Here is a 110,472-nt window from a genome sequence, read left to right on the forward strand (position 1 = left end):
CGCATTTTATAATTTATCAACATGAAAAATTTATGCAACAATCTGCCTGATTGGACGCGAGTGTCTATTTTTTTCACTCTGCTGATTGTGCAACGCCGAGTGGAATGTTAGACAAAGCGTTTACCTTTAGTGATGTTGTTTACAGTTTAAAAGCTACATTTCGCTCAGTATATTTAGCAAGAATATTGATAAATTTAAAAATGATAATTAAGTTTAATAAATATGATAAAAACATGTTCATTTACCAACAGATATCAGTTTACAGAGAGAGCTGAATACGGTCTACGTATCACATGAATAAGAGTGCGATTAGAAGATCAATTAAAGTCTTCTAAGTAAAGAAGTGCCTTCCAGACCACTGCTGAAACTGCTGAAATTATTCGTCTTAGCAAAAAAAGCGAAACACAGTTCCATTCCTACGAAACCTTTGTGATAAATTAAAAGAGAACCAGTTAAATTGCTAAAGTGTCGTGTTTAGTTTTGCTTTTTGCAAAATGTTAGATAGATGATACAATAAAACAAATGAAAATTTTTATAAAAACCTCATAAATTTCTTGTCTTATTGCAATTCGCCGAACTTTCTTTTACTATTTCTAGTTTGTACTTGTAGCATGTGAAAATGTTGAGATCTGCTCAACCCGTGACTAGAAGGCGGGGACGATAGCATGCATTTCCACTAACGTCCATGAACTGACACAATCAAACCGAGTATGCAACATTTTCGTTCTTAAAATTTCATAACAAGAAGTAAAAATTTCCATGCTGGCTTGCAAAGAAGTAGAAGTAGACTGAAACTAATGAAAATGATAATAGTGAAATAGATTTTCAAATTAAGCTGTGTGTCTATCGTTTTTCTTAAAGAAAATAGAAGTCGTCAATTTTATAACTGAAATCATGTTGGCTTAGTTATTGGTCTAAAGGAAAAGTCTTTGTTTGATATTTGCTTGATTATATAAAATATTTATTACTATACTGCACTGAATACCAGACTTATTATCAGTGCAGAAAAGTATAGAACCAAGTCCTGTTACCTTTACGTTTCTCACCTGAGAGACAAATACGGCATGTGAGATCTAAATTTATAACAAGCCGACAGGTACAGGTAATTCATTAAATCACCGAGTAGATGATTTGAATATGGCATGATTCAGTGCGTGTGCTCAGTGTTGATCAATATGGTATTGATAAACATTTTTAGTTTGGCATTTAGACCAAGACACTCCTTTGACTTTCTTTTTCATGAATATTATTCCTACATTGGCTTTAATCATTGCAAACATTCGATGACTTTTTATGCATGTGCGCCCAAGAGGTAACGAATTAAAGGAATCAGATGAAAGTGACATTAAGAAATAATGATGTTGACAGTCTCTTATTATTTCTTTAATGGCCGATTTCATTTCTGTGTATCACATGTATGGATAGTATTCTTTAGAATTTTGTTATCTAATTCCAAGATTTTTGAGTCTAGTCTTTTTTCGAGTTTGTCTTTTCGCTCCAGTTTGGTTTTAATACCGCATTCAACTTCATCCTTTGTTTTCAACTTTTTGATATCCTTATAATCTAAAATTTAACGAGACATATTTCATATAACTTCAACTTTGTATTTTGTACCATATATATATATATAGTTTACTAGTATTCGTTTCAGTTCAAATGCATGTGATTCTCTATTACAAGAAGCCGCGATATTGATACTGTATTCATTTAAACTTAAATTATGTTGGTTGTACATTCACTGGTTATGAGTTTTGTTCTTAGTGGATATAGTTTTAAGATCCGCTAGAAGTAAAGCTTACTATCTATTTATAATTTCGGATGAATATGATAACCTGTTTCAGAATTATCAAACCTTTCAATTATAAATACGCCTCCATATCTTTAACTGACGGGAAATATCGAACGTTTGCTTCACCTGATACTTTAATTTGAAAACCTTAGAACTGTTAAACACACTATATGTACCTGCATAGAAATAGCGTTTGTTAAGTCCTTCCTGAAACTGTTTTAACTTTTTATTCTGATTAGTTTGCTACAGAATAACAGAGACCGATCTTTCATATAGAGTTATTTATGGTTGCCTTTACTTATATCATAACATTATACACTTTTAAAATCTTGAAATGAATAACACACCTTGGCATTTTTTTTTAAAAAGTGTTCAATTCCAAACAAAATAAAATCTGAAGAATGAATGACTTATACAAGAAAGTTTCAATACAAATGTTTTTTACATTCTTCCGTAATAAAATTTAAACGGTCAGTAAAGTTTTTAAAGTTTACCCTTCGTGTGTGGTGGGCGCCGTATTACGCACAACGCAAAAGAGTGATATGTCTTAAAATTTATTCTATAGGATCTTTGCAGTAAAATGTTACACATTTTGGAGAATACTGTCTAGTAACAATGGTTCTTCACAATTTAAAAGGAATATCAGTGTTAAATTGCATGCATATACTGTCAGTGTTGCAAACTAGTGCACCTTTCGACACATAATGAGCAGTTAGGATGTCCTAAAACATAAAAAGATCAGAATTTGGAACCTATCCACTAGTTTTGTGAAACCGTTGTAATCAGTAAGTACTTGATATGTAATGCTTTTTAATGTGAAAGACTATCTCGCAGCGAATGTTAATGGATTCCCAGTGCCGCTTAAAACATAAGGACCGCTCATCTGAAACTCAGTAGTCCATTTTTCTGCACAAACTTTCAATTCATATAATTACCGGCACTCAATACACAACTTTTTGGTACAGAAAATATCGAGGGGTGGGTTGTTATATTTGTAATTGCTATGTGTAAATTGATAAAAAGAATTAAACACCGATTCTGTTTCAATAAGAATTGTAAAATATGGGCATGCAACAATGCACAATCCACCTAGGTCGTAACAGTATTGGCTAGCCTAAATAACAAATTTAATTTCAGTATAAATTTGATTACAGTCAGATGTTGAATAGTTTGTATTGTATCACAATTTTATAAATGATTAGTTGTTAAGATTTGATATTTAACGGTTCTGAGTGGAAAAGTCTACGATGTGAATTCATAATAAGTTTAATATGTTATTGCAGCTGACGAAGAAAACTTTACATTACTAAACGATTTTTCACTTGCATCAGTGATGTATTTTAGTATTGGTGCACTCCTGTACTGTTCTGGATGTTCTAAGAAATCGATACGTTCTATAAATAGTTTAAATTTCTTAATTGCAACAATATTAAGACACATTCCAGATGAGAAAATGGAGTATACACATGTGTGAAGTCAGCACCTTGACTTGGTTAATCATTTACAACATTGTAGCATGCATCTTTCGAAACCTATCACACACATTAGCAATAAGTCACGTTTCTACTTTCAGCTTCTTTCTTGACAACTTGACAAGCTATATCGCCCAGCAATAAAGCCATTGCCTTTACACGTAGTATCACCCGAAAGCAAATCCTGACCCTGTCCTCCCGAACCAATCTCCGACGCCTGACTCCGCTACCCATTTCCTCCCCCTACCCCTGCCCCAACAAAAGGAAGAAGAATAGAAAGAATTTTTGCACAAGTTACGCCGGTACAAAGACTTTATTGAAGAAAAGCGTTGTAATACAAACACGAATGACTGTAGTAAATAAACTGCATTACCCTTCAACATATCCTTGAGGTGCCCGTATCTCCATAAGACAAATTGTCTCTTGCAAGTTATATAAATATAACGAAGCCAATCTTCAACGACTTTATAAACGTCTGTATACTCTTTCTCTATATCAACAAGTTTGGCTGTAAGCTCTTTGTCATTACCCCTTAACTTTTTAACTTCTGAAAATAAAGTAATTCATGTCAATTTTATGGACTGCATGTTGCAAAAGGAGTAGTCAAATAAATAAAAATGATAATGAGTTATTTGCTTTTGTTTTGAAAAAATCATCCCCATGTTCTACATAACACCTGTTCCACTTCAATATAGTTCAAATAGTTTGGTTTCCGTGTTGTTATACCAGGAAGGAAATAACTGAAATGTTCTTTTCAATAAAGTAAATATTCCATCGTTGCGCGATCGGTTTCTGGTTATCCTAGATTATTAACCTTTACCCTGCTAAATTTCTAAAATGGACTGGTCTATCATTCAATTTGGGCAGCACCATGTATTATTCAAAGGGGTATTCTGTGAAATTTTACTGACTGAATAGCGAATAGTGCAGACCATGATCAGCAGGTCTGCACTGGTCGCAAACTTTAAGGCAAAATCATTTGCCGCCAGCAGGCTAAAAGTTAAGAGTATTTCTAAATTTGAACGTTCGAGGTTGGCACGAGCTTTAAAAATATCTCATATATTTTACATTTTAGACATGGTTATATGATTCATAAAGAAGTAAGATCTTAAATTAGATAATTAAGTTAGAAATCGATCAAGTACTGCTAGAGAAAGTATTAGTTTAGTAACGGTGTTAGTACAGATAGTTTAAAGAACATCTTGTATATATGAAAATCATAGCCTAATTTTAATTTTAATTTAGCGATGAGTAAATTATTGACTGCCAATCACTCTAATATAAAGATTGTATACGAATATTTGTTGAATAAAACTAGAAAACTTGAAGTAAACGTAAAACTATGTGTCCATTAAAATGCCATTGTATAATCAAACATTTTACATAAAAACAAATGAGTTTGAACACGTAAATATTCAAACAAAAAAAAAAACAACCGTTTACATTATTCATTAAAACAATATGAAAACCACTTAATATAATCTCAGATATACTTTTACTTCCTTATTTACGTTTCTGTAATTTATCAATTGAAATGACCCTTCTTTATTCAATTGTGTTGATTAAAGACAAATTCCATTATCATAGAAGAGGGTACATGAAAACTATAGAGAGAGTTCAATGGGGAAAACGTATAAGAGTAACGTTATACACTTTTGACGCAGAATTAAACGTGTCAACACTTTTCTGAAATGGGCAAAATCAATAGAATATTAAAGTATTTACATAATATCGTTACTGGCCTTCTGTTCTCTTGTTACTTTCCTATTAAGGATACATGTAATATATATATATAATTTAGGTCAACATGTAAAATAGTGAAGATTTTGAAAATTTCCATTACATCTGCGAACGAAAACATGTAGCTCACGGCCTTTTACACCAGACATTCTAGATCTAAAGAAAAATGTAGTTCAAACAGCGATTCAAAACAAAGCAGATAAATTATTTTTTTCAACGCTGATGTTTGATGTTGAATGAAATATTGATATATCCATAACTGTAATTGTTTTATCGTCTATGTTTCCTGTGTAATCGTCTGCTATACTTGTTTTGTCGTCTGCTATACTTGTTTTTGTTGTTTGTTTTTTTTTTTTTTTTTTTTTTGTTTTTTTTTTCGTTTGCTGTTCTAGTATCTATAAACGAGTCAATTGCAATATGAATCTTATAAAAAAAATTACTACGACTGTAATTAGTGTAGTTATAAATAACCTCTATAAAACCGAAAGTAAAAATTGATATATAAGGAGGTATATATTTAAATCAAAATTCCTTTTATATGATAACATGAACTAATTTAATTTTCTTATATATTACACTCTTTAATCTTAAAATAAGTTTAAAGTATGTGCCATCTGTAGCTTGTTTTCACTATGCTCTCAAGTTTCCTAAGGACAGCTCACTTTTAAGCTACCTCAACGAAACTATGTATTCACATCCTCAAGTCACCATGTCATCATCTCAAGGTCAAGGCTACATCAAGAACTGAAACTCAGTACTTTCCACCGAAACTTTAATTCTAGCATATACTATTATTTCAAAGGAACAAAATGCACTTCTGTCTATAAATTGCCTCTTATTAAATTGTAAATTTAACATTGGTCAGTTCGACACTAACAGCTGTAAATGTTTTGTTTTATTCACAGACATACAAACAAATTTTACACAGACTTACTGTTTTGAAGTTTTGAATCACTTGACTACCCTTACTCTCACCACTTCATATAGCAGAACAGTATATCGAGTACATGGGTTTCTACCATTTCGATGGCTAAATGTTGTGTGATTTTTCTGTTGAGTTCTCTAGATTCTACATTATTTTTATATACCTATTATTTCAACAAATTTATAAAGCGGAAAGTTTTTCACCATGTTTTACAAATTCTCTCATATTTTATTTATTTTAATTTCAAAGACAATTTTACCCACGCAGTCCATTTTGACCAATTAACAGATCAAACAGATGTAATAGCGTCACAAGTTCCTTAGACAAAATTGTCTTTTGTCGAACCTTTGTATTTATAGGTCTGTAATCAAAAATGTTATCTGAACGTTACTGCAAGAATAAGTATGACTAAGATTGGATGTTCTCATGGCATAGTGGAAACTTGTTCATTAATATAACATTCAATGGGAGTTTCAATGATCACAAAGTAACTGTGCGTCTGTCTGGAGTATTAAATCAGTTTGTATGTTCGTATGAACAGCAAATGCACCCACTTATAAAGAAATGTGATGGGTGTGAAACAAGTTAAGATAATATGTAAAATGATACGAAAATAAATTTTCCTTACCTATATAATCAAATCATACATCAGACCAAAAGTTTCTTCTAACCTGTTATACTAAGTACTTCTTATTCTCATAAGTGAGATTTTTAGGATGATAGGTTTAAAGATTTAAGTGCACGTTTTTGAAACCCTTTTGTAACGTTAGCAATAACAGTGTTGAAACAGAGGACAAGCAGTCCTACAAAATGGACAGATAAATAACTTATAATTAGGGATATACTTGCGGTACTAGCATCCTTCGGTTTTTATAGTCATCGATCATATATTTTATATCATTCCCTCCAGCGATTTTAAAGTTGTTGACCATATACAACTAGAAGGAGATTATTTACCTTAATATATTTAAAATGTGTTGTTATATTTTCTGATTCTTTGGGATCATGGAGTCCAGTCAATGGATATGTAATGGTGTTCCACTTAAGCCGATGCTAGGGGCGTGAGAGGTGTTGCACATTTCATTATCTCTCATGAACAGACTCAATCAAACCGAGTCTGCTATTATTCGTTTTTTTTTTTGGTGTTTTTTTTTGGTTGCATTCAAGGGATCCTTTTACAGATTTTATTAATGGTTCTTTTTCGTTTGCTTGGATTTAGCGCCGTTTTAACAGTATTTCAGTTAGGTAACGGCACGCATATATTTAAGCAGTATTCCTTGAATGTATATTAGTACTAATCTGTACGCCGCAAGTACATGCCAACCAGATAGTGAGAACGCATGATTTCATCTAGCAAATCGTCACGGAGAGAATATGGCTTGTCCGCGGATCGGGCTTACGACCCCAGGGTCCACATATTTCGGCGCTCCCTATTAAGCTAAGTGACAATTCTTTCACCACCTACTTAAGATCTTCTCATTGTCCTCTCTACTGTTACATCAAGTTTTATAAAGAAAGTTAATAGTTAGAGAAAACTATGAATGCAGTTGAAAATAGAGACGATTTCTTTTTGTCCTATGCTCGGGGTGTATAATAAGGGAACGGTTAGAAACAATTTGGGGACATGCATAAACTTTAACGTGGAAGGAGGATTCATTTTGATTTTAGAAGTAGGAAATATCAAGAAAAGGCAGATGTATGGGGAAAACTGGGAACCAATATTGATTAACATAGAAGTAATGACGCACTTCTTTTTACGTTCAGAATAGGTGTTATAGGGACATGAGAATGATACAAAGGAATCATACAGCGAAACACAAGAAAGTGGAAGATGATGTGAAAGGGATCGCTGTGTATGAGGATGATATTACAAAATAAGGGGACAAAAGACTTTAGAGGAAGAAAGACTTTATTTGTTTAGAGTAGGTGTTATAATGATAGGGACTAGGAGATGGAATACACGTAGAAACTATGATATGCACATGAAAATTCTTTAAAGTAAATATTGTCCTGCAAAATATGGTGCTTTTTGGCTATTATGCTGAAATAATTATCTGAAAGGAAAATGTGATATTTAAAGGTTAATCTGACCGTAAAGTACATATGGAAATAATATGTATAAATGCTTTTACTTCAACAGTTAAGCAAATGTCAATGATTAAAACATGCTTTTGAAGCTTATTTTGTTTTGCAAATCGCCAAAATATTTTGTGCAAGTTATGCATAATTGCAATCAATTATGAACAACTTCAAATTATATAAATACTGAGAAAGTATGCAATATTAATGGGGAATGCGAAACATGTGTGGATTTATTATTGCTAAATGTGATTTTCCCAGGAAATGAAAAATGTTCCTACAGTAATATGTTTTATTGCTAATGCTAACCAAGCCAGCAAATTTTTCTTGGTAGAAAGTCTAAATTTCTGTGTTATGGCGTGAAAGGTTTAAAAGACTGCGGGTTGTTTTAGACATCATTATATGAAAAACATATTGTAACTGGTATTTACTAATAACCTCAATACATTTTGGGTAATGGCGGTTGGAGGAGTAGAAGAGGGATGCATGGGGATATTGAGAAACAATATGCATTTACAAAACAAATGATAAGGGTATGAATAGCCATAACCATACATTTCAATAATCTAAAAGAAGGGCAATGGGAAGGAAGAGTGGATGTAAAGTGGATATTTAGGCACAATTAGGAGAATCATTAGAAAATGACGAGGATGAATAACTCATTTCTTACTTAAGGGTGGGTCCTTGGTGGCGAGGTAGTGGGAGCAGTGGATCGCATGTTGTATATCTGGTTTCCTATTCCAAAATACCAGAGCAATGTGACAAAGCAATGAATTATTATATTATATATATATCGAAACGGAATATTTTTAAATTTGTGCTATTTCATATGGACGTTTTACGTTTCTGTTATATCTCATTTCGATGACAACTAGTCACTGTATAACGCTGATAAAAATGTTTGCAAGTAGACAAATATTAGGTCAAAGTCTTTCTCCACAAAAAATCGTAAGAAAAGTAACTAAGTAGTAACATGTATAAGTGCCGTGCACTGCATTTCAACTCTTCCACGCTATTACACGGTGTTGCTGTTATATAGATTTTAAGGTATTTTACTCAATATATACAGTTTTCTTTGCACTTTCATGTCACTTTTTAGTAGTTACTGCGTTTTATACCAACTTTTTGGCAAAAACTTCAGATAATATTTTAAAGAACTCTTTTCCCGTTTGATAAAGTGTGTTGTCAGTCGTTTTTCTAAAATGAATCTGACCGGTGAAATGTTTGCCAAAATGAACAAGCCCGGTTATGTTTGTCATATTGGTAAAGCAGAGAAGACAGTTTGTAATACTGAACAGCGACGTTAGTTCAAACCTAGAGGTCAGTAGTGGCCCTAAGTCGCTCACCTGACCTTGACTCTTTGACCTTGAATATATGTATTACACAATGCATCATGAATGGTAACAACTTTATTTAGTATAAACTAGTGATAACTTAAAGGAGCCAAGTGCCAACATTTGAAATAAATTTAGAGAGGATCTTACTAAATGCTATACAGCCAAATTTCATGAAGGCATGAGAAGAAGTCATTTAAAGGTTGTTCTATTTTTGCTCTAGTGATCCCTTAAATGGACTGAGCTCCCCCATGTAATTTGGGAAACGACTTTATAATGATGCTACAGACATATTTTGTTAAGATCCATCAAGTGGGATCATGTAAAGAAGTCGTTTCGAGTTTTTTCTATTTATAGCTTGAGCAGCCCTTACAAGAGGCCAGAGTGTCCCTATCTGAACACCCTTTGGATGGGATCTTATAATGAGCTACAGATCTTGGGGGGGGGGGGGGGGGGGGGAGCACAGATCAAGTGTGGTGAAGATCTAATCCCTCTAAATGAGAAATGAAGATGATTTAAAGTAGATTTCTGTAGTGTAGACTAGTGTCTTCCATAACGGGGCCGTGTGCCTGTATTCAAATAAAAACGGGCGAAGACCTTAAAGTGATGCTACAGACAATTTTTGATGAAAATCTATCAAGTGGTTCATGAGAAGAAGTCGTCGAAAGGTATTTCAATTCTTAGATCTAGCGGCCTCTAAAAGGGGACTGAGAACCCCGATTGCACAAATTTGGGAGTGGACTTAATAATGATACTACGGACCAAGCCTGATGACGAGCCATTGAGCGTTTCATAAGACGAAGTTGCTTAAAGATATTTCTGTTTTTAGCTCTACATGAGTCCGAACTCCCCCATTTCTACAACTTTCAGAGAGGACCTTATGAAGATTACACAGACCAAGTTTAATGAAGAAGAAGACGTTATTTAAAGGTCTTTATATATTTTCTCTAACGTCCCCTTAAAGGGGACGAAAGTTCCAATATGATCAAAAATTGGAAGAAGACCTTATAAGAATACTACAGACCAAGTATGATAATGATCCATCAAGATATTAATGAAAAGAAGTCACTGGAAGTTTTTTTATTTTACTTTTAGATCTACCGGTCCGAAAAACAGGTCAAGCGGGACCATGTGAACAAACTTGACAAAGAACCTTAAAATGTACCAGGGTGCTTCAGACCAAGTAGTTTCAGACGAGTAGAGATATTTGTGTAAATAGTTGACGACAGACGACGAACGTTGGACAACTGAGGCCACCGTCCACCTATACGTATAGCGCAAGGCTCAGTGTGAGCTAAAAAGAAAGTTAACAAAGAGTGATAACAATTTGTATCAGTGAAAGCTTGGACGAAGAAAGAGCGTAACAACAGTTTAAAACAATAAACAGAGAGTGACAAATGTTTGCAACAATGAACACATTTAGTGATAAGGATTTTCCAGCTGCAAGCTCGATGTGTTCACAAAGAGTAATTAACAACTTATAGTAACAAACATGGAGATCAGAGTGCAATTCTGAACCACTGGAATATGCACAGTTCCATTTTTGCCGGGTCAAATGTGCGAAAAGTTGAAACTTTTAGGCCACCAATATTGCGAAACATACAAATTACTGATTGTTTCTTCTGGCACGAAAATTCAAAACATTCAGTCGGATGAAATAATAACGATGGCAGATATTTAAAGACTGTTTTGTATCCAGATGCGTTCGCGTAATGCGAGATAAATAGAACAAATGTAGTTCGCAGTTTATCAAAACGACCGAAAATACAGTTACGGTGCAATTTGGTATTTCTGTACACTAATATATTTTTAAATATCGTTTATACCCGCCCAAAATCTCATCCCTCTCCCATATGACAGTGGTATTTATTGACTATGTGTTTTGATACATTTTAAACATATTGTGTTTTTATCAGCGGCTATAACATGACATTAGTCTGTTCAGTGTTGTTATATTTTCTAGTCCTTTGGGATGATAGAGTCCATTCAATATATGTGTAAAAGAGTTCCGCTTAAGCCGGTGCTAGAGGGGTGTGAGGCGTGTTTCACATTTCATTACCTCTCATGAAATCAACTCTGTTATTATTTTACTTGGTTTCATAGATCTTCTTACAGATTTTATTAACTATCACAACAGCAATCTTTAAGTGCCGTGTGGTGGCTGTAAAAAGTCTCCCCGTACTTGGATTCAGTGTTGTTATATTGTCTGATTGGGATCATAGATCATGGAGTCCATTCAATACATGTGAAATAAAGTTCCACTGAAGCCGGTGCTAGGGGGCGTGAGGCTTGTTTCACATTTCATTACCTCTCATGAACAGACTCAATCAAATCAAGTAGTTATTAGTTTGCATTCTATGCTTTCAAAGGATATTTTACAGATTTTATTGGTATATATAACAACTGTGATAGGTAGTGATATTTATAGGACAAGGCAGTACAGTCTGTATAGTCTTTTGAAATTCTACTGTATGAACAGCTAATTAAACTATGTTGTTTGTCAATTATGATGAAAATACTACATATATGTGATCTGAAATAAACATTTTGACATTTTCACGTTAATCTAGAGGCAAGTAACATAAAGAAAGAACACGTATAATTGCCTTCATTTGATCTGACATTAAACGGTTCTTTGGCAAATGTCATGCTTACTAAAACATGTTTTGAATGTTGATTAGTTTTGCAAATCGCCAAATATATTGTGTTGGAACGAATTATGTCCAATCACAGTTGATAATGATCATAAATACTGCGAAAATGTCAGGGGCGGGGGGGGGGGTGAAAAAAAGGAATGTTGCATAGCTGCTGAAAGTGACTCATTTACAAAATTATACTTAGTGTATTCCCTGTCAATGAAAACGCTCCTATAGTAAAAGGAATTACAACTAACACAGTGATTAAGTTTTTGTTTGTAGACTGAATTATTCCCTTATTGAAATCAAACGTTGAAAAGACTGCGACGTAAGTAAGCCAATATAATTTAACAAAAATGTGCTAACTGCACTTTCCAAAATCGCTTCATTGAATTAAAATAATACGAAAGATGAAAGAAAAAGCCAAATTTAACGACATTGCTTTTAATCTACGAGTCTGAATCACGATTTTCACTGGAATTTAATGATGTTATTACAATCTCTATTAAAGAAGATCTTTGAAAGCATAGACAACATCTAACCAAAGTAACAGCAGACACGGTTTGACTGAGTCTGTTCATGAGTGCAACATCCCTCTCGTCCCATAGCACTAGTTTAACTGGTCTAAATCCATGACAGCAAAGGAAAATATATCAACACCTTTTAAGACATTGATAATAAGTAATATGTGTGCACGTAATAAGTAATGCATGCGCACGCAATAACGAATACATGCGCACGTTATAACTAATACGTGCGCACGTATTAGTATGAAAAGATCTGCGCACGTATAACTTATTACGTGCGCACTTATGAGCTATTACGTGTGCACGTATTACTTAATGCGCAAATGTTTGTTATACTCATACTTGTTCAGATGTTTTTCTATATTAATACTTGGACACGTGTTAGGTAGTGTGTGTGCACGTATTTAATATAATAGAGTTATTAAGAGGGCACATTTTACTTATTACGTGAGCAGGCAGTAACTAATACGTGCGCACGTACCAGTATAAAAACACCTATGTCACCTGCGCGCAAGCGTAGAAAGGGCATGATTCTTTTTAACTCTTTTTATCTTGTGATGTAATGGAGGAAAGGAGGAGTAGAAGAGGTGTTCTGCAGAGATATTGTGAAACAATAAGAAGTTTCAAAACAAATGATAAGAGGAAAAATAGCCAATTGTTTTACACCCAGAGGAAGGTGTAGCAGGATGTAGGGGAATACTAGGAAACAGTATGGAGAAAAACAAGAAATTAAAAGAAGGTTAATGGGGAGGAGGAGTGGTTGTAAATTGGATACTAAGGCAAAAGTAGGAGTCCCTCAAGAAAAGTTGAGGATGAATTATTTTTAATACTTTAGGATGGGGTTTTAATGGCGGGTTGGTGAAGGCTAGGGGCTTAGACTATAAAACAACATTGAGGAACACAAGACCTTGAAAGAGGTAAGGATTGGAAGATATGCCTAGACTATTGTTCAACCACTTGAGGCTTCACTTTCTCCATATAATTTTATTAGCTCTCTGTATACATACAGATTTCTCTTTGAAAAATATACGGGAAACTAAATTTGATATGCATTTGGTAAAAATGTGTTGTTTTTTCCAAACTATTTCAATAAGCATAACGTAAATTAATTAAGCCCTGGCAGTCACAATAAGGTAATCCTAACATAAAAAGTCACTTCATTTTTGCAACTGGGCGCGGGCCGCTAGATGAATATTAGTACCATCCGCAGGATTAAACATTTGTTTAATTTCTGCAGCGGAGATATTACGCAATGTAATTAGGAGCGCAAAGAACCAGTGCATGTTTTCCGATGCAAAACTAATGATCGTTTTGTATTATTTCAGTTTTGTCTGATAAATGATACACGTTCACTGACGTTAATATAATCACACACCTATTATGAAATAATCACGTCAATATATGTAATACTGACGGAAGTTCCATTTTAACTTAAAAATAATATGAATTACATCCGTTCCAAGAGTTTTATTTGTGCTGCTGTCATAAGGGACTTACGCATTTCTTATGTTATGTACATGTCATTACCCATTATACTTCAATTTATCATTTTTATATTGATGACATGTTTACTGTAAAGCCTGTCCTAGTTTTGAGACATCATGTATGTCAGTAAGTTATTTATATTCTATGGTTTTCTAGAAGGTTCCATCAACAGTTTGTTAACATTATTTTTAAGTCTGGGTTATTCTGACGTTTTCTATAATCTTCTTTTTATTCTTGGTGATACATGTAAGTGCTGGAACCTTCCATGATGCTTTACATAGGAAGCTGTCAGGAGACAGGGGAGAAGCTAAGTAAGATCTTATTGAATTTTTTTCTGTATTTCCTAATAATAAAATATTACCCGTTTGGACATTTAACATTTGATGGATTTACATTAAGATTGTGGATGTGAAAACAATTATTTTAAAGAGAGGATTTATATTCCTTTCATGTACTAAATTCAGTTTGATATGTGTGAGAAATTTGGAATTAATACTGATTGGATTTAAATTTGACCTGGACAGGATTTGGACTATTCTTGAATATTAGGATTGGGCTTTACGGATATGTTAACATTCTAAGGTATCTTAATTGTTGCTTTTCATATTAAACTTTGTTATTGTTAATAGTTGGTGGTTTGTTGTTGTTACATTTAGCATTTAAGTAACAAACAATTGTTACCCTTAGACGTAACACTTAAATTTTGATTTTAGGATTACCTTACTGTAACTGTAACTGTTTAATGCATTTACGTCCGATTGTAATTATTGTTATGTCTTATCAAAAACTGATCATTTAACATTGTCTCCAGTTGCCATCGCAGTTTGGTACAATTTTGCAGAGATAACAACAAAAAAGTGTGGAGTTAGAAAAGTTGTTAAGTTTGACCTTAAAATCCGTATACACAGAAAGAGTAAGTAGAATATGATATATAGTGATGATTACTGCTAATGAGCTTAAAGTATGTGACAAGAATGAACCAGTAAATGTTTCTATTTGATTTGGAAACAGAAGAACTGACATGGAAGTCAGCATGTGGTCAAAATAGAAATTTACACAATTCAGAAGTTTAATTACGACAACATCGTGACTTTATAAAATATATCAATCTAAGAACATGGATTACCTTCCAGCAAATTAGTTTATTTTTCAAATTGAAAGTAATTTATTTTATTTATAATAAATATCTCAAATTATGTTACAACAAGTGTTGAAGTTGCAGTATCAAGTTATGAGCATATTCGTTCTATAGTTCCTGATAATCTAAAATAGGAGGATGTTATCAGGGTGTTTACATTTATTGTAGTGCTTAGCACAGGTATCGTTAATGGGTCAGTTAGCAACATCGTTTTAATCGTTGTGCGGAGACATGGAAAAAAGGAAGCAAATCTGCAAGCTGAAGAACGTATATTTGGATTTAAGCTCTGAATAGTCTGCTCCTGCTGTCAGTTCTTTGAATATATTTTGTGATGTTTACATTTGAAGTAAATCTTCGAATGTATCATGGCATAATTTATAAATTTGTTTACTTACATATAAATGTGTTTTGTTTACATATGCGTTATAACAACTGTTATCACAATGTCTGCATTTGTTGTTGTGCTCATCACAATTATCGTTCTTGGATCAATCGGCAACGTTATTTCTATCGTTGTATGGAGACACGGCAAAAGATGCAAAACTGCCAGTTGTAGAACATACATGTGGTGTTTAGCTTTAAACGATCTGCTACTGCTGTCAGTGGTTGGAATAGAATATGTGCTTTTCAGATCTGGAATTAACATACGATATCACAATAATGTTATATGTAAACTTGTATTTTTCTTTGGACAGTTCTCACCACAAGTATCAGCCTGGATAACGGTTGCTATTTCATTGGAGCGCATGTTATATGTCTGTTATCCTATCCCAATGTACCAGAGCAATGTGAAAAAGCGATCTGTTGCTGTGGTATGCCTAATTGTACTGTTTTCATTTCTTCTAAACAGTATCGAGCTTATTTTACCAGAAGTAACTACATACACTAATTTTAAAAATATGACCATGTATCAATGTTCAGCAAGACTTGATCTTGAAGCGGAATATGATATAACTGGTGCAATCTCATATGGAATTTTTACGTTTCTGATACCTTTTATTTTGATTACAACTAGTAACTGTATAATGCTGATAAAAATATGTACTAGTGGACAAATATCACGTCAAAGCCTATCTCAGCAAAGAAACATCAGAAATATAACTAAAGTGGTGTTATGTATAAGTGTCGTGCACTGCATCTCTACTCTTCCATATTCTATTATACGCTGTAGTCATTTTATAGATTTTTCAGCCATTTACTCAATATTTGCATTGTACTTTGCACTTTCAAGTTACTTTTTCAACAGTGGCTTTAACTGCGTTTTATACTGTCTTTTCGGCAAAGACTTCAGACAAGATCTTAAAGAACTCTTTTCCCGTTTGATAAAGTGTTGTCATTCGTTATTCCAAAACGAATCTGACCTGTGAAATGTTTGCCAAGCACTTGTTGAACAAGCACCAATTTGTTTGTTGTATTGTTGAAAGAAAGAAGATAGTTTGTTATACTGAAGCAGAAGGTATAAACACACATTGCCAGCGTTTCAGTGGAGTACGTTTCACTGAACACGACGTGGGAGATATCTGACCCAGATGCAAGTATAACTCTAAACCGAAATGATGAACAAATAGTGACAGAACAATTAACACAGAATGAGAGCAATTTGCAACAACAGAATAAGAGAGTGGCGGAAGTTTGTAACAATTAACAAAGAGTGACAGCAACTTAGCACATCGAATCAATTGGAAAATCATGTTGTCTCTTTGAACCAGCTGCACGAGCAGTGTGTAAATTGTACACAAAGAGTAACAACAGAACAAAACATGGTTATCAAATTGCAACTGTGATCTTTTACTGCAGCCATAAAGTGACTCAGTTTCGTAAAATCGTGCCATTTGTGGGAAAAGCCTCAAATTAAGTACGAAAATTAGTTGGTTGTATCTGAAAATGAAAACGAAAGGAAGCTGCTGTAATATGCAAGATGGACAGCTAGCAGCTTGCCAGTCATTTTAAAAATGCTCGGCAAAATCCAAATGTTACTTTTCTTAATCTGCAGCCATGCCAAATGTTTCTAAAAAAGCATGCATCATAAGTCACTCTATGAAATATGTGTGTTAAACAGTTTATTCCTTGATATATATTGTACTTTACTGTGTTATCATGATGACCGTCAAAACTAAGATGGCTGCCAAACCTATGAATATGAGGTAGCAACTTAGAAACATCATTTTACTGAAAATTAAGAAGATATTGATCATAAATATGAATTGTACAGCGTAATGATTTAATTAACCTTTAGCATGCTAGGTAAATTGTCGTCTGCTGGAGATGTCGTCTGCTAAAATTGTTAAATTCATTCAATTTGCTCCAAAATTGGAAGAAATATTGTCAGAGTAGCAAACAGCTTGGAACCTGATCAGACGCCGATTTAATCGGCGTCTGATCTGGTTCCAAGCTGTTTGCAAAGGCTGTTAAATTCGCCTGCAGCGGGCTAAGGGTTAACAAATCTTTGATAATATGTATTTGAAAGATAATTAAGAATGAAAACCATTTACATAGCCCAGTTCGGCAACAGACACAACCTATGTTTCGTATTTATGTAAATAAAGCAGAACACTATGTTAAATGAGTTAAATATATTTGATTCCTCTAACATTACTGTTTATACAATGTAATGTACCTTTCAAATGCAAAGAATATATGTTTATTGTCCAGGTATTCATTTCATCAATATTTGCTACAATTAAAAATTACCACCATACTGGCAAAGAGCTATGCACTGCACTACAACTGCTGCAGATAAAGCAATATTTGCACGTGTAAAACTGAAATTTTCATATAAATCACAAGTAGTCCTAAGGGTTTAAATTTCAATGTAAATGCTTTCAGACATCACACTATCTTATCTTCATTTCCGAGTGTCTAGCGAAACATGCTTTACTTAAGAAATAATTTATAGCAAAAGAGTGTTTTAACACTATTCATGCACGATGGGCGTTTATACGTCGGGCGTCCTCGTGAAATTATTAGTACGACGTATTACCGCCCGAGTGTATAAATAGTGTTAAAATACAGTTTTGCAATAAATCATTTCGATTCTAATATGCCCTTAATCTAAAACAGTAGATAAAATATAGAAGCGCTCTTTCTTTGTCGCAACAAAAACTTTGACGTCATCGCACGTTAACGTGACGTCATTCTATGATTAGTGTGTTTTTACAGAGACAAGCATATTAGAATAATTAAGCAAGCACATACATGGACTCATTCAATGTTATTATAATTACAGGAGTGTTAATTGCCCTAGTGTCTAGTTTTATTCTGTCCACATGTCTCACGAAAATTTAGAAACTACATTCGATTCGACTTAAATTCTTTCAAACAGGGCATTTCTATATCACATGTAGCCTACATGTGTCATGCCGAGCGAGGATAAGCTATCTGGTTTAAATTTCAATGGTTCATGTTCACTGATTGATAAGCATTCTCCTGCCCACAAAAAGAAAACAATCGAACTTCGACAATACTGTCTCTGGTTTACAGGCCAAACATCAAAACCGCAAACTAGAGTGTAAGCCGCTTTAACCAAAGTCACAGTCGATTATAAAATGTCTTATCAAACTCGAATTATTATTACTCAAGATATGGCTACCCAAGGCAGCAGAATTCTGCTAGGAGACAATAATCATCTTGCATTTTAAACAGAAGTATGGATGTTCATATCAAAGCAAAATGCAAGGCACACTGATAATATATAGAGGAGGGACGGTGACTCTGTGCTATGTAGCAACAGTTCAACTCAGTATATAGTTCTGTATAAAATAGGTCAAATCAGACGGTACGTAACTAATGATGTAACCAACTCTCTTATGAATTGCCTTATTACTTCACAATTAGACGGTTGTATTGTTTTATTTAATGGTATTCACATCACCAAATAGGGCAAAGTACAATATGTCCAGGACACGGCAGCTCACATTAAAAGATAGAACGTCCACTCAAAGTAGGATTACCCCTGTATAGGAGGAGCATCATTTGACTACCTATGAGAAACAGAGTTTCTTACTCGCATCTAAACGGTTAGGGGTACGGATATATTCAGTAGACGTCTGAAGTATCTAAATTCAGACCATTCAAACTTTAGTAATTCATTAACCTTTAGCCTGCTAAATTTCTAAAATGGACTGATCCATCATTCAATTTGGGCAGTACCACTTATCATTTAAAGGGGTGTTCACTGAAAATTTACTGATTGAATAGCGAACAGTGCAGACCATGATCAGACTGCACGGATGTGCAGGCTGATCTTGGTCTGCACTTGTCGCAAAGGCAGAATCACTTGTCGCCAGCAGGCTAAAGGTTAAGATCGACTAGTAAATAAAATCAACAATTGTAGCAGTCCTTTATCTGTAGCGATATACTCGCAATTTATTAGGCCTAATAGAGCAGACGCTTATTATTCTGCACGTACTCGTATTGAAATTTCTGACTTCAGACTGTCACTTAAAACAACAACATCATGTAATCAAATATTCTTTGAATCCTTCCAATACGAGTGAACATATCTGCATGCCTTCTAACTACAAAGATCATTTTTGCAACTAAGAAGCAATGTGTAATTTTTGTATACGAATAGTGATGTCTTTTCAGGTTGGTAAATGATCGTTAAAGACGAATTATGGATTTGTTTCAAAAAGTGACTGTAAGTTAGATAAACGCCATTTTTTCAAAATTTCAGCTAAGTTGTTTTTAAAGTGACTGATCACAAATAATATATATCCCGACCTTCGCCAAAGCATTTCATCTGTCCATTTTTATGGTTTCATTTCTTAATACAAATGTAGTATAAATACCCAGCCAAATGACTCTATAACATTCCAACTAGCAATTAATTATGCACGGGATTCCTGCTTTTTCATACAATGTCTGTCGGTGTTTTCCGTGGTGTAATTTAGGCAGATCACACTACTCATTTGTTTGTCTTAGCAAACTAAATATCTCGTTTCTCGCTTAGACGAACCACTAGCAATATACTCACGTCTTAAACTGCGTTGACGTCGTTAAATGTTCTTGAAAATCATGGTTTTCTTAAGCATCCAGCATTGTTTTGTATAACAATTGTCCTCTTACCTGAGATTTCGACACGTGCTTTTAGAAATCATCAGCAACTGATACGAGCGATCCTCTGAATAATGGAGTACAAAATCTACAACAGTGGTGTCTTTTTGAAGGAAAATGAACACGTTGAGCACAGTACATCATACTTTTAGTAAAACTTGAACGAATTATGTGTTATGCTCTAGTCACTGTATGACCATATAAAATGGGATGTATTTTGTAACCTCTGCTTATCAATATCTACATCAATGATCTTGTTAACCTTTCATGCCCATTGGTACCGTCTAAACGGAATTCTATCACACAAGTTGAATGGACTCCATGATTCCAAAGTACCAGAAAATATAAAAACATGGAATCCAAGTACGGGGAGATCTTTTACAGTCGCTTTAAATATTCAGTTCTTACATGTTTATTTCCTTTGACCGTACTACAGATGTATTATTGATACCTGACACAGTGACAGGTACCATATACATACCTACTTGAGGCAAGAGCTGTCGTTATTTGCGATCACAGATACAATGTATAACAATTATCTAAAATGCTATTAATTTTTAGATATCATAATTAAAATACACGTTTGTCATTTTTTAAATATATTTTTTTTTTCTTTTTTTTTTTTGGTAATTTTGAGGACTTTGCAATCAATTTCTCAGCTTTTTTATCAAGTTTTTCTAATTCTAAAATTTTAAAAGATTATCTCAACATTAGCTTTGAATCTTGTTTGGAGTGGCCGTCAGTTTTTATGTCTAAAAGCGGAAGAGAAACGTGCAGAAAAACTTTTATGGGAGTAAGTCGCTAATGCTGATGAAGATATGGGCTGAACCAATGTTCCTGTTAAACATCATCTACAGTAATAAAGGAGCTGCATATGAATTTATGTATTCAGTTTTCTATGTCACAAAGTGAAGTGTCTTGTAATAATTGATGTAAAATGTAGGAGAGGTTCTTTCAATAGACATACGGCTTCAGGTTTAGAATTTTTAACACAATTGATACTAGGCAGAATAGTAAAGCTTTTGTAAAGAAATTTCTGAAAAGCTATGTTTATAAAAGATTTTTACAGAAATGGTAACAAAATGTAAAATGTAAATGCCGATAGTACTGTTTCGTTCTAGCGGATGGGATGAATAAATAAATGACATACAATAATTTGAAACATAATTACAACACTGAATCATATATGATTGTTTAATGCCATGAAGTAATAGAAGTGTTTTACATGTAACAGCTGTATTGAATATCAAGAGCATGTTTTACTGTCATTTCCTTTGCAAATTTATCTTAGAAATGAACTGTTTTCGGATATCTTAAAGCATAATGTAGGCAGCAATTTTTTGAAAAACTGTCTGCGATCGTTGGGTTAAATAATGTTTCATTTGTAAGTCTAAGAAATCCTGATCGACCAAAAGTTGAGATCGACCAATAATAACAAGAAACCAATAATTTGAGTGAAGATACTTGTAAAACCAACTGAGGTTCCATCTTCTCCATATACATTTTAATAGTGCACTAAAAATGTTCATTTATAATATCCCAAAACTTGTACGAGAAAATATAAGATTTCAGTAAAAAAAAATAACCATGCACATCATTTGGTCGAAAATGTTTATTTGTCAAACTATGAATTTACTCTGTCAGTTTGGACAACCGTTTCTTTGAATTGATGGAAAGATTTTCTTTCCTGTTTGGAAAATGTCTGACTGAATATGATATTATTCAAACTCTCTCCCTCCTGTATGCCTCAATGGCTGCCAGCGTTCCTATAAAAACATGTCTGACGCAACTACAGTCTCTGTCAATGTTTCCGAAATACAATGTTTGGTGTTTTTATGAGTTTTTTTGTACCTAAACTTTTGGCTGATGCTTTTTCTTCATTAATTCACATATTGTTTTCACTACACCATTTTTTTAACTTTGCAGATTTGTTTCGACAACTGTTTGATCTTATTAATTGGAGCGAATCGTTGTGCCATTAGCAAACAAATCTGTATCACAATTATTCATAAAGAGCGGAAAGTCATTTACAAAAAGTAAGAAAAGTACAGGCCCTAAAACAGGGTCTTGAGGAACCCCTGATTTTTGACATTTGATTATTAGCAACAATACATCGAGACTGTTCATTTGAATGTGTAATTCATTATAACCTATATGATAGTAATTTAACTTCATCAATGATAATTTCATGGTCATCTAGATCAAATGCTTTCCTTAAATAAAATATATGGCAACAAATATCTCTCCAGTATATATACTTGTGTGCATTTATCTATGAGTTAACTAGCGCAGTTTGGCAGGAATGGTTCTGTCGGAAGCCTGACTCTTGAGACCTGAATCCGTTGTTTGCCACTAGCAATTAAGTTTACTGACCCCCTTCCAACTGTAAATCCAGCTTGTTCTGAAGTTCATGAGCGGAAACACTGCAAGAGACGTAACTGAGTTATTTTATGATCATTTATAACAAAAAAAAATGACAATGACAATGACAACATCAATCAAAAGTTTAACCGACTTTTCTATGTCGTAAAAATGGCCAAAATTTGAATTAAATCAGAAAATAACTTGGTTATTTCAGTAGATCTGATGACTGGGAAGTGTTGTGTGAAGTTTCAATCCATTACATGCAGTTGTTACTGAGATACAACTTCTATATATATAATACTTAGTGGCATGCAAAACTTTAACTGAATTTTCTAAGTCGAAAAGAATGCCAAGATTTGAATTAAATTCAACAAAGTTATCTAATTATGTTATTGCAGAAGATTTAGGAACCGTTCTGTAAACTTCCAAATTAATAAATGCAATGGTTACTGAGATATTAAGTTGCACTTTTACACTTTTACCGTGATGTAACGCCGACGACGACGTCGACACCGACGACTGGACGAGTAGAATAGCTCTCAATATTTTCTTTCAATAATCGAGCTTGAAATTTTTCGAGAATCCATAAAATATACTACTTTTTCTTGGATTCCTGTTTTTTTTTTGTTTTTTTTTTTTTGTTGTTGTTTTTTAATTGTTGTAATAGTCGTGTGTACACACTTCTGCCGGTTACAGACTGTGACCGATTGACCTGCTGAAGACCATAGGAAATAGGTACATATACTGTTGTTCTTACTGCGGGTTGTTGTTGTTTCAACTATGCAAATGTATAAGAACTTCCTAAGTTCTTCATAACCCATGTTTTGTTGAATTTAGACCTACAATTAGCTAAAATATATTCGAATTGCTGAAAATCCTATTTTATGTATAATAAGTATAATATTACGTATTTGTCATTTTATTGCGCTCCTGTTGGGATTTATAGTAAATAGTATATCATAGTGTTTGACATTTAATTTCATATTATTATGCAAAATTAATGAGCGGAAAATTATATGAGCCGTGCCATGAGAAAACCAACATAGAGGGTGTGCGACCAGCATGGATCCAGACCAGACTGCGCATCCCTGCTGTTCGCTTTTAAAGCCTATTGGAATTTGAGAAACTGTTAGCGAACAGCATGGATCCTGACCAGACTGCGCGGATGCGCAGGCTGGTCTGGATCCATGCTGGTCGCACACCCATTATGTTGGTTTTCTCATGGCACGGCTCATATGTAGCCATTACTTTCAGTATAATTGTAATTTACTCTGGAAGTGAGTATCTAGAATCATAAAAACATTTATTTCTGTTTCACCATGAAAATTAACAAGACAAGAGGACCATGATGGTCCTGAATCGCTCACCTATCCCCACATGACCCAGTGTTGAACTGAGTACGACGTCGTTATTTCTATTATTTGACATAGTGACCTAGCTTTTGAGCACATGTGACCTAGATATCATGAAGATAAAAAATTCTGACCAATTTTCATGAAGATCCATTGAAAAATATGACCTCTAGAGAGGTCACAAGGTTTTGTATTATTTGACCTAATGACCTAGTTTTTGAAGGCACGTGACCCACTTCTGAATCTGACCTGGATATCATCAAGGTGAACATTCTCACCAATTTTCATGAAGATCTCATGAAAAATATGGCCTCTAGAGAGGTCACAAGGTTTTTCTATTTTTCGACCTACTGACCTAGTTTTTGACCGCACGTGACCCAGTTTCGAACTTGGCCTAGATATCATCAAGAGGAACATTCTGATCAATTTTCATGAAGATCCATTGAGAAACATGGCCTCTAGAGACGTCACAAGGTTTTTCTATTTTTCGACCTACTGACCTAGTTTTTGACCGCAAGTAACCCAGTTTCAAATCTAACCTAGATATCATCAAGGTGAACATTCTCACCAATTTTCATGAAGATCCATTGAGAAATATGGCCTCTAGAGAGGTCACAAGGTTTTTCTATTTTTAGACCTACTGACCTAGTTTTTGACCGCACGTGACCCAGTTTCAAACCTGACCTAGATATCATCAAGGTGAACATTCTGACTAATTTTCATGAAGATCCATTGAGAAATATGGCTTCTAGAGAGGTCACAAGGTTTTTCTATTTTTAGACCTACTGACCTAGTTTTTGACCCCACGTGACCTAGTTTCGAACTTGTCCTAGATATCATCAAGGTGAACATTCTCACCAATTTTCATGAAGATCTCATGAAAAATATGGCCTCTAGAGAGGTCACAAGGTTTTTCTATTTTTAGACCTACTGACCTAGTTTTTGACCGCACGTGACCCAGTTTCGAACTTGACCTAGATATCATCAAGATGAACATTCTGACTAACTTTCATAAAGATCCCATGAAAAATGTGACCTCTAGAGTGGTCACAAGCAAAAGTTTACGCACGAACGCACGCACGGACGGACGGACGGACGACGGACGACGGACGCCACGCGATCACAAAAGCTCACCTTGTCACTTTGTGACAGGTGAGCTAAAAAACATTGTGCGATGAAACTGAACAAATAATACTTATTCTGTAAGATAAGAAGTACAAAACTTGGACTTTTAACACATGGAATTATGAACATCTAACGACAAAAAAAAATTTCAACAACACGTAATAAATGACAGCAAAAGCGTTTATTAGTCAACTGAAGTGTAATTTACTTTTTATACGTAACAAATGACGGCAAAAGCGTTTATTAATCAACTGAAGTGTAATTTACTTTTTATACGTAATAAATGACAGCAAAAGCGTTTATTAGCGTTTATTAGTCAACTGAAGTGTAATTTACTGTTTATACGTAATAAATGACAGCAAAAGCGTTTATTAGTCAACTGAAGTGTAATTTACTTTTTATACGTAATAAATGACAGCAAAAGCGTTTATTAGCGTTTATTAGTCAACTGAAGTGTAATTTACTGTTTATACGTACTAAATGACAGCAAAAGCGTTTATTAGTCAACTGAAGTGTAGTTTACTTTTTATAAGTAATAAATGACAGCAAAAGCGTTTATTAGTCAACTGAAGTGTAATTTACTGTTTATACGTAATAAATGACAGCAAAAGCGTTTATTAGTCAACTGAAGTATAATTTACTGTTTATACGTAATAAATGACAGCAAAAGCGTTTATTAATCAACTGAAGTGTAATTTACTGTTTATACGTAATAAATGACAGCAAAAGCGTTTATTAATCAACTGAAGTGTAATTTATTTTTATAAGTAATAAATGACGGCAAAAGCGTTTATTAGCGTTTATTAGTCAACTGAAGTGTAATTTACTGTTTATACGTAATAAATGACAGCAAAAGCGTTTATTAGTCAACTGAAGTGTAATTTACTTTTTATACGTAATAAATGACAGTAAAAGCGTTTATTAGTCAACTGAAGTGAAATTTACTGTTAATACGTAATTAATGACAGCAAAAGCGTTTATTAGCGTTTATTAGTCAACTGAAGTGTAATTTACTTTTTATAAGTAATAAATGACAGCAAAAGCGTTTATTAGTCAACTGAAGTGTAATTTACTGTTTATACGTAATAAATGACAGCAAAAGCGTTTATTAGTCAACTGAAGTGTAATTTACTTTTTATACGTAATAAATGACAGCAAAAGCGTTTATTAGTCAACTGAAGTGTAATTTACTTTTTATACGTAATAAATGACAGCAAAAGCGTTTATTAGCGTTTATTAGTCAACTGAAGTGTAATTTACTGTTTATATGTAATAAATGACGGCAAAAGCGTTTATTAGTCAACTGAAGTGTAATTTACTTTTTATACGTAATAAATGACGGCAAAAGCGTTTATTAGTCAACTGAAGTGTAATTTGCTTTTTATACGTAATAAATGACAGCAAAAGCGTTTATTAGTCAACTGAAGTGTAATTTGCTTTTTATACGTAATAAATGACAGCAAAAGCGTTTATTAGTCAACTGAAGTGTAATTTACTTTTTATACGTAATAAATGACAGCAAAAGCGTTTATTAGTCAACTGAAGTGTAATTTACTTTTTATACGTAATAAATGACAGCAAAAGCGTTTATTAGTCAACTGAAGTGTAATTTACTTTTTATACGTAATAAATGACAGCAAAAGCGTTTATTAGCGTTTATTAGTCAACTGAAGTGTAATTTACTGTTTATATGTAATAAATGACAGCAAAAGCGTTTATTAGTCAACTGAAGTGTAATTTACTTTTTATACGTTATAAATGACGGCAAAAGCGTTTATCAGTCAACTGAAGTGTAATTTACTTTTTATACGTAATAAATTACAGCAAAAGCGTTTATTAGTCAACTGAAGTGTAATTTGCTTTTTATACGTAATAAATGACAGCAAAAGCGTTTATTAGTCAACTGAAGTGTAATTTACTTTTTATACGTAATAAATGACAGCAAAAGCGTTTATTAGTCAACTGAAGTGTAATTTACTTTTTATACGTAATAAATGACAGCAAAAGCGTTTATTAGCGTTTATTAGTCAACTGAAGTGTAATTTACTGTTTATACGTAATAAATGACAGCAAAAGCGTTTATTAGTCAACTGAAGTGTAATTTACTGTTTATACGTAATAAATGACAGCAAAAGCGTTTATTAGCGTTTATTAGTCAACTGAAGTGTAATTTACTTTTTATACGTAATAAATGACAGCAAAAGCGTTTATCAATCAACTGAAGTGTAATTTACGTTTTATACGTAATAAATGACAGCAAAAGCGTTTATTAGCGTTTATTAGTCAACTGAAGTGTAATTTACTGTTTATATGTAATAAATGACAACAAAATCGTTTATTAGTCAGCTGAAGTGTAATTTACTTTTTATACGTAATAAATGACAGCAAAAGCGTTTATTAGTCAACTGAAGTGTAATTTACTGTTTATACGTAATAAATGACAGCAAAAGCGTTTATTAGTCAACTGAAGTGTAATTTACTGTTTATACGTAATAAATGACAGCAAAAGCGTTTATTAGTCAACTGAAGTGTAATTTACTGTTTATACGTAATAAATGACAGCAAAAGCGTTTATTAATCAACTGAAGGGTAATTTACTGTTTATACGTAATAAATGACAGCAAAAGCGTTTATTAGTCAACTGAAGTGTAATTTACTTTTTATACGTAATAAATGACAGCAAAAGCATTTATTAGCGTTTATTAGTCAACTGAAGTGTAATTTACTGTTTATACGTAATAAATGACAGCAAAAGCGTTTATTAGTCAACTGAAGTGTAATTTACTTTTTATACGTAATAAATGACAGCAAAAGCGTTTATTAATCAACTGAAGTGTAATTTACGTTTTATACGTAATAAATGACAGCAAAGGCGTTTATTAGCGTTTATTAGTCAACTGAAGTGTAATTAACTGTTTATATGTAATAAATGACAGCAAAAGCATTTATTAGTCAACTGAAGTGTAATTTACTTTTTTTACGTAATAAATGACAGCAAAAGCGTTTATTAGTCAACTGAAGTATAATTTACGTTTTATACGTAATAAATGACAGCAAAGGCGTTTATTAGTCAACTGAAGTGTAATTTACTGTTTATGTGTAATAAATGACAGCAAAAGCGTTTATTAGTCAACTGAAGTGTAATTTACTTTTTATACGTAATAAATGACAGCAAAAGCGTTTATTAGTCAACTGAAGTGTAATTTACTGTTTATACGTAATAAATGACAGCAAAAGCGTTTATTAGCGTTTACTAGTCAACTGAAGTGTAATTTACTTTTTATACGTAATAAATGACAGCAAAAGCGTTTATTAGTCAACTGAAGTGTAATTTACTGTTTATATGTAATAAATGACAGCAAAAGCGTTTATTAGTCAACTGAAGTGTAATTTACTTTTTATACGTAATAAATGACAGCAAAAGCGTTTATTAGTCAGCTGAAGTGTAATTTACTTTTTATACGTAATAAATGACGGCAAAAGCGTTTATTAGCGTTTATTAGTCAACTGAAGTGTAATTTACTGTTTATATGTAATAAATGACTGCAAAGGCGTTTGTTAGTCAACTGAAGTGTAATTTACTGTTTATATGTAATAAATGACTTCAAAGGCGTTTATTAGTCAGTTGAAGTGCAATATACTGTTTATATTTAATGTTAAAACTTAGTACAACTATATGCATTGAAGTTGTAATATCAACTTTTTAGCTTCTCCATCGTAGTGCCACCATCATACTGTCATGCTTCACCATCGTACTGTTTAAGGTACGATGGTAAAGCCTGACAGTACATTGGCAAAGTGCGAAGGTATGATAGCAAAGCAGGAAAGTACGATTACGAAGTGCAACAGTACAATGGTGACACTATGATGTTGAAGCACGACAGTACGATGGCAAAGCGGCAATGGTGAAGCGAGACAGTACGATGGTACGTGGCACTACGAAGTTGAAGCACGACAATACAATGTTGAAGCGCAACAGTACGATGGTGACACTACGATGGTGAAGTACAACAGTATGATGGTGAAGTACGACAGAATGATGGTAACACTACAATGGCGAAGTGCGGCAGTACGATGGTGACACTACGATTGTACTGTCATGCTTCACCATTGCTCTGTTGTGTTATCACCATCGTACTGTTGCACTTCGCCATCGTACTGTCTTGCTTCGCAATCACACCTTAGCGCTTCGCATTTCTAGGGAGCAGATGCTGGCCCTAACAGAACACCATACCAATCAGTTTGTCAGTTAGTTTTACAAACATGTCACAGGAACCTTGCATTTAAAGGTAAACATGATGATGCCGACCACTAAGGCAAAGAAAAAAACCCTTTGGTTAGCCAGAGAGCCTTTTTATTGGCCAGGTTTAGAACAGGATGCAAACCTTTTTATTGAAAATTGTGGTCCAAGCATCAGACATAAAACTCCTCCCAAACCTTTTGCGGAAATAATTCTATTTTTAACCTCTAGACCCAGTGAGCTTGTTTGTATAAATTTGTTTTTAAATTTGAGCCCAGTAAGCTGGAGTAGAGTATATCCTTGTTATTGTGGACCACTTCACCAGGTTTGCTCAAGCGGTACCTTGCCGCAACCAGACAGCTCATACGATGACTGAGGCGTTATATATTTTTTTCCCCATTATATGAATTTCAGCGCTGGGACATTATTGCAAATGCATCAAAAAGGTCTGTTACAGTTCTCTGAAAATGGTGTTTTTAAAGGTCTTTTTCGGGAATTCAATGCATATATCAGTAAACTGACAATCATTTTGTAGAGTAATACAAGAGTTTTATACACGTTTCAATTTCTATGTAAAACTACCCTTTCCTTCTGTGATTTGGTGTTGTTTGAATTTTTTTTCAAAATATGGATCGAGCTAAAACGATCACTTGACAAGAAAAAAACAACAGATGTACTTATAATTTCTATATTCATCATATATAATATTTTCTTGTGACACTGGATAAATCTAATAATAACTAGAGATTGCTTTTACTACAAGCAAATGTCTCCCCATGCCACTTCATTTAACCATCAAAGTGAATTGATATGGTAAATCCTGCCTTATCACAAAAACATTTTGTAATACAAGATTTTTCTTCTGGAAAGTAGAAAGATGATACATGTATGACCAAAATTTTAGAAAAAAATTGTACACAACCATAACTACTCAACAAAATTTGAGCAAAAGCTATTTGTAAAACACCTACACTGTGAAATAATTTATATTCATGTGGGACTAATTTTTGTGGATTTCGTGGTTTGGTCAATCTAAATATTAAATCCAAACGAATACATAAAATTTTCTTTCATTTTATCAAAAAGCAAGAAGTTAAGACTTAATAAAACTGCATTTTTAGATGAAACCACAAAACTTTATGCTGTCCATTTTAAATGATTTCACCTTATACTTGTCCCACATAATGCACAGAAACTTACATACTAAGGTACAAAGAAGGCTGTCACCTTGACTTTGACCATTTTTTTTGTGTTTTCCCTTCAACAGGGAAATGCTGACACATAGGCAGATTTAGCCTTATCTCAAAAATTCAATTAAAATCTAAACTAGATTACTTATACAAAATATGCTTCTTTCATCTTATAGATTTTCCCACATCTTTTTTTTCTTATTCTTATGTTTATATACTGTTTCACAACTACTTATCTGGATAAGATTAACCAACTAAATCTAATAATAAATTTCTATAATGAACTTATCCATTTTTCATATTTGGACAGTACCATTAACTGTTAAAAGGGGTGCTTAAGTAAAATATACTGACTGAATGGCGAACAGTGCAGATCACGATCAGACCATACAGATGTGCAGGCTGATCACGATCTACACTGGTCGCAAAGGCAGACTCTATCCTGTCCAGCATGATAAAGGGTTAAAAGTTTGGCTGAAATCCAATCAGTAGTTTCAGCAGTGTAATTGGTGCAAACTTTTGAGTAAGATGGACAGTAAGATGACAGACAGACAAACAAGAGCTGTCCGTAAGATAGCCAAGCTCGACTATTCGAAATATTGTCCCAGAAGCAGGAAAATATTACCCAAAAAGGTTAAATATCAAAAGAGTTTTAAGTTCAAAAGGGGAAATTATTTGACCAAAATGCATACCAGTTATGGGACTTGCTGCTATCAACTAGTTTTATAACCCCGAAGGCACATGTGAAGTTTCAATTCAATATCTGCATTAGTTTTGGAGATAGAAACTTGCATGTAAAACTTTAACCAGAATTTTCAAAGTCCAAAAGGGGGCATAATTTGCCCAAAATACATGCCAGAGTTATGGGACTTGATCCAGTGAGGTTGGTAATTGATCTAGAAAAAGAAACAATAAGTTTCAAATCTATATGCCTTTTAGTAATAGCTGTATGTACTTGCACGCAAAACTTTAACCAGAATTTGCTAAGTCCAAAAGGGAACATAATTTGGCCAAAATGAAGGTCAGAGTTATGGGACTTGCTGCTATTGACTAGTTTTATAACCCCGAAGACACATGTGAAGTTTCAAATCAATATCTGCATTAGTTTTGGAGATAATAACTTGCATGTAAAACTTTAACCAAAATTTTCTAAGTCTAAAAAGTGCATAATTTGCTCAAAAAACATGTCAGAGTTATGGGTCTTGACCCAGAGAGGTTGGTAATTGATCTAGAAAAAGAAAAAATAAGTTTCAAATATATATGCCTTTTAGAAATAGCTGTATGTACTTGCACGCAAAACTTTAACCAGAATTTTCTAAGTCCAAAAGGGAGCATAATTTGGCCAAAATGAAGGTCAGAGTTATAGGACTTGCTGCTATCAACTTGATTTATAACCCCGAAGACACATGTGAAGTTTCAAATCAATACCTGCATTAGTTTTAGAGATAGTAACTTGCATGTAAAACTTTAACCAAAATTTTCTAAGTCTAAAAGGGGGCATAATTTGCTCAAAATACATGTCAGAGTTATGGGACTTGACCCAGTGAGGTTGATAATTGATCTAGAAAAAGAAAAAATAAGTTTCAAATCTATATGCCTTTTAGAAATAGCTGTATGAACTTGCACGCAAAACTTTAACCAGAATTTTCTAAGTCCAAAAGGGGGCATAATTTGGCCAAAATGAAAGTCAGAGTTATGGGACTTGCTGCTATCAACTAGTTTTATAACGCCGAAGACACATGTGAAGTTTCAAATCAATATCTGCATTAGTTTTGGAGATAGTAACTTGCATGTAAAACTTTAACCAAAATTTTCTAAGTCCAAAAGGGGGCATAATTTGCTCAAAATACATGTCAGAGTTATGGGACTTGACCCAGAGAGGTTGGTAATTGACCTAGAAAAAGAAAAAATAAGTTTCAAAGCTATATGCCTTTAATTGATGGCTGTATGTACTTGCATGCAAAAACTTAACCAAGGTGTGACGCCGACGCCAGGGTGAGTAGAATAGCTAGACTATTCTTTGAATAGTCCAGCTAAAAATCAATATATCTTCCCACGTATGTGCATAAATAATAAATTATAATATTACATACATATCTACAGCAGATTTACTTAGTAGCACATTTTTACATATCTACAGCAGATCAACTTACATGTATATGTTACATGTACACAGCACACTTGCCCACATGTTTACATGTCTATAGCAGCTCTAACTACATGTTTACGTATCTAAAACAGACTTACCCACATGTTTACATATCTACTGCAATTAACCCACATGTTTACATATCTACAGCAGCCCTACCTACATTGTTACATATCTACAGAAGATTTACCTACATCTTTACATATCTACAGCACACCAACCTATATGTTTACATATCTGCAATATATCTTGTGTTGGGGGTGGGGGGAAAAATTTCCAGAGTGACGAATATTTATTGTTACACCAGAACATGCAAATAATTTGGACAGAGTCTTGGTACTGATCACTCCTGTAAGGCTTGGTGGAAATATGCCCAATAATATGCGATGTGTCCAAAAGATCATAAAATTTGACAAATCAAGGGACATAACTCCACTAAAAATAATCAAACCGGAGCATGCTGACACAACTAGGCTAGGCAATGATTGTGAATTTTGGTGTAAATTTACCGGTGGTGTCAGAGGAGTTGTGCGAACAAATTTTGTGACAGTCAGACAGACAGACAGACAGTACTTAAACAATAGGTCTCTCCTACTTCATGTGGGAGACACAATTCACTCTAATCCTGGTTGTACATTAATAAATTAATATCACAGTTACTTCTATATATAGCTGTATGTTGGCTAGGAGACGGCAGTAGACGATACTGGAATAATAACCCCTTGTTTCTGTAACACCCTTATCACTTCTAATATTGAGTCCAATTCCATGCGGAATCTCTGAATCTCATTATTTTTTGTTTCAACAAGTTTACGCCATTTGTCTGTTTCTTTTTCTATCTCCACAGAAGCACTAAGTTTAGAGTTTTTAATGATTTGTTGAAGTTCTTGCTCACGCTGAGCATGTTTTGTTTCTATATGAGTTATCTTTTCCTGCAACTCTTCAAAATGACGCATTTCCTGAAAAATACAAAATTACGTATAACACTACTAAATGAAAACAATTATAGACAACACAAAGTTTTTGTTAAATGGACATGTTCCCATGTTAACCTGTTAGAGATACATGTGTCTGTAACCACAAGATGAATAAAAGTGGTTGTTTTGAAATTTAACCTACTGCCTGCTAAAACAATAGTGGTCATCTACTGACCATATACAATTATCCTATGACTTGTTTGTTTTGTTTATAGGTCATATGGCGACTTTCCAGCATTGATGGTGGAGGAAGACCCCAGGTGCCCCTCCATGCATTATTTCATCACGAGCGGGCACATGGGTAGAACCACCGACCTTCCGTAAGCCAGCTGGATGTTTTCCACACGTGATGAATTCAATGAGTGAGGCTTGAACCAACATCGATGAGGGGCAAGTGATTTGAAGTCAATATTAACCGCTCGGCCACAGAGGCCCCTATCCTATGAAGTTTGAGAACAACAGACCCTGTGTTCTACAGAAACTTTTGTTTTGTTTTGGGTTTAACACTATTTTTCTAGAGACTACTCATAACATTATATCGATTCAAGGACTGTTTCAAGTGAAGACAGAAATTTGATCAATTTAGTTACAAGAATGCTCGACCAACCCAGTGCTAATAACATACTGCAGATTGGGCTAATTTAACATCACTTTCATTTGTTCAAGTATCAAGCTTCATACTAGTTTTTATAACATACTCGTTTCTATTCCCCGTTAACTTACACTGGTACCGGATAGGTCAATATTTTTCCATGCACCGACGCCTGAATTTCATATCGGGTGCGTGATGTAACTCAGTATGTGTTGTTGCACTATTTTTTCTTTTTAGTTCAGTTTTGTCAGTCCTATTCAGACTATTGAACATATTTATGATATTTACATAATATTTAGACGTGCAGATGCGTTTGTAATAAAAAGATTATTATCTTTGCATCAGGAAATATGCACTCGTTCTTCAGCGGAAGAATATTGCGCTCCTAGTCGCACAATATTTCCGCTGAAGAACTTGTGCATATTTCCCGATACAAAGCTAATAACCTATAAATACTTCATATGCTTCTGTTCGTAATTCATGCGTTATTCTATTTAAGAATATTTGCAAAAATGGAACAGTTGTAAATATCATCTAACCTACAGTAATATGTGTTTCACATTAATAATTTTCTAACAATGTAGGATCGACTCTGATAAAAAGTTTTGGAAATGTAAGTGAGCTTAAGTAAACCATAAAGAAATACAAACAGGAGTATGAGATTTTTTGGCCTCTTTCAGTTCTTTATGTAATGATTTCAGTGATTCTTCAAGACGTGTTTGTTTGATCCTCAGTACCGAGGCAGCCTCTGCCTCCACCTCCAGCCTCGCTTGTTGCTCCCTCAGATGCTTGATCATAACCTAAAATAGGAACATAAAATAAATAAACTGATAAACAAGAGCTATTTATAAACCACTTAATGCTTTCTCTCTCCGATGTCCCATAATGAATGACTCTATAAAATTGTGACCTTGACATCATTAACTGCATAGCAAATGTTGGCATTTACTGAATACTGACAATCATGCTAGTAAGTTTGACAGCAATGAGCCCCAAGACTGTTCTCTAACTAAGGACAGGGGTGTGGAAATCCCAATATTTTTCACTTGTTGAGAAATTCACTCGTCCGGATTTTCAACATTAAAACCTGCACTAAACTGCCAACAATTCATTATTTCGGGCGACTGTTTTTATGATCTACTGGTAGAAACAAAGGCAAACATAAATCAGTGTATTACTGTAACTGTGACAAAAAAAAGCTATCAACACTTTTGCCTGTATACAGGGCTGAAGTTGCACCCGCGAGGCAGGGGAACCTTCAACAGATTTAGTAAAACAACAAGAGATCACAGAGTGATCTTGGCGCCCACCAATGTGCCATTTTTGAGTGTTCCAAATTTCAAGACTTATTGACTAGCTCAAGGTCAAATTTCATTTCCGTACACAACACAAATCTATGCATGTGGTCCAAATTTGAAGCCTGTACCTTCAAAAATGTGAAAGTAGGTCACTAGGTCAATGTCAAGGTCAAAGTTTGTTTCGGTACACAAAACTATGCATGTGGTCCTAAATTTGAAGCCTGTAGCTACAGAAATGTGAAAGTAGGTCGCTAGGTCAATCTTAAGGTCAAAGTTCATTTCGGTACACAAAACTATGCAAGTGGTTCAAATTTGAAGGCTGTAGCTTGAGAAATGTAAAAGTAGGTCACTAGGTCAAAATCCAGGTCAAATTTTACTTCGGAATAAAAACTATGCATGTGGTCCAAATTTGAAGCCTGTACCTTCAAAAATGTGAAAGTAGGTCACTAGGTCAATGTAAAGGTCAAAGTTTGTTTCGGTACACAAAACTATGCATGTGGTCCAAATTTGAAGGCTGTAGCTTTAGAAATGTAAAAGTAGGTCACTAGGTCAAAATCAAGGTCAAATTTTATTTCGGTATACAAAACTATGCATGTGGTCCAAATTTGAAGCCTGTACCTTAAAAATGTGAAAGTAGGTCACTAGGTCAATGTAAAGGTCAAAGGTCATTTCAGTACACAAAACTATGCAAGTGGTCCAAATTTGAAGGCTGTAGCTTGAGAAATGTAAAAGTAGGTCACTAGGTCAAAATCAAGGTCAAATTTTATTTCAGAATACAAAACTATGCATGTGGTCCAAATTTGAAGCCTGTACCTTCAAAAATGTGAAAGTAGGTCACTAGGTCAATGTCAAGGTCAAAGTTTTTTTCGGTACACAAAACTATGCATGTAGTCCAAATTTGAAGGCTGTAGCTTGAGAAATGTGAAAGTAGGTCACTAGGTCAAAATCAATGTCAAATTTCATTTTGAAACATGAAACTATGCATATGGTCCAAATTTGATGCCTGTACCTTCAAAAATGTGAAAGTAGGTCACTAGGTCAAAATAAAGGTCAAAGTTTTTTCCAGTGCACAAAATTATGCATGTGGTCCAAATTTGAAGGCTGTAGCTACAGAAATGTGAAAGTAGGTCACTAGGTCAAAATCAAGGTCAACTCATGTCAAGGTTCATCTTGCCACTCAAAAATATACATGTGGTCCAAGTTTGAATGTTGTAGTTACTGACAAGAACATTTAAAAGCTTTTCCCTATATAAGTCTATATGAACCATGTGACCCCCGGGGCGGGGCCATATTTAACCCTAGGAGGATAATTTGAAAAAACTTGGTAGAGAACCACTAGATGATGCTACATTACAAGTATCAAAGCCCTAGGCTTTGTGGTTTGGACAAGAAGATTTTCAAAGTTTTTCCCTATATAAGTCTATGTAAACCATATGACCCCCAGGGCGGGGCCATATTTGACCCTAGGGGTATAATTTGAATAATCTTAGTTGAAGACCACTAGATGATGTCACATACAAAATATCAAAGCCCTAGGCCCTGTGGTTTTGGACAAGAGGTTATTCAAAGTTTTTCCCTATATAAGTCTATATAAACCATGTGACCCCCAGGGCGGGGCCATATTTGACCCCAGAGAAATAATTTGAATCATCTTGGTAGAGGACCACTAGATGATGCTTCATACCAAATATCAAAGCCCTAGGCTCTGTGGTTTTGGACAAGAAGGTTTTCAAAGTTTTTCCCTATATAAATCTATATAAATTATAGAAATAAACAAAGGGCCATAACTCACTCATAAATTGTTGAACCAGTCTGATTTTCAGGGGGACACAACTAGGGTACTAATACATCATTCTGACAAAGTTTGGTCAAAATCCCCCCAGTAGTTTCTGAGGAGATGCGATAACGAGAAATTGTTAACGGACGGACGGACGGACGGAATGACGGACGGACGGACCACGGACGCAGAGTGATTTTAATAGCCCACCATCTGATGATGGTGGGCTAAAAATGCCATGCCGAAACATTGCCCGTGCGAAGCCAGCTGAAACTCTTGAAATGATCCGACTCGTTTTGAATCGTACTCACGATCTCTGTGTGCTTTTGATTTTTGTTATTACCTGGCTATCGGCGACCAACGTTCTATTAACGAATTTGTCCAAAAGTTTGCGAGAATGGTTTACGTTTCCGGTTTCTATTCGTAGAGTTACCATGTGCAAAGTCATGCGAGACCGAGACCAAGAGCCAATCAGATCGCGGAAAAAGATGCTAAATTTAGACACAAGTGTATAGTTTTTCCAAAACTGCAGCAATCGAGAAGCCCTCAGTGGGTAAAACATGGATTTTGTAGATAAGATTATTTTATCACCTCCATTAACTTCTAGCAACAGCGTTACTAAATTATTCTTGCTTTTTGCTCAATTTATAACTGAAAATGTACGCTTGTCCACGGACAAACTGAATGAAAAAATTCACTTGTCCACTGACAAAAAGTCCCGAGTCGGACAAGTTGGACATAGGAATTCCACACCCCTGTAAGGACCACAAACCATTCTTAATCTAAATGTAATTGTAATCTTGCTTTTGACTACAGACAATTATGCTATACATGTTGATGACTGGAGGCCAAAGCATGTTCTAACTTTTGATCAAAAACTGTTTTCTGTCTCAAGGAAGCTGTGACCTTGACCTCTGACCTATTGACCTCATTGTCTGACTACATGCAATAATCCTTTGAAGTCTGAGAGCATTAGGCTGAAACATTCTCCATTTTGACAAAAGACAAGCATCACATGATTTTGACTTCAGTAGACCCAAGTATTCTCAAACCATTGACAGGAACTCTTTTTCAGTCTCAAGGTCACTATGACTTTGCCTTTTGACCTGCTTGACCCTAAAACTATAGGGGTTATCTGCTCATCAAAGGAAATCTGCCTTCAAAGTTCTGACCACTGAATGCAAAACCATTTTTCAGCCATTTGTTAGAAAGTAAACTGTCATTCATCCTGCCTAATACTTCAAGCATATAAAGAGCAGATATTCATATATGTATAATATTGCTAACATCAAATAAAGCTCTGACATATCGCATGTTTAAACCTTGCCTTACAACTGAAGCATTTAAAAAAAGGCATGACATTTATGCATGTGAAAATCCTGCCTAAATACAAAGACACTCAAAAAAGCTTGGACATTCGCACACACAGAATAAAGCCCCATCGTATATGCACAAGTAAAACCTTGTCTATAAACAGAAGGATGACTAAAGATTGAGTCCAACATGTTCTAAGCTGTCTTCAAAATAGGAATAAATTTAGGGAGTATGAAATACATTTAATGTTATTTATACCTCCTGTGTATCCACTTTACTCTGTAATTCTGCCATACGTGATGTTGAGTGTTCCAGAGCTTGCTGCGCCATCAAACGTTTTACTTCCTGTTGATGTGATCGTCGTAACTGTTCTATTTTTTCCTCATAATTCTCACGAGTCTCACGCATTATACCCTCGTTCTCGGCGAGAACTTTACGTATATCTACCCTGTGCTGATCCATCTGTAACTGTAGTTTGTCAACCTTAAACAATGAGAAAAATATAATACTCTCAACTCATTACAATTCCAAACGAGAGTGCCAGAATGTCACAATATTCGCACGTCATAGCAAATTTCTTAACACTAGCACCTGTATTTGCAAATGTAATTTTTATTCTGTGGTTGTGTAGTAATTATTGTAATTCTTTTGTTTTTCTAAATCCACAAAAAAAACCTCCTTACCAGGTAGAGATACCTTAAAACACACCTAACATTTGAAAGCAACATCTATGTTGTACCTCAGAAAAGTGGTCTTGGTTTTTCACTACAGTCAATTGTAAAAAAGTTACAATATAAGTTATTTATAGTAACAACTAAGGGAGTGAATCTTAAACAAAAAATAAAAAAAAAAACAAAAAAAACTCCAAAAAAATTTGTTTAAGTCCACACAAAAATCCTTACCAGGTAGAGACAGGTCAAAATACACCTCAAAATTGGATGTAACATGCATGTTGTACTACAGAAAAGTGGTCTCTATTTTTCCCTACGACTAGTAATGAAAAAGTTACAATATAAGCTATTTATAGTAACAACAAAGGGAAGTAATTCTAAAGAAGGGACCTGCGCATGACACTCCATCTCAATATACATCAAATTCCCTCCAGGCATGAAGAAGAAATGCTCCGGACAAAGTCATTCTTGTATCTGACCTTTGGCCTCTAAGTGTGACCTTGACCTTAGACCTAGGGACCTGGTTCTTGTGCATGACACTCCGTCTCATGGTGGTGAACATTTGTGCCAAGTTATATCAAAATCCCTCCATGCATGAAGAAGAAATGCTCCTGACAAAGTTTTCATTATTGCATCCTTTGACCTCTAAGTGTGATCTTGACCTTAGACCTAGGGACCTGGTTCTTGCCCATGACACTCCAATTCATGATGGTGAACAATTGTGCCAAGTTACATCAAAATCCCTCCATGCATGAAGAAGAAATGCTCCGGACAATGTCATTCTTGAATTTGACCTTTGACCTCTAAGTGATTGTGTGACCTTGACCTTAGACCCAGGGACCTGGTTCTTGCGCATGACACTCCGTCTTATGATGGTGAACAATTGTGCCAAGTTACATCAAATTCCCTCCATGCATGAAGAAGAAATGCTCCAGACAAAGTCATTCTTGTATCTGACCTTTGGCCTCTAAGTGTGACCTTGACCTTAGACCTAGGGACCTGGTTCTTGTGCATGACACTCCGTCTCATGGTGGTGAACATTTGCGCCAAGTTATATCAAAATCCCTCCATGCATGAAGAAGATATGCTCCGGACAAAGTTTTCATTCTTGTATCGTTTGACCTCTAAGTGTGACCTTGACCTTAGACCTAGGAACCTGGTTCTTGCGCAAGACACCCCGTCTTATGATGATGAACAATTGTGCCAAGTTTCATCAAAATCCCTCCATGCATGAAGAAGATATGCTCCAGACAAAGTCTGTGGATGCCGCCCTCCGGCCCGGGGCGTTCCCATAATACGTCCTGTTTTTCAAACGGGTGTATAATAAATCAGAAAGCAATAAGTTTTCATTGCATTACAAGTATGTTTTGTTCTGAGATATATGCTTTTAACTCAAACTGTCAAACTGATGGCTTTAATGACAGGGAATGACCACAGGTGCCATTCAAGGTATCATTTCAAATTATAAACTGGCAGCTCAAACTTGGTAAATTGTTTTGTTACATGGAAGCACTCAACATCAGGCAAGGTTAAAAGGCAAAGAGATTTGAACCAAAATCCTGAAACACTCAGCAGCATAGAATCATTGACAAATACTGCTTAGAAACAAGTCACATTAATCAGTTTAATTTAATCATGTTTGCAACAGCAGTCAGCTGTATCAGTACAGGATACCCGTTAAATGACCATTACCTTACCAGTTTTACACTGAAGAGACAATATATCTCCAAGGGTCAGTTCCAAAGCAAGTGCTGAAGTGTTTTTAATACTCCTATTTATGACAAAATAATTCTAACATATAATGGAAGAAGGGGACATCACAAAGACTGTTTGGATATATGTACAGATAGAAGGATGAATGTATTTCTGGATAAAGGCACATCTGTACTTCTCTAAATATATATCAAACAGGCATAGAAATTTCTTACTTAGCCAAACTGATTTTCCTATTAAACAAAGAAGACTGAAACTGTGTATTATTATGCAACAAATCATGGTTTATACCAAATCATAGGTCATATTTATTACATCAGAATGTCAAACATCATAGTGGTACCCTGGAAAATAAAATCACAGAAACAGGCATATAACTGCAGACTGTGGTCAGGGATGTAGATAATTATCCTTATGTTGTGTTTGAACTAAAACAATATACCTTAAACAGTAGTTTTCTCTTGAATAAAAGCACTGTTTATCGTTCAGATGCGGATTATTACATCACTTGGACATGTCCACCGACATAAATCCTTAGCATCTAGACTCAAAACAATCATTTTATTTAATGACAATAATCACTGTCTGAGATATATCATTTCTTGAATAACTTGTCTTACCTTCATTTTAAGATCTTCATTTTCTTTCAGCACATCTGATATATGGGCATCTTCAAACACTTTTGGTTCATATTCCTTCTCTGCAGGCAGGGAGGACAACTCCTCTGTCTCAGTAAGGTCAGATTTACTTCCCTTGCCCTTCTGTTTACCCTTCTTACCTACAGAATATATGATAACACATATTTTTTATATTTTGTTAGTTCAAATTGATTTTAGATTTTCTGCATGACTTTAACAATCAATGACACAAGATAAATAGTACTTCCAACAGATGCAAGAGCTAAAATATCATGCTTTTATTTATTTCACTTTTCCAAAAAAACCATTTTAAGTCTAATGGTTCAATGCAAACATTAATGCTATTAGCACACACATGACAAATACAGTGAGCAGAATTGGAACACCCTAATAGTCATATTTACATTTCAAAGACCCCTGTGACATTTCTTAGTAGCCAAAGAAAGTTAAACATAACAAAAAAAGAAAGTTAAATATAACAAAAGCTGTTTGTAAAACACATACATCCCTTATGATATCCTGTCCAAGGTAAATGGATGTGTAAATTTTAGTTTCAATTATGTTGTGACCTTGACCCTAGACAATGTTGGATCATTCTCAAGCTATTGATAAATCATTTTTAATCTAAAGTCACTCCTTATTAATCTCAAAAACACAAATGGTCATCTACTAATCACAGTGAACATCCTTAGAAATTTGAGAGTCACAGGCCAAAGTATTCTCTGGTTACTGATCAAAAATGGATTTCAACCTAGTTTACTGTGAAATTTGACCTACTGACCCTCAAAACAATAAGGGTTATCTAGTGACCTCAGGCAATCATTCTATTTAGTTTGATGCCTGTAGCCCCCAAGGGTTCACAAAGCATTTGATCATAAACTATTTTAGTCTCAACGTCACTGTAGACTTGACCTTTGGCCCTAAAAACAATAGGTGTCATCTACTGACCATAGGCAGTCACCCTACTGAGTCTGACCACTCGTAAACAAAGCATTCTTGAAGCTTTTAATAGCAAAATACAACTGTGATAGTACTGCAATAGCAAAAGTTCAAACTGACATCAATATTCATGCAAAGTACAAATTTTAAAGCGCGAGTAATTCTGTGACAGTAATGAATTACCTGCATCATTAGTATAAGAAAGGGGTTTTTCTTTGCGTAGTCTTTCCAAAGATTTCTGCATGACCTGGAGGTCATGATTCTTGTTTTCTACCTCCTGTTGTAAAGATCTCACCAAGGTACGTAACTCTGTTTCTGTCTCTTTGGCATTCTCAATTTCAGCCTTCCCAGACACTGTAAACGATAATTATTGCTAAAAAACTGAAGTATTCTATCTACATGTATGTTTATATAAAACAACTTGTTTATATAATTATAAACAAGAGCTGTCACTAATGGTGACAAATGCCCCTGCAGCGCCTTGACCTTTGACATGGTGACCTTGAACTTTGACCTGGTGACCCCAAAGTCAGTAGGGGTCGTGTAGTCAGTAAGTCCTATCAGCATGTGAAGTTCGAAGGTCCTGGGTGCAGTGGTTTGCAAGTAAAGTGCCTTCATGCAAAAAGTTAACGTTGTGACGAACGAACTAACGGACAGACAGTTGAAAACTAATATGCCTCCCTTTGGGGGCATAAAAACACAGAAAAATTAATGAATGACTTATAATCATGCATTTTTGTCAAGTGCAGACAGTCTAACTATTGCTCACTATGATCAATTCCAAACTTAAATTATCATTTGTAAATACGTAACTCTAATCCATTTGGTGATAGTACTAGGCCTGTTTCATGTCTGAAACTTACATTTAGGTTTATTACCATTTAAGAACAAAAAATATGCAGTTAGCGATAATTTTGTTCAAATCTGAGCAATCCCAATGAAATTTTGCACAGCTGTCTGTAGCTTCATACACGTATTGAACACTCATGGAAAGTTACATTTTGATCAGTGTGAATTTAATAATAACTGAGTATTGAAAATAAAATATTTAGCATTCTCAAGTATAAGCCTTATTTTGAGACTTTAAACATTGATGAATATGGGCCAACCCTCCATTGATACTAAAAAAAAAAATTCACTGTGATTTGACAAAAGAAAATACATCTGGAGAAATTTGCCCTCAATCACTGATTCACACGGAGAAGTGTCACTTACTTGTGGAGAACAATTAAGTACAAGAGCCATACTGTTTAGATCATTTGGTAAGTTAAGTGACCACCAGATATAACCACCATATATAACTAGCTACCATAACAGTGAAATTAAATACCTGCCGGAAAATAAATCAGTCACTGACACTATATGAATCAGATACATACTAAGTTTCAGAATAAGACGAACCAGATATACTAAGTTTCAGAATAAGACGAATCAGATATACCAAGTTTCAGAATAAGACGAATCAGATATACGAAAGTTTCAGAATAAGACGAATCAGATATATACTAAGTTTCAGAATAAGACAAATCAGATATATACTAAGTTTCAGAATAACACGTAAATCATTTCTACACTAACCTTCTAATGATTTCTTGGATTTTGCCAGTTCAGCTGCCAACCTGTCTATCTCTGCCTGTAGATCCTTCACCTGGTGTTTATATCTCTCTCTTATACTCTCTAATTCTCGTTCCAGGGCAACAGAATGTGTATGTGGGTGAACATGATCTGTTTGGCCCTGGTAAATGGATAGCTGAAGTTCCAACTCCTTGATTCTTTCTTCAAATTGTAACTGAAAAAACATATATCATGGTAATTTTAAAAACTCACATTATTTCTAATGAAGAAAATAAAATTTCATTTCATTTTAAGATGTTGGTTTTAAAGAGGAAATGATACCTAAAAGTAGTTTTAATACATAATTATATAAATAACAAAAATCATAAATCAGTGTTTTCTATGTTGTTATTCTGAGTGTTATGATAAAATTACAGCTAAATGTCTTCTACTTTACATCATATTCCTATTCCCTGACAACACTTTAGACAGTTGTTCTACATATTTTAACGACTACACAAGTTTTTTTATTAATAAACACTCTCTAGAACTCAATGAGTATATTTGTTTTTAATTCTTCTTTTATAATTAAATGAAAATAAAATGGCAGAAACTTTTTTTTCTCAAAAAATCAGACATATCTCAAGAGACAAGCCCTTAAAGATATCCTTCCCAAATCAAAAGGGCACACCTTTAGGTATCACATCCTTTGCTGAAAACCACCTTTAAAACTGTCAATAAAGGGTGTAATACCTTAATAGAGTGATATTTCTGTTCTACTCCACGCATCAGTTTATCTGTCTCTCCATCTTTTTCCTCCAGTTCTTTCTCTAGTTTCTTCACTCGACTCTCCAGTACTTCAGAATAGGCTGATCTGTTGTTGTTCGCAGTATTGTCTGGGGCAGCTGCAGCGGCTATCATCAAGGTGGGCAAAGAATTTGGATTCCGTCTCTTCAAAATAGCCTCCATTTCTTTCACCTGCAAATTCATTTACAGTAAAGATAATTGCAGAATGGAACAAGAGGGAAAATCCTAAATTTGCGTTTGTAAAAGATTATTTCTTGATTATCAACAACTGACAGACTTGTCGGTATATCAACATATACCAGTAAATTTAACACTATCAGAAAAGAGCCTAGTACTAACAATATTAAAAACACAGACTGATATGTACCAAAACTATATATAACTCGTATAATAATATAACAGATTACCGCCACGAAAAAAAATACAGAAAGACATAAAATGAATTTGGTAAATTCAGCTGTGCCTTTCTGCATTAATATGACTGGCACTGAACCATATTCCTTTGAAAGTTGATAAAAATAGCAACATGTCAGACAGATCACTCGACTATTCGACAGACATCATCAAAGTGATCATAAAACTAACATATATTTAGTTGGTATCTCTGATATTCTTTGGTAAATAGATAAATAATATTGAAAATACTCTGTACTAGGGAATGATCTCAAACAAGAACTATCACTGTAAGTGACATATACAACAAAACAGAGCTTTGACCTCTAAGTATGAAACTGATCTATGAGATGAAGAGCCAAGTGTAGTGTGGGACAAGCTTGCCATTGATTTATACAATACTCTGTGAAAATTGATTGAAATCCTATAAATACTGACATGGTTATGAACAGCTGAAATGTATGAATGTCAGAGATACACCTTGATAGTTGCACGCAAAACTTTAACCTAATGTTAAAGCTAAAGAAGTGCCACTATTTCCATTATGGTCGGGCAAGACTTACAGAACTTATTCATTTCGTAACAATTTATTACAAATTAAAAATTCACTATGGCAGTGATATAACAACATGCATTGCACAACTTTAACCAAATTTTTTAAGTAAAACAAGAGATCACAGAGTGGTCTTGGTGCCCACCATTGAGCCATTTTTGAATGTTCCAAATTTAAAGACTAGCTCCAGGTCAAAATCAAGGTCAAAGTTCATTTCGGTACACAAAACTGTGCATGTGGCCCAAGCATGTGGTCCAAATTTATAAGCTGTAGCTTGAGAAATGTGAAAGTAGGTCACTAGATCAATTTCAAGGTCAAAGTTCATTTCGGTACACAAAACTATGCATGTGCTTCAAGTCTGAAGGCTGTAACTTGAGAAATGTGAAAGTAGGTACTAGGTAAAAATCAAGGTCAAATTTCAATTCAGAACACAAAATTATGCATGTGATCCAAATTTGAAGACTGTAACCTAAGAAATGTAAAAGTAGGTCACTAGGTCAATCTCATGGTCAAAGTTCATTTCGGTACATAAAACTATGCATGTGGTCCAAATTTGAAGGCTGTAGCTTGAGAAATGTGAAAGTAGGTCACTAGGTCAAAATGAAGGTAAAATTTCATTTCGGCACACAAAACTATACATGTGGTCCAAATTTGAAGCCTGTACCTTCAAAAATGTGAAAGTAGGTCACTAGGTCAAGGTCAAAGTTTATTTCGGTACACAAACCTATGCATGTGGTCCAAAATTGAAGGCTGTAGCTACAGAAATGCGAAAGTAGGTCACTAGGTCAAGATCAAGATCAACTCATGTCAAGGTTCATCTAACCACTCAAAACTATACATGTGGTCCAAATTTGAATTTGAATGGACAAGAAGTTCCCTATATAAGTCTATATAAACCATGTGACCTCCGGGACGGGGCCATATTTGACCCTAGGGGGATAATTTGAACCAGCTTGGTAGAGAACCACTAGATGATGCTACATTACAAATATCAAAGCCCTAGGCTTTGTGGTTTTGGACAAGAAGATTTTCAAAGTTTTTCCCTATATAAGTCTATGTAAACCATGTGACCCCCGGGGCGGGGCCATATTTGACCCTAGGGAGATAATTTGAAAAATCTTGGTAGAGGACCACTAGATGATGCTACATACCAAAGGAAGGATGACAGACCACGGACACAGAGTGATTTGAATAGCCCACCATCTGATGATGGTGGGCTAAAAAGGGCTATAATTTGAATTAATTTCAACTACGAGTTATCTAACTTGGTAATGTAACTGATCTTTTAAAGTAGGTTTAATGGCTAGCATGCCTTGTGTGAAGTATCAATTCAATATATGTTGAGATAATCCATGATAGTTGGATGAACATAGATCTAAGTTGGAAAAAGGCCATAATTTACCGTCATCGTACGAGTATCGGTCGCACCTTTTTTACCAAGATTCCGGTCAGGAAGGACTGATACGACCTAAACATTGGTATTGGACAAGACCACATTTTTTCCATGGCTCAAAAAATTAAGAAAATCGATCTTTGTTTACACCGCGTACCTTTACATTGAAGGTTCATTAAATTCAACCAAGAGTTATCTAACTTGGTAAGTTCAGTAAATTTGATGATAGGGAAGCCTAATGTGAAGATATGGCCTTGCATGCATAAATTTAACAAAGATGTGATGGCACACAGACACTGGTAACACCATCAACACTTACACCAGTAAAACAGCTTCCTCTCCAACGCAGAGCTAAAAACTGCTGTTTGTTTGACTAGGTTAAATGCTTTTCAAGAATATTTAAATAGCCAATCAAACCTTGTCCTTTGATTTGTAAGCACTCGCATATAATCTATCTATTATACTAAGCATGAATGAAGGGCTCAGGAATGTTTTTGTTACCGGAAAACAGGTGCTTCTGCAGATGTGGTGTACAACCCCTAGATTTGAGGCCAGATGCTTCTTTCAAAGGCATAAATTGGGGAGGACACTAACCTTTGCCAGATTGAGTAAATGGAGGTGAGACAGATATATACTTACTTGTCTCTGCAGATCTTGTATTTTCTTCTGGTCTCCTGCACGTTCTCTTGCTCGAACTTTACTATCCTCTACACGCTTGCCAGACTGAAATTTGATAATGTGCGTGTTCAGGTTAAGCATCTTTTTCAACAATATTTCAGTCAAATAAACAATGGTGTCTACTTATAGCAGTGAGTGCAATGCCCAGCTTAATAGTGCTGCCTCACTGGAATATCACGTTGTAGGTACATGACCTTATATACCATCCAGTCACATTTTACTGACACCGGGCTGACCAGTCCTCGTACTACCCTCTTAATGCTGAACACCAAGCAAGGAAGCTACAAGTACCATTTTTCACATTTTGGTATGACACGGTCAGGGAGGGAACCCATAGCCTCACTCAAAGAGGGCGCTCCATCACAAGGCTACCAAGGGAGTTATGATCAAAAAAAGATATATTTCATTCCAACATTTTTTACATCACTGCCATATCATTGTATTAGTTTTGGAAAGAGATTTGAACATGGTTTGAACCATTCCTGTGAAAAGTAAGTACCTGAGACCCACCATTTCAAACATATGACATCTAGACTCCTGAGTAAGTATCAACCACTCCTGTGTACCATTACCAGAAGCACTTTGTAACATCTCATTGTTCATTAACAAACAGTCCTATTCAGTGTTCCCAAATATATGGATATATATAGAACACATTCTAACAGCAACAAAGAAAGTCAAAAATTTCTATAGAAATTGAATACTGAGGATTTTAGAAACAAAGTTCTATAAGAAAGCAAATCCTCTTCCCAAAATTGTTTAAGTTTTACCTCAGTCTGAAGGTCTTCTATCCGCATTTTCAGTTTGTGTATTTCATCGTCGCGGGATTTCAGTTTTCTCGCACCTTTGTCAAGCAGTTCCTGGTTCTCTGCATACCATTTCAACTTATTCTTTAGTTTCTCAATCTCTTTTTGGTACTCTTGCTCTAGAGCCTAAGAATATACACAACAAAAAGATGTAGACATTACTATAACATAAAATTATCTAATGGTAGATTTTCAACAGTTTATTAGAAACAGCTGGCAATTGTACATAACTATATTTCATAACCAGTTATGTATCATCGATATTACTGTGACATGCTTTTGACCAATCACAGCATTTCAGTTACATAAGACTGCATAGTGACTTATCAACAGCATTACTAGCAAAGTTACCTTACTTATATTTGCACTGACCACAGTTTTTAAAAATGCCTAATCAATTTTTCACTATACGAAGGAGCATTACATTTAGAATATTTGTAATCATTATCAAGAGGATAACTTGATGGAAAAGTTCAAATGTCACAGTTTTTTTCCATGAATGTGTTTGTTTTTAATATGCAATATCTTGATGGCATCAAAGTGCTTTATGCCTAGCCATCCACACAGCTTCTGTAAATCACAAAGTGATATAGATGGAATCTAAACCTACCCTAGCCTCTTCTGATTTCAATGTTTTAGATTGCTCCAGTGCCTTGTTAAGGTGCTCCCTCTCGAGGACCAACTTCTCCACATGTTTCTCCAGCTCTACTCGGGACTGCTGCAGCACCGAAATTTCACGATTCAATGCATCACATGTTCTCTGTAATCAACCAAATTAATTCTGTTTTGTCTGTTTTGAGTTTAGTGGCATATTTTTCAACAGTAATTCAGTTATGTAACAGCAAGCATTTAACCTGTAAGTGTTCCTTGATTCTGTACCAGTACTTACCTGTTTTCAGCAAGTAATTGCAAATGAGGTAAAAGACGAATGATTTCAGACAGTCTTCCAGATTTTATTCACTGCATGTAAAGTTCTCTTACTTAACTACTGAAAATACCATATAGTCAATAAAAAGGTCATTAAATAAGTCAACATCATTTTTAACCTATATCCAGTCAACTGATAAACATACCAACAATTGCGTTTCAGAACCTAACTGAACATTACAGTTGGCAATTTGCCAAAATAAATCTCATGCTTAACAAGCCCCCAAACCTTGGTTATTTTTGTGCATTATCTACCTTTGCCTGTGAAAGCTCCGCCTCTAGGTGTGCAATGGCACCCTGACTATCCCCTGCTGCAATTCTCTGCTGTGCTTCAGGACCAGTTATCAACCCTTTATTCCGATACTGTTCCTCTTTCTGTTCCAACTGGGTCCTGAAATTTTCAAAATTAATCTTTAACCACTTATATATTTTCATCTCTAGTTACTGTTGTGATAGATGCATATTCCCAGCTTAAATCTGTAGTAAAAAAAGTTTCAAATACTTTTTATAATTTTTAAACCACTTCAATCTTGGTCAACTTAAAATGTAAGATGCTTGGAATAAATATAAATGAGCTGCTTACTATACTATCAAAACTCCATCAGTAAACTTCTACGTGTATGTTTAGATCTTACATAAAATAGAAGTCTCAGACAAAAGAACTTTTTAATAAAAAAAGTATCAATTTATGTTTGAGAAACAACCTAAATATAAAATACGTTTCTGTAAATATATATATCAAAATAACGTCAAAAACAAAGACAGATTCAAAGCAAATAAAAAAAAATCAGGGGAAAGGTCAAAAGCAAAGAATAAAAACCTGTCCTTTGCAATTCTGTATAGTTATGGACAATAAAAACTGATTTAGTAGTTCATTTAAGCAAACTGAAAATGGAGTTGACAGACAAATAAAAATCCAAATATTTCATACTACATACATTGTAATCAAACATATGTGAATACAAATTCCATGAAAGAGATACACTATTTTTCTATACTTAAGCAAATGTTCACACACAGTCACAAAGAGTTTGTTTATTTTGGATTTAGCACCATCTTTCGACAGTACTTCAGCTATGTAATAGCAGGCAATTGACCTAACAAGTGTTCCTAGATTCCGCCCCAGCAGTAACCTGTTCTCTGAAGGAACCGCCAACTTCTCCACATGAATTCAAGGTGGAAGATGAATGATTTCAGATACAATATCTTTTACTGAATGATGTGTTCTCCCTACTAAGCTGCATACACACTAAGAGATGACAAATTGAAAACATAAACTGAAGAATGAAAAAGGCTATACTGTGAAATCATTAATATTCATGGGGGACTAATTTTCGTGGATTTCATGGTTGAGTCAATCCAGGAAATTTAATCCCAACGAACAAGTAAAATTTCCATTCAGTTTATGTTCAAAAGTTGAAATCAACGAATTCATATCCCCATGAAATTGCCGTTTTGACCAAAATACGAAATTTCATGCCCACGAAACTGAATGATTTTACAGTATTTCCAAAAAAAATCTGCTTTATAGCACACAAATTCAAAGCAAATCAAGCAGAGTAGTAAGTTATAAACGTTCAACAGGTTTAGCAAATTATCACACTTTTGTAAATGCTCTATGTCTGTTTTTATTTTTAACAGGTTTAAAGGCACATCAACAGTTCTAATCTTATTTGTAACTTTCCAGCTGTGTCACTGGCATTTCTATCAAAATAATTATGCTCTGGGTAAAAATCAAGGTAGTTAAAGGGGAAAATGAAGGAAAATCATGCACAGTCTTGATGTTATTATTCCACACACAGGCATTGATATACTTACACATTTTCCCTATCCTGTTTCACTATCCTATAATAATATAAAACCAGAATTCTGGAAGTCACGGATAATACAGGCAGACTTGTGCTACAGAACAACTGTGTACAGTATGTTTTGTTGGTTTCAACTTATACAGACATCATAACTGAGCCATGTCACGAGAAAACCAACATAGTGGCTTTGCTACCAGCATGGATCCAGACCAGCCTGCGCATCCCCACAGTCTGGTCAAGATCCATCCTGTTTTCTTTCAAAGCCTATTGTAATTAGAGAAACCGTTAGCGAACAGCATGGATCCTGACTGGATGCGCAGGCTGGTCTGGATCCATGCTGGTCGCAAACCCACAATGTTGGTTTTCTCATGGCACGGCTCAATTATGGTTAATTTCCAGCTTTTGAAGGCAGAAGAAGACCCCAGATACTCATATAGGCATTATTTCAGGGAAGTGCTGGTATTTTTGTAGAACAATCGATCTTGCTTCATTCAGATTGTGGCAATTCTGAATGCGACGTAATTTTTGACCTAATTTTTTACCTAATTATAATTAGTGTTACGATGTTAAAAGGTATATTAACATCAATAATTTTCCACTGTTCGCAGCAAATAGAATAAATGTGTATCAGTTATGAATGTGAATCCATGCATAATTAAAAGGTTATTAGCTTGGCATCAAGAAATATGCACTCAGCTTTTCAAGGAGTATAAATGGGCTACTAAATTTGCACAAAATTTCTGCTATACAGCTTCTGCATATTCTTCAATACAAAATCTAATGACCTATAATTACTGTACCTGAGATTCGCAGCTTCAGCAAGCAGTTTCTGATTCTCCTGGAACATTCTCTCCTCCACCTGTTTACTCTGTTTCTTTAAGTTCTTCATCTCATCATACAGTCTCTTATTCTCCTATACATCAATTATAGACAATAACCATAATCTCTTTCTCTTAATTACCAAAATAAAATATCAAATGTTTGGTTCAAATACTGTGTAACAGGTTTTCTAGTGGAGTATTTCACATACTTACTGAAAACATAATTTTGAAAACTTAAGTTTATTAAAACTTTTGAAATATTTGAAATAATCATTAAAAAATTGAACATTTCGTTACTATCACATGTTTCTTTATATCTATTCTGTTTTGTGTGTTTGCTAAACATAGAATGTTTAACATATGTATACAAGAATATTATTAAATAAAAAAAAAGATTTCATTGGGTATTTTCACTTTAAATTTCACTCAGTTTAGACCACAATCCTTTTTCTGTTTAAATCACAATTTTCAATTCTTTAGTTTTCTGATCCTTATAATACTTGGAGAATTTACAAATGTCAAAACACTGTCAAAGTGTGTGAGGATTTTCCTATGAAAACATACTTTTGCACAAGCTTCATCTTGACAAGCATTCAAATTACTTCAATAATATCCACTCAAAACCTTACAATATCTATTTCATCAGGTCAATGTAGAATCCATACCTGCTGGTATCCAGATATGAGGGTTTCCTGTTCCCTCAGGTCACGCTGCAGCGTTTCCAGTTGGTCCTTTCCTACTCCTTCCAGAGACTGGCCAGCCAGAACTTTCTTCTTCATCTCTGCACCTTCATCCCCACTCACCTAAAACAAGAACATCACAGGTGTTTACCTTGGTTACACATCAAGCATGATCCCCACTCACCTAAAACAAGAACATCATGGGTGTTTACATTTACCTACAATCAATATATCGCTGAATCATCTGCATCCAGTACATAAATAATATCACTGAATACTTCAGATATGTTCATTTGCAATGAATTTATAACAGATGTTCATCTGCAATTACTGCATCCAATAGGTACATCTGTATTTGCTACACTCAACAGGTACATCTACTCTAGCTGCACCCACTAGGTACATCTGCAAGTACTGCAGCAAATATGTATATCTTCATTTACTGCACACAATAGGAACATCTGCAAGTACTGCACCAAATAGGTACATCTGCACTGACTGCATCCAATAGGAACACCTATATTTACTGTACACAATAGGTATATCTGCAAGTACTGCAGCTAAAAGGTACATCTGCAGTTACTGCATACTATACGTACATCTGCACTAACTGCATCCAATACGTACATCTGCACTTACCACGTAAAATAGATACATATGCATTATTGCACTCAATAGATGCATCTGCACTACCTGCAGCCTATAGATTTATCCGCACTACCTGCACCAAGGAATACATGAGGTATGTTCATTTGCAGTAAAATCATAAAATACATAATTTTATGTACTTACAGCATCAGACAGAGTCATCTACATCTAATACTTGAGATATCACTAGCAATACAGGGTTCAGTATATCAAATTAATTGCCAGTGAATTCATACAAGATGTCATCCTTAAAGAATTGAATAATGGCTGCATTCAGAGTTGATATCTCTGTTTTCACTTTAACCTAACAAAACAAACAAATTTTTGAAGGATACACCACTAGAGACAAAGAAAGAAGTAAATTGCAAATACAGTGATTTGAAGACAGGAAAACCATTTGGCATTCAGCCAAGTATGAGATAAAGCTTCGAGACTATCTAAACATTTGAATTACACCTACCTTAGCATGAAGTACAAAGTTTTCTTGCTTTAATTCTGAGATCTCTTGTTCAAACTGCAGTTTCTGAGTCTCCAACTGGCGCTCATAACTTCTCTCCATAGATTCTAGATCAGCTGAAATATAAAGCAATGATCACAACAAGTAAGTAATACAGTCAGAGACAGAACAAATGTCCAAGAAAAGTATGATAAACTTAAGTTCCTTGGTGGGATACATTTTGAGAACTTGACTACTGACATAATGCTGATGTCATTTTGTATTCTGCCTGCTTACAGGAATAGTTGGCTACATTTCAAAGAGCACTACTTTGGTTGTTAACTATCCATTGTTATACATGTGAAAAACTGCATTAAACTAAATAAAAAAACAACATACCAAAACTAGTACCTTGAGCAAACCAACCAATCCCTGTAACAGTTAAAACTATAAAAAAAAATCAGATCAAGAGAAAACAGGGTTTGTCCAAGGATGCAAGAACTGCTGTATAATCTAGGATATATTACGATTAAAGTTATTATTATTTATTACCCTTTAATTTCTCGATGATTCTAACTTTCTCTTCATCAGCATTATCTTCTACCTTTTCCTTGAAACTTGCTGACACAGATGGTTCTTCCATTGAGGGTTTGGCCTATAAAATATGAACACCTCAGCCATCAAAATTGCAATTTATACATGTATATGGATTTGAGGAAGTATCAAGGATTTGATTTCAGTGTTTGAAGCTAAATATAAGATTCAGATATTTTTACAATCCTTAAGAAAAATAAAGGTTCAGGAAGGCAATGCTACAACACTTCAGAACAAAATGATAATACAAATATTGTGACACACTGATAAATAAAGGGTGGTGAGTTTTTAAAAATGCAGATTTTGTTGCTCCAGAAGTTCACAAGAAAACAACAGCAAACAGATTATTGGCAATATTTGAAAATTTCAAGCTTATGCAGTGATATCATCTAAGTTTCACCTGTCATGTTCAACAGAATATAATGTATACTGGGTTTTCTCATGACAAAAAGTAAAAGTTACTTTTCATACCTCTGGTATAAAATGTTCCTTGATGTATTTGGCAAATGACTCTACCGAAGCGTCAAGCTGTGAGGAAGCTACTGAACCCAGTTTGGCACGCTTTGCTGACTGACTTCCTGCAAAAATATTCCCGAAGTTATTTAAAAATCAGGTTATACAGAGACTTCATCTTGTAAACTGGACCTAGCTAGAAGAGGCAGTAACAACCCAATAAAAGTAGCCCATGATAGCCCTATAATTAATGGCCCTATATCACTCGCTAAGTTTCACAGCTCCCACAGAAAAATAAACACAGTGGCAAGATTCATAACCTAATTTTAAAACTTAGTTATAACGTCACATTAAAAAAGTGTAGGTTTTTTAATCAGCTTAAATGAATATCAAAATATAGTTAGATCTGTGCCATTATTAAAAATGCTTAAATATTGGTCATTTTCTGTAGATGAATATGAACATTGACGCCTTCTAAAAAGATATGATGCTAAATACTGTAATAGTTATAGTGGAAAGTTGTAAAAGGATGTTATTTTTGCAAAGTAATTAAACTGATAAAATCTTTCCTCACCTTTCATCTTTTGCTTACTGACTTCTGCTGGGCTCCATGCACTTCCTTTAGCAGTTTTCACTTCCCGTTTCTTTGGACTCGTCTGCTGTGTTACTCTATCTGTTGACTTTAAAGGGGAATCATTCTGTATATGCCTTGACCTCGAGTAACCTAACAGTTCCCTCTCCCTGTCATGACTTCTGTCCCATGGTGGTTTAGGTGGAGAGTACATCTGTCCATATCCTGAACCCTTGATAGACTTATGCTTCCACTTCAATGTTTCTGAAAAGTCTGACAGAACAAAATATATTCTAATTATCTGACACAAAATAGTATGAAATATTTGCTTTAAGATGAACTATGCAGGTCATTCACTTAAATACATTACTATTAGACTGAACACTTTAAATGTAGAAAATCCTTACCCAAAGTATTTTGAGAAATATATAAACCAACTGTGTATGTCGGAATTTCAAAATTAAATGTCCTGCGGTAACAACTCATTTGTTAACAAAACTTTGCAGTGGAAGTACGCATTCATATTTTGCTTACTTACACATTTAGTAAGTCTGTAACATTTCTAGTCTAGTGCCTAATACTGTTCACACACAGAAACATGCTTATTTCATGTTTACACAGATACTGCGTAGTAAGTAACACTTCTCAATTTTTAAGTATGAAGTTTGGTGATAAAATTTATATAGCTTTAAATAAATTATACATTTTTAATAAAAAAAAACATCAACCGACTGATGCTCAACCCATGTGTTTCCCATTAAAATGGACAAAATATAAAATGTAAAAAAGTTGAGAAGCAGCTACTATCCATGAAACCCAAAGCTGTTACAGAGACAACCAAGTGCATTATGGCTACCCAATGACAGCAATATGGACATATTGTAGCATACTTCACACTGACAATTGCAAACTGAGAACAACAAGCAAATTCGATGAATTGGAATCCCCCGCCGAAAGGGTCAGAGTTGAGGAATGGCAAAAAAATATATCCAGCAAAAAGTTAAGAATGTTACCAAGAAGCAAATAATTTCATTAGTCAAAATCAAATTAAAAGACAAGAGCACCGCCTTGCGGGTGCTGACGCTCATCTGATTTTTTTTGTGTAATAGAAATATTGTCCTACCCATGATTTTCTAAGTCTAAAAAGGGCCATCATTCTTGCAAAAAGCAGGATAGAGTTATGTTTCTTGATGTTCAGTGTCCACTTATGATGGTGAAAAACTGTTGCAAGTTTTAAAGCAATAGCTTTGATAGTTTATGAGAAAAGTTGACTTAAACATAATACTCAACCAAGAAAATGATTTTCTAAGTCCAAAAGGGGCAATAATTATTGCAAAAAGCAGGATGGAGTTATGTTGCTTGCTGTACAGGGTCAGCTTATGATGGTCAACAAGTGTTGCAAGTTTCAAAGCAATAGCTTTGATAGTTTAAGAGAAAAAGTTGACCTAAACATAAAACTTAACCAAGAAATCTGATATTTTCTAAGTCCAAAAGGGCCATAAATCTTGCAAAAAGCAGGATGGAGTTATGTTTCTTGCTGTACAGGGTCAACTTATGATGGTGAAAAACTGTTGCAAGTTTTAAAGCAATAGCTTTGATAGTTTATGAGAAAAGTTGACTTAAACATAATACTCAACCAAGAAAATGATTTTCTAAGTCCAAAAGGGGCAATAATTATTGCAAAAAGCAGGATGGAGTTATGTTGCTTGCTGTACAGGGTCAGCTTATGATGGTCAACAAGTGTTGCAAGTTTCAAAGCAATAGCTTTGATAGTTTAAGAGAAAAAGTTGACCTAAACATAAAACTTAACCAAGAAATCTGATATTTTCTAAGTCCAAAAGGGGCCATAAATCTTGCAAAAAGCAGGATGGAGTTATGTTTCTTGCTGTACAGGGTCAACTTATGATGGTGAACAAGTGTTGCAAGTTTTAAAGGAATAGCTTTGATAGTTTAGGATAAAAGCTGACCTAAACATAAAACTTAACCAAGAAAACTGATTTTCTAAGTCCAAAAGGGGCAATAAATCTTGCAAAAAGCAAGATGGAGTTATGTTTCTTGATGTACAGGGTCTGCTTATGATGGTGAACAAGTATTTTAAGTTTCAAAGCAATAGCTTTGATAGTTTAGGAGAAAAGTTGACCTAAACATAAAACTTAACCAAGAAATCTGATATTTTCTAAGTACAAAAGGGGCCATAAATCTTGCAAAAAGCAAGATGGAGTTATGTTTCTTGCTGTGCAGAGTCAGCTTATGATGGTAAACAAGTATTCCAAGTTTCAAAGCAATAGCTTTGATAGTTTAGGAGAAAAGCTGACCTAAACATAAAACTTAACCAGGCAACGCCGACGCAGACGCCGACGCCGACAACCGCTCAAGTGATGACAATAACTCATCATTTTTTTTCAAAAAATCAGATGAGCTAAAAATGAATATTGATAGAAAACGCAAAATGAAAAAAAAAAAAAAAAAAAAAAAAAAAAAAAATTAGGAGGGGGGGGGGGTGACCAAGGTAAGGTGGTGACCAGGTGTAGGTACACAACATCACATGTTTATAATAATTATTTTATGTTTTTCGGTGGTTTATCGAAATATAACGGTGAATTATATCCTGATAAACTCACTGGCCACTCAGTGAAAATTATCAAATCTGATACCCGGATTAACGTCAAAAAGTTAACCGAGCGTACTGAAAGCCGGAAACAATATGACGATGACGTCGTTAAAATGACGTCATCTTTGCAATGCTTCCTGATAAAGTTTCCCGCAAATTTCGACATTTTATTGAAATAAACACAACAAAAGTAGAGTTTTAGACATAAAATAAACAGAAAAATTGTTGGTATCGATGTAATATCACGGTAATTTCACTCGTGAACACCAAAAGTTGTTATTTTCACTCGTGGCTGCGCCACTCGTGAAAATATCACTTTTGGTGCCCACTCGGTGAAATTATAACGTGATATTACACCGAAACCAACAATTATCCTCTATATGTTCATGGAAAAGAATGAAAGAAGTTTAATGAAATTCTTCCAATTGGTTGGTTTGTTATGTACAGATCTGTGGATTTTAAACAATTAAAGGGCAATAACTATATGGCAAATTGACCAATCGAAAAAAAACTTGAAGGGCATCATCGCAGTATCTTGGTTCATGTCTATTTCAAGTTTGATGAAATTCTACCTGCTAGTTACTGAGAAATGGCTGCAGACGGACATTTTTCATTAAATCAAGGGCAATAACTCTGAGGGAAATTGACCTATCAAAAAAAAAACTTGACGGGCATCAGGGCAGTATCTTGGTTCATGTCTATTTCAAATTTGATGAAATTCTACCTGCTAGTTACTGAGAAATGGCTGCAGACGGACATTTTTTATTAAATCAAGGGCAATAACTCTGAGGGAAATTGACCAATCAAAAAAAAAAACTTGACGGGCATCATCGCAGTATGTTGATTCATGTTTATTTCAAGTTTCATGAAATTCTACCAAGTAGTTACTGAGAAATGGCTGCGGACGGACGGACGGACGGACGGACTGACGGAAGGACAACGCCATTTCAATACCCCCCTCCCGATTTCATCGGTGGGGGATAATAACCTGAAGTATATATCTATCTTGTAATACTATTACAGGCCTCTTCTCAGTATTGAAGGCAGATATGTGGGTTAATGGCATTTTGAAGTATCGTCTGGCTAATAGTTTTGTTTTTGTTGGGTTCAAAGTCACAACGACAGTTACAGGTCATATGGTGACTTTCCAGCTTTTGATGGTGGAGGAAGACCCGAGGTGCCTCTCCATGAATTAATTCATCACCGGCAGGCACCTGAGTAGAACCATTGACCTTTCACAAGCCAGCTGGATGGCTTCCTCACACAAAGAATTCAATTCCCTGTGCAAGGCTCGAACCCACATCTGTGAGGGGCAAGTGATTGTAATTAACCATAACCACTCAGCCACGAAGGCCCCTTCTGGCTTAAGGTAGCAGATCTATAATGACAATTGGCAATTTCCACCTGATAATCTAACAGCTACGTTAGTGGCCCAAGACTGCTGAAACAGCACACGAAAATTCACAATGGCAATATGATTATGGGTCCATTAACTTTAATATACCATATTCCTGTCACCGTAATTCATCATTTACAAAAAAATGTTAATATAAAGCAAAAAGAATACAAATGGTGTGTGTGATATCAAAAGGAGCTAACCAATTTTCATAGGAGATGAAGATCTAGATCTGGACCTTCTCAGAGATGAATCTGTTGTCCTCATTTGTTTATGTTGTTTGCCTTTGTCTTCTCTTTTCTTGTCTGTCTTCTTCTTTTGTTCTTTCTTCTTCCCTCTTCCTCTCTCACTCACATTCTATTATATAAGTTCACAAGTCATTTGAAACCTTACTTCTGTAATTCACTATAATTACAAGCTACTTCTGTTTTCATAAGATCTACACTACCTGTTATAGTAAGAACTGTTAAGACTCACTGACTGAAAATTTTACTATTTCAATTGACAAATATCAGTTATATTATTATTAACTTACATACAGTTAAAAAATTTATACGACTTTTGTGAAGAAAATGCTGAAGGAAGAAATTGGTCAATCTGACTTAATTTCAAAATTAGATCATTTTTTTCCTTATAACCTAAAGAGACACCCTATTAAGTGCAAACATAATGCATTTTAGGTTGTATTAGTAATAACAAAAGTCAAGTTATGTGAAGTATTCATTTTCTTATGAATATTTAACAGAAATATTTTTCATTTATCTTAAGTTTGCACTTCTTGCTTCATTTGACATAATTTAGATACATTTTGACTGAATCATATTCTGTATCTGTATGTACTGACTTAACAATATCAGCAATACACTGACATAGATAACTGATGACAACCCTTGAGGGATTGTCTAAAACAAATTCAGATTTACAAGAAATAACGACATATCATTACAGTTCATTTTTCTGCCTGTTTTCTTGAAACCATAAAATTATTACGACTATTACTTTAGGCTTCACTATTCAAAAATAAAACTGATAATTGCAAAAAGATAAAAAAACAGTATTTCATCAAAATTTGTCTTCATCAAAAAGTCAAAATCAGTTTGCCATCCTGAAATTTACACTATTAAGTGCCACAGATCTATCAATTAAAACCAACAAAACACCATAACTAAGTGTCTTCATCATGTGTTATTTTTAATGACAAAAAAATCTTAAAAATCAACACCAATTATTTTGTTAATTTCATGTGTTATCAAAGCACACAATTTACTGTTAGAGTTGTGTTCAGTTACATACCCGCCTTGCTTCCATATACGAGTCTTCTGACTACAGAATATCATGTGACAAATTATAAGATATTTTATAGTAATTTATGTTAGCCTGAAACAAGTTAAGAAGTAAAGACAGCTTCAAGCGTATATGAATCACTCTTGAGCTTGTTTCCTTAGAAACCCCAAGACCAAGGTCATGGGATGTTGAATCACCACTGACAGAGGTTAAAGCCACACACCTGTTGCTTTAGCAGTCAATAATTGTAACATAAGACTCAGTTTGGCTTGGAAGAAATATTCAAAATTTGAGAGTATCTTTACCTGAAAATTACAACACTCAGAACAAAAGCAGAATTACTGCAAAAACACAGGAATCTAGAAAAATGTTAAAATTTACAACTCCTAAATAGATATACTTAGTATGTGCTTTTATATTATTAATAAATTATAAATGTTAAATGAACATGTAGTACTGAACTACATAATATGCAGGCATAAAAAGATCTCTTAACAAAATTAGTCCTTTTACACAGCATACCGGTGATTTGTTCTTTAACAGCACTAAAAAGGAACTGAAACAGTCACCTCTTAATAGACATGATCTCTCGAGCAAGTCTGACTGCATACAACGGACACAGAAAATGTCTCCTACTGAATATGACAAAAGCATATATAAGAGACAGTAAACAATACTTACCACTTCAATAACTGGTCTGTACATTTCTGTATCTTCTGTGTGAGAGGTATCAAACCCACCTCTCTGTGAACTATCCCCACCCCTGTGGGAGCTGTCACCCCTGTAGGAACTGTCACCTCTCTGGGAGTGATCCTGATCTACAGGAAAGGGCCGTGCAGGAGAAAGGTTAAAGCCCCGCAATTCCTCGTGGTCATCCTCAACCTGTTTTTGCCTCTCAATACCTGAATTTTGAATGATTTAAATGCTAATAATGATACATATAAACAATACATCACATGCATATATCATATATCCACAAAAAAAAACAACCCACACACCTCAACACTTACCCTTTTTCAAAAATAAAAAATTAGAATGAGGAACATAGCAATCCCACAAATAATAGACTTGTCAAACAACAATTTCTTTTTCTACATCTTATTTTTGAAACTCTGACCTTCTCCTAGATATCTTCATATTCAAAGATGACCTTGACCTCAACATAAGCTTCACATTCTCTTTCTCCTAGCATGAGTTATTGTTACTAGCATTGTTTTTTTCTCCCTCTCTTAAAGTCCCATAAGGCTTTTAATTTTATGTCAAAAACAGAATAAAAGCAGCTGTCCAAATAGAGATGATGCATAATGAAAAGGTTAGAAAATCACTACTGTGACTATTGCACATGATCAGTGCCATAAAGGGAGGTAACAAAAACAAGAGCTGTCTGAGGACAGCAACGCTTGACTATTCAACAGCCTTGTCAAGTTAATGAATATTAAAGTCCAAAAAGGGGGAATCATTTTTTAAAATTGCAACACAGGGTTAAGGAACCTGTACAATCCATATCAGCTCATGACAATGGACAATTGTGTGAAGTTTCAATCCATTCCCATTAGTGGGTACTGAGATACCAGCTTACATACAAAACTTTAACCCAAATTTTTCAGTCGAAAAAGTTGCATAATTTTGTAAAAATGCAAAGTAGAGTTATTGAACCTGTGCAATGCATGTCAAATCATCACAGTGGACAAGTGTGTGAAGTTTCAATCCATTTCCATGAGTGGGTACTGAGATACCAGCTTGAATACAAAACCTTAACCAAAAATTTCTAAGTTGATAAAGGGGCATAATTTTGTAAAAAAGCAAAACAGAGTTGAGAAACCTGTGCAATGCATGTCAGATCATCACAGTGAACACATGTATGAAGTTTCAATCCATTCCAGAAGGTAGATATTGAGATACCAGCTTACATATAAAATCTTAACCAAAAATTTATAAGTTGAAAAAAGGCCATAATTTTTTAGAAAACAGAATAGAGTTATGGATCCTAAGCAATGTATGTCAGTTTTTCACAGTAAACAAGTGTGTGAAGTTTCAATCCATTCCCACAAGTGGTTACTGAGATACCAGCTTACATACAAAAACTTAACCAAATTGGGACGCTGACGCGGACGCGGATGCCGACACCGACGCGGACGCTTGGGAGTGTTCAATAGCTCTAACTATTCTATGAATAGTCGAGCTAAAAACTAATGTATTCTATGTTCATAGCAAAACATATGGCATCCACATTATAAAAGTCATTATCAGCCTTTAGTTTTTAGGATAGAATGACATAAAACATTCCAAGTTATTCCTTCCAAATAACATAAATAATCAAAATTTAAGTACTGTTTAAATCAACTTTGTTTATCAATGATATGAAGAAATATACCACTTGTATTATCTGAATATCATGTATCTGTAACACGTACAGTAGATCAATGGTACATCCCATTTCACATCTAAAAATTGGTCTATTATCTACTGAAATGTTTTGCATCTGCTATACTCAAGTACAATTGAAAGTATTACTGTAAGTGTACTTATATTAGCGCAGCTAAATTTTAGCGCAAACGCCTTAAATTGAGTAGTTTCGACTTATTAGCGCGTACTTGTATTACCAGCGCTAAAATAGCCAATTGGTGCCTGAATGGTATTCGTAATGAAATCGACCAGGCAAATAAACATAAACATGCATAGGTCTACAGTATGACATAAAATCTACATCTGTTTAGATCAGTGTTAATCTATATACTGTAAATAGGTCTACAGTATGTCATAAAATCTACATCCGTTTAGATCAGTGTTAATCTGTATACTGTAAATTTGTACATGTATACAGTGCAGAATGGTGATAATTGTTTGTTTTCAAATTTACACTTGGTTTTCAAAGCAGTAAAATGTTAAGTGACACTCGTAATTAGCTTGACCGGACAAACTGGCGATCTACTCCGAAGGTGTTATATACCATGTTTACGGACAATGGCAAAGATAAAAAAATGCAACTTAATTTACAGAAATAGATGACTTTTGTACTAATATTCAAACAGGTAAAATTATTCTATTCAAAACTTTCTGCAGAATAATAGTTAGGAATGCAGTTATTGTCATATTTACACAATAAATATATATTTCTCTGTGTTCTGTTGCATTGTAATTACGGTATTTTCGATACTATAAATATCACTTTTTTAGGGAAAGCCTTCCATTTCAGTCTAATATTAGCACTGGACATGAATTAGCGCATGCCCGATCCCGCTAATTACACAAAAATTAGTACTCCGCTAATATTAATACACTTACAGTAATCAACTTTATCACAGGTACCTTTTGCTCTTCTTAATATTTTCAGTTTATGATAAATTCAACAATTGTACATAATTACACAACATATTCTCTTTCTGTGAAATCATTAATATTCATGTGGGACTACTTTTTTATGTATTTCATGGTTGCATCAATCCACAAAATTAAATCTAAATAAAAAATTAAAATTTCCAATTTCTATAATCTTCAAATGTTGAAGTCCACAAGTTCATATCCTGACGAAATGATTCTTTTGCCCAAAATCCAAGAAACTCCATGCCAATGAACTTAAATCATTTGACAGTATCTGTTTTGTATTCCACATTAAGTGGCTTTTATATGTACTATTTTGAAATATTTAACAAAGCATCCCTATTATGTTCAGTATGATGCATTTTGCAGTTCTTTTTCTCATAATTTCACAGTTATCAAGCTATGATGAGAACACCCTAGGGGTGTGGATCGTCAGACAAGTGGCGATCCGCTCCGCGAGTCGGGGCTGACTATTCACAGATCGAACCACGGATCACCAGCAACAACTTATAATGATACAAAAAATTTATTTATGCAAGCCTGTTATATAAGTACTGTTTTCTTTATGGAATCTAAACTTTGCAGTTCTCGCAGTGTTCAGTTTAATAGTTTTGACTTATGTTTAATGTTTTGCTCATTAATTAAAGTCAGGTTTCACGGGTGGACTTCTGTAATGTTCGGACATTCTTGCAGATGAACAATATGACGTCGGTCATTAATATCACAATATTTAGTAACAGTTTCGCATTTTTTGATAAGAAAATTTAATTTGTTGGAAAGAAATTTCGTATTTAACTTTTTATTGAATTTAACTAGAAAATGCTTTTGTAAAAAAGCGCATGTCTCCCCCAATGCAAAGTCCTATAGGCAAGAAGTTAATAGGGGTCAGGAGCGAAAGTCAAAGAGACACTGATGGTTGGCTGCAATAGGGATCATCTACTTGGCATGTCCAGTCATCCCGCTAAATTTCAACACTCTTGGCCTAGTGATTCTCAAGTCACTGTTCAGGCTCCAGTGACCTTGACCTTTGATCAAGTGACCTCAAAATAAGTAGGGGTCATCTACTCTGCATGTCCAATCATCCTATTAAGTTTCAACATTGTAGGTCAAGTGGTTCTCAAGTTATTTCCAAAAAATGATTTTACATGAACAGGCCACTGTGACCTTGACCTTTAATAGACTGACCCCAAAATCAATAGGGGTCATCTACTCTGCATGTTCAATCATCCTATGAAGTTTCAACATTCTGGGTCAAGTGGTTCTCACGTTATTGATCGGAACTGGTTATCAATTTTCAGGCCTCTGTGACCTTGACCTTTAATGGAGTGACCCCAAAAACAATAGGGATCATTTACTCTGCATGAACAATCATCCTATGAAGTTTCAACATTCTGTGTCGAGAGGTTCTCAAGTTATTGATTGGAAATGGTTTTCCTAGTTCAGGCCCCTGTGGCCTTGACCTTTAACAGAGTCACCCTAAAATCGTTAGGGGTCATCTACTCTGCATGACCAATCATCCTATGAAGTTTCATCATTCTGGGTCAAGTGGTTCTCAAGTTACTGACCGGAAATGGTTTTCAATGTTCAGGCCCCTGTGACCTTGACCTTTCACAGAGTGACCCCAAAATCGTTAGGGGTCATCTACTCTGCATGAGCAATCATCCTATTAAGTTTCAACATTCTGGGTCAAGTGGTTCTCAAGTTACTGACCGGAAATGGTTTTCAATGTTCAGGCCCCTGTGACCTTGACCTTTCACAGAGTGACCCCAAAATCGTTAGGGGTCATCTACTTTGCATGTACAATCATCCTATGAAGTTTCAACATTCTGGGTCAAGTGGTTCTCTAGTTATTGATCGGAAATGGTTTTCAATGTTCAGGCCCCTGTGACCTTGACCTTTGACGGAGTGACCCTAAAATCAATAGGGGTCATCTACTCTTCATGACCAATCATCCTATGAAGTTTCAACATTCCGGGTCAAGTGGTTCTCTAGTTATTGATCGGAAATGGTTTTCAATGTTCAGGCCCCTGTGACCTTGACCTTTGACGGAGTGACCCCAAAATCAATAGGGGTCATCTACTCTTCATGGCCAATCATCCTATGAAGTTTCAATATTCCGGGTCAAGTGGTTCTCTAGTTATTGATCGGAAATGGTTTTCAATGTTCAGGCTCCTGTGACCTTGACCTTTGACGGAGTGACCCCAAAAACAATAGGGGTCGTCTACTACAGCAGCCCTACAAACCTATGAAGTTTGAAGGTTCTAGGTCAAATGGTTCTCCAGTTATTGCTCGGAAATGAAGTGTGACGTACGGACGGACGGACGGAAGGACGGACGGATGGACGGACAGGGCAAAAACAATATGTCTCCTGGGGGAGACATAATTACTTAAATGATAAATGTTTATTCACTGTTTTGACAGATTTCATATTAATTTTAGTTCGAATATAAGATCGATGCTAACTCTACCTAAGACATTTGTTTACATCCGGTTTAGAATCTAAAAACGCGTAATCGTCTTAGATGTGCAAGAAAATTCATTGAAGACGTTTAATGTGGCTTTAATTTAGTTTTATTGATAGAATTTTACATTTTACATGTATTAATGAAAAAGATCGCGATCCAACGATCTTGACAATGAAGAATACCCGTACTCGAACTTTTGGTTGAATTCGTGGATATCCAAGTACTTGGATACTCGTTACAGCCCTAGAACACCCTACCAGTACCAAACAAAAGAGTGATATATCATCAAGACATAAGTGCCTAAAATTTAAGTAGAGAAAACATACCTTTAGGACTTTTAGGGCTGGCTCTGGTCTCTGGAGAATGCTGATCTGAATGGGGATCTTCCTTTCCAACTTTCATCTGTAAATCTTCCAACTCTTTCATTATTTCTGCAACATTTCTTTGTTTTCCTGGAATAAGAAAGAGTATTTATATTAAGTTCTAATAAAATGAAAAATATGTAAAAAGAATAATGTGAAAAGTTTACGGCTGAAATATCATGTTGTAGGGTATAAAAGTACAGTTAAAATATAGCTTTCAATTCAAATAGTTTGACAAAGTTTTGCAATAAGCATTTCCAGGGCATAGTGAGAAATGGTTGTATTTCTTTCTTAATTATCAGATACAACTGTTCTGCACAAAGCTCTTAGTTCATGGCCAAAAGGAAAAAATCTAAATATTTATTTAAATTTTCAGTTCAAATTCACCAGTTGATCACCACTTCTGTATCATTAGGGTCAATACTCATTACAAAGATTTTTTCTTTACAGTCAAACTTGCTGGACAGACCTATCAACAGATCACTTTTTTAGTTCCTTTTTGTGTTGTTCAAGAACACGTTATGTTGTTTTGAGAGACCATTTGTGAGAAGAGACCAATTTTTGCCCTTCCTCAGGGCAGTCTCTTAAAACAAGTTGAACTGAAAGTATTTGTAATTGTTTAAACAGTAACATTACAATGCATGGTATTGTTTTTTTACACAGTCATACCAGGATTTACTGAAATGATAATTCCCAAGATAAAATATATAGGCATAATTTCAATGTAAATATACAGGCAATTTCTAGTCTAGCTTGGTATTGTTCTTCAAATATTACCTGCACTTGTACTTAGGAGTTTCTTTACAAGATCTTCAGTCCCTTTGTCTCCCTGGGACGACAAATCCAGCTGACTGTCATTGCCTATTGTAGCAGACAGTCCCAGTTTCTCTAGAGCATTGTGGAGTGCTTCAATCTCCTGACTTGTGTTTGTACCAATCAGTCCTACAATACAAACAATACATGATAATGATCCCCTAGCTTGTGTTTATACCAATCAGTCTTACAGTACAAACAATAAATACGGTTAAATCAAATAAAGTACTGTTGTTTTACGGGCAATCCATTTTGACTTGTACAAATTTAATTCCAAATTTTTATACCTAAATTTCGCAGGTATCAGACGAAAAGGCTATTAGTAACTATTTTCAACAAGCCAGTTAGCTTGCACAAACCTGTAGCAGTTTTAAGAGTTTCTGGTCCACTATGGCTTGGCCTAAAGTTTTCCCCTTGCTGGTCTGTGTCATCAAATTCATCTGCTTCCTCCAACACATCTCGCATAGTCCCCTTCCCTACCTGAGGGGATGTTGTTGTATTCATTGTAGATTCTAAGGAATCCATCAGTGACACTGCAATTATTGTCAAAGTTGTAATGAGAGTCTGGAAAAAAAACTACATGTATTTTAGGTAACAACAAAACTAGTGGTTAAGTGTACAGACCTCAGACCTAAAAAAAACCCTTGTTGTTTTCTTTATTTGAGCCACGCCATGAGAAAACCAACATAGTGGGTTTGCGACCAGCATGGATCCAGACCAGCCTGCGCATCCGCGCAGTCTGGTCAGGATCCATGCTGTTCGCTAACATTTTCTCTAATTGCAATAGGCTTTGAAAGCGAACAGCATGGATCCTGACCAGACTGCGCGGATGCGCAGGCTGGTCTGGATCCATGCTGGTCGCAAACCCACTATGTTGGTTTTCCCATGGCACGGCTCATTTTATGATAACCATCATAAACATAAGATAACAAATCTTGTACTCAAGCAACAAAAACAACCAGAGACATCACTTGTTTCTGAAAGTCAACATAAATGAACACTAACAAATAATGATTCATATATGATTAGCTGTTTGTTTCGTTGGGTTTAATGCCCCACCGACACAATTATAGATCATATGACTAACTTTCCAGCTTTGATGGTGGAGGAAGACCCCAGGTGCCCCTCTGCACATTATTTCATCATGGGCCGGCACCTGGGTAGAACCATCGACCTCCCTTAAGCCAGCTGGACTGCTTCATCACATGAAGAATTAAATGCCTCAGGGGCAAGTGATTTGAAGTAAGCGCCTTAACCACTCAGCCATGGAGACCCCAATGATTAGTTTTAAGTAAGTTTTCTTCGTAATGAAAAAATAACAGCTATACCTTTAGACAACATGCTTGGTTTTTGTTCAGACTGATCCTGAAAAAAAGACATTTTGAAGAACATAATCAACACTCTCATTGTAACTCAACATTATTAAATACAAGCACTAACATTTTGACATGGTAGAAATAAAATGTAATGTAAATGAAAAACAGTACTTCTAAGAAAACTGAACAAAACTATGTATCTTGTTTCGCATAATACTCCCTGAAAATGTCGGTACAAATACTGCAACCATATAAGCAGAACCTTCTAAATACTTGCAGAACTGATTGTTATATATCTCTGAATTTCTATATACATACATCTTTTCACAACCTTCCACAAAAAAAGGTCATATCTGCTACAGCTACTTACTACATATTTAAACCATGTGACAGTTGAATCTAAAATCACAAAACATTGCAATTCTAAAAGACCGTAGGTGGCAGATACCACTTTTTTCTTCAACAGATCTTTCTACAACTGACCAAGAAATGGGTCATAAGCAACAGAAACAACCTTATATAGTTAATGAAATGACGTATTTGGTACAATAAACAGACATACAAAATCATAACTTTTAATTTCAGTTATGGCTCTTCCAATGCAGTTTTTGAAAATGTATAGGTCATAAAAGGTTTAAGGTAACAGCTACAACATTTTATTTCTAAACCATTAATCTATCTCAAAGTAGTATAAAAATAAAATTATATACATGTAATTACCCGTTCAGAATGTACTAGTTCACCCCTGATGTCAGGTCCTGTTGGCAAATCTTCTTCCACTTCATCCTCTATATCCTGTAGTGCTGCCAGTGTTGCTGCAGTCTTTGCAGCGCCCTCTGGTGACATTGTGTTCCCCGTAGCACTGAGGTCACGATTTAATCTACCATAATCAATTGTTCCATCTGCATTCCTTTCCAGGTCCTATGGTATTACAATCCAGAAATATAGACCTTTTAGAAAAACTTAATCAGCTGCTTACTAAAATGTACTCCCAAGATTATATTGTGGGGGAAAAAATCAAGAAAAAAACCAATCCTTGCAAACTTTAAGAAACTTTTTTACAAATTATTCAGCAATATTTACATCCATATAAGTGTATAATCTGCACTAGGTATATTACTAGTCCAGTTAATTTTTTTCTTGAAAATTTAGTTTTCCTTTGTTTTTAATGACTTGGCATGTCTGCTTGAATGGGCTTATCAATCAAAAAAATTTAGTTTGACATAAACCCTATTAAGGGATGTAATAATAATTACAGTATGAGTCTGTATGAAAGGGAGAAACAAGTTGGATTATACAGCAATTTGAACCAGTGAGGTCATATATGGCCAAGGAAAAACAATTGTACAGCAAGCAAAACTTACCCTGAAAAACTTTTCCTTGTCTGCCATTTCATCAAGAGTATCCATGCCAACCCTGGTTCCAGAGTCACGCTCATTGAGTAAATCTTCTGCAATCATATGTTGTTAGTTTTAATGAGGTACAAATAATTTTCTGTTAACAGTAATTTCCTGACTTTCTCCAAAAATAAGTTATTTGATTTATCCTTAATATATTTAAGGGTTGAACTGAATACTAAAGTAAGGTTTGTAGGTTTAGACACTCGAGTCAATAACATTCTGAGCACAACTAAAACACAAGTTCAGAGATATTTAGTTCTGATTCTTTCTGTGAACCGGTACTGCCGCCCTTAACGAGATACGAGTACTTTAGCCTACAAATCTTTATGTCTACTCCTCTGTGTAAAATTATGAAATGAACAGTTCTCTAGATTCTTTTATGATTTTGGCACATAAAACTATGTCACTGTAAAGACTACACGAGCTATACATAAAACACCTATGCCCCTCATGATGGCCTGTCAAGGCAAATTGGTATGTAAATTTTTGGGTGTTGTAACATTTGAGCTAAAAAAAACAACACGTGTCACCTACAGATAACAGGAAATTATCCTATGAAGCTTGAAGATCAAAGGCCCTTGTGTTCTCCAGTAACTGATCAGGAAAAGTTGAGGTACTGAACCCAGAAATGATAGACAGGGTGACAAACCCATGTGATTTTTTGATACCATACACATGGAGAAAATATTCCGATTCAGGTGACATTTTGCCCTTATTTTCCCAATTACAAGACAGAGTTTCATAAGATAAAGTGCATTCAGTTTTCAGTACTTTTCTCAAACACTTCACTCAACTGCAAAACTGTGAATGTTATCTACACAGTTAATCCACTAAAAGCAGTTGGGCAAAGAGTTTGAAAAAAGTACCAAGAACTGATGGCAAACATTTGGTGAGGATGAAAGCACTCATTTTGCTGTCCTGTATGCACTTTACCTTATGAAAATCTGTCAAGTAGATCTAGTAAGGAAAATATAGAGAAAACGTTACCTGAACCAAGACTTTTTCTCCATGTGTATGTATCCAAAAGTCATGTGATTAGGGTAACTTCCTGACCACAAGCAATCACTCGTGGAAATTTGATATTTCTATGCCCAGAAGTCCTCCAAAAGTTGATCGAAAAGTGTTCCCAGTTTCAAACTCTCTGCGACCTTGACAACTGACTTAATGCTCCCAAAAACACAGTGACCTACTGACCCTTAAAACAACAGGGGTCATCTATTGACCACAGGCAATCACTCTATGACTGAAAAATACTTTTCATATACCTGTATTTATACTGTCCATGCTTTCCTCTGGTACATGAACTCTTGGTCTGAAAATATAAGGTTATACGTAATGTTTAAATACATGTCTGTTTTAATGTTGATTTTTTTCTAATGAATTTTTTTTTTGTTGGATTTAACGTCGCACCGACACATGATAGGTCATATGGCGACTTTCCAGCTTTAATGATGGAGGAAGACCCCAGGTGCCCCTCCGTGCATTATTTCATCACGAGCGGACACCTGGGTAGAACCACCGACCTTCCGTAAGCCAGCTGGATGGCTTCCTCACATAAAGAATTCAACGCCCCGAGTGAGGCTCGAACCCACATCAATGCGGGGCAAGTGATTTGAAGTCAGCGACCTTAACCACTCGGCCACGGAGGCCCCCTTTTTCTAATAAACAAGGCAAGAAATGTGAATTTTGATTGTTCATTGGGAATAAATTTTGTGGATTGATGTAACCGTGAAATCTGCAAAAATCATTCCCCCATGAAAATGAATGATTTCACCATCTCTGTTATATATGACGGGCTGTCTATGAATGATAAGTGTATATTTTGGCTTATTCGAGACACTTGTCACAGTTTTAAAAAAAAAAGCAGAAAATTTATTTTCACAAAAACAGTATTCTGAACACAAGACTCAGTGTAATGAAATATTTGGTTTCTAGACTTTGTTAATCACTCTTCAAATAACTGTTGCAGTATATCAGATTATCTGTTAAATGTTACATGCTTATTTAATTGCAATTTGTTAGAAAAATAAACAAGGCAAGAAATATCATCTGCTCTCTACTAACTTAATATTTAACTATTCTGTCAATGAATGCATTTTTAACAGTAGGACATTAAATAAGGAAATTAAACAACTGCAATTAAATAAATTCATATTTACTCTATGTTCAAAATCTGAAATCTACAAATTAATATCCCTATAAAATAGCCAACTAGTTTTGGCCGAAACTATGCAATTTGGTGCCTATCAAATTGAATGAGTTCACAGTAAATTTTGTTTTGTTACATATTTTTCAGTGAATTACTGAAATATTAGAGTGAAATATATTTGGTATTTGCAAAATGAAAAATATCCAATATATGTTTTAGTGGTAAGAAACTATAAAATGGGTTAATTTAAACAAAACATGAAATAAAACAAGAGCTGTCCGTAAGATAGTGCGCTCAACTTTTCTCAGTGCCTGACACTGAATTAGAGCTTTGCCAGTTAAAAACAAGAGCTGTCTGATGACAGCGCGCTCGACTATTCGAAGAACTGATTGAAGAATGGGGTCAAAATATTTCCACGGATATTCAGACAAAAGAAATAAATAGATTAGACAAACAATGTTCCTGTATTACTTTGATTTCGATAAGTCTTGCACTAAATGGCAATATATGAGCCAATTTCAAAGTCCAAACAGGGCCATAATTCAGCCAAAATAGTTATGTACTCTTGCCTACAGATGAAAATCATAATGATAAACAAGTGTTCAAAGTTTAAAAGCCATATGTCAAATAGTTTTGACAAAACATGGACTTGTATGAAAACAGAACCAATTTCAAAGTCCAAAAAGGGCCATAATTCAGTCAAAATAGATGACAGAGTTATGTTCTCTTTCCTACAGATAGAGACTTTTATACTTAACAAGTGATAAAAGTTTCAAAGCCATATGTCAAACACTTTACAAAAAATATGAACTGGTACGAAAAACTTAACCAAGATTTCTAAGTCAAAAGGGGCCATAATTTAGCCAAAATCCTTGATGGAGTTATGTACTCTTGCCTATAACTGGACATGGTGATGGTAAACAGGTTCTGAAAGTTACAAAGCTTTATCTCAAAAGACTTTGTCAAAATATGAACTGGTACGTAATATTAACCCAGATTTGTAAGTCATAAGGGCCATAATTCAGCCAAAATCCTTGATGGAGTTATTGCTCTAGCCTATAACTGGACATGGTGATGGTAAACAAGTGTTGAAAGTTTCAAAGCTTTATCTTAAAAGACTTTGTCAAAATATGAACTGGTACGAAAAACTTAACCATGATTTCTAAGTCAAAAGGGGCCATAATTCAGTCAAAATCCTTGATGGAGTTATCTGCTATTGCCTATAACTGGCCATGATGATGGTAAAGAAGTGTTGAAAGTTTCAAAGCTTTATCTCAAAAGACTTTGTCAAAATGTGGACTGGTACGAAAAACTTAACCAAGGTGTGACGCCGACGCCGTGGTGAGTAGGATAGCTCTACTTATTCTTCGAATAGTCGAGCTAAAAACTCAAGTTAAAAAGGGACATAACTTTGTCAAAATTCAAATCAGAGTTATGGGGATCGTTTCTTCATGTGTAGACTTAGAGAGTAAATAAGTGTTTTAAGTTTCAAGTCAATAGCTTTGATAGTAACAGAGATATTTGACTCAAAAGCTTTAACCAACGGCAATGCCGACGCCGACACTGACACCAACACTGACACCGGGGCAAGTGCAATAAAAAATTAGTTTGTTTCACAAGTAAGATCAAATATCTTTCACTCATGAACACCATATTTTACATTTTCTCTCATGGTTATGCCACTTGTGAAAATATTGCATCTGGGTATCACTGGTGATAGATAATTCATTCTAACACTGAACAAACAAAATATCTTCTATACATCGATATTTTAATTGTCAAATTTTACTGCTGTAACAATCACCTGTGTACATGTCCGTGATCTTCCTCCGATTTCTCGGAAACTGAAATAGAAACATAAGTTTCAATGAAAAGTAAAATGAGATGCCTTTAAAGAGCTATGTCTAAAAATTCACTATTACAGGCACATGTGGTATTTTCTGCACAAAGGAAGAGGAAATACCATTTTTTCTTATTTTTCCCTTAATCAATATAAAAGCATAAAACATATGCAAACAGTTATACATAAATAAGGATAGGATATTAAATCATAGTAAAGATATATGTAATTTACTTTTAACCCAAATAATAAGTAAAATTTTATATAAAGCTCGTGTTTTCCAAAAACATAATTGTAGTAGAATAATTTGTTTATTTTGTTGGGTTTAACGTCACACCGACACAATTATAGGTCATATGGTGACTTTCCAGCTTTTATGGTGGAGGAAGACCTCAGGTGCCCATCCGTGCATTATTTCATCAAGAGCGGGAACCTACGTAGAACCAACGACCTTCCATAAGCCAGCTGGATGGCTTCCTCACATAAAGAATTCAAAGCCCTGAGAGAGGCTCGAACCCACATCGATGAGGGGCAAGTGATTTGAAGTCAGCGACTTTAACAACTCGGCCAGGGAGGCCCCTTTAGTAGAATATATAAGTGAATAACTTACTATCATCAAGACTGTCTTTACTGATGGATGACTCTGCTTTCCCTCGAATTTTAGCCTACAACACACATACTGCATATAATACTGCATGAAATTTTATGCACAACAAGATACAAAATGTGTAGGACCAATATAGCCAAAAAAGTGTCCGTTACTTGAATGTGGTATTTATGCGCAGGTATTTCATTTTTTGGTAGAACCAAACCTTCTGCAAGCCAGCTGGATAGCTTTTTTGCATGATGACTCGAGCCTGACCCCGACTCACAGAGGTGAGGGGCATGTGATTTGTAGACAGTGACCTTTACCACACCAAAGAATGTATTTCAAAGACAAGTGCCTGGTTATGCATTATTCAACTGGTAAATTATATTACAGGAATGTATAATATATTGCAATCCAGTAGCCACATTTTGTATAGTGAGGTATCTAAAAGTAATTATATTGTATTTCGCCCCAGTGCTGCACCAAACCTGTCTGAAGGTCACCTTATGAAAATATCAACAGCTTAACAATCTAACCAACAAATGGTATGTAACAATTACTCTTTTACAACCATGATCATTTAACTTACATCTTTTCTAGCCTTTGCTTTTGGAGCTATTCTGAAATCTTGTTTTTTGTTTTCTTGGCTCACATTTTCTGGGCTCTTTTTCTTTAAAAAGCTTCGACTGGTACCTAAACCTATATCAAATATACAAATATAGGTGATTCTAAAATGTTATATTACTGTCACCCAGAAACAATATAACATAAAACTAGAGCTGTCAGAGGACAGCAATGCTAGACTATTCAACAGCCTTGTCAACTGAATGGATATATATATGTAAAAGTCAAAAAGGGGCATAATTTTGTAAAAATGCAAAATAGGGTATAGAACATGTACAATGTATATCAGCTCATGACAGTGGACAAATGTGTGAAGTTTCAACCCATTCCCATAAGTGGGTACAAAGATAGTACCAGCTTACATACAAATACTTATCCAAAAACTGTCAAGTTGAAAAAAGACATAATTCTGTAACAAGAGGGCCATGATGGCCCTATATCGCTCACCTGTTATCATTGCACTTGATGACAAGAAGGTCCTCAGAAAAAATATCTAAATCCAAAGGACAGGAACAACAAAGGGAAGAAATTTAACCAAAAAGAAGAAAAAAATTCTTACAAGGTATAGATATGTCAAAAAACACCTAAAAACTGGAGGTACCACAGAAAAGTGGTCTCAGTTTTTCCCTAAGGCCAATAACAAAAAAGTTACTAAAAATAAGCTATTTATAGTAACATAAAAGGGAAGTAATTAAAAAAAAAATTATTGTAAGTGAACAAAAGAAGGATCTGCCAAATAAATATGTTGGCAAAAATGAAATTTCAGATCAGTATCTTCATTAGTTACGGAGATATACCAATTTTAATTTGAAATAAAAGGAGGTAATTTGACATAAAATCAGTCCATAGTTATCTACCCTGATTGTCTCAGTCCAACTAATAACAATAATGAAATTTCAAATAAGTCCTATAAGTACTATAATCAAAATCGATTTTTATATCAGTAAGTCCTATAAGTACTTACTGATATAAATCCATTCTGATTACAATCAGGGGAGGTAATCAAATATAAAATAACTCTGGATCTGATTTGTCATGGAATCCAAGATTTATTGTTGTTGGAAGATATTTTGGAAGTTTGTATCAAATAAAACCATAAATGAAGTCTCTATACGGCTGCAAAAGCCAAAATAGCCGATTTTAGACCTTTAAGGGGCCATAATTCTTGAACCCAAGATGAATCTGGCCAGTTCAAGAAAGGAAGCAAGATCTTGTGGTGATACATGTTGTGTGCAAGTTTGGTTAAAATCAAATCATAAATGAAGCTGCTATTATACAGACAAGGTCAAAATAGCAAATTTTTGCCCATTCAGGGGCCGTAACTTTGGACCCCATTATGGAATCTGGCCGGTTCAAGAAAGGAACCGAGATCTTATGGTGACACAAGTTTTCTGCAAGTTTGATTAAATTCAAATCATAAATGAAGCTGCTACTGTGCAGACAAGGTCAAAATAGCTAATTTTGGCCCTTTCAGTGGTCATAACTCTGGAACCCATAATGGAATCTTGCCAGTTCAAGAAAGGAACCAAGATCTTATGGTGATACAAGTTGTGTGCAAGTTTTGTTAAAATCAAATCATAAATGAAGCTGCTATTGTGCAGACAAGGTCAAAATAGCTAATTCTGGCCCTTTCCGGGGCCATAACTCTGAAACCCATAGTGAGATCTGGCAAGTTCAAGAAAGGAACCAAGATCTTATGGTGACACAAGTTTTGTGAAAGTTTGGTTAAAATCAAATCATAAATGAAGCTGCTATTTTGCAGACAAGGTCAAAATAGCTATTTTTGGCACTTTCAGGGGCCATAACTCTGAAACTCATTATGGGATCTGGCCAGTTCAAGAAAGGAACCGAGATCTTATGGTGATACAAGTTGTGTGCAAGTTTGGTTAAAATAAAATCAATAATGAAACCACTATCGTGCAGACAAGAAATTGTTGACGGACGGAAGCACGCACGCACAGACGACGGACGAAGGGTGATCACAAAAGCTCACCTTGTCACTATGTGACAGGTGAGCTAAAAATGCAAAGTAGAGTGTTGTACAGATGGAACCCGTACACTGCATGTCAGATCATGACAGTGAACAAGTATGTAAAGTTTCAAACCATTCCCATGAGTGGGTACTGAGATATCTGTTTACATACAAAACCTTAACCAAAATATTCTAAGTCGAAAAAAGGGGCATAATTTTGTAAAAAAGCAAAACAGTGTTATAGAACCTGTGCAATGTAAGTCAGTTTATCACAGTGAATAAGTGTGTGAAGTATTAATCCATTCCAACAAGTGGTTACTGAGATACCAGCTTACATACAAAACCTTAACCAAAACATTCTAAGTCGAAAAAGGGGCATAATTTTGTAAAAAAGCAAAACAGTGTTATAGAACCTGTGCAATGTAAGTCAGTTTATCACAGTGAATAAGTGTGTGAAGTATTAATCCATTCCAACAAGTGGTTACAGAGATACCAGCTTACATACAAAACCTTAACCAAAACATTCTAAGTCGAAAAAGGGGCATAATTTTGTAAAAAAGCAAAACAGTGTTATAGAACCTGTGCAATGTAAGTCAGTTTATCACAGTGAATAAGTGTGTGAAGTATTAATCCATTCCAACAAGTGGTTACAGAGATACTAGCTTACATAGAAAAATTAACCAAATCGAGATGCCGACACACGGGCGAATCCAATAGGCTCTATTATAGCTCTACCTATTCTTTTAATAGTCAAGCTAATGAAACTTAATATCACTTCGATTTTTTCTTACATACATATCTTTAAGTCATATAATATATAATGTTTTAAGCTTACCCATAATATGACAACAGACAGCAATCTGGCCACTGAAAACGTACAGTTATTCTGGCCTGTCATGCCTTAGACAAGTTTCTACAAATACATTTTAAAGCTGAAACTAAACATAAACAGTACCTGGTTTGTCATCATCATCATCATCATCAACATCCCACCAGGGTTTCTTTTCTTTCGTCGGCGGCTCGAGGAACTTGTTTATACGAGCAGAATTTATAGAATCCTCAGATGATAAAGACTGAAAAATAAAAGCACAATGTTTTATAATAGTGAACTTGTAAAGACTATCAGCAAATTACATATCCTCCGTAAGCAATTTCAAGCTTCTCCAAGTTTTTTTACAAAAATCTATGTGAGCACTGTCCTACATTTACATTATCTAACTGCACTGAGAGAATATGTAATCATACAGTAATTGCTGAGTGTCATTATGCATCCATTACCTCAAAACTGCGTGATTTGATATGAAATGTCTATTACTAGACACCATACTGACTGCTGTTTGTAAAACGAAATATGCTGAAACAAGATACATTTCTAACTTAACTTTGATTGGGATTTTTTTCACATGTAAACATACCAACAACAACATAAAACAATTACTGCATTTAAAAAGTTGGATAAAATGACCACATTCCCTTTACTCCAACTTTGTCTTATAATGCAAAATATTTATAGGTTATCAGTTTTGTAATAAGAAATATGCATGAGTTTTGCAGCGGAAATATTGCGCGACTTTAGGAGCGAATATTATTCAGCGAAAGAACGAGTGCATATTTCTTGATGCAAATCTAATAATCTTTTTATTACATATGCATCTACACTTAAAATTATTGTATAAATGATAAAAATTAGCTAATACACCTGAGCGAAATTGAAAATATCACCGTCAAAGAACTTTTAAATGCGACAACATACATGAAACTGACGTCACAAATGACGTCACACACCCGATAAGAAATTTGAACGTCAATATGGAAAAATATTGACTTTTCAGGTTCCATCGAAACTTAATGGAGTTATTAAATGAGCATGTAATAAAAGCTAAGATTGGTAAACAAGAGCTGTCAGTGGACAGCGCGCTTGACTATTCTCAGTGCTTGATAGTATAATATAAGCAATGAGTAAAACTTTAAACATTACAATAAGCATATTCTAAGTCGAAAAGGGGGGATAATTCAGTCAAAATGCTTGATAGAGTTGTTTCCTCATTTTTACAGACTGGGGTCATGATGGTAAACAAGTATGCAAAATGTGAAAGCAATATCTCAATGGACTTTGAAAATATTTTGGGTGGTACGCAAACTTTAACATTTGTGTGACGCCCTCGCTCACGCTAACGCTCACGCCGGGGCGAGTAGGATACTCCCCTATTCTTCAAATAGTCGAGCTAAAAATTGACTTTTCAGGTTCCACTGAAACTTAACGGAGTTACTAAATGAGTATGTAATAAAAGCTAAGATTGCACCAAAAATGTGACCGAAACCATTCTACTGTATTCAAGTCCAACAGCGGAAGTTTTCAGATATATAAAACCTTAGCAATGCTTACCTCTTTAAGAAAAGCTTCAAACTGTTGATCAAAGTCTTTCTGCCTCTTGCTTCTACTCATAATGTCAGTTTTAGAAAATTACATCTCATCTCTGCAAATAGAAATTTAGGAATATCAAGTATTTTTAAAATATCTAAACAAATAGTGTACCATTCCACACCCTGACTGACTGAACTTAATACTGGAATTAACATCAAATGCCATATTTACCTAGGTAGAAATTTATGCCAAAATTATTATAGAAAATGCAGTAGACTGCATGGGTGGCAAAATCTGATTTAGACTTAGAAATACTTCTTCATGTTTGCCAAGAGCTATTTTCATCTTCTCCATAATTATCGTAGTTACATATTAATAAAATATAAAAAAAAATCTTCATGCTCTATGGGCTCTGGGAAAGGCTGGAAAAGTTAGGCAACTGATTTTGCAACTCCTGTTGAAGTACATGTATCACATTTACACTACTTTGCAGCAGACACATATATTCATCAGTTCGCCAAAACTACATGTGATAGATGATTTGTACCTATATTGCTGATTAAACCTACTGGTCTTCGTTGTCAGTAAGATTTAAGACGACAAATCAACATTGAAAATTTTATTTTCTGGTGTTTTTTCGGCATGCTAAAACGAAAGTAGAATTTAACATACAAGAGGGCCATGATGGCCCTATATCGCTCACCTGTTATCATTGCACTTGAGGACAAGAAGGTCCTCAGAAAAAATATCCAAGTCCAAAGGACAGGAACAACAAAGCGTAGAAATTTAACCAAAAAGAAAAAAAAATTCTTACAAGGTACAGATATGTCAAAATACACCTAAAAATTGGAGGTACCATCCATGTTGTACCACAGAAAAGTGGTCTCGGTTTTTCCCTAAGGCCAATAATAAAAAAGTTACTGAAAACAAGCTATTTATAGTAACGTAAAAGGGAAGTAATTAAAAAAAATAAATATTGTAAGTGAACAAAAGAAGGATCTGCCAAATAAATCTGTTGACATAAATGAAATTTCAGATCAGTATCTTCATTAGTTATGGAGATATACCCATTTTAATTTGAAATAAAGGGAGGTAATTTGCCATAAAATCAGTTCATAGTTATCTACCTTGATTGTCTCAGTCCAACTAATAACAATAATGAAATTTCAAATATATAAATTCATTTTGATTACAATCAGGGGAGGTAATCAGATATTAAATAACTCTGGAACCTACGATTGGGTCTGATTTGTCATGGAATCCAAGATTTATTGTTGCTGAAGATATTTTGGAAGTTTGTATCAAATAAAACATAAATGAAGTCTCTATATGGCTGCAAAAGCCAAAATAGCCAATTTTGGACCTTTAAGGGGCCATAACTCTGGAACCCATGACGGAATCTGGCCAGTTCAAGAAAGGAACCAAGATCTTGTGGTGATACAAGTTGTGTGCAACTTTGGTTAAAATCAAATCATAAATGAAGCTGCTATTGTGCAGACAAGGTCAAAATAGCTAATTTTGGCCCTTTCAGGGGCCATAACTCTGGAACCCATTATGGGATCTGGCCGGTTCAAGACAGGAACCGAGATCTTATGGTGACACAAGTTTTGACAAGTTTGATTAAATTCAAATCATAAATGAAGCTGCTATTGTGCAGACAAGGTCGAAATAGCTAATTCTGGCCCTTTCAGGGGCCATCACTCTGGAACCCATAACGGAATCTGGCCAGTTCAAGAAAGGAACCAAGATGTCATGGTGATACAAGTTGTGTGCAAGTTTGGTTAAAATAAAATCATAAATGAAGCTGCTATTGTGCAGACAAGGTCAAAATAGCTAATTCTGGCCTTTTCAGGGGCCATAACTCTGGAACCCATAAAGGAATCTGGCCAGTTCAAGAAAGTATCCAAGATCTTATGGTGATACAAGTTGTGTGCCAGTTTGGTAAAAATCAAATCATAAAAAAAGCTGCTATTGTGCAGACAAGGTCAAAATAGCTAATTTTGGCCCTTTCAGGGGCCATAACTCTGGAACCCATAATGAGATCTGGCCAGTTCAAGAAAGGAACCGTGATCTTATGGTGATACAAGTTGTGTGCAAGTTTGGTTAAAATAAAATCATAAATGAAACCACTATCGTGCAGACAAGAAATTGTTGTTGGACGGACGCACGCACGGACTGACGACGGACGAAGTGTGATCACAAAATCTCACCTTGTCACTATGTGACAGGTGAGCTAAAAAAGTACATGCTGTGAAATTTGCTAAATTAGATCGTCTGCAACTATTTTTTTATCATTCCCTTGTAGCTCAAACAGTTAGAAAGAACTGCGATAAATACACTAGTTTGAACAGTCAGGGGTGTAACTGTTTTAAGTTATGTAACCTATTTCAGTTACTTTTTCAAGCATTTTATAACCTGTTTTAGTTATAAAATAAGAATAACCCAGGTAAGTTATTCAAAAAAAGCCTTTTTACTGTTCTCACAAAGTGACCTTTAAAGTGTAATTAGTAGCAGACTGTGGTTAATCAAATTCTCTTTTAGTCTGATAATGACCTGATGAGCATAATGGGATGTTAAGAGTTTTATAGCTTAAAAACCATTTGCGTAAGACTTTATCAGCCTTGCGTAAAAAATTTTACTGCATAGCTGGAAAGATAAAAGGGCAAGGATTCAGGAAATGATTGTATTAGTCACATTCAAAACGAGGAATTAACACAGTAGGGCCTTGTAATATTTTATGATAACTGAAACAAGTTATGAAAGTAAACGCAATAACTCAAACGGGTTATAAACTGTGATAACTTGAAACAGTTACACCCCTGACTGTTGAATCAAAATAACTGACTATGAATCTGTTTTTTCCCTATCTAATCATACAGTATTCAGTAATATAAACATAAATGTGGATACTTACGGCGAGTAATAATTCGAAATTTTGGCATATAGTGAGTTAGTGACGCTTGCGACCAGGCACTTTCAGAATAAATTTTGCCTTATATTTTGACAAATTATTTATGAAAAAAAAACTAGGGCCTTGCATTTGTAATTGATTCATTAAAATCTCGATAAGTTTTTATAACTTTATCGCTAAGTTATTGGTTATTTTCAAATGTTTTCAAATTTTCAAGATGAAGGTGACTTTTGCATGACGCGTCGTACGCCTTCGTATTTATAAATCAAGATGCCCGAGTGAAGACATTGGTGTGATTTTAATGAATTTGGTATCATTCTAATAAAGCTTAAACGTTTATCTAATTATTTATATAAATGAAATCCGTAAAGGAATAAAATAAATCTTGTAGATTAAATCGATATAAAATATTTCGAGTCGGGTCAATTTTCATGGGTTGGTCGGCAAAGGGCAAGCATTCAATATTTTAATTTAGGCCTAACGAGCGCATCAAAAGTGTGAGACAATCAATCTACATTTTAAATGATTACAACCTTTCAGAATAATTATTTAATTAACCGTTTTCAATCATCTCTTCCATAAAAGGTTACATGTAGCTTCACCGCCCACGTGTTAAAAACAACAAATTTTCTTCTATTGTTCCCAATTAAAGAGTATTATAAAACAGTTATTGATTGCATAATCCGGTCAGTTCTTAATCAGGGTCATCAAAAGATAGTGACAAGCGTTCAATATTCACAGTTGATGCACCTACATGTCAGCCTGCTGATCGAAGCCGCTAATCAACTGTACAATACAAGGAACATGTCCAGCGGACATTCGTTATACTGGCTGATTTTGAAAGGGCACTTGTCAAGACAAATACACCAGGCTGATAAGATAATAGGGCATGTGGCGCAAACGGGCAGTTTGAAGGGCAGCATGGCGGCACTTCAAAAGGGGCATGGTGCTGCGCCATGTTAAAATGGCCTGCAAGAAACACAAATACTTGATATACAGCCAAAGGATCACAAGATGAATATCCAAATATGTTGGTACCAATATAGTGTCCTAGCAACAGACACCGCCCCTACCAATTAACCTTCAGCCAATATATTTTCGCCTTTTAAATCAAACTGAGCACATGTCTTGATCATACAACAACTTCTGTTACCATTTCAATATGTTTAAAAAATCTCCCATATACTATCAGCATGATCAGTGCTTAGAAAAACTAAAGACAACTTACTCCAAGCATTTTCAACACAAAATAGCTTGTCCAAGGTACAGGAGAATAGATCCCAGCTTGATGTTTCGCAGTCAAATTTACTACACAGACGATATCGTTAGTGGTTATAAGAAAAATACTTGCTCATGACGTCATCTGCCGCGACGGTTGAGAGAATACAGATGCTGGTTCTGTGGTCTTACCTTTGGGCAGGGCCACTGGTTCGCTCCGCGCTACGGGCGATCATTTTTTCTTTTTTTAAATATATTTTTTTATCATGAGAATATATTGTTAAAAAGAAAATGAAAATATTATATTTAAAAAAGAAGAAAAAAAAGAATGCCAAAAGCGCAGAGTGAACCCCAGGGGCCCCTGCCCAAAAAGGCAGTGGCTACGATTACGGTACCGTAATCCTAGCCTCCGGTTCTAGGATTACGGGAGTTTCATATTCCTAGACAACCCTATGAGGATAGGCTAGGACTACGGAAGTATTTTAAGAGGCATAAAGTATATGTTAGGACACGCATAAATGATGTTGTAAACTTACTTATTTCACTTAATTTTTCATGCCTGCCTTATTATTTCGTGTTTTCTATCCGCCGTTTTGGGTTAGTATAAACTTAATGGCGGCGCGCGGAAATATATTAGAAATATGAGTGTCAAAGTTAGATTTAAAAAAAAAATTCTATACTTTGAATTTTATGATTTATAACTATTGTATGTTATTAAAGACCATTTGTGGTGACTTGATGAAAAAAATGCAGGTATATACGAAACATAGATAATTCTATATTTCCGCCCATCGCCATTAAGATTATACTAACCCAAAACGGCCGATCGATAGCACGAAATATTTAGTGAAATTAAGTGAAATGAGTAAGTTTACAATGTCATTTATGCATGTCCTAACATAAATTTGATGCCTCTTAAATACTTCCGTAATCCTAGCCTATTCTCATAGGGTTGTCTAGGAATACGGAACTTCCGTAATCCTAGAACCGGAGGCTAGGATTACAGTACTGTAATCGTAGCCACTGCCGCCCAAAAAAGAATTTACAGTACCAGCGTCTGTACTATCTCGGCCATAGCGGCAGTTAACTTTAATAGCAAGTATTTTTATTTTAACCGCTAATGATATCGTCTGTATCCCGGCTCTGTGTAGTAAATTTGACTGCGCCACATCAAGCTGGGATCTATTCTCCTATTCCTTGGACAAGAAAAGCGTGTTTACATTGCGAAGTAAGTTATCTTGTGTTTTTTTTTGAGCATTGATAGAGTATGGGAATTTTTTAAACATGTTGAAATGGTAACAGAAGTCATTGGATGATCGAGACATGTGCTCAGTTTGTTTTAAAGAAATGAAAATATATTGACTGAGGGTTGTCAGGGGTGGCCTGGGACTGGGAGGGGTGCTGACCCCCATGTGTCTGCACGGTCCTAGCTTGTTTGTTTCTACCGTCCTTTAACTGCAGTTTAGACTACAATGTTAGCAATCCAGGTATGATTCTTGGTCAGGGCAGATACCCAAACTATTATTCAGCGCTGGGTGTTTACTTAACTGGTGCAGTTTCCTGCAGTATCGCCCTAAACTAGATACATGGTCTGTCCGGCTACTATTCAACAGAGAAAAATAATTGACAGCGTTCTATAAATTAAATTCAGAACACGGCTTGAAAAAATAACTTACAATAAAATCTTAATGATTTCTCCATTCAAAAGCAATCAATAAATCAATGGTTTACTGATTAAATTTAAGGAAATCGACAAATGTGTCTGTCTCTATGTGTTGTTACATGTTTGAATGTTAGCGCTAACCATAATTGTAGAATCATCCCAAATGAGTTGCAAAACCCTTAAATGCGAAAAGTAAATAGTCCTTTGCGCTTAAAGGTGTTCTCATACGGAAAGTGCCTATATATACTGTCGTGCATATGTCCTCATTAATTACATGATTTTCTGCGAAATATTGTAGAGTATTACTATTCATTGACATGAAAAGTATCGTTAAAACAATGAAATAAAACGAGTTTGTGTTGCATGCAAGATCAATTATCTCGATCAAATAGTTTTGCTCGTCTCGTGTTCACTTACTGAAATATAGTTTGATCTTATTGGAACTCATTTAGATCTATGCATGCATTGTCAGAAGTTACGCATAACGACAAATCGCTCTTGGAGTCTTAGCTCTTTCTTGCGCATTAAGGCTTTTACTAATTCTAGCCAAATAAATGTTAACTAGTGTTTAAATGTTGTAACCGGTGGGGAAATGAGGCCAGATGGCCCAGAATATGCATGTTCAGTGTTGCAGGCATTGGTTGGGAGAAAAAGGATGCGTTATTCCATTGTATTATAGATCCAGCAAAGAATGAGAATTTAAATGCGAAAAGTAAATAGTCCTTTGCGCTTAAAGGTGTTCTCATACGGAAAGTGCCTATATATACTGTCGTGCATATGTCCTCATTAATTACATGATTTTCTGCGAAATATTGTAGAGTATTACTATTCATTGACATGAAAAGTATCGTTAAAACAATGAAATAAAACGAGTTTGTGTTGCATGCAAGATCAATTATCTCGATCAAATAGTTTTGCTCGTCTCGTGTTCACTTACTGAAATATAGTTCGATCTTATTGGAACTCATTTAGATCTATGCATGCATTGTCAGAAGTTACGCATAACGACAAATCGCTTTTGGAGTCTTAGCTCTTTCTTGCGCATTAAGGCTTTTACTAATTCTAGCCAAATAAATGTTAACTAGTGTTTAAATGTTGTACCCAATGGGAAATGAGGCCAGATGGCCCAGAATATGCATGTTCAGTGTTGCAGGCATTGGTTGGGAGAAAAAGGATGCGTTATTCCATTGTATTATAGATCCAGCAAAGAATGAGAATTTATGATAATCTGTGGTAGCAGGAAAGTGTGTAGTATTTATAATGATGGAATTTCATGCTCATGTGATATAACCTTCAGCGGGAATTGCAACCAGTAAATTTGCAACTTTGTAGACAAATGACATTCTGAAGTCGATGATGTAACAGGTCTCGCCAATTTTAAGACTTTAGTTTAATCATATTTTATTGCATATTTTCATTATATACATAATATACACATATCTAATACAGAAGTATGAAAATAGCAAATGGGTTGGACTTTAAGTTATACCAACATTATAAGCAGCCCTTCCCACTGCGTCAAATAATTGTAGATTAAACTAATGGCGATTTTTATAATTTAAAGAAATAAAGAAAAACACATAGAAAAATGTTTCAGTTACACAAACAAAAAGAAAAGAAAAAGTGGAAACAAAAAAGAGAAAAAATGATTATACAAAAACTATGGTTGTACTTCTGTTACAATGCCACCAACGCGACCGACCGCACCCCAGGCCCCCCCCCCCCCCCCCCCTCCCACCTGCAGACCCAACCTATTTCTTGTGTAAGACGTTCTATTGATACGGGACTCGTGAGACCTGTCACTATTCTGGCAGCTTCATATTGAATTTTGTCCAGAGAGTTCTTTTCATATTCCGTGCAACTGTCCCAAACAATTGATGCGTATTCAATAAGAGGTCTTAAGTAAGCTATATAAATTTGATTTAGTGTAACGCGTTTCAGTTTGTATTTTAATTGACGCATAGATCCGAGCACTTTCGATGCTGATGCCAAAATATTATTGATATGGTCATGCCATTTGCCATCTTGGCTGAAAGTAATTCCTAAATGTTTATGATGGTCGACAAAACTTAGCGGTGTATTTTCAAAAATAAGCCCGAAGAACATCATTTTTGTTTTAGCTGGGTAATACTTGATCAGCCATTGCTTTGCCCAAGAAGAAATTTTTTCAAGATCAGAATTTAACATTTCTTCCATGAGAGGAATGTTGCTGGTAGAAACTGCAAGGGAGCTGTCGTCGGCAAATAGACGAGTAGTACTTATAAGTGATTCAGCAATATCATTAACGTAAACTAAAAATAGTAACGGACCAAGCACTGATCATTGAGGAACCCCAGCATTCACATATTTTGTATCGGAAAATCATTGTCTGACGAATACTTTTTGAGAACGGTTTTTTAAGTAGTTATCTATCCAGCTGAAAATATTGCCCGAGATACCATACTGTCTAAGTTTGAATATTAACCCCTTATGCCAAACTAGCCCGCCCGCTTAGCTCAATAGGTAAGAGCGTTGGTCTACGGATCTTGGGGTCGCGAGTTCGATCCTCGGGCGGGGCGTATGTTCTCCGTGACTATTTGATAAACGACATTGTGTCTGATATCATTAGTCCTCCACCTCTGATTCATGTGGGGAAGTTGGCAGTTACTTGCGGAGAACAGGTTTGTACTGGTACAGAATCCAGGAACACTGGTTAAGTTAACTGCCCGCCGTTACATGACTGAAATACTGTTGAAAAAACGGCGTTAAACCCAAAACAAACAAACAAAACTTATGCCAAACTCTATCAAATGCCTTAGATATGTCACAAAATACCATACATGTCGGTTGGTTTTTGTCAATGGATTTACATATTTGATTATAGATATCAGTAAGTTGGTAGACTGTGGAATGGCCGGGTAGGAAGCCAGACTGATGTTTGTATATAAGGTTGTTGGAATGGAGATGATCATATATATTCTTGAACATGATTCTTTCCATTACTTTACCTAAACAGCTTATTAGGGAAATGGGTCTATAGTTGGAAGGCGAAGATTTTTCGCCCTTTTTAAAGACTGGCATAACATTTGCTAGTTTCCATGGATTCGGATATATTTGTTCAGATAGTGATCGATAAAATAAGATTTTTAACGGGAAACATACTGACTTTGACGTCTGTCTTAACATTTGGTGGCTTATTTCATCCGGGCCGCTAGCCTTATTAATAGCTAAATTCGATTTTAAGACTGCATAACACTCATCTGATAATAGATGAATGGCCAAAGACAGCTAATGCTTTGTCCGTCTTTGGACCATTTAATTGCAGTATATTCTATCTAGGGTCTAACTAGAGCAGTGCTGAATTGACCTTCCTGTGAAGGAATCCAGGATCGAGCTTTATCAGCAACCAAATAGCTCGAGATCAATCAAAGGCCGGGGATTCCATCCTTGACTAAGATAGCTCAGTAGTAGAAGATTCGCTTTGAGGGAGGCCGGGCATTCGACCTCTGACTACTTCATACCAGAGACGCAAAAATGGTACAAATAACGCGCTTGGTACACAGTATTCAAAGAATTATACCAGAACCTAATATAAGCAAATGTAAATATTAGTCGCTCGGTACCTTACTGGACACATCATGCTTTGAATGTCATGTAATTTGTTGATCATATACGGTGTTAAATAATGCTTACCGCTATAGCTTTTAATATTTCAGTTGACCCACTTACAAGGCTACTAAACCCTAGTACCACCGAAAGGTGGTAACAGGGAAAGGAGCTATCGACATTTCCTTCGATGGTCCTTAATGACTGTAGACAGAAAAATGTTTACAGTGTAGATAGCATGTTTGTTTGTTTGCTTTGGGTTTAACGCCGCTTTTCAACAGTATATCAGTCATGTAACGGCGGGCAGTTAACCTAACTGCCAACTTCCCCACATGAATTATCAGAGGTGGAGGACGAATGATTTCAGACACAATGTCTTTTATCAAATCGTCACGGAGAACATACGCCCCGCCCGGGGATCGAACTCGCGACCCAACGATCCGTAGACCAACGCTCTCCCTACTGAGCTAAGCGGACGGGCGTAAATAGCATGATACTCATGGCTGGGGTAGATATAAAACTTATAAAACCTAAACGAATCAGGGAATAAAGAAGCTGAATTTAACAACCAAACATTTGTTTAGACAAATATCTGTATCATTAAGATACATTGACGATTTCTGCTAAATAACTGACAACAAAATAAATTTTACAACGTTCGTCATTATTCATTAATACATATGTTACTATATATAGTAACAAAAAAGAATGCGTTTTAGCAGATTTTGTTAACTCCGAATCATTTGATACCGCTGACTACTTTCGTCTGGGGATGTCATGATTGCAGAATTTTGATGGTTTTACAGAAACGCCCGCTTGTTCCCAATAGCGCCGGAATGGATACCTGTGATATTCCATGTACATGAAGGTTGAGAGGACGTATTACTGTTCTTCATTACGTCAGATTCTAGTTAAGAGTAAATTTGCTGTTCATTTAGATCCAGCTGAAAGCAAAGCCGAGAGACAGAATTGTGTACGCTTTATATGCACGGCTGTGTGTACAGGTTTTGACATTTGGATGGACAGACCAGTAACGGAGGTTTCTGAGGTAGGTACCGTATCGAACCGTGGGAGATAGACAGTATAGTTATCCTATTCGAGTCCTTGAACAAAGTTTCTACAATTTTCGAGTACTCCTCTAAATTATTTTCAAAGGAATGAAATAACACCCTGTTCTGCTCTTGTACCATATACTTGGTATTATTCACAGCGGATACGGGCCTAGGCCCGATTCCCATTGTCACAAGCCTTTATCACATACATGCTCTTTCTGCAACAAGTTTTACTTAAAACAGTCTTCACACATTCAATACATTCTAAAATACATATGCTTTCTTTTTCGCTCTATTGACTATTATGTGTGCAGAATGGAATGTTTTCTAGTCATGGTGCGAGACTTAAGCCAAAATGATACAAAGCGACTGCCCATTTTTAGTGGGGGGAAAACATCGATGGGTACGTAAACACGTATAATTTTGAATAACAGCTGTCTCAAATAAAGATAGATACTGGCTTTATAGAAACACCAGTGAATTGACGGGTAACACTTGCAGGTAAAACTAGATACCCAACCGAATCCGAATATGGCACAACCATTTTACAGAAATAACAAGAGAATTCTTTGCGAAATATTTTAATAACACAAATTTCAGTAATAACAAAAATGTTAAAGTAAAAACAAACAACGAGACATATCAAACAAGCAAATTTCTAGAAACATCTTATCAAAATAAATAATGTAAAAATACATGTATATGTATGTTATACAAGTACACATTTCGAGAAGAATTTTTTCTCTAATTAGAAATGAGAAAAACTATGGCTAACAGTGTTAATGAACAATATAGATATTTCTTGGAAAATTTTTGTTTTGCTTTATTTTTGCCAGGTTTAACGTCACACCGAAACATTCGTGGGTCATCTGACGACTGTCCAGCTTTGATGGTAGAGGAAGATCCCAGGTGCTTCTCCGGGCATTATTTCATCAAGGGCGGGAATCTGTTTAAAACCACTGACCTCCCGTAAGCCAGCTAGATGGCTTCCTCTATGCCCCAAGCGAGGCTGGAGCTTTCGTCGGTGAGGAGCAAGTAATTTGAATTCATCGCACTACTGCTGGTAATGAAAGACCGTATTTCATAGCGTAAGGAATTTGTGGATAAGGACTGAAACATAAATGAATGAGTTACTATCGAGTGTCAAAAGTGGTCTAAAACAAACAAAACACAAGACTTGCACCATGTGGAGAAAAAAAGCACTATATGATAGAGACATTGCCAAGTTCTTTGTATTATTTTTTTAAAGCCGTTTTCAAGTAAAATAAAGGATAGAATACTCGTGTACATATGCATTTCAGTAAACGTCGTAGAGTTCCTTGATGTTGCACTAGTCTTTAATATATACCACACTCATACTAGTGATTGGCGATAATTAAATGCCTAACTAGTATCTCGTGGAAAATATCCGCCTTGCCCAAGGGTCGAATTAAACTTTTAAAGGTGTACAGTCTTGCTTGATTTTCCAATCAACTCATAGCTGCTAAAAAGTATAGAGAATAATTCATTCGGACCAACAGGCTCTAGATAAACGCTAGTTTCATCTTTCTTCGCAGACCAACACGTGTGCCCCTGCATCTGAAAAGGAAACAGTAGTACATTGTAACTTCGAAAATTTTGTGTTCTCTTACCGTATCACCGATGTGCAGTATGAAATTTTCCTTAAAATATGCCAAAAACATTTTGCGTTTTCCTTCATCGATTGTTTATATCTTTCTATAAGATTAAATTGATTTACATGGATGTTTCCTAATTTTCCCTTAAACAAAAACCACTTTATCTATAAATGTGATACATTTATCATTAAAAATAAGAACTACCACTGAACTGGTAGAACACATGTTGTTGTTTTTAAAAATGTATAAATATGTAGGCATCGCATTTTAGAAAACTAAGTGTTCATACCATCCAGTGAAGGGTCTTACAGGCTGAACAGATAACCAACTGGTCTGTATATGTCTTCTTTAAACCAAATTTTCTGAAATATATGGTATATTCCACTGTAAAGAAAGACTTACCAGGTACGTTTAAAATCACACCGAATAAATATGTCATAGAATATAATACAGATTAAAGACGCTGTATATATGAGCCGCGCCATGAGAAAACCAACAGTGGCTTTGCGACCAGCATGGATCCAGATCAGCCTGCGCAGTCTGGTCAGGATCCATGCTATTCGCTTACGGTTTCTCTAATTGTTATAGGCTTTGAAAGCGAACAGCATGGATGCTGACCAGCCTGCACGGATGCGGGTCTGGATCCATGCTGGTCGCAAAGCCGCTATGTTGGTTTTCTTATGGCGCGGCTCATACTTACGTATCGGATAAGACTTGACATCTTCTGTTTCATATTAGTAATTACATGCGGTGATGTATATAGCACCTATAATATATAATAAACTGAAATATATAGTTGCCAATTAAGTGAAATCCAGTTGAAACTAGATGTGTGTCCATAGGACAATGGTACCACTTCTTACTGTCACTGCACCGTCATATGTTACTTGTTAACAATGCAAGACAAGGTAAACATTCATATTGTTTTCCTTGTTAAGCAATCAAAACTGGAAAAGTTAAGGCAAGAGTTAAAAAAGAGCAAGAAACTGAATGCTATAAAATATTCTAGGTGTGTAGGTGCCGGTGGTGGTGGAAAAATCCCAGGTGTACAAGTTTACATGCCGAGCCACATACGTAAAAAGAGCCAGGATTTCTCAAATACGAGCGACAAGAAGTCTATAGCCCAAGTCTTGCCGAGTGAAATCCGAAATCCCAGGTGCACAACTTCACATGCTGAACATATTACTCCCACATGTTTTCATGACTCTAAGCCAAAAAAGTTTTGAAATGTGTGAGATACGAACGTTTAGGATCGTTATGCATATTTGTGACTAATGACAAAAACCGTAACTCTAGTTTTGCTGAGTGAAATCCACAAAAGCATCAGGTTCACATGATTCATAACATTCCTCTAAGTTTAGATGACTCTAGGTCCAACAGTTTTAGTGTTTTTATTTTCCTAGGTATAGGTCCATAACTCTGGTCTTAACTGAGTGAAATCCAAAACAAAAACAAGGTGAAAAACTTCATATGCTGAAAAACATTAATATACTGTTTCATGATTCTAAGATAACAGGGTGCATGTACCACGTGACTTTTTCGCTAAAAACATGGCGGATTCCTCGATAAAGGTAACATTTTCTTAAATATCTTTTCAGCAACATGTTCAAATAAAAGGAAACTTAGATGAGTACCGTCTCATATGAAAATCCGACACTCGGCTACAAGTTTCCTTTTTCAAAGTCCGTTCGTTTTCTCTAAAAGTGCAACCGCACAACTGAAGTGAACAAATTTGATGATGTTAAGACGGGGGACATTTTCGCAAATTCAATAAATAAAGTCTTTAAGAGGCCGTAAAAGACTATTTTGCGACACGGATATTTGTACGAGTATTGTCTTGACATATACACTTTAAGAAATTCAAATTAAGAGCCTTCAATAGCTTCCGAGACCGGATTTATCAAATTGCTAAGCAGGGGTCCGTTTTTCTTGATGCTAAGACGGGGGCTTGATTCAAAGATTTGTTATTGAAAGTCTTTTGTATTTCATTAACCTACTTCATTTAAGTTTTCCCTATGTTATACTGCTTACTGTAAGAAAAATTCAAATGGTTATGACATATGAAAGCTTTTCGCCGAGCGTTAACTGTGAAGGTGAACTACTTGATACTTAATTTGACTGATTTTATTGAAAATGCACCAACTTTCACTTTATGTACTACATTTCTAGGTCGACTAAAATGTCATGTCTAGATCATTCTTTGTAACCTTTGTAACAAATACTGTTAAGTTTTTGAAAAAGCAACAGTTTATATTTAATTCTATTTCAGTCGCGTTAACTTTGAATTCTTTTTTCGGCTGAATGAAATACATTTGCGCATCTGACATGAGCGTCAGTAACAGTTGTCAAAACAAATCGGAAATTGTACTGGTTTCGTTGGTCATAAAATGTATATGTTATTTCCAAATATCTTATTTTAAGACATTTTGTTCGAAATTACGGTCCTTTTTGGTTTAAAAAATATGAAATATTATCATCAATATAGTACTAAAGTGCATAAATTTACATTTCAGACATTTGTGTGCCAGGAATGTGGAAAGACATATAATTCCAGAAAAAGCCTTTTGCGTGGCTTTATTTCCAGAAAGAGAAGAAAGAAATCATGGACCTTATAACTGCGGCAATCGGTCTTTCCCGGTGAGACTAATAATATTATTACTAGTATATTACGACCTTACATTGGCATATATTAAGCATTGCACATTTTTACTTCTAGAAATTGTTTTGACTATAATGTGGATTACTTTACATCTTTCACAGCTGATATGCCATGGTTTGCAGGAGACCGTAAAGGGTGGATATTTTGGTCCTATGTTTCAATGACCCTTAATCATTCCCATACAGTTTGCTTTGGTGTCCAACTTCCCACTTTGTTGTATCGAATAGCCTTTACAGCCCACAGAATAGCATTTTACTGAGCCTGTAAAATGTCCCAAGTCGTTTAAATGAAGTACTGGCCTGCGATGTATACGCTCGAAACCGATTCTCATCTTTTTCGCAGATCGACTAATATACATGTAGGCTTTAATTCTTTTTCTGTGTCATTATTTTTTGCAACAACGTACTGAGAAACTTGATAGTGTCAACATTTTTGCATGCATTCATAAATAATTTTACCTTACTCACAACTTATTTGTCTTTATTAATTTTCCATTTTATGAAATTCAACGCCAGTTGTATTGTGATCAGTTTATCGAACCATTGTTCCTGGGAAGAACCGGTGTAATGAAGTATTTCGACCACCATAGAATAATGACCCCCGGGTCATTATTCTATAGAAAAAGTGACCCCCCGGTCATAGTATTATGACCTCCAAATCATAGTACTATGACTCCCCCACGTGAAGTAAACTGAACCTCACGAAGAATATTGACTCCCATAAAAAAACGACCCCCGGTCATTTGGTCAAATTTAGTGATAACTCATGTATCCTATTCTAAGGCCTTATTGCTGCATTTTATGCCCCCCAGATACCATCACTTGACACATAAATCAGAGCATTCCGCAGCGGGAAAAAGGATTCTATTTCTAGACGCTGTATCTTGGTGTATACATTTTTTTTTCAGGAAAATAACAATTCACAATACGTTCACAAAACACACCAGTGTCAATAATCCCTGCAAACTTCGGTATGAAGTAATTCTTCAGAAGAAAACTGCACAAGAAACTGCTAGCATAGAACTTAGTATTAATAGAAGTTGCAATGCTTAGCAGTGGCAGTAAAGTACGGTAGCGGCAACAATAGAAAGTAGTAGTAGTAGTAGTAGTGGCAGTGGTAGTGGCAGTTGCAGTAGCAGCAGCAGCAGAGGAATAAGTGACAGCAACAATAGCAGCAGGAGAAGAAGAGGTAGATGTACAAGACGTACAAGTGGAAGCAGGTATAGTAGTATCAGTAGTAGCAGTTGTAGTAGTAGAAGTAGTAGTAGTAGTAGTAGTAGAAGAAGAAGAAGAAGTACATGTCGTAATAGCAATAGAAGTAGCGGCACCAGTAGTAGTAGTACAATCAAAATGTTAACTATTGGCAATGGAGGGTATTAGAGTTGTAGATCTAGCAAAATTGTCCGTTAGGTTTGGAGGGGATCACTTTTTAATAGATATTATCGTCGAAAGTCTTTTAAGGAGCCGGTGTTCTACACGAAAGAGTAACTTTTTTAAATAGAATAATGTCCGGGAATCGATATTGTATGAGAGTTCGAATGTAGTAATTTCGGCAGTTTGTATTTTACATGGAAGGAGTCACTTTTTCTATAGAATAATAACCGGGGTCGTTATTCTATGCGATTCGAAGGGAGTCATCTTTAGGGAGTCAGTATTTTACTTGGAGGGGTCTGTTTTTCTATAGAATAATGACCGGGGGTCGTTATTCTATAAAGTTTTCAAAAGGAGTCAGTTTTTAATAAGGGGAGTCAATATTTTACAGGAAAGGAGTCACAATTTCTATAGAATAATGACCGGGGGTCGTTATTCTATGGGGGTCGAAATACTCCATTACACCGGCACCATATTCAAATCTTCTTAAAAGAAATGTCCACTTTCTTTCATATGAGACATAGTCGGTTTCGGGATTCGAATCATGGTCGTCTGTGAGAGAGATCTTACAACTCAATTGAGGCGGTCGACCTCTTTATAGTATGATTAAGTATCAAAATGATCACCGCTTCTATTAAACCAGTAATGTTTTTTATGATAAATATTGGCTCTGAATTATGTTTTCTTTTGTTGTAATTCAATGGTTTAAAACAAAAGTTCTTTAAACTTTAACCTTCGAACATTTACTATGATTTCACAACACATGTGAAGAAATTACTGGCACATAAGACTGATAATTCAATACATGTATCTAAATAACATTCGAAAGTATGGTTAATTTATTTCAAACTGCAGTTCAGATATATATTCCAACAAAAGCGATAAAACAGCACACAATTATGATCTAAAAAGAAAAAAATTGAGATTAACATTGCTGTGCAGATTCTCAACCATTTCAGTGGTTGCCTTAAGAAGCAAAGCAAAAGTAAGAACTTAAGAAACCTGTTTCAGCTAGAGTTATCGGAAGTTAAACAAAAAGAAGCAAACTAACTTAAACAATGAAGACAAAACGAATGCGATAAAACTTACTATTTTTCCAAAGCCTACCTGGAAATGTAATAGAACTATTGAGATAGAGTGTCACCCAGGAATTTATTTACTTCCGGGTCGTTGTTCCCTATTTGAAGCCATCTATGCTTTGACTTGTTAAACATTTTGTGTCATTTCCTATGTCTTTAACAGTTCAACAGTGTTTTGTCCGTGTTTTTTCCAGGACAACGTTTCTGTGCGGAAGGATTAAAAACTGTTCCAGACTGGTGGCCATGACAGATGTAGGTTGGAAATCATAAAGAGTGATTGAATACTTTGATATATTGGAAAGAAGTTCATTGCTGATGACAGTGTTTCTTTATGATTTACTGACATTATTCATCTTCAGAAATACAGAACTCTCAATGCTGTAAATTTGTTGTGATATTCGCCGCTGAATCTATGTCCAAATGTGCTTGTTTTACTACACAGCAAAGGAGAAATTGTACCGGACCGACACCATAGAGTGGAAGCTGGTGAATTTTTCATCAAATCAGTCAAATTAAGTATTTCACCTTAGGTAAAATTTCACAGTTCACAGTCGGTAACAAGCTTTCATTTGTCCTAACCATTTGAATTTTAACATATATACAACGGGATTTTTCTTATAGTAAGCAGTATAAACATGGAAAAACTTAAATGAAGCGGGTTAATGAAATACAAAAGACTTCCATTACCAAATCATTGAATCACGCCCCCGTCTTAGCATCAAGAAAAACGGACCCCTGCTTAGCAATTTGATAAGTCCGGCCTAGGAAGCTATTGAAGGCTCTTAATTTGTAATTTTTTGAAGTGTATATGTCAAGACAATACTCGTACAAATATCCGTGTCGCAAAGTAGTCTTTTACGGCCTTTTAAAGGATTCATCAGTTGAATTTGTGAAAATGTCCCCCGTCTTAACATCATCAAATTTGTTCACTTCAGTTGTGCGGTTGCACTTTTAGAGAAAACGAACGGACTTAGAAACAAAAAACTTGTAGCCGAGTGTCGGATTTTCATATGAGACGGCACTCATCTATGTTTCCTTTTATTTGAACAGGCTGTCGAAAAGATATTTAAGAAAATGTCACTTTTACCGAGGTATCCGCCATGTTTTTGGCACCCCAGATTAGCGGAAAAGTCACGTGGTACATGCACCCTGGATAAATTCCTTTTGAGAATCTGTGTGGGGGAGTGCACAGAATAGGAGAATTTTTTTCAGACCTCTTAAATATATTTGGTTTTTTTATCTAAATGGGGCACCACTTCAAGCTTTCAAAAGTCAATCCCTTCAAAATCACGATGGATACATACAACTACTTACTTCGAACATTTGTGATGTAGATGTTGCCACACAGACACAGTGGAATCAATATATTCCGTGTCTTCTATAAACATGCTCATCTGCTTCTCCGAGAAATGATATTGCACGAGTTTTTGCCATATCGAACTGTCTTGTGTCACGTAATATAACTCCGAGCACGTCTTCCCTAAAATCATTAATGACATTAGAGAACAGTTTAAAATACTGGAAAGATAATATCATTATGTCTAGAGGATGATATTACCAGTGACAAATAAAGAGCAAGAAACCGAAAGTAACACCACGCATGTCTAGTATTAAACATAAGTATGTATTTCTAGATAGGAGAGTTACTAAACTTGCAAGTTCATCTATTCAATTGCCCTGAACAAGAAACACTAAAAACATTTTTTTCGAAGCAGGGAATTAAACCTTTGGCTTTTGCGACGGCAAAATTCAGCACAAAAGGTAATGAGTAGGAACGCCTGTGACTTAGCAATTAACCGTTTAATAGTGTGTCACAAATAAATTCGTCTCTTTAGGTATAGTATGTTCATGCATCGGAATAGTGCATGCGTTCAATTTCCCACTAAAAGTGTATGTAACACGTACAATTTGACTGATATTTTTTAACTTTGCATCTATAACTAAAGAAGCTCTTTTGGAGGTATATAATGCAACCAACCAAAGTAAAAGCAAACTATCTTTGGGGAGAAGTATAACGGAATGTGCAACACACCTCATGCCACTTTTCTGCACAGTCACATGCATGAGCTAGTGTTTATGTGAAATGTGTGTTAAGAAATAAAGTGAAAATACCAAGATTAATGATGTCCCTGTGGTCCGAAAGTTTCAGCATAATCTCACGTATGCATTCTTTTGGTAAGTCTGTAAGCGTTGGAAGTCCGTCTTCAACTCGCTGAAAGAAAATAAAAGCAGTATTTTCTGTTCAAATCGTAAGAAAACGCAGACTACATTATTTTCACGGAAATATTCGAACTCGCTATATATAATACATGTACCCGGATTTATCAACCGGCGCCAGATACAGTATAGCAATGCTGCATCTGTGTTCTATTGTACAATTATATACATATGTCTTAATAAATCTATTTCGCTTATTGGCAACAAATCATTTACCTCTGTCAGAACGAACTGTTCCATCTTCGTGCTCAGATTTGCTACTGTCTGAATATGTCTGTTCCAGAGAGATTTTGACCCTATCCTACCCGTACTTTCATCAACCATGGACTTCATTGTACATACCAACAAGTTTTTCATCGGAATAATATTTGTCTCTGAATTCATTGCTGCAATTAAACAGAACGATGCCGCTGTATCAAATATTGCAATTTTGTTTTTAATGTGATCCTATTTTTTTAAATTGTTGGTTAACCTAGTTGCCTTCCACGATTTCTTCTATGTAAAGCTGTCCGTTGCATAAACTGACAACTTCGGTACTAAGCTAGTAAAAGAACTAATATCCTAGTGTTTCCGTAGAAAGTTTACAAATTTAATTAGATCTAGATAATCTGAATTACAGCGGGCAAGTATGAGGAGTCCGTCAGGAAAGTTTCGAAGGCAATACGACACTTTTTATTTCCTTACCTTCTATGACCATGGCCTCTAGAATCTTGAAAAGTTGCCTGTGAGCGCACCCGCTGGCTTTCCCAATACCTTTCGTCATCAGTAACATCATGAACTGCAAACATGAAGCAAAATAAATACATCAAATACTTTTACGGTTTAAAAAGTATAAAATATTGACGAGGAACTGTTTCCATGGCGGCAAAATATCAATAACACACACTGTAGCGCTCATGTAAGAAGTGTGTCACGTAAAAAAAGTATTGGCTATGGCAATAATCTGTTATACAACAAATTCCACAGCTTACCATTCAAGTTGATCAAAATGTCTATGGCACGTGTCATAGAGCGTCTGGATTCGGATACCGGAAGCAGCTGATACATAGTGTGTCGAACTTGGGTAAAAGTCAAGTTTGGATAACATATCTTCCTACTTAAGAGCAAGTAGAATAAATATATTGAACTAAATACAATAAGGCTTAATGTTAATAGCTATATGACCGTTATGACAAATGTCTTACATCATTAAGGTAAGCCTGTGTCCTAATATCAGTTACATTTTCCAGCAGTGCCATGTATTCTATGAACTCTGACACACACACCGACAGTTTTCTTTGTCCTTTTGTTCCAGTGGCCTTCACATTGCGCCCAATGCTGACTTCCCTGTCATAGGATACTGCTTGCGATCTACAAGTAATTAACTTTCACTTTAACAGTATTCTCAAAATAAAAAAGGTGGAAACTTCACAGGTCGCTCAACACGACAAAAATGAAAATGTTGCAGGCTCGGTTTGATTGAGCCTGTTCATGGACGGTAGTGGAAATGCATGCTACCGTCCACGTTATCTAGCTCCGGGTTGAGCAGAATTCAACATGTTACAAGTACCAAAAACAATTTAGAGACATCCGCAGATGTGTTCAAGTCATTGAATATCTAAATCCCTCCTAAATTAATGTGGTAATAATAGGCGTTAAAACGGTTGCTGTTGTCGTTGTTATTATTTTGCTTGTTGTTACATTTGTACTATTATCACTGCTCGCCATATTGCGTATACTTAAACTGAAATAATTAACTGAATAGATACGTGATCTTTATTCAAAACTATGTACTAGAAAACGAACTCAAGTTTTATCAAATCTACCTTGCATTTATCTTCTCCTGTGTTGCCCTGTATTCGGTGTTTTCCAGTTCCCTCAACACCCATCCGCGTGCAGTTTTAATCCAGTCGGCCATTTTGCAAATCTGGAAAAACATGTGCATGCACTGAGTCAGAACATTCCTGTCAGAACATGAGATCATTTCCCAGAATTATTGGGAGATCAAAGGTCATTTCACAGACGCATCTCTATTTCAGGTAATCGCAAATTCTCAAGGTTTTGCTATTTTTAGTATTTAATTTGCTACGTGTATATATTATCTTATCTATACATCTCACAAAGATGTAAAATATAGACCTACATCAGATCTTAAGTTACGAGGTATATTGTTATAAAAACATATGTAATATAATTCGGCTACTTTTAGACGTGGTCAGGCCCCTTTCTTGAGGCCATGCAGTGCGAATAACTTGAAACATAGATTTTACAGGGTGTATTATACTTACAGTATGTAAATGTAGTCTGCTATAAATGCATTCGTTGTGGTATGACTTTAATAAAATTACATTTATTATCTGATAGAAGGGAGTAACGAATGTTAAGTAAGTTACGTGTAATAAAACTATGATGAATGACATGCAGAATGGAGAAAATATCTTAACAGGGAGAGAAGGAGGGTAAAAAATGCACGAAAAAGTATTTACCTACGTACAGGTACAATAAAATCCACAACACAAATGATCCGTTTTTCTCCCCTTCTACCCGGGAAAATACTATGTATATGTAGACAGACCGTCAGATCTTTTTATAGACGGTCGATAAACCAGCTGTATTACCATATATGGTAAAATGGTAAATACAGTCGGCGGGCTGTATGTCCTTTAAAGGAACTATATGGATTTAGAAATGTCATTTAAACTTACTTTTTTGAATATGACAGAGTATGTAGGACAGTGATTTAACATAAGATACTAGTACTGGTACAAATAGTTGATCTGACATTAAAGTCACAGTCCGATCATTTAAAAATAACTCTATCATTTTGAGTTACATTCGATCTGGGGGGGGGGGGGGGGGGGGGGGGGGGGGGGGGGGCACAAAAACAATTATTTGGCTAGATTAAAATACCATATGTTAGTGCATATTTCACTAAATTGCAGGAAGTCCCAAATACTTTTCCAACTTTGGAATATTTGAACGTAAGCAAGTAGAGGCATAAGACTTTGCTATTTTTACCACTGTGCTTTTTACCAAGCATATAATCAGTGAATATTCAAATACAAAAACAATATAATTTAAAACATTCCAACATTCTTTTGCTATCATTGAAATTATAATTAGAATCAAGGATATTGCTGATACACTAGCTTCGATGGTGGTAGTATTAGAAATAGATTTAGAAATATAGGGATATGCCCACTTGCTCCTGAAAGTCAAATGCTAACTAGGAGGCTTATGGGCAATTTCAAATTGCAGGTTTAGACTAAGTTCTCTAAGCCTTAAGTCTGAGACTAGCGGAAAAGAATGGACACTTCTGTAGTGTCCGATGTCAAATGCAGTAAATTTATATACCTGGTAACTTCTTTTTAATTCCTTGTAATTTGTATAATAGTAATACTTATCCAGGCAAGCTAAGCCTGACTTGCCCTATGGGCTCGAATTTAATACTCGCATACTGGTAAAAGAACAGTGGAAAACTAGAAGGTGTTTTTGTCACAAAAACATATGCCCCCCCCCCCCCCCCCCCCCCCCCCACACAATATGTATACCTTTAGCTCTGGCGGCCATTTTGTGCAGCGAAGCGGAACGTATCGGCGATATGCATAACTGGCTTGGTACTGATCACTCCTGTGAAGTTTCGTCGAAATCTGTCCAGCAGTTTGACCTGTGAAAGCCGGGCAAAATTTTTCTAATTTTTCTAGCTCTGGTGGCCATTTTGTGCAGTGAAGCAGAACATGCCAGCGATATACACAACTAGGGTTGGTACTGATCACTCCAGTGACAAGATTTTTCTATTTTTAGCTCTGGCTGCCATTTTGTGCAGTGAAGTGGAACATTCCGGCGATATGCACAATTAGGGTTGGTACTGATCCTGTGAAGTTTCGTTGAAATCAGCCAGCAGTTTGACCTGTGAAAGCTGGACAAGATTTTTCTATTTTTAGCTCTGGCGGCCATTTTGTGCAGCGAAGCGGAACGTGCCGGCGATATGCACAACTAGGGTTGGTACTGATCACACTTAGAAGTTTCGTCAAAATCCGGCCAGCAGTTTGACCTGTGAAAGCCGGACAAGCTTAATGCGGACGGACAGACGGACGGACGGAAAAGGCAAAACCAATATGTCTCCTATTTTATGGGGGAGACATAATGAAAAATGCAACTTTTGAAGTAGTCTTTCCAAGTGCTTGCAAAAAGAAATAAAAATGAAGGTGTTTTTTTCGACTTTCTGTTACAATACACTATAAAAATGCATTCCGGCACTGACAATGTTTTAAAACAATTGTTACGCATCGACAGAAAAGAATATTAGATTTCCTTTCAATACTGGATAGTTTTCAAGCCAAGATCATAATGTAATATTAAACAGTCGTGCATTACTGCTGCTAATGAAAGCGTAAGAAATGTGTGGATAAGAACTGAAACATAAATAAATGAGTCAAGACTGCTTGTCAAAAGTGATCTAAAGCAATCAAACAAAAACAGACTTACACCTTCTGGAGAAAAGAAAAAATGCACTATATGCTAGTTTTGTTTGTATTAAAACCGTTTTCCAGCAATATCAAGTATAGAGTACTCGTGTACTTATGATGTCAGTAAACATCTTAGTGTTCCTTGGTGTTGCCTAGTCCGTAATGGTTACCACACTCCTACTAGTGATGGGCGATAAATGCCTGTTTAGAATGAGGTAGAAAACACCTGTTTTGCACAGGGGTCCAATTAGACATATTAAGGTGTACAGTCTTGCTTGATCTTCCAATTAACGCATTCATGTTCAAGCTCCACCCCCGCCCCCCACCCCGTCCCCCCTACCTCCAACCAATATATACATATATTGCAAACATGTGTCCATGTGTCCATGTGTCACACTTCTGTCACATCAGTGCTAAAAACGTAAAAAGAATAGTTCATTCGGACCAGCTGGCTCTTGACAAATTCTACTTTAATTCTTTTATTCTCCTTCGCAGACCAACACGTGTGTCCCTGAATCTGAAAATGGAATAGTACATTGTACCTTCTCAAAATATAATTGTTATATATTGTGAAATAGTACCCTATTGTTTGATACGTATATGCTGAAATACTATTTCATTGTCTGATACATTTACGCTGAAATAGAATTATTTCATTGTTTTGTTAGTACATTGTACCGGTGCTCGATCTTGAATTATCTGCCCTTGAAAATAAAAAAAATACTAAAAAAAGTACAATTTTCAAGGGCAGATAATTCAAGATTAAGGCAAGGAAACTGTGCATTTTAATTTATATTTCTGTTTAAGTCATCATTTGCATTCAATATACAAAGTTTAAAGAAATTCGGTCCATGGGAAAGACCAGGACTTTGAGGTATCATTTTGTCGTGTACATAGACAAGAACAATTGCCACAGTGTCGATATTGACATGGGGCAAAATTCCTACGGACAGAATTTCTTCTTTAAAATGTGTTTACTGACAGAGAATCAAATCAGAAACAGAAATATAAAATAAAGCAAATCATAGGTACCCAGCCTTGTCATGAATTGTCTGCCCTTGAAAGTCGGAAAATACTGAAAAATCTATTTTCAAGGGCAGATAATTCAAGATCAAGCACAGGTACCTATAATTTTTAATACATATTTCCGTCGTTTTAAACTTGATTCTCAGTCAGTATACAAAGTTTTAAGAAATTCTGTCCGTAGGAAAATGTTTGCCTATATACATATAGGAAACTGTCAGGTGTGTCTTTAAATATACGTATTCATTCACTGATTGTTCATAATTTTCTCTAAAATCAAACTGGCCTATTTTTTCCACTTCAGAAAGTTTTCATTTAACGGAAGCCTCTATTAATAAACGTAATGCATTTACCATTAAAAATAAGACCTACAAAACATGTTGCTGTTGTTGTTGTGTTTGTTTTAAAAAAAAATGTGTAGAAACTTAGGCATCTAGAAAAATATGCGACGTCAATTTTAGTTTGAAAACTAAGTATTTATACCATCCAGTGAAGGGTCTTACAAGCTGAAACAGATAACCAACTGGTCCGCCGTGTATGTATTTTTTAAACCAAATTTTCTGAAAATACATAGTACAGGCAATTTACTTTTTCCCACTGTAAAGAACTTGAATAATAGTATGGTTCCCGTCGTACTGCAAACAGTACGACCCGATAACATAGTGAAAGGGGCAGGAACTCCAAACTGATTCTAAGTACATGACTGTGTACCCGTAGGACATTGGCGCCCTCACTTCTGTTACTGGACATTCAGCTGACAGACTGACGGACTAAGGTAAATCTAAGTGCCCGTGCACCACTCACACCTTCTCCCTCCACAAAAAAGAGCTCCGCGAAGTGAGACAATATACGCTCGAAGTTCTACATCAGAGGCGGAGGGGTTTTTTTTGTTGCTTTTCTTTGGGGGGGAGGGGGAGGGGGAGCGGGAGCGGGGGGCGGATGTGGCTGTGTGTCGGGGTAAGTGTGGTTGACGAAATACTAAGGCATAGGAAACTTAAAGTAACTCTTCTGTAGGGACTGAGTTAATGTGTGTCACGGGTAGGGGGAGAAAGTAATGAGAGTTGCTATACTCTTCCCTAAAGCGTCAATACCTTGAATAGTTTTGAGGTTTTGCTTCGGACAAACAATACAATTTGACATTTGAACTCAATTATTGAACTTGTCTTTTAATTTACCGATATGATATGATCTTCTAGGGCTCCAACTCATTACGTGTAATATGCTACATTTGCATAGGATTATCAGCCAGTCCCATATTCACTATAAAAATGCCGCATCTGCGTTCTATGGTATAATTCTACACGTACGTCTTAATAATGTATCTGTTTCACTTCCTGAAAAAAATACCGTTTACCTCTGCTAGGACGAACTGTTCCATCTTCGTATTGAGATTTGCTACTGTCTGAATATGTCTGTTCCAGAGAGCTTTTGACCCTATCTCGTATATCCATCAACCATGGACTTCCTTGTACATACTAACAAGTTTTTCATCGCAATAATATTTGTCTCTGAATTCAATGCTGCAATTAAACAGAACGATGTCTCCGTATATAACATTGTAGTCTTTCATGCGGTCTTATCTTATTTAGGCTGCAGGTTAACCTAATTGTCGTCCATGGCACGCTTTTTGCTATGTAAAGATGTGCGTTGCATAAACTGATAACTTCACCAAATCAAGAACAGTACTAAGCTATATAGTTCAAGTACTAATATCCTAGTGTTTCCATGTTTCATAGATCTAGATAATCTAAATTACTGTAAAATCACTAATGCAAGCATCTACAAAAAAGACCGTCAGGAAATTCGATACTTTCTCTTTCTTTAAATAACAGGCTTACCTTCTACGACCATGGCCTCTAAAATCTTGAAAAGTTTCCTGTGGGCGCTTCCACTGACTTTATCTAAACCTTTCGTCATCAGAAACACCATTAACTATAACCATGAAGCAATGTACAGTAAATACTCGTAAGTTCTAAAATATTTAAAATATTGACGGGTAATGCGTGCGCTATATATTTGGGGCCAATGCACGAAATGTGTCACGTGAAAAGGTATTATGTTAATAATCGAATTCATTAGCCTATGACTTTCACATGGTTATAGCTTTCCATTCAAGTTGATTAAAGCATCTATGGCGTATGAATAAAGCGTCTCTGTTCGGATCCCGGGCACAGATGACACTGAGTGAGTCGAATTTAGATGCTAGTTGCGGTTAGGGTTAAAGAAAGAATAAAAACAACATAACATAACTTGAAAAGTAAGAGTAAGTAAAATAATTTCATCAAACTAAGTTTGATAAGATTTGATGAATGTTTGTAGATATTATGGCCGTTATGAAAACAAAATTTTACACCATTTAGGTATTTATTTAGGTATTTATTTATTTATTTGGGTTTTACGGCGCACCAACACAGTATAGGTTATATGGCGCCAAACAGGACTACAAATTTTGGTTCCACGTCTCATTTAAATCGAAATAAAAACATGAGGTATGGAATCAAAATTTGCATACCTGCTGGAATCACAGAGTTACTGCAAAACCAAGTGTTAAGACCCTATTAGTCGCCTCTTACGATCATGCAAGGGTAAGACAGTGGTTCCAATTCTTTTCATACACATCATTTAGGTAAGCACGCCTCCTAATATCAGTTACATTTTCCATCAGTTCCATAATTATATTCTATGAACTCTGGCACACAGGTGGACAGCTCCCCTGACTTCGGGGTCATAGGGTAACCAAAACAACCACCACAAAGCATACAATCATCCCCCAGCCAGCCTTTTTTCTTTAACAAGGTCAACTTTGCGCAAGTTTTCATAACGGGCGTCTATGGGGAAAATCACAATTTTGATAACATTTTTGCGAATATTGTTTTTTTTCTAAAATGCAAATTTTAATGAAATTTCTCACGTCATAATGAAGCATATGGTCTATGCAATGGCGAAATAAAATTGAATAGGTCCTTTTGGCTTATTTCTGAGATATTAGCCTGTGTGATTTAAAGTTAATTAATATCCTATTTTATCTTTAGAAAGATTATAATAATCTGTCACTGGTTGCAGAGACAGATGGGAAAATCTGGCTCGAGGGTAAGTGTTTTGGCGGAAACGAGGCTCTGCCAACTTACCGCCAAACAGTTACCCGAGGGCCAGATATTTCCATCTGCATCTACAACCAGTGGTACATTTTTTTCTTGCAAACTGTTTTACATGAATAAATAAAGCAAAAAGAAATACTTTCTTTAAAGCACTGTTTCTTAAAGTAGCGCATTTACACAAAGCACGGGAAATTAACGTCCGTAAACAGAAGTGACGGCATGGCGTTTCAATGATGCACAACAACAGCGCTCCGATTTAATTTAGTGTTGTGTCTTTTCCGTAAAATAACTTATTTGGAATCGAGAAATATTCTTAAAGGAATGGAGAGCAGCTATCTAATTATTTGATTTTTATCGCATTTTACGTAAATAGTGTATATTTATGATCAGTGACGAATTTGTTATTTAAGAAATAATCGTGTTAGAATTGTCATTAATATCACTAGAGTCACCTGGCATGGGGTGGGGGGAGGGGCATGACGAGCAACAATACAACATATGCATTCCATGTGCTTTTGAACCGACTATGATTAGCTGGTGTCATCATTTCAAAGAAGCCAGTGGCTAGGGGTCCGTTAACCGGACCTCTAGACCCAGAGCAGGGCAGGCTAGAAGTCCGGTAATCCATATGAACACTGAGAATTGTATAACAAAGAGCAGACTATATTTAATCTTTAAAAATTGGAGATGATTTCAAAGTAGTAAAACGCACAATCCATGTTTAAATACAAAAGAAAAAAAATAAGTTTATTATTTTAATTCATCAGTCCCGAGAAAAACAACAACAATAAAAACAATAAAAGCTTCAGATTACGGCGTCAAATTGCTATTAATTATTTGTCGAATTTGCGATGGGATCAAAGAATTATAAATCTTTCTGTTTCCAGTAACTTACAATGTATTTAAAACAATGGGAAAAATACGAAAACAAATTTTTGAAATTATCCTCCGTTTTTAAAGATAAAATGTAATCTCCTAGCTCTTTGTAAATACCGTTCTCAGTATTCATATTGATTACCGGACCTCTTAGCTAGCCTGCCCTGTACAGGTTGTCTAGAGGTCCGGTTACCGGACCCATTGTTTAGTTTAAATATAGTTTATTTCAAACAAAATTGCAATATTTACAATTCATGATATATGGTACATAAGATAATGCCTGAAAAAGGATCAGAGCCGAAAGCAACAGCTTATAGAGGTCTTCTCCTACAGAAACATATTGTTGTAGGTACAGTACGGCAGTGTTTATGATCTTGTCTGAAATATTATCTTTAAGCAATATAATAAATCTAAGCACTTAGTCAAAGAACTATATATAAGAACAATATCAATAAAGGGGTACAAAAGTGAAACAAGCACCCATGGCTTATGAGTGTATAAGTTTAAAGTGAGATAAGCAGAGAAAGAAAGAGAATGCATTAAAGTATAAAGATTCATTCGGATTGTAAAATGGTGGCAGCCAGTTATATTACATAATCAAGTGCTCGTGAAAATCTTCTACTTTCCATGATGTAGGTTTGAACTGCTTGAAATATCTGGAAGTTAATATCATCGCTGAGATTCCTTTCTCCATTCAGTAAGGTGTGAAGTGTTACAGTACAAAAGATGGAAGCAGTCTCAAGAAGACGGACTCTGATGTCACTATAACGGTGACATTCAAAGAAGAAATGATGGTTAAGATCATTAATAAATGTTAAAGATTCTTCTTATAATTTCAGGTATGTAAATATGAAAGAAGTTCCCAGGGTGAAGACTGTCATGTATGGCAAAAATACATTTAGGTTTGAGGCTGTCATGGTGTGGAGCAGTCTGCCAAATGAGCTCAGGATCATTGATAACTACAAGGAATTTGTCAAACTGGTCCGCACCTAATGCAATTGTGCCATGTGTTTATAGTTCCGCTTTAGTTGTTTCCCCTGTGTTTCATAGTTCTTTCTTAGTTTTTGTTTAGTTTCTTTTGTGCTTTGCTTGTTGTGTCATCTGTAATGCATGTATTATACAATACCAGCGCTTTTAAAATGTACTTTTTATTTTCTGTGTGTGTCATTCCAGTTTCTTTTTAATAGCTTTAGTTACAGTTGCTGTATGCTGGTGATGCAAATGTCTTTTTCAGTTATGTTTTAAGTTGTTTTTTATGGTGCTTTAACATGTATGTGATTTCTTCAGTTATGTTGTTTTAATATGTATATATGCTGTAAATTGTGATTTTCTTATTTGCTTAGTGTCAGTTTTTTTAAGTTGCTTTAAATGTGTTTTAACATGCATATGGTAAATTGCGATTTCTTCTTATTTGCTCTATGTTTTATGTTGCTTTAATGTGCTGTAACATGTATGACTTGTGATAATTTGTGATTTGTTTTTATTTGCTTAGTGTCAGATATGTTATAT

At 35.3% G+C, this 110,472-nt stretch overlaps 2 protein-coding genes across 4 annotated transcripts; both read right to left on the minus strand.

Moving 5' to 3' along the window:
- Window positions 1–31,971: 31,971 nt before the first annotated feature.
- On the minus strand, window positions 31,972–86,095 carry LOC128556216 (centrosomal protein of 162 kDa-like). Of its 3 annotated transcripts, XM_053540503.1 has the most exons (34): window positions 85,954–86,095; window positions 80,170–80,260; window positions 78,739–78,856; window positions 75,777–75,886; window positions 75,209–75,263; window positions 74,563–74,602; window positions 71,875–71,921; window positions 70,574–70,659; window positions 69,930–70,130; window positions 69,222–69,258; window positions 68,253–68,426; window positions 67,858–68,022; window positions 67,045–67,170; window positions 61,614–61,834; window positions 60,942–60,971; window positions 59,852–60,005; window positions 55,645–55,914; window positions 55,089–55,195; window positions 54,576–54,678; window positions 54,048–54,160; window positions 52,925–53,062; window positions 52,239–52,351; window positions 51,449–51,475; window positions 49,886–50,021; window positions 49,314–49,463; window positions 48,668–48,829; window positions 47,859–47,942; window positions 44,827–45,051; window positions 44,098–44,308; window positions 42,703–42,873; window positions 41,563–41,720; window positions 38,817–39,041; window positions 34,820–34,969; window positions 31,972–33,559 (listed from the first exon to the last, which is right to left on the minus strand). In XM_053540503.1, the coding sequence occupies exons 2-34, from the start codon at window positions 80,227–80,229 to the stop codon at window positions 33,284–33,286; spliced, it is 4,443 nt and encodes a 1,480-aa protein (XP_053396478.1). In that variant the 5' UTR covers window positions 80,230–80,260; window positions 85,954–86,095; the 3' UTR covers window positions 31,972–33,283. The 3 variants fall into 3 exon arrangements, with proteins under 3 accessions (XP_053396478.1, XP_053396479.1, XP_053396480.1); XM_053540504.1 differs by lacking the exon at window positions 51,449–51,475; XM_053540505.1 differs by lacking the exon at window positions 60,942–60,971 and having other exon boundaries at window positions 31,973–33,559.
- Window positions 86,096–91,574: 5,479 nt separating this feature from the next.
- On the minus strand, window positions 91,575–102,057 carry LOC128556217 (F-box only protein 25-like). Its single transcript, XM_053540506.1, has 9 exons — window positions 101,992–102,057; window positions 101,324–101,424; window positions 100,703–100,868; window positions 100,203–100,296; window positions 99,735–99,904; window positions 99,414–99,513; window positions 98,616–98,781; window positions 92,483–92,555; window positions 91,575–92,155 (listed from the first exon to the last, which is right to left on the minus strand). Exons 2-9 carry the CDS (start codon window positions 101,413–101,415, stop codon window positions 92,015–92,017), a joined length of 1,002 nt encoding a protein of 333 aa, XP_053396481.1. The 5' UTR covers window positions 101,416–101,424; window positions 101,992–102,057; the 3' UTR covers window positions 91,575–92,014.
- Window positions 102,058–110,472: the final 8,415 nt, after the last annotated feature.

The sequence above is a fragment of the Mercenaria mercenaria genome, chromosome 4 (genome assembly GCF_021730395.1).
Source record: "Mercenaria mercenaria strain notata chromosome 4, MADL_Memer_1, whole genome shotgun sequence".
NCBI classification, from domain to species: Eukaryota; Metazoa; Mollusca; class Bivalvia; order Venerida; family Veneridae; genus Mercenaria; species Mercenaria mercenaria.

Coding starts and splice junctions, on each gene's coding strand:
- LOC128556216 (XM_053540503.1), bottom strand. CDS start 80,229: ATGAGTAGAAGCAAGAGGCAGAAAGACTTTGATCAACAGTTTGAAGCT. Junction 71,922..74,562: donor GATCACGGACATGTACACAG/GTGATTGTTACA, acceptor TTATATTTTCAG/ACCAAGAGTTCATGTACCAG. Junction 54,161..54,575: donor AATCATCGAGAAATTAAAGG/GTAATAAATAAT, acceptor TTTATATTTCAG/CTGATCTAGAATCTATGGAG.
- LOC128556217 (XM_053540506.1), bottom strand. CDS start 101,415: ATGGCCGACTGGATTAAAACTGCACGCGGATGGGTGTTGAGGGAACTG. Junction 100,869..101,323: donor CAGGAGAAGATAAATGCAAG/GTAGATTTGATA, acceptor AATTACTTGTAG/ATCGCAAGCAGTATCCTATG. Junction 99,905..100,202: donor AGAGGCCATGGTCATAGAAG/GTAAGGAAATAA, acceptor GTTTAATTGCAG/CAATGAATTCAGAGACAAAT.